Raw genomic sequence first — 144,179 nt, forward strand, 5'->3', positions numbered from 1 at the left:
CCCAGCTTAAATATCATGTTATTTAAATAAATAAATAAATTTTTTTTTTTGGTTTTTCCGAGGTAGGGTCTCACTCTAGCTCAGGTGGACCTGGAATTCACTCTATAGTCTCATGATGGCCTCAAACTCACTGAGATCCTCCTACCTCTGCCTCCCAAGTGCTAGGATTAAAGGTGTGCGCCACCAGGCCCGGCTATTTTATTTGAGAGAGAAAGAAAGAGAGATAGAGAGAATGGGTATGCCAGGGCCTCTAGGCACTGCAAATGAACTCCAGATGTGTGCACCAACTTGTGTATCTGGCTTATGTGGTTCCTGAGGAGTCAAAGATTCCTGGATCCTTTATCTTTGCAGGAAAGCACCTTAAGTGCTGAGCCATCTCTCCAGTCATATATATATATAAACATTTATATCTATAAACATTTTTTGAGAGAGAGACAGAAGAAGGAAGGAGGTGAGGAGGGAGGGAGAGAGAGAGAAAGATAGAGAGACAGACGGAGATAGAATGGGCACGCCAGGGCATTTAATCAGCTGTGAACAAACCTCAGATGCGTGTGCCCCCTTGTGTGTATATGTGACATTGCATACTTGTGTCACTTTTGCATCTGGCTATAGGTGGGACTTGGAGATTCCAAGTGTTCTGAGAATTTGCAGGCAAGAGCCTTAACCTCTAAGCCACCTCTCAGGCCCCAGTCTTCTATTTAAAAAAATATATATTTTATTTATTTGCAAGCAAACAGAGAATGGGCGTGTCAGGGCCTTCAACTGCTGTAAATGAACTCCAGATGCGTGTGCCACTTTGTTTATCTGGCTTTATGTGGGTTCTGGTGAATCTAACTCTGGTTGTTAGGTTTTGCAGGCAAGCATCTTAACCACTGAGCCATCTCTCCAGCCCTTGTAGATTCTATTTTGGAGACAGTATCTTGCTACATAGCCCAGGCTGGCATTGCCCTCTTCCCTTTCCTTCTGCCTTAGGGTTATTACTGATACAGAGGAAGGTCATCCACCTGTCCCTGGCTTGGGTGCACCTTTGCAGGGTTTCTGCGTTTATGCTGTGACATGCAATTCTCATGCTGGCTCCAGCAGCATCATGTTTCAAGGAGATATGGCTTTTCTCTAGATGCTACTACAGACATGAACCTGTGTATCTGGACCATGAGAGTACTGACCCTCTTCTTTATCCCATAAGGAAAATGATATTGAATGGCTAAACACTCCAACACTGGTTGGAGCCCAGCCAAGCAATACCAGGCTTGGTTTCCTTGCACATAAAGAAAAAATGCCTAGTCATTCCAACTTGTGGTTTCAGTGGCCAATTCCTATCTGACATTACTGAAGGCCTGGGTATCTACCTCCCTGGATGGACAGCAGGGAGCTGCCTCACTGCAATGCACAGCAGCCTCCGTGGGGTCTGCTCAATGGTAGTGCTCAGGGCACTTTAGTATGGTTTGGCCCTGCTGGGAAGTCTGCTGGATAGAGCAGAGATATCTTCATCTTTTCCACTTTTTCTGGCCTCCTGGGTTTCCCTGGGCAAGGCAGGGGTGATAGAGGTATTTGTGATGTTCTGATGGATATAAATATAAGTTCTGGAGCTGAAGAAATGGCTCAACTGTTGAGGTGTTTGTCTGCAAAGCTTAACAACCTGGGTTCAGTTCCCCAGTACTCACATAAGCCAGATGCACAAAGTGGCACATTCATATGAAGTTCGTTTGCAGTGCCTAGAGGCCCTAGTGGGCTCATACTCTGTTTGCAAAAGCAAGCAAGCAAGCTAGCAAACAAACAAAACAGTTGAGTTCTGTTCTGTTCCAAGCTGGCTGTTGAATAGCAGAAAGTTAAGTGGGTATCCCCAAAAGCTCTGGAGAGTTGAGCAAAGGGGCTTAACTGCTATGACCCAGGAACACAGGAGTCACTAATGGTGCCTTACTCCTAAGATTAGGGATGCTAGTGAGGAAGTCTCAAGCTCAGGGTCCTCACTCCCATCCAGAGTTGGCCCAACAGCACCCGGTCAGACTCCTGCTCCAGTGACTGGGTATAGGTGAAACAGTCCCTGGAATCCAGACAGCATGGCCACCATCACTCCAGAACACTCCTCCCTCTCCCAGACATCCAGAGGCCTGCACACTCTGCAAGCCTGCAGCAAGGTGCTGTGAGCAAAGCACCTACCCTGCCACTGGTGGTCACCCTGTGAGGACCAGGAAGTGGCTCTGCCATTGGTGCCACTGTTTAGTTCATAAGTTCACTTCCCACAGCCTGTGTGCAGTGTGTAGTGCCAAATGCTCTGAGCATCAGGACGAGCCTGCCTGGGCTCTGGGGAGGTCACAAGTGACTGCAGGGACTGTGTTCATGTAGAAATGTTCTGCAATCTGTATGTACACTTGGCTGCTGAGGTTGCAGAACAAAAGGCTCAAAGGAATAAGTGACCCTGATAGCTGGTAAGGTCCTCTCCAACCCCAGTGTAGCTCAGGATGGCTTCAAACTCATGATATTCCTTGCCCCAGCCTCCTAACTACTGAGGTTATAGGCATTGTGGTTTGAATGTGAACTGTCCCCCATAGCCTCATGCATTTTAAATACTTGGTCCCAGCTAATGGTGATTTGGGAAAGTTGTAGAATCTTTTGGAGGCAGAAAATTGCTAGAGGAGGTGTGTCACTTGGGTGTGTGTGTGTGTGTGGGGCAAGCCTTGAGGACTTAGTCCAGCCTACTGGGTGTTCAGAGCTAGCTCCTCAGACTCCTTCCTTCTTGCTGCTGTGAAGATATGATGCCCCTGGCTGCCTGCTCTTGACATGCTTTCCCTGCCATGATGAAACATCTCCTAGAGACTGTAAGCCAAAATAAACCCTTTCCTTCCATCAGCTGCTTATGGTGAGGTGTTTTGTCCCAGGAATGAGAAGATGACTGCAACACAAAATTGGTTCTGAGTGGCAGGGCCATTGCAGAAGTAAAATTGACCATGTGGTTGTTTAGTATTGTAGAACTGGTTTGCAGGAGTATGGAAGATTTTGCAACTTTGGACTGGAGAAGCCTTACAGTGATGTATGCAGAGTTTAATGGGCCATTCTGGCAAGAGTTTGAACTGTGGACTGTCAACGCTTGGCTTATGTTTCCGAGGGAAAATTGGACTTTGCCAGGAACCACTAACTGGTGTGTTCCGTGGAGAAAAATACAGAGCAGATTGTAAAAGATACAGTTTGGCACAGAAAGAAATGAAAGTAAATTCTAAGTCTTAGGTCCTAGGTCCAGCTGTTTCACCTGCAAATGTTTGAGATTACTACCACTGAGAATGGGCTAGGGGCTCTGCTCTACATTGGGGCAATAGGAGGAGTGCCAATTATTTTGAAAGGAGGGGCCCTGAAGGAAGAATGCTGAAGGTGTTTCTTGACTTTATCCCCATAGATTACCAAATTTGGCAGGCCACCTAGTACTGATTTTGAAAACGTGGCAAATACAGGGAAGAGAGTTGAAGTGCACAGGTCTGGAGATGGCCACTGAGGCACCATGAAAGCAGGATTTTAGGCCAGCATGGAGGCCTGTAAGGACATGGCATAGAGCTGTAAAGATGAACTCTGTATTTCAGTGGAGAGCCCAAGATTTGGGAGATGCCAGGAGTATGGGATGGCTGTCAAGGAAAGCTGCAGGCTTGGGGTACATCTGCTTGGGCTGCAAGCAATACAGTTGGGAGGGGCAGAGTTGTTGTGGAGCACAGAGGATTTCATCACAAGCCCTAGGTGCTGGGTATGGAGCTGTAGGATCTAATGTTTATCTTGCTGGTTTTCTATCTTGCATTGGTCCAATCTTTCCTTGCTATGCTTTCTTTTTGCAAAGGGAATGTTTACTTTGTGCTATAATGTGTTAAAAGGATATAACTTGTGGGTTTTTAAATTAATTTTTTTTGAGACAAAGAGAGCGAGAATGAGCATGTACATGCCAGGGCCTCTTGCAACTGCAAATGAACTCCAGAATGTGCCAGGTTTTGCATCTGGCTTTACGTGGGTACTGTCAGGCTTTGCAAGCAAGTGCCTCTAAGCACTGAGCCCATTCCCCAGGCTATTTATGATTTTAAAAAAATATTAACAGTGAATATATTATTTCATGTAACTCCAAGCATATGCCTAATCACCCTGTGTCAACTTCCTTCTCCTGAGAATATGTGAAAGGGGGCTAATGGGACAGCAATTCTCAAGTAATGAATAAGTATGCAGTATTAATGATGACTGGTGTATGTACAGATGGTCATAAAGCATTTGAGCACACACATTTTAGGGAGAATGGCATTTGGAAATATCTGTGGAATCCTTAGAGGAATACTGAAACTCTTGAGATGCCTACCTATGTTAGTTAGTATGTCAGACACACATACACACATACTCAAAAGTTTGTGATTTTCTTTGCTTTTAGGTGCTGAAAACTGAACTCAGGGCCTCAAATGAGCTGAATTCCCAGCCCTTTTTTCCCCCAAACCTTTAATTTTTTTTGGAGGTAAGGTCTGTAGCCCGAACTAGCCTCAAACTCCCAGCAATTTTTCTGCCTCAACCTTCCAAGCACTATGCATTCCAGGCATGCACTGTCACACCTAATCATGTTCTGGAACAGGCTGAGTGATGGTTGATTTGACTGAGTCAGGGTAGAGCAGGTTTGGCCTTATCTATAGATGTATCTGTGATGGGGCTTGTGGGAGGCCTTAGCATTTGGTAAATAGCATGAATCACCAATGTGGGTGGGTATTTTTTTTTAACTTTCTTGAGGACCTCAACTTAACAGGGAGGGGGAAATTTGAGTTTATCTGTGGTCCTAGGGATAGAACTTGGGGCCTTGTAAATGCCAGGGAAGTGCTGAGCTACACTGAAGTCCTACTTAGGTAAGGTCTTTGTAGCACAAGCCAGCTTCTAACTCTTTTTTCTTTTTTAATACTTTTGTTCATTTTTATTTATTTATTTGAGAGTAGCAGAGAAAGAGGCAGGGGGGGCGGGAGAGAATGGGTGTGCCAGGGCTTCCAGCCACTGCAAACGAACTCCAGACGTGTTTGCCCCCTTGTGCATCTGGCTCATGTGGGTCCTGGAGAATCAAGCCTCGAACCGGGGTCCTTAGGCATCACAGGCAAGCACTTAACCGCTAAGCCATCTCTCCAGCCCCAGCTTCTAACTCTTAATCTTGCTGACCTACCTGAGTTCTGGGGTTATAGCCTCTGAAGCTGTCTGTTCTTGGTCCTTCATGCAGGGCCTGTGATCTATACTACTGGACTTTCAGGGTTCCATCCTGGAGGAAGCAGAATATGAGACTTCTCAGCCTCCACAATCATAAAAGCCACAGGCCACTGGTTTGGACTGAGCTATACTAGGCCCAAAAGTCCAAACCAAAATGGGGTCAGTCATGCTGAATTTCTATGTCAGCAAGCCAGAATGATCACAGAAATCAGGAGGGATAGTAGCTAAGCCCTGAAACAGGCCAGTTTCAGCTGGCATGATAAAGAAGTTTCATCTATTTTAACCTCTGTAAGAAAAGTAACTATTTTCTTTCCTTTTTTTTTCTCTGCTACAAGCCCAGACTCCTATGGGTTCAGTGTATAGGTTCTAGAACTTGTGCTAATCACAACTAGGTCCTGGTGGCATCACTAGCACAACAATAAAACAAAAAACAAACAAACAAACAAACAAGGCTGAGGCAGGAGGATCAGGAATCAAAGGCCAGGTTTGGCTATTACGTGAGTTTGAGTCCACCTGGGCTACAAGAGATCCTGTTTCCATAGCCATCTAGCTAAAACAATAGCAAAAACAACAAAAGGTGTTGCAAGATTCCAGCCTTACAACAAAAGCCAACTAAGATCCTTAAACTGGGGCTGGAGAAATGGCTCAGCAATTAGGCATTTGCCTGTAAAGCCCAAGGACCAGGGTTCAATTCCCCAGTATCCACGTAAAGCCAGATACATAAAGTGGCACATGTGTCTGGAGGTCTTGGCACACCCATTCTCTCCCTATCTGCCTCTTTCTCTTTCATAAATAAATACCTTTAAACTGGGGCTGGGGAGATGGCTCAGTGATTAAAGGTACTTGCTAGTGAAGTTATGTTGACTTGGGTTCAATTCCATAGCACATAAACCAGATGCACAATGTGGCACATGCATATTGTATTTAGTTGTGGTGACAGGAGGCCCTGGTACACCTATACCCCCTTCAAAAATTGAAAAATGAAAAAAAAATCCTAAAATTAATTGAATGTGTTATAACTTGTCTTTTGACATTAAACACATCTCTTCCTGTACATCTAAACACTGACTGTTTCTGGAGCGCTCTGACTACAGAGGTTGGACACAGGCAGATGGGGTTGTTTTAGTTGCTGCTATTCCTGCCCTCCCCACTCCACCTTGAGGTACAGCAACTCATTCACAAGTTGCTATTTTTCCTAGTTAAATAAAACAACTAAAATTTAGTAGGTACTAAAACTTGGTTTTGAAATTTTATTAAAAAAATATATTTGCAAACATATAAAATTTAGGATGAAAAATGCTCATTTTAAAACACATAATAACTTAATATTTGCAAACATACACAGATGTATAGAACCCATACCATTAAAAATGTTTATGGTGGACCATGCTCGCAGAGCTTTGTGTTCATATTTCAGGGAGCCGAGACTCTGGTACAGTGGTCATGGCAGCCACATGGTCAAAGCAGTGCTATAGAACTTAGAACACACACTTCAACACGTTTTCTAGGGATTCACACAGACAAAAGGGAAACACAATTCCATATTTTTCCCACTTCAAAGTGATCGATATTTGCATGGAATTATTTTTAAAAAAGATGTTAAATCCAAACTTGAGTGAAAACATTGCACATCTCTCCTGCTAAAATTTGCTGAAAACAGAAAACAAAACAACAACAAAAACCCCAAAGGCTCCTTAAGGCCCCTACCTACTCATAAAAATGTTCTGAAGTGCAGCTTTAAAAACAAAACAACAACAACATCAAAAAAAAAAACACTGGAAAGCTGGGTGTGGTGGTGGACACCTTTGGTTCCAGCACTCAGGAGGCAGAGGCAGGAGGATCACTGCAAATTTGAGGCCAGCCTGGGACTATAGAGTGAGTTCTAGGTCAGCCTGGGCTACAGTGAGAACTACCTTGAAAAAAAACAAAACCAAACCAACCAAGCAAACAAAAACCTGTTTCTATTCCCGCCCTCTCCACCCCGTCTTGAGGTAAGCTGCTAGGTTCTGCGTATATCTTAACATTTCAGATACTTGAAAACAGGACACTAACTGGTTTCAGCAGGTACTCTGAACAGAACTGAAGAAAACCAAACAGGGCAAGGAAGAAACAGGCTCTACAGAAACTGTGCGAGGCTGCAGGACTGGGTCCACAGTTCCTGTCAGCAGAGCCCACTTGGGCCTTCCTGCCACTCATTCCTTTCTGAGTTACACTGTAATGGCTGATTTTGTTTTTTAAGCAGTTAGGCACCTTCAATTTCATGTTACATTATTAATAATACAATGGCAGTTATGGCCTCTACTACTGAAATGAGAATTTCAAACTATATTCTTTGGGGTAAGACAGTAATGAAGCTGTATGGTTTGAAATTTTTTACTGTACTGGATTCAATGAGGTTTATAATTTCCACAAGAAAATGCTTGCACATGCATAAACTGGCTGTTTATATTCTCAAGTAAGCCTGTGTATCCTGTAGAAAAAGGGATCCTGACCTGGGTTCAGAACAAAACACCACTCTGTCCAAGGTAAGCACATGCAGACTGCACGAAATGCTTCTCTTGACACATATGATATTTAGGATTCAAAGTCAAGCAGTTCAACTGTCACACCTCAGGAGCTCCGGAAGAGCTGCACAGCCAAGGGAACAAGGCGCTCTGGAAGGGTATTTGGGGTTGGGTGGGGTGTATCCATTCAAAGACACCAGAATAAACACAAGAAGAGCAATGTCACCTACTGGTGATGTGCCAGACATACTACACTCCAAACGGGGGTGAGGGAGTGGAGTGGCTACACAGATGGACAGAGTGGTCTAAATGCAGGTCTCCTAGGGTTTTGCAAAACCTAGCAAGAAGCATTTCTACCTTGTTGTCCATATTTCAATTCGGCTAAGGTTCTAGTCAAGACACTAGCAATGTAAACATGCAACCTAAGCTAGCAAGAGGTTCTGGACAGAAAGACTGAATGAGGAATAAGGCAATGGGATTGTGACTTCAAGCCAGCGTCATCCAGCTGCAACTATGCAGGCTTAGCCTCATGTTCTGAGGACTCATTCTGGCCCAGTCATCATGATCATGAACTCCTGGCTTCTGAATTTTAAGTGAATGCTTAGAATATAGAAATTTGGGAGCTGAAATAGGCTTATTATCCTTTTCAAGTCTCTATCACTTGGGCACTTAAAAGTTTATGTTCATACTCAGAAAGCCTTACCAGAGATTATCTTTTACTGATAATCATTCCTAGGATTAAAGGGTAAAACAAGTAACAGATTTGGTCCAGACCTTCTGTAGGATGCTCTTTACTCTCATAATATTACACAGACATAAAAGCATCACTGAACTTGCACTATTACAGGACTCCTTGGTTTACCTGTTTGCGGAAGTCCACTGAGACCACACTTGGGTACGCCCAAACTACTGAATTCATTCCGGAACGGCCATGCGGCTCCTTGAGTGCCATCACTTGCTGCACAAACTCTTTTTACTACAGCTTTCTGTTTCCTAGGTGATACATGAGCAATTCATTTTTGGTCGCTAAATTTATACACTATCTTTAAAAACAAACTTCTGAGTGAGTATGAAAAAAATGTAAGTTTCCCTGAATTCTGCACAATTCACATATAACTAGGTAGACAGCAATAGAAGACACTAACTGAGAAGCAGAAACATTGTCTAGGAAGCATGTTTAGATTAGCACAAGCCAATCAAAGTATTCCTTATGCTAAAAAAAAAGACAAAACTAAAACATGGAGTTCATAAGTAATATTCTAAAATTTCAGCTAGAAAGAAACCTATGGACTTATGGTTGAGTCCCCATTAAAGCTTAAATGATTGTTCCCAAGGAACCATCCCATCTGTCAGCATTACTCACAGCTAACCTTGCACTAGTTGGTTGAGCCAACTGGGTTTTTACCCCATAATCAAATAGTGCTCCAAAAAGTAAGCAGTGCATCTTAATTGGTTAAATACTACAAAATGACCTGTATCATAGAAACAAAGACACTTTTCATTCAAAGAATATCTTAAAATTACTATTGCAGAGATAAATCAAATTCTACATTAAAATATTACTAAACACCATTACATGCCATAAGAGAATAAATATAAATCATGGCAGATCAATAGCAGCATAACAAAGCAACTTTACATATTTTCACTTTGGGCTGGAAAGTACTCACAGCCTAGGAATACACTGGCCAAGTTCTGAATCTCACACTTTCTTTTTGACTCTGTATTCTACAACAAAGGGCAGTGTCAGTAACAGCTCCCTTTTCTGCATAGTTTAAAAACTGTTCTTAGTACACTTGAGGAATGGAACTAAAATGGCTTTGTCAGATTGGTCCGCTGGTCTTTTTGTCATGTTAAGAGAAAAAAATTAATAGTGACTTCTGTTTAGATTGAAAAGAAAAATAAGGCTGTGCATCACACACAAACTTAATGTTTCCAAACCACTAGTGTTGAAGTGGAGCTTTCTGGTAGGATCTGGACACTTGCAGCCTCAGGCTCTGCATCAAGGTGAAACACCTCCTCCCACCACAGAGCCCTGCTCACACAGCAGTCTTGCACTGGAGCCTATACATGGCTGGATGGGGGACATCTGAAACACTAAGAAATCTCAGAATTTTTAAGGCCCAAATGGGAGTGCTCATATAAAATATATTTCACTTGAACAAATATCTTCTAACTTAATTATCTTAAACTCCGATCCTTAAACTTGAAGCTACTTTGTGGAGCTGACTACTCAGTTCAGAACTTGACTACCAGCCTAATGCCCAAGCTTTAGAGGCAGATGTGGGGGAAGGGGTGTGGACTCCATTAGCTTTGCTGTAAGGCTGGTAGCTACTCCTCCCCCAGTCCTTGTAAGCAAGCTGAAAATCAAACTCCATATTCCATACACCTGCTTACAGCTGGTGAAAATACCCACGTGACTTAACACAATGGTGCTTGTTGTTGTTGAAACAAAGGTCTGCTGGTGATGCTTCACAGTGAAACTCCATTATCACTGAGAATGCCACTTGGAAAACATCCTGAAGAGATGAGTCTTTCTTACAGGCTTAAATTCAAGGTTTTGTTTAGAAAGACAATTCCACGAAGCACATTAGTCTTTACAGCTGTCCCTCTGCCTTCAGATCTACCTCCCTTGGGTCATGGGTTGTGGCGGTCTTTGCTCTTGGACAGAACCTGCAAGTAAACTTCATGGAGTGTACTGAGGAAGCTGGAGTCATTCTGGAAGAGATGGTAACAGCAAAAACATATCATGACATATTATCTCCTCAGAATTTATTTCCTTGATAATTTAGGAGAAAATGATTGGCATAACTACCCAAATAACCTACCCCCTGCCAATATACCACATCCATATCTTTAGAGTTTATTCAGCCATTATTTCAACAGGAGTATATTCTCAGGAAAAAAGAAACACTACTAGTCATTTGAACTTACAAACCTTGTTTTATTAAGGAATAAAAAAAATAAACTAAATTGATATCCTACATACCTTAATTAAATGTATTAATGTATCCTGGAGCTGAGACTTGCTGAGAATAATGGAAGGCTTTCTTTGATTTTCTGGTGTTCCAACAGTGAGGGGAGAAGGAGAGCTTGTTTTCCTCTCAAGGTCTGTGGATCTGGGGACTGTCTGCTGAAATACACTGGGGGACAGCAGGACTGAAGACACTGCTGTGGTTGCTGGAGTGACCAGTGAAGGGCCGGCAACCTGTAGGAACAATGATCACTTTACACGGACATGCAGAAACCAGCACTATGAGAACCAGTATAGGACATTTGGTAATGGGCACCAGTAGTATGAGACTGCAGCACAGAGGAGAGTCAAACACTAAATCTTTTGTTTTTTTCTGAGGCATGGTCTCACACTCATCCAGAGACCTTGAACTCACTTGTTGCTAGGGTGGCCTTGAGCTCAAGGCAATCCTACCTCAGCCTCCTGAGTGCTGGGATTAAAAGGTGTGTACCACCACACCTGGCTAAATATATATATAGTTTAAAAAAGGGCTATTATCTAACTTCTTCCTCCATGAAATGTGCTTGTAGGCTAGACATGGTGGCTCATGCCACCTAAACTCCTAACACTCGGGAGGCTGCAGCACAAGGACTGCTAAAAATTTAATGTCAGCTTGAGTTCTGGGCCAGCCATGGTTACACAGTAATACCCCATCTCAAAAAACAACAAGATGTGCTTTTAGGGTAGTTAGAACTAACAATCAGAATAAGTAAATCAATATTGTGAGTATTTAAAATAATTCTCATATTTGCAGAGATCTACATTTCTCACTTTTTTTTTAGGTGGGGGAACAAACCAGGGACTTGAGACATGAACATGCTCATTAGTGTCATACTAATCATGAGCTCTACCCACGGCCCCTCTCTTGCTTTTTTTCTTTTCTTTCTTTTTTTTTCAGGTAGGGTCTCATTCTAGCTCAGGCTAACCTGGAATTCACTAGGTAGTCTCTAGGTAGTCTCAGTGTGGCCTTGAACTCATGGTGATCCTCCTACCTCTGCCTCCCAAGTGCTGGGATTAAGCTCCCTTACCTGCTTTTTATGGCTCTTCATTTACAAGTAGTTAAGTTTGCAGTTTTAAGGCTGGAGTTTCTATTATTTGAACCACTTAGCTTGCTTGTTGAGAGCGTGTGTTAACAAACAAAGAACAGGACAAGCTAAACTAGACCAGACCAAAGCCGGCTTTAACTTATGAGACTCATGGACAGGCAGACTCAGGCAAATATAGGGAATGTGACATGAATGGAAAAAAATGTGTATTTCAAGGTTGTAGGCGATGGAGAATAGTGACAATACATGTAACAAATGAGTGGGTAGAGAATAAACAAGGGATGAAGTATGCAGGCCTGGGAGACTCTGCCATCAAAAATGAAGGGACTGAGCTGGTTGTGGTGGTGCACACCTTTAATCCCAGCACTTGGGAGGCAGAGGTAGGAGGATCACCACGAGTTCAAGGCCACCCTGAGACTAAAGAGTGAATTCCAGATGGTCAGCCTGAGCTAGAGTGAGGCCCTACCACAAAAAAAAAAAAAAAAGAAGAAGAAGAAGGGATTGTGGTAAGATAGTGGCTATCCCTAGTGGCTATCCCTTGGGACATCACTGTTTTTCAAGGGTAATGAGTATTTCCTCCTTACAGAAACTAGGTTGGCTAGCTCAGACTGCCTAAACTGATGGTGATCCTCTCAAGTGCTGGGGTCACATGTGTCAGCCACCACAATCTCAGCAATCACAGTCAAAATGCCCAGTTACAGGTCTACCCAGCGACTGATCTGCCCTCTATATGCAGTCAAGGAAGACATCAGAGTTTACAGGAGGCCCATGTGTACCAGCAACGAGGCTGGCCTGGGAGCAGGGAAACAGCCCAAAAGGGATTGTATTTGAGAGGTCACGGCTTAAAAGCAAGAAATCTTCCTAATGTGGAATAGTTTACCTCACACCAGCAGAATTTAAGATACTTAACACATTCTTCAGAAAAAGGGAGTCCTCACCGGGATGGCACTGGATAACAGCTTAGGCTGGGCAAGGACTTCAGGCTCCTGGTTTTGCTGCATAGACTGAAATATTTAATAAGAAAAGATGAACATATTTAGCAAGTTTCAGTTAGTTATTGGTGAAAAATCTAGGGTATTGAAAAGGAATGGTTGAGACATAAACTAAACCCTAGAAGCTGAGGGAAGAGGCTGATAGGAAGTGCACCCAGTAACTCAGCTCCACCAGGACCTTCTGTCAGTGCTCCTCTTGAGCGCTCTCTAGAAGAGATGCACAGGCAGAACCTCTAAGGTGACTCTAAAGAAAGACTAAAGACTCTGGGGACTGAAGCCAGGGCTTATGCATACTAGGTAGGCACTCTATTACTGAGCCGCATTTCTAGTCCTGGAAACCGTGTCTTTCTGTAGCCTAGGCTGTCTCTGAACTTTCAATCCTCCTGCCTCAGCCTTCTGAGTAGCTGAAATTAGAGGTTTGTATCCCTATGCCTGGCTTTGGAACCTTTGTCTCTTACAAGAGCTGCGGCTAGCCCAGGCCTACTTTGCTCGTTAAGTGTGCAGTGATGCGAGATCATGGTCGTGTTTCACTGCCCGCCCCCCCCCCCCCATTCAGCAGTGCTGGAGATCAAACTCAGGGCCTCACATATGATAAGCAAGTGCTCTACCACTAAGCTATGTCCCCAGCCCCAGCCTGATGCTTCTTAGTAGAGCATGTGAAGTTGCACAAGTAACACCCAGCAGTCTTTATCCCAAGTCACACTTCTAATGCAGTTTAGTTCTCATTCATGACACAGAATTTTTTTCTGAGACAAGATTTTACTGTATAGCCTAGGCTGGCCTCTAATTCAACATCCTTTTGCCTCAGCCTCCTAAATACTGGGATTATAGGTGCAAACTGTAATCTTTCTCAGCCCAGGCTGCTGAGAAAGAGCTACAAGTTGTAGAGCAAATACGTGACAACTCAATGAAGACTCAGGGCCTAAAATTACCTGCTGCCAGCTGGGCGAGATGGCACACACCTTTAATTCCAGCACTCAGGAGGCAGGGGTAGGAAGATTGCCGTGAGTTTAAGGCCACCCTGAGACTATATAGTGAATTCCAGGTTAGTCTAAGCTACAGTGAAACCCAACCTTAAAAAAAAAAATTACCTGCTGCCATGTAAATAAAACTCACGTAAGTGATCATGGCCAAGAAGCAAGCAGGAGTAGTCTAGAGGACTTCCAGATCAACTAGGAGAGTGGTAGCAGAAGCTTTTTAGGAGTGACACCCTTCACTCAACAGAATGCTCTCCCCCTGGTGTGTGATGTGTGTGTGGTGGCATATGTGCAGATATGCTCACAGGCATGTAGAGGGCAGAGGAGAATGGTGGATGTCCTTTCTCTACCCCTCATCCGGCATTTTCTTGACACACAGTCTTTTTCTGAACACGGAGCTGCAGTCTTCACATGCTCCAGAGAGTCTGCAGTTGGCTGCCCACAACAATGGGGTTATAGGCATTTGTGACCATGCTCAGCTGTTTACACTTAAGAAAGTTTCAGGTTCTCTTGGGTCCTTATGCTTGTGGCAAGTGCTCTTACCTGACGAGCCATCTCCTCAGTTTTTTCCTTTTATTCTTATTATTTATTTGTAGGGGGAGAGAGAGAGAATTAGAGGGCATGCCAGGGCCTCCTGCCACTGCAAAGGAACTCATTGCATGTGCCACTTTGTTCATCTGGCTTTATGTGGCAAGCAACTTTAACCTCTGAGCCATCCCTCTAGTCCATCTCCTTCCCCCACTTTTTTTTTTTTTTTTTTTTTTTTCCCGAGGTAGAGTCTCACTCTAGTCCAGGCTGACCTGGAATTCACTATGTGTCTCAGGGTGGCCTTGAACTCAAGGTGATCCTCCTACCTCTGCCTTCTGAGTGCTAGGATTAAAGGTGTGTGCCACCACACCAGTTATGAGTTACCAGTAACACCAGTTAAGATTTTTTTTTTTAAAGAGAGAAAGTGAGATTGGAGTGAGAAAGAGAAGTAGAGAGAGAAAGAATTGGTGCACAAGGGTCTCAGCCACTGCAATCAAACTTCAGATGCTTGTGCCACCCAGTGCACATGTGCGACCTTGCACCTGCTTCACCTTTGTGCATCTGGCTTATGTGGGATCTGGAGACTGATCCTGGGTCTTTAGGCTTTGCAGACAAGTGCCTTTACTGCTAAGCCATCTCTTCAGCCCTCCTACCTTTTTTATACAGCCAGAAACTTCAGCAGATATGGCCAAAAATGACATGTCACAGTAAAACCAGGATATTAAGTTTCTTGTCTTTCTACAAAGATTTCATAGGAATGGAACAAAATATCCAATTAATATACCATCTGGGCTCTTCTGTACAATATTACTTGGTAAAATGTTAAGACTGGGGATTATTATCATTAAAGGCATGAGACTAAAACCTTGCAAGGAACCAATACAGTTAAGAGTAGCTGATTCAACTCTCTTTCAATTGTCATCTTGAACTGAGTTGATTTTTCTCACTTGTAAACTTACCATCTTTGAGAGAGAAATTTCTCCTTTATTCTCCACACCAATCTACCAGGAAGTCTTACTGATAAGACGTCTTAACAAATCTACCTGTCCACATTCCTTAATCTAGCTCCTCCAGTTCAGGACTGGGTGATTGTCACAGACTGCTCTCTGATAAATGGTCTTGCTCTCATTTGCCTATTTCAATAGGATACTCTTTGCTCAGAACCTTTCAAAGACTTTCCAGGTTCTGAGAACAGAATTTACTTATTTTCCAATACTGGCTCCCCCAGCTTTCTTTCCACAGCAAATCAGCTACAGTATATAACCATACATAAAGATATATGCAAGGTTGGAAACCAAATACCTTCCCATCTCTAGCCTTAAATACTGTTCCCAGCTCTAGGAAACTGGTTAACTTCTGAGTCTTGAGACCAAAGTTTTACTTTACCTCAGATTTCTGCATCTGGGATGCTCTTATGGTTCCTTTTGGATGCCTAGCACAAGGCAGGAACTTGATGACAGAACTGAGGGAGGTGGGAGTGGACTTAAACTTGACCATTTGAATCTAAGTCTATGCTCCTGAGACAAATGAGTACTCCTAGAACTGTCAGGCAAACCAAAGAACACTAAAATGCTTATCAGAATAAGAAGACATACATGTCTTCTTAGCTTTTATCAGTTATAATTCTGGAAGGTAGAATTTTAAGCTTCATCATCACTTGCCAATTATTTTTATTATTATTATTGATTTTTCAAGGTAGGGTCTTGCTCTAGCATGCACTGATCTGGAATTCACTATGTAGTCTCAGGGTGGCTTTGAACTCACAGCAATCCTTCTACCTCCACCTCTCCAGTGCTGGGATTAAAGGCGTGTGCCACCATGCTGGCGTGACCACTTGCCAATTATTGACTATCTCATATAAGGTCCCTTTTTCTTAGTATACTTATTTATTTTGAGGTAGGGTCTCACTCTAGCCCAGGCTGGCCTTGAACTCACAGCAATCCCCTTATCTTAGCCTCTTAAATGCTGGGATTTAAAGGTGTGTGCCTCCATGCCCAGCATTGTTATTCTTAGTAAGACAGGGTCTCACTAGGCTGGTTGTGATTTTCCACCTTGTTGAGTGCTAGGATCAGTGCTGTACCAAACCTGGCCCTGATATACAGGCAACTCTTTATATCTGCTTTGCCTAGCTGGGCTGTATGTAGTGGCACACAAAACCAAACGTAAGAAAATCTACTGTCTCATATCAGTTAAGACCAAGATCTTTGTAGTTCCATTTCTCCATACCCTCTCTCTGTGGTCATTACCTGAAGGGGAGCAAGCACCATGTTGCCCAGGGAGGCTGAGGCTGCTGTTCTTGCTGCTGCTGTTTTAGAGGGAGGCTCTATGAAGCTCTCAGGTGTGGCCAGTTGACCAGCTGCTGAAGAAAAGTTGGGTGCCATTGCACCTTTCCCAAGTGGCTGTGTCTGTATTTGGTCATGCTGTGGGGTCAACCTGAGTTTCTGAAGTAGATCAACACTTGGGAGGGATGTGCCAGCAGTGTTTGTCAGGATCACTGGGGCTCTGAAGGGGCTCTGGCTGGTTATCAGACTAGTGTGGCCTACCTCAGAGACTGGCTGATTCAGGAGTGGAGACCTCTGTCTAGGCGTGGTCTTCACTGCCTGCATCATGGTGCTGCTACGAGGTAAGCTGGGGGGAAGCTGTGCAGTAGGAGCTTCAGCTGGCAGAGTGGGACTGAGAACGGGGCTCAATGGGATAGTATAGTTCGGGGCATGCTTTTCTCCAGACTGGGTAATAGAGGCTGGAGTGATTAGCACTGGGTTGGTGACTTCAGGCTGGACTGTGTGGTGGGCGGCTGAATGGACACCCAAGTTTTCAGACAGAGGAGCTCCTCTGGACTGCTCAAAGGGAAAGGGCAGGAATGAGTCAGGCTCTTTCTGGGAAGCATCTCTTGGAAGCTTCTCTACCTCTTCTGAATCCAGACTCCTAACTGTTGGCTGTTCCTTTGGCAAAGATGTTCCAAATAACTCTTCTACAGTCAGGTGTTTGTGTCCAGATGTGGCAGACTGAAAAACAAATCAAACCAGTCACTCAAATAAGTCTCTGAAAATGTGTAACCAAGCTGCCTTCTATCAACCAAAACAGCATGCAGAGGGGAGGACAGATGAAGTGTGAAAATAAGGGGTGGGACAATCTATTACCTCCCACATGTCCAGACCAGCATAGACAGTCTTTCTAGGTTGGCAGATAGAAATCTGCCTCAGTAACACAATTCAAACTTGTGTAATTTCAGGTAATAGTGTTAGCATTAACTTTTCTTTTCTTGGCAAATGGATGTAAAGCAAAGAAGCAATCATATCATTAAAAACTAACTGTGCCTAACTGGCTCCTATTACAACACATACAGGAAGTGATACTTGAAATGGAAAGCCATCAAAGTCTGACCACGTAATTCATTTTTACTGTTCCTGATTAAAAAAAAAAAAAAAGCTAGCTTTGTACCACAGGGATCTAAATATTAGGAAACAACTAATTAATTTATTTATCTTTTTATTTGAGAGAAAGAGGCAAAGGGGAGGGGAAGGGAGGGAGAATAGGTATGCCAGGGCCCCCTGCTACTGCTAATGAACTCCAGACCCATCTGGCATTATGTGGGTATTGGAGAATTGAACCTGGGCCTTCAGGCTTTGCAAGTCCCTTTAACTGCCATGCCACCTCTCCAGCCCCTCAGAAAAATAATTTAGCTACTTAATACCAGACTTTCTCCTCTAACCTCCCAAATGACAGTGTCCTAAAGAAAGACTAAAGCATCTGAACCTAAAGACTGGGGCTGGATTTAGCTCAGTGTTACAGCATTTGCCTAGCATGTGCAGGCCCTGGGTTCAATATCAAGCACTGCAAAAACAGACAAAATCTAAAACCAATCAAACACCCCCCCCCCCCGCAAGATTTAACTTTTCATTTGCACCTGTTTGTGTGTGTGCCAGTCTCTTGCAGCTGCAAATCAATGCCTGTCTGGCTTTATGTGAATGTTTCGAGAATTGAACCTGGATCATTTAAAACCTACTCAATGAAGTCAAATAACAATATATTATCCTCAGGACAGGCTTTTATTTTATTTTATTTTATTTTGTTTTTGTTTTTTGAGGTAGGGTCTCACTCTGGTCCAAGCTGACCTGGAATTAACTCTGTAGTCTCAGGGTGGCCTTGAACTCATGGCAATCCTCCTACCTCTGCCTCTCGAGTGCTGGGATTAAAGGCGTGCACCACCACGCCCGGCCAGACTTTTATTTTAAATGTATTTATTTATTTATTATTTGAGAGAGACAGAGAGAGGGAGAGAATGGGCATGTCAGGGCCTCCAGCTGCTGCAAATGAACTCCAGACGCATGTGCCACCCTGTGCATCTGGCTTATGTGGGTCCTGGGGAATCAAACCATGGTCCTTTGGCTTTGCAGGAAAGTGCTTAACTGCTAAGCCATTTATCCAGCTCCAGAATTTTATTTTTGTCTAGGACATGTAACTGGCCAAGTACAGATTCTATTTCCTATACGGGACACTGTGGCTTACTCAGTTTTGGATCCCTGGGTTATAAATGTCTATTAACAGCACAGACATAATGACTTGTCTCTTTCCCATTTAAAAAAAAAAAAAAAAAAAAGGTGGCCAGGCATGGTGGCACACGCCTTTAATCCCAGCACTTGGGAGGCAGAGGTAGGAGGATCGCCATGAGTTCAAGGCCACCCTGAGACCTGAGACTCCATAGTGAATTCCAGGCCACCCTGGGCTAGAGTGAAAACCTACCTTGAACAATCCTCTTCCCCCACCCCCCAAAAAAGGTCATGGTGGTGCACGCCTATAATCCCAGCACTCAGGAGACAGCAGGTCTGAGGGGCATGATGCTGGGAACAAAAACTCCTATGTGACAGGTATTAAACAAGACTAGCCCAACTTCTTCCAACCAAAGTGGATGGAAGGGCATTGTTTTGTTATTGATTCTTCTTTGATTTTCTGTTTTTCTTAATGTTTTTGTTTATTTTTATTTATTTGAGTGCGACAGAGAAAGAGGCAGAGAAAGAGAGAGACAGAGGGCGCACCAGGGCCTCCAGCCACTGCAAACGAACTCCAGACACATGCGCCCTCTTGTGCATCTGGCTAATGTGGGTCCTAGGGAATTGAGCCTCGAATTGGGGTCCTTAGGCTTCACAGGCAAGTACTTAACTGCTAAGCCATCTCTCCAGCCCTAAGTACAAAATCTTTATAAGTCAAATTATGTTCATTTGTGCAGGAATTAAATATAACCCATGCCTCCATGTTGTCACATTCAACATTGGTTTTTTGAGGTAGGATCCAGGCTAACCTGGAATTCACTATGTAGTCTTTGGTTTCACCACTGGGTTTTACAAGGAACCTCTTGATGTATTTATATATTTCCTTAATTGCCACTCTAATATTATCAGTATCATTTGTTTCTAACACATCTTACAAAAACATGTACAATGCCTAATTTTTTCAATTTCCATTAATGAAGTTATATTATAACTCACACTGTAGTTCTTAGATATACATTTGACTATTTTAGAACAAGAATTCTTTTTTTTTTTTTTAAATTATTTATTTATTTATTTGAGAGTGACAGACAGAGAGAGAAAGACAGATAGAGGGAGAGAGAGAGAATGGGCGCGCCAGGGCTTCCAGCCTCTGCAAACGAACTCCAGATGCCTGCGCCCCCTTGTGCATCTGGCTAACGTGGGACCTGGGGAACCGAGCCTTGAACCAGGGTCCTTAGGCTTCACAGGCAAGCGCTTAACCGCTAAGCCATCTCTCCAGCCTTTTTTTTTTTTTTTTTAAAGGTAGGGTCTCACTCCAGTCCAGGCTGATCTGGAATTCACTATGTAGTCTCAGGGTTGCCTTGAACTCATGGTAATCTTCCTCCCTCTGCCTTCTGAGTGCTGGGATTAAAGGTGTGCACCACCACACCCCGCAGATGATCTACTTTTAAAAATTATTTATTTATTTGAGAGAGGGAGATGGAGAATGGGTACACCAAGGCCCTTTGCTTTTATAAGCAAATTCTGTGCTACTTTAGAACAAGAATTCTTTAGCTGGGCTGTCTGTCCAAGTTTGAACTTGTCCACTCACCTTCAGATTCTATATATCATAAAGTTCAGGGATAGTATGAACTCAGGGTAGTTATTGGCAAATACTTGTTATATTATTACTATTTTTTTTCAGCTGACATTGTTTTATAATAGTGTAGGTAGATCCCTACACTGTCCTATACAGCTTGGCTGTGGCTTCTCATTGCTGCATCATGTAACACCAGTATATGTATGTCCACCATGAAATATTTTCCTTTTGAGATAGGGTCTCCCTATGTACCTCAAGCTGGTCTTGAACTTTCAATATTCCTGCCTCAGTCTCCTAAGTGCTCAGATGACACGTCAGTACCATGCTCAGCAATTAAAAAAAAAAAAAAACAAAGTGTAACAACCCTCCCCCCACTCATTATGTTTAGAATAAAATGGACCAAAACTGTGTGAAATGGATTGGTAGCTGGGTGGTTCCCACCAGTAATCCAAGCACTAGGGAGGATGAGGTAGGATTGTCATAAATCTTAGGCCCAATCTGGCTACAGTGAGGAATTCTAGGACAGATCTGAATTGCAGAGTAGACTTTGCTTCAAAAAAACAACACAAGGGCTAGAGAGATAGCTTAGTGGTTAAGATGCTAGCCTGCAAAGCCAAAGGACCCATGTTTGATTCCCCAGTAACCACACAAAGTCAGACGCACAGAGGGGCACATGCATCTGGAGTTCATCTGCAGAGGCTAGAGGCCCCAGCACACCTATTCTCTCTCTTTCTCATTCCCTGAAAATCATAATAAATAAAAAAATTAAAATAAAAATAAAAAAAAAAAAATCCCACAAGAGCTGGAGAAATTGCTCAGTGGTTAAGGTGCTTGCCTGAAAAACCTAAGGACACAGGTTTGATTCTCTAGTACCCATGTAAAGCCAGATGCAAAAGGTGGCACATGTGTATAGTTTGTTTGCAGTGGTTAGAGGCCCTGGTGTACCCATTCTCTCCAATTGCCTCTTCTTTTCCCTCCCTCCCTCCCTCCCTCCCTTCCTTCCTTCCTTCCTTTTCTTTCTTTCCCTCTCTCTCTCTCTTAAATAAATAAATATTAAAAACAAAAACAAACAACCCAGTAAATGAGCAGGAGCAACACCCAGCAAAGCTGGGCAGTGTGAGCATGTCTACCACCAGAGCTTGGGAAGAGGCAGTATGAGAGCTAGAAGTCATGGTCAGCCTAAATAAACTACATGAGACTGTCTCAAAACACAGAACAAAACAAAACCAAGAAAACAAACCAATTTTAAAACAAACAAAAATAATGGAAAACAATGCCAAATTGATACAGTTCTCTCTCTCTTTTTAAATTAGCTATGTACACAGTGTATGTACAGCCATGCTGATGCCATTGTTAGCCTCCTTTCTGTCCTCCCCTGGCTCTCTTTTTCTGTTTTTGTTTTTTCTAGGTAGGGTCTCACTCTAGCCCAGGCTAACCTGGATTTCACTATGTAGTCTCAAACTGGCCTTAAACTCACAGTAATCCTCTTACCTCTGCCTCCCAAGTGCTGGGATTAAAGATGTGTGCTACCATGCTGGGGCTAATATAGTTCATAACTGTGATACTGTATATAGCTCATTTGAAACATAGCATATTAGGGGATAGTCTATAGATATTTCAGGTAAAAAGTCATATTTCTATGTTAAACTAGGTAAGTAGTCCCAAGGGAATTTCAGCAAGTGAGTGTGAAACTGAAACTGAATTTAATGCTGAGGTCTGGCAGTGTAGTTTGCTCCTTGGCACTAGAGGTCAGTGTTAAAATAGAAATACTGTAACTGTAAGGGCAGATTATAGATTTGTTCTCATTCTAGGCAATCATAGGCTTCTCAAAATACCCCATCTCAATACTTTATATAATTCTGTTTTGCCTTATAAAGATATAATTTTATGTTTCTATGGCAGGATCAATCCACATGAATTCTGTATGTCCACAGATCTTCACTGGTGATCATCTGAAAGACTGCATCTATGGCTTGTCTTACTCAATGCTTTACTTTTTTTTTTGTTTGTTTCACAAAGTAGGTCTTGCTTAAGCCCAGGCTGGCCTGGAATTCGCTATGTAGTCTTAGACAGGCCTTGAACTCACAGTGATCCTTCTACCTCTGCCTCCTGAGTACTGGGATTAAAGGCATGTGCCACCACGTTTGGCACTTTATAGTTCTTAAATCAACTTTTTCTGCTCCATTAGTCTCTTTGAGTTTCATTATAACTTTAAGCAGTTAGAGAAAAAGAAGGCTACTTTATAGTGATTAAGGGAACATCCAACAAAAAGACATTACAAATCTAAACATATAAACACTGAATATAGTCACACCCAAATTCAATCAACACTACTGGATGTAAAAATCACAGATTAACCTAAGCACAAGAAGTAGGCAGCTTTGACAGAAAGCTGGAAGAAGCCATTCTACATGTAGTTCAATGGGAGAAAGAGATCCCGCCAGTGAAGGTACTCAAGAGTGGACCCTGCAAGCCTTATAATTGGCCAGCCATGCCAAATGAGCCAACAGGTGCAATAGTGGCACATCTGTCATGGTGGAAATCAACTGTCCTCCAACTGGACTGGAGGCCTGCTCTACGGGAGGGAATACATCCCTGATACTGAAAACTTAAGACAGGGGTAGTCATGAACCCTGGGGGTGTAACATCTGCTGATGTCTGGAAAAATGTATATACTATGCTTATCAAACTGCCCACTAAGCACTTCTCTTAATATTTATACCCTTATATTAACGCTACTCTCACTTTGGGTAGAGAATCTTCTCTTTTCAGATGGCAGTGACCTTGGGACGACTCAGAAGTTATCATAGTGCTGGAAAGAAGTGACTAGAGTACTGAGTAACATCTTGGATCACACCTTCCAAGGCTCAGGGTCTAACGCGGAAGAGGTGGTGGAAAGAATGTAAGAGCCAAAGGAAGGGTAGGACTCCTTACAATGTGTTCCCTCCAGACATAAAATGGCCTGCATATCCATGACCTCACTGTGCCTGACACTACCTATACAAGACCATCATAAGAGGAGGAAAAGATTGTGACATCAAAATAAAAGAGAGACTGATTGAGATGAGGAGGGGATATGATGGAGAATGGAATTTCTAAGGGGAAAGTGGGGGTAGGGAGAGTATTTCCATGAGATATTTTTTATAATCATGGAAAATGTTAATGAAAATTGAGAACAAAAAAAGAAGTAGGCAGCTTCAACATTCTACTTTCACCAACAGGTCACGTCAGCCAAAAATAAACAGAGAAGCATCTGCATTAAATGACATCACAGAATAAATGGATCTGACAGATGTTTACAGAATATTCCATCAAAATATTGCAGAATACATGTTCTTGTCAACAGCACATGGAACTTTCTTTAAAACAGATCACATATTAGGCCACAAAGCATATCTTTATTATTTATTTAATTAATTAATTCATTCATTTTTTTGGCTTTTTGAGGTAGGATCTTGCTTTTTTTGATTGTGGAGGGAGAACATGAACATGCACAGGGACAAAGCCTCTTGTTATTGCACAGGAACTCCAGATACTAGTGCCACTTTGTGCACTGGCTTTACTTGTATACTTGGATATCAAACTTGGGCTGGCAGGCTTTGCAAGCAAGCACCTTCAACCACTGAGCAATCTTTCTAGGAAAAAACCAAATCCTAAATAATAGAGGAATATTGACATAATTCCTTGTATTCTATTAGACTGCAATGGAATACATACACATGGAAATTAAACAGTACATTATTAAATGATGAATGGATCACGGAAGATAAGAAGGAAATTAAAAATTTTCTATAGGGGCTGAGGAAATGGCTTAGTAGTTAAGGTATCTGCCTGTGAAGCCTAAGGACCCTGGTTCGATTTCCAGGACCCACATAAGCCAGATGCACAAGGGGGCACATACATCTGGAGTTCATTTGCAGTGGCTAGAGGCCTTGGTGTACCCATTCTCTCTTTCTCTCTATCTGCCTCTTTCACTTTCTCTCTCTCTCTCAAATAAATAAGTAAATATTAAAATTTTTATACAGTCAAATGATAATGAAAACCCAACATATCACGTATCAAAATTTATGAAATACAATAAAAGCAGTTTAGTCTTAAGGGAAATTTAAAGCTTTAAGTACTTACAGTAAGAAATTACTCTCTTTCTCTCTATCTGCTTCTCTCTCTGTCTCTCTCTCTGGACCCAGTTTCAATTTCCAGTACCCACGTAAGCCAGATGCGCCAAGGTGGCGCATGTGGTTGGAATTCATTTGCAGTGGCTAGAGGCCTGCTGTACCTATGTTTTTTTCTCTCTCTATCTGCCACTCTCTCTCAAATAAATAAATAAATAAATATATTTTTTAAATATATATTTTATTTATTTGAGAGAGAGAAAGAGGCAGAGAGAGAGAGAGAGAGAGAGAGAGAGAGAGAGGGAGGGAGGAAGATAGGACATGCATGCCAGGGCCTCCAGCCACTGCAAATGAACTCCAGATGCATGTGCCCTCTTGTGCATCTGGCTTATGTGGGTCCTGGAGAATAGAACCGGGATCCTTTGGCTTTGCAGGAAAATGCCTTAACTGCTAAGCCACCTCTCCAGCCAAATAAAATATTAAAAAAAAAAAAACCTGCCAGGCATGGTGATGCATGCCTTTAATCCCGCACTTGGGAGCAGAGGAGCAGAGATAGGAGGATTGCCATGAGTTTGAGGCCATCCTGAGACTGGGGTCAGCCTGGGCTAGAGCAAGACCCTACCTTGAAAAAAAACAAAAGCAAAAGAGTAGGGCTCAGTGGTTAAGGCATTTGCCTGCAGAGCCTAATGATCCAGGTTCAATTCCTTACTACCCATATAAAGTCAGATACACAAAGTGGCATATGTACCTGTAGTTTGTTTGCAGTGGCAGGAGGCCCCAGTATGCCCATTCATTCTCTCACTCTCAAACAAACAAATAAATAAACAAATAATATTTAAAATAAAATTAGAAATAAAAAGGGAACCACTACAACAGATACTAATGAAATTCAGAAAATCATAAGAGGTTTATGTAAATCTCTAATAAAGTTTTTTAAAGAAGCTAATCAAAACAAACAAAACCTCCCACAGAGTAAAAGATGAAGTCATTGAACAGAGGTAGAATTGACATGGCCTTTCCCTTTTTTAAAAAAAACATTTTATTGATTTATTTATTTGAGAGAGAGAGAGTGTGTGGAACTAAGATGCAGATATATAGAGAATGGGTGCACCAGGGCCTCCAGCTACTGCAAACAAGCTCTAGATGCATGCACCACCTTGTGCATCTGGTTTACATTGATATTGGGGATTCAAACCTGGGTCCTTAGGCTTTATAGGCAAGTGCCTTAACCGCTAAGCCATCTCTCCAGCTCCCCCACTTTTTTTTTTTTTAAAGAGGCAGGGTTTCACTCTCACCAGGCTGACGTAGGACTCAGTCTGTGGTCCAGTCTGGCCTTGAACTCATGGCAATCCTCCTACTTCATTTTCTGGAGTGCTAGGATCAAAGGTGTATGAAAACACACCTAACGATCTTGACTAGTGAACTAGTGTACCATTGAAGGGTTTTGTGTATTTATATTTTATTTATTTGAGGGTGGGGGGGGGAAGAAGGGAGGGGATATGAAAATACATGGGTGTGCCAGAAGGCTTTGCAAGCAAATGCCATTAGCCACTGAGCCATCTCCCCATTCATCACTGAACCATTTTTAACACTGAATGAACATTATGTTTTACCAGGATCATTCTGGTAGCTTGGCTGAGAACAGGACGACACTACCAAGAGCAAAAGCTGGGAGACCAAAGAGGAGCTGCTGCATGGTCTAGATTAAAGAGAATTACAGGGTCTGGGAAATGACCTGATAGATGCCATTATGATGTCACACATCTGCCCCAGCAGATAAACTTACCTTATCTTGTGACCCAGACAGTGCCTCTTCTAAAGTCTCGGTGCTTCCCAGATTGGAGAGCTGAGTGCTTGGCTGTAACCCAGGGCTGGAGATATTTGAGTCACCCATCTGATTCTTGGGAAAAAAATTAAAAGAAAAAGTCCATCATCTGAAAAATGTTTGTTATCTAAAATTCGTCTTACAAAAGCCAAAATCATCTGAGGCTATCAAAAATGATATAAGAGGCTAAGGAGATGGCAGCAGTTAAAGGTACTTGCTTGTAAAGCCTGCTGGCTTGGGGTTCAATTTACCAGATACTATGTAAAGCTGGACAGGCATTTGTTTGCAGAAACAAGAGATGCTGGTACATGTGTACACATATAGGCAAATAAATTTAAAGAAATGAGCCAGGTGTGATGGTGCACACCTTTACTCCCAGCACTTGGGCAGAGGTAAGAGGGTCAATATGAGTTCAAGGACAGCCTGGAACTACAAAATAAGTTCCAGGTCAGCCTGGGCTACAGTGATACCCTACCTTGAAAAAACAAAACAAAATCCTTTTAAAGAAAAGATGGTGAGCCTGGCATGTTGGTGCACACCTTTAATGCCAGCACTCGGGAGGCAGAGGTAGGAGGATCACCATGAGTTCAAGACTACCCTGGACTAGAATGAAATCCTACCTCGAAAAACAAACAAATAAAAAAGATGGTATTACTCTTGCACATTTCCTCTATGTTTTCAGTTACCATGTGATGGAATTGGTAATTGTTTGGGGATATACAGTCCTACTTGTGAACCCACCACTACAATCAGGACACTAAATAGTTCAAAAGCTCGTGTGGGGCTGGAGAGATGGCTTAGCAGTTAAGCGCTTGCCTGTGAAGCCTAAGGACCCCGGTTCGAGGCTCAATTCCCCAGGACCCACGTTAGCCAGATGCACAAGGGGGCGCATGTGTCTGGAGTTCGTATGCAGTGACTGGAGACCCTGGTGCACCCATTCTCTCTCTCTCTCTGTCTCTCTCAAAAAAATAAATAAATAAAAATGAACAAAAATACATTTAAAAAAAATCAAAAGCTCTTGTGATATTCCACTGTGGTCATGCCCTCTGACTACCAGCAACTGGTTGCCTATTCTCTATCCCTCATACTTTTCTTTTGTGGTTATTTTTATTTATTTATTTGAGAGTGACAGACAGAGAGAGAAAGAGGCAGAAAGAAATAGAGATAGAGAGAGAGAATGAGCGTGCCAGGGCCTCCAGCCACTGCAAATGAACTCCAGATGCATGCGCCCCCTTCTGCATCTGGCTAATGTGGGTCCTGGGGAATAGAGCCTCAAACCAGGATCCTTAGGCTTCACAGGCAAGTGCTTAACCGCTAAGCCATCTCTCCAGCCCCATCATACTTTTTTTTGCACCTTAACCATCTCTTTTAGCCATCTCTCTATCCTATATTTCTGGATTTTAAAAAATTATATTTTATCTATTTTATTTATTTATTTATTTAGGTTTTTTTGAGGTAGGGTCTCTACCTCTGGCTGACCTGGAATTCACTAGGTTGTCTCAGGGTGGCCTCAAACTCATGGCAATCCTCCTACTTCTGCCTCCTAAATGCTGGGATTAAAGGTGTGCACCACCACACCTGGCTCCATTTTATTTTACAAAATATTTTATTCTTACTTATTCATTGATAGAGAAAGAGGCAGATAAGAGAGAACGGGCATGCCAGGGCCTCCAGCCATTGCAAAGAAATTGCAGATGCAAGTACTACCATGTGCATCTGCTTCCATGTGGGTCCTGGGGAATCAAACCTGGGTCCTTAGGCTTTGTAGGCAAGTGCCTTAACTACTAAGCCATCTCTCCAGCCCTATTACTGTATTTTTCTTTGAGGCAGGGTCTCACTCTAGCCCAGGCTGGCCTGGAATTCACTACATAGTCTCAGGGTGGCCTTGCATTCATGACAATCCTTCTACCTCTGCCTCCCAAGTGCTGGGATAAAGGCGTGCACCACTATGCCCAGCCCTATTTCTCCATTTTTAAGAATAGTAACAACAATGATAAAAATCTTGTCCTTAAAAAAGTCCCCCATCCCCCAAACAGGTGTGGTGACTAACACCTGTAATCACAGCACTTGGGAGGTAGAGGCAGGTAAGATCAGAGATTCAGTCAGCTTCAGCTATATAGCAAGCTTGAGGACAGCCTGCACTATAGGAGATCCTGTCATAAACAACAAACAAACAAACCACAAGAAACAAATTTTCCTCCATAACTTAAACATGAGTTTGAGGCCAAGCCTGGGGTATAGAGTAAGACCCTGTCTCAAAAACTAAAATTTGTTATGTCATACACATTTGATAGGGCAGATTTAGAAGTGAGATGAGACTTCATCAACAAGGCCTTGCATATACCCCTTCTCTTGGCTGCCAATCCTCTAAGTCTACCAAAGGTAAATAGGAGGACCCAAGTGGCCACTGGGGAGAGTCTGTCCAAACGCTAGACATGGACCCATTGATCACTGCTAACACCAGCTCCATGTGGTTAGACATTAGGCAAAGGCAGAGCAGAAGAAAGAATTTTCATTTAAAAAAGCTAAACCTATTTACATTTTTTTTTTTTTTTTCAAGGTAGGGTCTCACTATAGCTTAGGCTGACCTGGATCACTATGTAGTCTCAGGGTGGCCTCGAACTCATGGTGATCCTCCTACTTCTGCCTCCCGAGTGCTGGAATTAAAGGTGTGCGCTACTACGCCCGGCTATTCACAGTTTTTAAAAACAGAAATACCTCAACTGACCAACTATAATGTAATCTGAAATAACATTTCATGGATTCCACACTGTGGAGTAGTTTTCTCTAAAACAAAAGATGTTCTCCATACATTGTACTTTCCACATATATGAAACCAGAAGTGCTGCCACTTATTCTAGAGTTCTTTTCTAGAAAAATAAGGGGTGCAGTACAGTGGTTGACATGCTCAGAATGTGCAAGGCCCCAGATTCCTTTCCTTTAGGGCTAACTCAGACAGAAAAGTAAGCCAAGGCCATTTCCTGCACATCAGCACCTACAGTCTCTGTTTCACCAGCACTCTGACCCAGTCATCACTCAGGCTGGTTGACACTGCCAGCTACAGGAAAGGAAGGGACTGAGAAACAGTACAAAGTATCTCAGACAAGTGATTTTGGGGAAAAATGACTCAGAATTTATTTTTTTAAATTTATTTTATTTATTTGAGAGAGAGAAAGAGGCAGATAAAGAGACACAGAGAGAGAATGGACACACCAGAGTCTCTAGCCACTGTGAATAAACTCCAGATGCATGTAACGTAACATCATGTGCATTTGGGTTACGTGGGACCTGGAGAATTGAACCTGGGTCCTTAGGCTTCGCAAACAAGCACCTTAGCTGCTAAGCCATCTCTCTGGCTCTCAGAATTTATTTTTATGTGGTCTCATAATAATCACTGAATTTATTATAGTGATGACTGTTTTTTTTTTTTTTTTTTACAATTTCTATTATTTATTTGCAAGCAGAGAGGAAGGAAAGGAGAGAAAAAATGGGCACATCAAGGCCTCCTGCCTCTGCAAATAAACTTCAGAGACATGCACCACTTTGTGCATCTAGTTTTATGTGGGCACTGGGGAATCAAACCTGGGCCTCCAGGCTTTGCAAGCAAGTGCCTTTAATCACTGAGCCATCCTCTCCATCCTCCCCCCCCCCCAATATTTAATTTTTTTCTTTTTCTTTTTGAGGTTTTGCTCTAGCCCAGGCTGACCTGAAATTTAGTATGTAGTTTCAGGCTGGCCTTGAACTCACAGAAATCCTCCTACCTCTGCCTCCTAAGTACTAGGATTAAAGGTATACACCACCACACTCAGCTCAATATAATTTTTTTTTTTTAAGTTTTTTTGAGGTAGGGTCTTGCTGTAGCCCAGGCTGATCTGGGATTCACTATGTAGTCTCAGGGTGGCCTCAAACTCATGGCAATCCTCCTATCTCTGCCTCCCTAGTGCTGAGATTAAAGGTGTACGCCACCATGGCAAGCCCAGCTCAATATTTAACTTTTATAGATCTATAAATTATTTCTTTCCTTTTTTGATTTTTCTTCTTTCTTTCTTTCCTTTTCTTCTTTTTTTTTGTTTTTTTGAGGTATGGTCTCACTCTAGCTCAAGCTGACCTGGAATTCACTATGAACTGAATCAGGGTGGCCTCGAACTCTTGGTGATCCTCCTACCTCTGCCTCCCGAGTGCTGGGATTAAAGACGTGCGCCACCATGCCCAGCCTTTTTTTTTTTTTTGATATTTCAAGGGAGGGTTTCATTCTAGCCCAGGCTGACTTAGAATTCCCTATGTAGTCTTCAGGGTGGCTGTGAACTCATGGCGATCCTTCTACCTCTGGCTCCCAAGTGCTGGAATTAAAGGTGTGCACCTGGCTCTATTTCTTTTATTTTACACTTTTTTTTTTGAGAGTGAGAAAGTGCACACATGCACATGTGAGAGAGAAAATTGGCACACCAGAGCCTCCAGTCACTGCAATCGAACTCCAGACACATATGCCACCTTGTGTGCATGTGTCACCTTATGTACTGTGTCACCTTATGTATCTGGCTTATGAGGGATTTGGAGAGTCAAGCATGGGTCCTTAGGCTTTGCAGGCAAGTGTCTTAACAGCTAAGCTATTTCTCCAGCCCCTGGTGTAAGCACACACACACACACACACACACTCCCTCCCTCTCTCCACATACATACATACATACATACATACATACATACATATACACACACACACACACACACACACACACATATAATTTTTTTTGGGGGGGTTCCCCTGGCTCTATTTTATGTAAAATATTGAGGAATTTTATAAGTCTGAAACTTTTTAGACTCAAAGTTATACTTCTTTACTCAGGAGGTGGGATGGATGCCTTTAGGGCTTGAACACAGAACTTTATTTTTTATTTATTTGAGAGCGACAGACAGAGAAAGAGGCAGAGGCAGATAGAGAAAGAGACAATAGGTGCATCAGAGCCTCCAGCTACTGCAAATGAACTCCAGATGCATGCACTCCCTTGTGCATCTGGCTTATGGTGGGTCCTGGAGAATCAAGCCACAAACTGGGGTCCTTAGGCTGCGTAGGCAAGCACTTAACCACTAAGCCATTTCTCCAGTCTGAACACGGAACTTTTACCATAGTTTATGGTGACTGACTTCCTTTTTAGAGACAATTACCTTTGAGAATACTGTTTCCAAACTTGGTTCCCTGAATTCTAGTTTTTTTTTTTTTCTTTTTTTTCATTCTTTTTGACAGTGGGAAGGAGGGAGGGAGAGAGAGAAAGCAAGAATGAGAATGGGTATACCAGGGTCTCTGAATGAATTCCAGATGCATGTACCATCATGTGCATCTGGTTTACATGGGACCTGGAGAATTGAACCTGGGTCCTTAGGCTTTGTAGGCAAGTGCCTTAACTGCTAAGCCATCTCTCCAGCCCTAGAACCATATTTTACACACTGCCCTTTTACTTATTCTTAAGAATCTACAGCACAGGCTGCCTAAACTCACAGCAATCTTCCTACTTCAGCCTAACAAGTAATTTGGATTAAAGGTAAAAGTCACCATACCCAGCACATGAATTTTTTTTTAAATGAGGGCATCACATGCTGGCCTGGAACCCACAGCAATCATGCTGCCTCAGCTCCCAAATGCTGAGATTACAGGGATTAGCACTCATGACTTGCCTGGTTTGGAGATAGGGTTTTGGATAACCTTTTTTCACATTTTGTTACTTGAAATTTTGGCAAGGTAAAAATGAAATAGAAACTCCAATGTTTGATGTGAAAATGAGGTGACAACTGTAACTGGGCTAAAACAAAGTGCAGTGGTAGAAAGCTTCTGTCTCTCTCCAGTGAAGTGTATGGTTTTGAGGGGCTGATGTCAAAAGGAAAGCCAGTACACTTCTACACCATAAGGCTGAGACACTGTTGAGACCTGCCCACTGCTTGCTGGGGTGATGAGGCATGCTTATAATCCCAGCACAGGGTGGCAAAGGCAGAGGATTCAGGTGTAGAAAGGCTGTCCTCAACTACAAAGTGGGTTTGAGACCAGCCTGGGTTTCCAGACTGTCACAAAATGATGTCTTCTGTTTGGCATGTATTGAATAATTCATCAACATGAGCTGAATAAATTAACTGATGTACCACAATTGTCATTTTAACTAAATTTTGGGAGAAATTTTTATCAGTTAACTAATATGGTACAATGCAAAACAGAAGAGCAAAAACCACTGAATTTCAGAAAAGTCTCACATTTGGGTTGTGTGTGTTCACTATTAATTATAGAACATGAATGTACCATTTAGTATTATAGGGTACAAATTACCAGATTACTTTTCAAAACCTACATACATTCCAAGACTATGCAGCACTTATAGGGCTGCAGTGAAGAGGCACGAACCTTTTCCAGAAATACCCATTGAGGGCCAACTTCTGCCCTTTAAGACTATTTTCTTTCGTACTAATTTCTCTCTAATTACAGCAATTAGAAAAAAGAATATCTTCCAATTCCCTCCCTAAGTAGGTACTCTCACAGGTAAGATTTCTCTAAATCTTTTAGGTTAGAAATTATAGCCATGTATTTCTGCTGGCCTAGGTTGACTTTCTCAGTCCACAAGACTATTTCAGGTTACTTCCCACTTTTTCTAGTGCTCCTAAGCCAGAAAGTCTCACCCTCTCATATTCATCCTTGGCTCTACTCAGCATCTCCAGGATGTCGATGGGTCTCTGTTCGCTGCAGCCATTGGCCTGGCTGGGGCTCTGTTTATCTCGAGCAGCCTGCTGGGATCTCCGTGTCTCCTCTTCAACTACACTAGAGGAGGAGAATCAGGTTTTAGAAAGGCCACTTTACATATTCTGACCCTAAAAACTCTTTCAGTGTCTGTCTTCCAAAGACAAAGTACAAGTGTCACATGATATTGTCCTTGCAATAGATAACCATGAGTCCTGGTTATCTTACTCCAGAAATACACAGCTACCATTTCACCATCTCCTCTGTGACAGTGAATAGAAGGGCAAAAATATAGACTTCCTTCTTAAGGTGGCAGAAATACATTAAAACACTTTAGGAGGACTGGATAGATGGCTTAGTGTTTAAGATGCTTATCTGTGAAGCCTAAGGATCCATGTTTGACTCTCCATATCCACATAAGCCAAATGCACAAGGTGATGCATGCACAAGGTCATACATGTGCACAAGGTGGTGCATGCATCTGGAGTTTGATTACAGTGGCTGGAAGCCCTGGTGTGCCAATTCTCTCTCTCATAAAGACAAGGCCAGTCTGTTGGGCTTGTGTAAAAAAAAAAAAACCACACACAAAAAAAACAATCTTCAGCAAAATATCTCACATGTAACTCAGAATCAGTAGAACCAAGAGGAAAATTTGAAAATGGGTGTTACTAAGACACAGGTGACACTGTGGAAAGCTTCATCATTATTGGGCTAACCTTGAAAATGGGTCTTTGCATATCTTCTATAGCAAAGGGTGCCCAGTAAGGGTGTGGCCAGGTTCAGGGAAGTTATGATAATACTCTTATTTTCATTGGTACTATGTAATTCTTTACTTGAAAATCAGTCAAGAAATATTTTAAGAACACCACTGTCAGGGCTGGGGGGTCTTAAAATCTATTAGTTGGTTTGCATTAAAAATTTTTTTTGTTTATTATTTATTTATTTGAGAGTGACAGACAGAGAAAGAGGCAAAGAGAGAGAGAGACAGAGAGAGAGAGAGGGAGAGAATGGGTGTGCCAGGGCTTCCAGCCACTGCAAACGAACTCCAGACACGTGCGCCCCCTTGTGCATCTGGCTAACATGGGTCCTGGGGAATCGAACTGGGGTCCTTAGGCTTCACAGGTAAGCGCTTAACCACTAAGCCATCTCTCCAGCCCTTGGTTTGCATTTTTAAAGCATATCCTTTCTCAGGGGGTTGAGGAGATGGCTGAGTGATTAAAAGTACTCGTATGCTTGCAAACCTTGCTGGCCCAGGTTCAATTTCCTAGTAGCCACGTAAAGCTGGATGCAAAGTGACACATGTACCTGTGATTCCAATGGGCCTATGCCAATGAGAGGTGGAGGCAGGAGAATCCAAATCTCATGGACCAGCTAAGTCTGACATTTGTTTGCACTCTAGTAGTCTGTTTGCTGCAGTAAGAGACCCTGTTGTACACAGACACCTAAAAACTGTCCTCTGCGTACGCCTTTAATCTCAGCACTTGGGAGGCAGAGGTAGGAGGATTGCTGTGAGTTCAAGGCCACCCTGAGACTCCATAGTGCATTCCAGGTCAGCCTGGGCTAGAGTGAAACCCTACCTCGAAAAACAAAAAAAAAAAAAAACCAACCAAAACCCAAAAAACTGTCCTCTGACTCCACGTGCATGCTAAGCTTGTGTGTGTGCATGCACATATACACAACAAAAACAACAAAAAGAACACCGTTCCTCATCTGCACAGAAAGGTTTGAAATAAGCAGCTTTAGTAAAATATTAGGAATTAAAAGGTGGATGGGAACATACAGGTATTTTATTTCCCATTACTTTTCTTCAAGCTTAAAACAAATTAGAGATTTCAATACTCCAACTAATTCTTAAACACTATTTATTTATTTATTTCAAAGAGATAGAGAAATAGGCATACAGAAAGAGAGAGAGAGACAGAGAGGGAGAGGGAGAGGGAGAGGGAGAGGGAGAGAGACACAGACAGAGACAGACAGCATGTACACTGTGGCCTCCAGCCACTGCAAATGAACTCCAGATGCATGTATCTCCTTGTGCATCTGGCTTATGTGGGTCCTGGGGAATTGAACCTGGATCCTTTGGCTTTGCAGTCAAGCACCTTAATCACTAAGCTATCTCTCCAGCCCCCAACTAATTTTTTAAAAAATATTTTTACTTATTTGAGCCTGGCGTGGTGGCACATGCCTTTAATCCCAGCACTTGGGAGGCAGAGGTAGGTGGATCGTCACAAGTTCAAGGCCACCCTGAGATTACATAGTGAATTCCAGGTCAGCCTGGGCTAGTGAGACCCTACCTCCGAAAACAAAACAAAATTTTTTTTTAACTTATTTGTAAGGGGGGGGCCGGAGAAAGGGAGGGAGAGAATCGGCACACCAGGGCCTCCAGCCACTGGAAAGTAACTCCAGATGCACGTGCTACAGTACATTATGCATCTGGCTTTAAGTGGGTACCAGGTAATCGAACCTGAGGGGTTAGGCTTTACAGACAGGCAAGTGCCTTAACCACTGATCCATCTCTCTCGCCCAATTCAACTAATACTTAAAATTAATTCAGGGGTTGGAGAGATGGCTTAGCCATTAAGGCACATGCTTACAAAGCCAAATGACTCAGGTTCAACTCCCCAGGACCCATGTAAGCCAGATGCACAACGTGGTACATGTGTCTGGAATTCATTTGCAGTGGCTGCCTCTCTTTCTCTCTCTCCCTTTTTGTCTCAAATAAATAAATAAAAATATTTTTTAAAATTAACTTAGATTTCAGTCACACCTGTAACAAATAAGCCTTCTTCCATGAGATTTTAGCGGTCCATGCCACACATAGTTGTGTTATATAAGAAATGATGACAATTTCTTAAAAAAAAAACACAAAAAACAAAAAAAGCTTATTTTGATTAACAAGAACAGGACAAGGTTAGGTCACTCAAGTGTTAGATAACAGCTTTAAAACAGCCTGCCTAGAGCAGAGGTGTGGTGGTGCATGCCTTCAATCCCAGCACTTGGGAGGCAGAGGTAGGGGGAAATCTCTATGAGTCTGAGGTCACCCTGAGACTACATAGTGAATTCCAGGTCAGCCTGAGCTAGAGTGAAACCCTACCTCAAAAAACCAAAACAAAAAATAAAACCCCCAAAACAAAAGCTTGCCTAGCTGGGGCATGGTGCTACATGGCTTTAATCTCAGCATTTGGAAGGCTAAGGTAGGAGGGTTGCTGTGAGTTTGAAGGCAGCCTGGGCTACAAAGTGAGTTCCAGGTCATTTTGTACTAGATTGAGACCCTGCCTCAAAACACACACACACACCACCCACCTACCTTTAAACTCCCATTAAGGGCAATGATATTTCTTTTTTATTAAAAACACTAAGCTAAACAATATCAGATAAAAATATTTTTTCATCAATTATGAACTTCCTTTTGCCACCATACCTAGCTAGCTTTTTTTTTTTTTTTTTTTTTTGGTGAGTGTCTTACTATGTAGCCCTGGTAGTCTGGAACTCGTTGTTTTGAACATGTGGTGATGCCTCCAGAGTGCTGGGATTACTGCATGCACAACCACATGTGGTCTGGACCCCTCCCCCGCTCCCCCCCCCCCCCCCCCGCAGCATCTCACTCTATCCATGTTGGCCTCAAACTCATAGTGATCCTCCTACCTCAGCCTCTCAAGTGCTGGGATTAAAGGTGTACACCACCAAGCCTAGCCTTCCTGAGATTTATTTTTGTTTTTTTGAGGTAGGGTCTCACTCTAGCCCAGACTGATCTGGAATTCATTATGTAGTCTCAGGGTGGCCTCAAACTCACGGCGATCCTCCTACCTCTGCCTCCTGAGTGCTGGGATTAAAGGCATGTGCCACCATGTATGGACTGAGACTTATTTTTTTTTATAGTGAAACACTATGGCGTACTAGGGCCTCCAGCCACTGCAATCGAACTCCAGGTGCCCTCGCCACCTTGTGCACATGTGTGACCTTGTGTGCCTGCGTCACCTTATGTGGGATCTGGAGAGTCAAACGTGGGTCCTTAGGCTTTTCAGGGAAGTGCCTTAACAGCTATGCCATCTCTCTAGTGCCCATTCCTGGGATTTTTAACATGCTAACATGTATTGTGAGTCTGTAAGAAGGTTGGACTTATAGGGTCTCACTCTAGCCCAGGCTGACCTGAAATTCACTATGTAGTCTCAGAGTGGCCTTGAACTCAAGGCGATCCTCCTACCTCTGCCTCCTGAGTAGTGGGACTAAAGGCGTGTGCCACCACACCCAGTTTTCTTTTTCAGTTTTTTAAACCCATTTTACTTATATATTTATTAAATTATTATATTTACTAAGGGTAGTGCAGAGCCAAGGAAAGGCATCCACGTAGCTAAAGATCCCATGTGGAGGGTCTGGGAGGAAAAAACATGAAAAGAAAAGAGAAAAGAAAGTTCAAGGAGCTCCTGCCATGTGGGGTGCTAGAGAGGATAAAGAAATCCATGTGGAGAAGAAAGGTTAGGGGCCCTCCTGGCTGGGCCTGGGCCGAGACAGCCCAGGCTCAGCCAAGGAAAAAACTCGCCCACAGCTGAAGTTCCTGAGTGGTCAGAGAATTTGTGCATGTGTGTGTAGAGGTGTACAAGTTTCTTGTCATTACAAAGGATCACCAGATGCTGTGCCACTTTCATCTGGCTTTACTTAGGTGCTGGGAAATCAACTATGAGCCAGAAGGCTTTATAAACAAACACCATTAGCCACTGATCCATCTCTCCCCCTTTTCAATTTTTTTTGGCAATAATAAGAGGAAGGAAGGGTACATATAAATTAATAAACTTCAATAACAAAGAGTGGTGCAGGCATTTTTTCTTTCTCTTATCATTAATTGAATCTATGGAATAATATAAATACTTACTCAGCCATGAGTTTTGCTATGCGGTGACAGTCATTCTTGTCATAAAACCAGATACTGTATATTGACACTTGAAAAAAAGAAAAGAAAAAAAGATGAAGGTAAAGTTTTAACATCTGCATACATGACTAGAGAGATAGCTTAGTGATTCTGGTTCCATCAATAGATCACACACACACACACACACACACTGGCTTCATACATTATTATAAGACCTCATTGAACCTATGTTGCCACTAAATTTAAGAATCATTATGTCTATATTATCAAGAAAGAAAAAAAGACTACAAATTAAGACAAGCAGGAATGATACACAAATATGAAGTTTTGAGCAGGAGAGATGACTTATCAGTTAAAGCATTTGCCTGCAAAGCCAAAGGACCCAGGTTCAATTCCCTAGGACCCACATATAAGCCAGATGCACAAGACTGCACATGCATCTGGAGCTTGTGTGCAGTGGCTGGAGGAGGCCCTGGCATGCCCATTCTCTCTCTGTCTCTTTCAAATGAATAAATAAAAGTAAAAAGTTTAGCCGGGCATGGTGGCGCACGCCTTTAATCCCAGCACTCGGGAGGCAGAGGTAGGAGGATCGCCAAGTTTTCGAGGCCACCCTGAGACTACATAGTGAATTCCGGGTCAGCCTGAGCCAGAGTGAGACCCTACCTCGAAAAACCAAAAAAAAAAAAAAAAAAAAAAAAGTTTAGAAACTATGAAGTCTTAATTACTGAAAATCAAGCCCATTATAACCAAATACCAGAATCTTTGAATAAAAGTCTTAGATCTTGCTGGGTGTGGTGGCACATGCCTTTAATCCCAACACTCTGGAGGTAGAGGTAGGAGGATCACGGAGAGTTTGAGGCCACCATGAGACTACATAGTGAATTCCAGGTCAGCCTGGGCTAGAGTGAGACTCTACTTTGGAAAAATTAAAAATTAAAAAGAAGTCTTAGAATCTTAAATCTTAGACTATAAATTATGCTACAATAAAAAATTATTTATTAGGCTGGAAAGATGGCTTACCAGTTAAAAAGCTTGCCTGCAAAGCCTAAGGACTCATGTTTGATCTCTTTCTAGATCCCACATAAGCCAGATGCACAAAGGTGATGCAAGTGCAAGGTTGTACATGTGCACTAGTTAGCACAAGTTTCTGGAGTTCGACTGCAGTGGCTGAAACCCTGGCATACCAATTCTCTCTCTCCCTCTCTCAAACAAGGTAGGATCTCACTCTAGTTGAATTCATTCTCTAGTTCAGGCTGGCTTCAAACTCACAGGACTCCTACCTTTGCCTCCTGAGTGCTGGGATCAAAGGAGTGCTCTTCTACATTTGAATTGCCAATAAAAAGTTTCAATAGAAAGTTTTAAAAAATTCTTTTAAAAGTGTTTGTATTTATTTTTGAGTTTCTATGTATGGGGTGTGTGGGCTACAGAATGCTTATAAACAGGACAACTTTGAGGTATCTGTGCTCTACCTTCTTGGAAAAGGGGTCTTGCCCCTGTGAACAAACTGCCAGATGCAAACAAACCTCAGACTACCTGGTTTGTGAGCTAGGATTCTTCTGACTCTTCCTCCCATTGGCATATGCACACTGGGATCACACATGCATATGCCATTTTACATCCAGCTTTATGTGGGTGCTGGGGAATTGAACCTGGGCCAGCAGGCTTTGCAAGCAGCACCTTTAACCACTGAGCCATCATCCCAACCATAATAGAAAGCTTACAAACAGCTTCATATCCAACCTTATGACATGTGAGAAGGCTCACTGACTGCTATCTATCATACAAGGGGATACATGGGATATGGCAGGTCAAACATGGTTCCTTAGGCTTTGTAGGCAAGTGACTTAACTGCTAAGTAATCTCTCTAGCCCAACTCCCTTTTTCTTTTCTTTCTCTTAAAAAATAACGTAAGTCTTTAAAAAAAATTATGTGATTGTGAATGAAAAAGTATGGGCCCACTAGGGTCTTTTGCTGCTGTAATGGAACTCCAGATGAATGAGTCACTTCGTGCATCTGACTTTATGTTGGTCCTGGAGAATCGAATCCAGAAGAACAGGTTTGCAAGTAAGCACATTTAACTTCTAAGTTATCATCCCAATTCCTCAACTTTCTTATTTTAAACTTCATTGACATGTGATCTCAGGCCACCCCTTAACTGCTAAGCCAACTTTCTAGCCCCAACATGTGATCTCATTGTTATTATTTCCTTCTGTTTAATTTTGCTCTTTTTCTGATTTTTTTCTTTTCTTTTCTTTTTCCTTTTCTGAATTTCTTGAAGTGGGAATCTAGTACATCCTCAGCCAATGCTGCACAGAAGAGTGGGAGGAATTTCCTATTGTCAGGCCACCCAGGCCTTCTGAGATGAAGCTTCTCCCATGCTAGACTGGTTGTTGTCATTCTCACCCTGACCGCTTCCTGAAAGGGGGGAGGGAGGGAGAGCACCTCCCCGGTGGTCACTTAAGATTACCAGAGCTTCCTCTCTAGTTTTGCTTGGCTTGCTCATGTAGTATTATTCACATGACTCGTACTCAGTCTAAGGGAGGCATAACCCTACTTGGGCCATTTGCTGCTGCTAAGCTTGAGGTCAAGAAACAGTAGGCTTTTCTTAGGCAGGTGATTGTAAGACATCCTATACTGGGTTGATCCATACTTTTGGAATCCCTATCCAATAGATCACCCTCCTCTTTCTAGATTTCAGAGCTCTCCTAATTTTTTTTGTCATTCCTAAGTTTTATGTTGTATAGGAAGAGACAAATCTATGCTATCTTATGGCTGGAAAATGGGAATATAATAGGAAGACTAAGTGACTTTTAATAAGTCACAGAAAAATTTAACCTTAGGACTATAACTAGGATACCTTTTAATTCCTAGATCTTGCCACTACACACCCAGTGTCTAAATCTCTTTACATCCAAAGTAACATAGCCAGGAATGGTGGCACATGCCTTTTATCCAGCACTTGGGAGGCTGAGGTAGTAGCATCACTGTGAGTTTGAGGCCAGTCTGAAGCTAACAAATGAGCTACAGGTCAGCCTAGGCTACAGTAAAATTAACTTGATAAAACAAACAAAAAGAAAAGTAAAAAATAAAATTTGTTTTTTGCTTGTGTGTGGTGCATGCATGTGTATATGCCCTGTACTGGCCTGCAGTGGGGTGTCAGGGGCAACATTGGGCATGCTACTCTATCATTTATTTGCTTATTCTATTTATTTATTTGGGGAAAGAATGGGCATGTCAGGGCCTCTAGCCACTGCAAAGGAACTTCAGATGCATGTGCCATCTTGCTTGTGCATCTGGCTTACTTGAGTACTGGTGAATTGAACTTGGGTCCTTAGGCTTCACAGGACAATGCCTTAACTGCTAAACCATCTCTCTAGCCCTGTCTTTTTTTTTGGGGGGGGGGGGGTTTAAAGGTAGGGTCTCACTCTAGCTCAGGCTGACCTGGAATTCACTATGTAGTCTCAGGATGGCCTTGTACTCATGGTAATCCTTCTACCTCTGCCTCCAGAGTGCTGGGATTAAAGGTGTGTGCCACCATGCCTGGTCTGTCTGTCTATTCTTATGAGAGATCGAGGCCACCCTGAGATTACATAGTGAATTCTAGGTCAGAATGGGATAGAGTGAGACCCCACCTCACAACCAACCAAACAAAAAACAACCAAACAAACAACACAAACACACATAGGGAATAGGAAATATAAATGCTAGCTTAAGAAAATGTATATTATTAATTTTTTTGAGGCAGATTAAAGCACTACCATACCCTTTTCTTTGTTTGTAAAAGTTTTTTTTTTTTAGAGGCATAGTCTCACTGTATGTAGCCCAGGTTGACCTGGGATTCACTATGGAGTCTCAGGGTTGCCTCAACCTCACAGCAATCCTCCCACCTCTGCCTCCCGAGTGCTGGGATTAAAGGTGTGTGACACCACGCCCAGCTATTTATAAATATTTTTTATTTAAAAATATTTTGTTTATTTATTTGGCAGAGAAACAAGAGAGGGAGGGAGAGAGAAAGGATGCACCAGGGCCTCCAAACATTATAAATGAAGTCCAGATATGTGCACCCCCTTGTGCATCTGTCCTGGGGAATCGAACCTAGGTCCTCTGGCTTTGCAGGCAAGTGCCTTAAACACTAAGCCATCTCTCCAGCCCTATTTCTTATTTTGGGGGGAGAGAGTGAGAGAGATAGAAAGAGAATGATTTGGCATGCTGAGGCCTCAGCCACTGCAATTGAACTTCAGGTGCTTGTGCCACCTAATGGGCATGTGTGACCTTGCACTTGCCTCACTCTTGTGCGTCTGGCTTATGTGGGATCTGGATAGTCAAACGTGGGTCCTTAGGCTTCGTAGGCAAGTGCCTTAACCACTAAGCCATCTCTCCAGCCTGAGATTCTGTCTTAAAAAAAGTTAACAAAGGGGAAAGTGGGGGGGGGGGGAGAGGGAGGGAATTACCATGGGATATTTTTTATAACCATGGAAAATGCTAATAAAAATTTTAAAAAAAGACAACCTAAAAAAAAAAGTTAAAAGATGGGCTGGAGAGATGGCTTAGTGGTTAAGTGCTTGCCTATGAAGCCTAAGGACCCCGGTTAGAGGCTCAATTCCCCAGGACCCACATTAGCCAGATGCATAAGGGGGGGGGGGCGCATGTGTATGGAGTTTGTTTGCAGTGGCTAGAAGCCCTGGCACGCCCACTCTCCTCTCTTTCTCCCCCCTCTTTCTCTCTCTGTCTGTTGCTCTCAAATAAATAAATTTAAAAAAATAAATAAAAAAGTTAAAAGATATACAGATCTGTTTTTAACAACTATTAATTAAAATATGTAAAGATATTATCAGTGTATATAAGTTCAGAAAGCCACTGTTAATAAGTTGTTTCATGCTGAATTAAGGCCATTATTTCATACACACACAAAAAAAACAACAACAAAATAAACTTGGGGCTGGAGAGATGGTTTAGTGGTGGAAGATACTTGCAAAGCCAAAGGACCCTGGCTCAATCTCCAGGAACCACATAAGCCAGATGCACAAGGTCTGTAGCAGCTGGAAGCCCTGGTATGCCCATTCTCTCTCTCAGTCTCTCTCTCTGTCAAATAAGTAAATAAACAAAACTTAAAAAAAATCTCAACAGTAGTAAAAATTAAACTGATTTTCTGTTATTAAAGAGTGCATTAATACAATAATATATGGAGCTGAGCAGATGAAGTCATGAACAAGAAATATTTTTTGCCTACCTTATTTACAAGTGGGCTTCTCTGAGGGAATACCTCCAATCACAATAAAAGTATGCTATGCTTGCTTGCAAGGCCTGCTGGCTTGGGTTTGATTCCCCAGTACCTAGCCAGACTTAATGGTGCTTGCCCATTGTGGTGGTGCACGCAGATAGGAAACTGCTGAGGAGGCAGAGGCAGGAACACAAGGAGTTCAAGGCCAGCCTGGGCAAAAAAAAAAAAAAAAAAAGTGGTACATGCATCTGGAGCTTGTTTGTAGTGGCAAGAGGCCGTGCTGTGCCCCCCCTATATATATATATATATATATATAAACTTTATTAAAAAAATAGTAAAAATATTAAAAAAAAAAAGGGCTGGAGAGATGGCTTAGCGGTTAAGTGCTTGCCTGTGAAGCCTATGGACCCCAGTTTGAGGCTCGGTTCCCCAGATCCCACGTTAGCCAGATGTACAAGGGGGCACACATGTCTGGAGTTCGTTTGCAGTGGCTGGAAGCCCTGGCGTGCCCATTCTCTCTCTCTCCCTCTATCTGTCTTTCTCTCTGTGTCTGTTGCTCTCAAATAAATAAATAAAAAATGAACAAAAAAATATTAAAAAAAAAGTGCCCTGCATACCTTTAGGGCCTCTGTCTAGCCACAGGTCCTTAAGATAATATGAAGAGGCAGCCTTTTATGTCTGGAGCTCAATTTTATAGCAGTTCTTCATTCACAGAATTTCAAAACACTACACATGCTTCCAATGAGTAAGTTATTTCAGAATATTTTACTCAATGTAAAATAACATATAACTCTGCTTTGCCATCTCCAACAGTAGGGACATAGAAACAGCCTTGCTAATTAAGAGAAAATAACCAAGTAGCATCTACTACAGAGTCTGAGTTATGCTTCCAGTAGCTAAATCACACTGAGGCTTTGAAAAGATTCCATATGCAGCAATTACCAGCAAACACCTTTTTAAAAATAGGCCCCTTTGCAACCTTGGCTATGGCACCAAAACACTGAACCAAATACAAAAGATTTCAGTTTTTACCTAACACATTTTACATATCTGGTGATAAGAAATGTCTGTGATATGTAATGTATTCAGGTCTGGAGAGGAACACAAAGCTCCCTCTGGGCTAAAGAGGGAGATAAATACATTTCACAGGGGACTGTAAATTGAACATCCCCTCACCACCAAATTAAAACTCTTAGGAAAGAATTTCATATTGAAAATCTTAGTAAATTCATTATAACTGACAACTTAAGGCAAATCTCAAGGCACCCTCTTTTCATTCAAAGAAATAAAATGCAATTTAGAAATAAAGATATTTGCTTCTTTACTTGCATGTTATCAAATAAGATAATGCCAAAAAAGAGCCAAACACTTTCAAAGCCGTGTTTGTAGAAGAAATAAAGATAAGGAGGCCATAATGATAACTTAATGGGTAAAGGATAAGAGTCACACTCAATTCTGCCAGAAGCAGACCTGTAGAGGTTCAGAGACGCATCTGAGAATCAGTACTGTCTGCCAGCATATCAAATGTTCGGTGTTGTGCAACTGGCAGGAAGGCCCAGGGAGCTGCCATGATGCCTGTCACTGCCACTAGTGAGGAAAAACAGACAAGCGTACCAGATAGCTAAGACTGCAGAGGCCCTTGTCTCTAAACCAAAATTAAGTATTCTTCCCTTAAGAGAATCTACACTTAAAGGCCCTACATGCCCTGCCAACAGTTCACTTGCTGAGACATCCTGAAATAATTTTCCCTAGTTAACTATATCACAGATTTAGGCTTTTGGCAATATAGCATCATTCTGCCATTATAAATGACAGCACCACACATTTTATAAAAGGTGTCTTTTAAGGTGAATGTGAACTAGTCAGTAGATACCTATCATACAGTGCTACCTCTTGTCCTAGGTCAGTCTAGGCAAGTCACTGAAAAGTAGGGGGTGTGCTGTAACATTTAACTGCCTTTGGGTTGTACTTCCATGAAAAATAGATGAAAATAAGAATATCTGAAATCATGTTTCTCTTTGCTTTTCAAACAAAGTCTCTTTCATTTAGAAAATGTGAAAAATAATGCTAATGAGAAAGGTTAAAGGAATTTAGAATATCAATTTCAATTATCTAAGGTTGAGAAAAATTGAAGAGCTGATAGGAAAAAGTTTCTATTTCCCAAGACAGTTCTGCCTGAAGATCCAGCTACTCATCTTGAGTGGCATATGGCATACCCCAAATCAAGAAACTCTGAAGTAATTTAGAGACTTTGTCAAAACTTTGTGGAGACTTCTACAGCTACTCTAAAATGTTATAAAAACAGAGCTGGGAGTTATTCTCATGTAACTGTCTTTTTGATTCATTTACTTTAGGTCTGACCAACTTTCTAAAAGGGTCTGAGGAGGTTGGTATATTTTTTAGTGTGGTGCTAAGCACAAAAGGAGTCTGATAAAGGCTTTTTTGTTAGTGATGGGCATGGCAGTGCATACCTTTAATCCTAGTACTTGGGAGGCAGGGGCAGGAGGATTGCTGTGAATTTGAGGCTACCCTGAGACTACATAGGGAATTCCAGGCCAGCCTGGGCTACAGCAAGACCCTACCTCGAAAAACAAAGCCAAAAACGAAGAAAAACAACAAGAACAACAACAAAAAAACCTTCTGAGCTAGAAATACAGCTCAGTGGTATAGCATTCACCTAGCATGTGGGAAGCCCAGAGTTTTTTGCTTACATATACATATACGTGTATGTATGTATATATATGTGTGTGTGTGTATACATATACATATACATACATATACATATACATATATATATATATATATATATATAGAGAGAGAGAGAGAGAGAGAGAGAGAGAGAGAGAGAGAGCGCGCGCGCGTGCGAGAGTGAGCGAGCGAGGGAGGGAGGGAGGGAGGGGGCAAGGGAGGGAGGGAGGGGGCGAGCGAGCAAGCAAGCGAGCGTGTGCGCACAACCAAACACTTTCAAAGGCATGTTTGCAGAAACAATAAAGATAAGGATGTATATATAGTATTTAAAAATATTTTTTTACTTATTTATGTATTTATGAGAGAGAGAGAGACAGACAGACAGATAAGGACAGAGAATGGGTATGCCAGGGACACTAGCCATTGCAAAAAAAAACCTCTAGACACATGTGCCACTAGCTTACATGGGTTCTGGGGTGTCAAACCTGGATCCTTAGGTTTTGTAGGCAAGTGCCTTAACCACTTAGTCATCTCTCTAGCCCCCATTTTTGTATTTTTTTTTTATATGTGTATGTGGGTGGGGGGAGAACTGGTGTACCAGGGCTTCCAGCCACTGCAATTGAACTCCAGACGAGTGCACCATCTTGTGCACATGTGTGACTTTGCACTTTTTGTCACCTTATGCATCTGGGTTACGTGGGACCTGGAGAGTCAAACATGGATCCTTAGGCTTTGCAGGCAAGTGTCTTAACTGCTAAGCTATCTCTCTGGTCTGGAAGCCCAGAGTTTAATCCCTAGTACTGCAAAAAGTTATAAAATTCTGAAGATACTGACAAGTATTTCCTCCAACAGGAAAGGACAAGAAGAAAATAGGCTTTGGGTATTCAAATACACTTTAATGTTACTTTAAAAAATATTTTATTTATTTGTAAGGAATGAAAAAGAGAGAGAGAGAATGAATGAGCACTGGCACACCACGGGCTCTAGTCCCTGCAAATGAACTCCAGATGCACGTGCCACTTTGCGCATTTGGCTTCATTTGGGCACTGGGGAGCTGAACTTGGGCTGTTAGGCTTTGCAGACAAGCACCTTAAACACCGAGCCATCACTTCAGCACCTATATTACTTTCATAATCAGAATAGTTTTTACTTCTGACATAAACATTGACTAGTACAGCTTCATGAATGGAAGTCTACTCTGGATGTTTCTGCTTAGATTATTTCTTTTAATTTTTTTGTTTATTTTTATTTATTTATTTGAGAGTGACAGAAAGGGGGGGGAGAGACAGAAAGTGTGCATCAGGGCCTCCACCACCTCAAACAAACTCCAGATGCATGTGCCACCTTGTGCATCTGGCTTACATGGGTCCTGGGGACTTGAGCCTCAAACCAGGGTCCTTAGGCTTTATAGGTAAGTGCTTAACTGCTAAGTCATTTCTCCAGCCCAGATCATTTCTTTTTGCACAGAAATAATCCTGATAGCTTCAGTACAGAGCCAAAGACTGACTGGCTTTTGATCACAACAGATTTTGGCAGACTGCGAACCCTCAGAGACAGGCAGGAAGTAAATTGGCAAATGTGGTAAGTTACCTTAGGAACTTAATCGTTAATCCTTTTGGTTCAAAGAATAATCATCTCAGAACACATAAGTATAATATGGCATAAGAAGAGACAGATTTCTATAAGTGTAAGTATCTCTTTACTGAACCCTGGGTAAAAGATTTGGGCTAGGTAATTTAAAAATGCTATTCTGCAAGCTGTTCAGTTTATAATTTTGAAATTTGGGCTTTGACCACTTGGGAACTTCCAGTTGTGGGTGAATTTTTCCCTGGGCTGGCTTGGCCCAGGCCTAGCTGGGTTGAGCCAAGGGAAGGGCCCCTTAGCCCTTACTCTCCACATGGGTTCTTTTATTTATTTATTTATTTATTATTTATTTGACAGAGAAAGGGGGGAGGGGAGAGAATGGGCACACCAGGGCCTCCAGCCACTGCAAATCAACTCCAGATGCGTGTGCCCCCTTGTGCATCTGGCTAATGTGGGTCCTAGGGAATTAAACCAGGGTCCTTTGGCTTTGCAGGCAAACACCTTGACCACTAAGCCAACCCTCTAACCTCCCCCTTTTTCTTCAAGGTAGAGCCTTACCCTAGCTCAGGCTGACGTGGAACTCACTGTATCATCTCAAGTGGCCTCAAACTCACGGCAATTCTCCTACCTCTGCCTCCCAAGTGCTGGGATTAAAGGAGTGCGCCACCACGCCAGGCTTCCACATGGGTTCTTTACCCCCTTCTTCTCCCCAGATGTCAGAAGCTCCTTCAACTTTCTTTTTTTCTCTTTTCTTTCCAGTTTTTTCAGGTCCTCCACATGGGTGCCTTTCCTTGGCTCTGTACTTCCCTCAATAAATATAGTCATCTAATAATAATAATAGAAATTTGGTACCCTTCAGTCCACTTTTACAGTTGTATTTTTTTAAACATTACAATCTCAGTATAGGATTCATATACATGAACTAGCCACTGAATTTCTTTGGGGACGAGGACAATACTATGCTCAATCATTTCTATTATACTTTGATTATTAAATAATGGAAACACCAAATAAAAAGGAAATCACACTAGAGTTTTCCTTGTGCTGTACGATTTATAGGCTATCTTGTCACATAGTGCTTGCCACTTCTTACAGACAGCTTCCAAAGCATGTACTGTAAATGACTGTGGGTATGACAAAATTCTAGATATGGCCACCATCCACAGGCCATTTATTCACCTTAGAAGTCACACCAAGTTACCATTTTTGGGTATCACAAGGGAAAGATAAGGTGGGAAGTATGGCCTTTGGCTGCTATGGGCATGTTAGAGGAATGAGAGGAACTTCTTTTCTTTCCCTGTCTTCTGCTTGCTTTCCTATATATGTTACCAATTTGCTTTGTGATCAAAGCTGTAAGCACAAATGCCTACAGAGGATAAGAGATCTCAGGATGTGATGAGATTAGTGATGGACACGTCCTACTAAGAACTCTGGCTGACTGTACATGCATGGATGTTAGTGGTGGTCACAGAAATCCAAGTGTCTGTGAAGAAAATGCCAGGTTTTTTTTCTTTTTTCCTTTTTCTTTTTAATGTTGAGAGGAAACATTTATCAGGTTTCCCCTTAACTAGAAAGCCAGAGGCTTGGAAATAAGACTTTCTAAGTGAAGATCTGGAGCTCCAGGACACTGAATTTGCAGGGCTCAGTCCTGAGTCTCTGACTGCAGTCTTCTTAGACTTTCACTTTGTAAAACCACTGAACTTCTTTATGTACATTCAACATGAAAGCCTATATATTACTTGCTGACATATTTCTGGCACTAAGTGTCAGAAACTGTACCTTGCATTGTGAATTCTTCAAAGAAAAATTCAAAGTATTAGATAATAAAATTATCTCACTTATAGTTAAGCACCCAAAAAAAAAAAAAAAAAAAAAAAAAAGATCAAGCCAGGTATGGTGGTGCATGTCTTTAATCCTAGCACTTGGAGGCAGAGGCAGAGGCAGGAGGATCGCTGTGAGTTTGAGGCCAGTCTGAGACTACATAGTAAATTCCGTGTAAGCCTGGGCTAGAGCAAGATCCTAACTCAAAAACCAAAACAAACAAACAAACAAAAAGATCAAAACTGCTTTTACCTGATAACATTATCTTGGACAAGCAGTGATTAGTAAATCATAATGAAAAGAATCCACTTTGTTCCTCAGTGGAGTGGGGGCGGGGACGACAAGGAGGAAGGAAATGATGGTATCAGTATATGATGTGTCCATGCAAAATTTCTATTGAATTAAAAAAAAAAAGACTCCACTTTGGGAATTCTGAAACATCTATGGACTCAAGAAGTTACCAAGAGGACACCAAGCAGTAGCCTATTGTAAGATAAAACTGCACGGTTTTATATAAAACAAATTATTATTTGTGCATGCCTGTGTATGTGTGTGTGTGTGTGTGTGTGTGTGTGTACCAGTCTCTTGCCACTGCAAATGAATGCCCTTTTAGCTTTATGTAGATGACAGGGAATTGAACCCAGGCCAACAGGCTTTGTAAGAAAGCACCTTTAACCACCGAGTGTCCAGTACATGGTTTTACAATGTCTGACCTCACAGCATGAGTTAGCTTTTCAGTCTAAGTCCTGTATGTTCTCATGATGTTTCACCCTTCAATCCATAAATGTGGCAGCACTGAGGCCCTTTCCTTATCTTGGCCCTGAAGGGAAGGCTAATGCAGTTGCCACAAATCCTTCACTGATCACAGCAGTGCTGCAGCTGATGGGGGACAGCCTGCCTTTCTTCAGTCTATGAGAAGCACTGACGGAAAGATCACGACAAACTACGGAACTTTTCTTACCGTTTATAAATTCCTCTTTCAGTCTAGAGGCAGAACTCACATTTTTTGACTTGATAAATTATAAACTCATCTTGTGAGGAGACTTTGCACTGTGATTTAAGTCTGAAGATCTATTCCAAATGCCAACAGTGACCTATCATCTCTATTGTTCTGAGCCTTGCCCTTGAACTAAGAAACGACAAGGAGAGACAAAAACAGCACACAGACAGCAATCTACTAAAACTTTCCACTTCTCAGCTGTATTTTCAACACTATGGAAATGAGCCTTCCTACATTTTCTAGTGACTTAATTTTAATTAAAAATACTCTCCTTCAAGAGACTGATGTCCGATATAAAGGACAAGTTGTAAGTGAAATAGAAACAAAGGAGTACTTCTCCCAGGCTTTTGCAGGTAAGTTCTTAAAATTATTAAACATCAATGCTAGTTTTATTTTCTACTGTATTTGTTATGTCGTTAAGTAGGTTAAATAGTAATATACTACCCCAGTGACTCTATGTCATTAACACTTCAAGAAATTTTAGATTGTGTTTTACCTACACATGATTGCTTTCAAGTATCAGATAAAATGAAATTCAAGACATACTGGGTAATCCTGGAAAACCAGAAAAGGACTTGGTTCAATTTCTTGACTACTATAAATATTTTAAAATGAGCAAAGTGGTATTTAGTGGGAGATACTTGCCTTAAAATGTTAGATACAGGAAACAGAAAAGTGTCTCCATTAAAGTGATTACATTTAGTGAAATGGTAACCTAATATGTTCATAAAGCAAAAATATTACTTCTCTTTTCGCTTAAATTACCGCTGCATACTTTCCCTGGGACAGAATAAAATTGGGACTGAGAAGAGAAAATCTGGACCACACACTTTTTGGGGGGCTTTTCTGAGGTAGGGTCTTGCTCTAGCCCAGGCTGACCTGGAATCTCTCTCTTTAAAATTTTTTTTTTTTTAAAAACTTTTATTTATTTATTTAAGATAGATAGGGGTGGGGGAGAGAGAGAGGATGAACACATTGGGGCTTCCGGCCACTTCAAATGAACTCTAGAAGCATGTGCCACCTTGTGCACCTGGTGTATGTGGGTACTGGGGAATGGAACCTGGGTCCTTAGGCTTCACAGGCAAGTGCCTTAACCACTAAGCCATCTCTCCAGTCCATGGAATCTCTTTTTAATTAATAGGATAAACAGTGTTATTGAGAATGACTAAATATAAACATTTCTCTGACCAATCAGGTTTTCAGTATGGGCGAGCTAATCACTCAAATTATAATGATAACTCTTAAATCATAGAACCTAAATCCATAGGTAGTAGTTATAGGAATTAAACATGTATATGTCCAGCCCTAGGCTTAATGAGGTAGTGTATTTCATTATTTTTTTTTGGGGGGGTTTCTTTTGTTTTGCATAGCCCTTGCTGGTCAGCTCTGATACTTGCTGCGTAGCCCAGGCTGACTCTAGTCTTGTAATAAACCTACTGCCTCTGCCTCCAGAGTGCTGAGATTATAAGCATGAGCCACCATGACCAGCTTCAAAAAGACCCCTAACTCTTGTGAGGAGGACAGACTTCTAACACTGAAAGCTGTAATACATTTTAATAACTCTTTCTTATAGTTCTTTGAGAAAATAAACAGAAAATTTAACCTATAAAGTATAGCATTTAGTAACACTGATTGTTCCACAAAGTTCACATTTGCAATTAATCATGTTATACTGCAAATTGTCTAGCTGTGAAAAAGACAAAGTAGTTTGTTTTATTGTTGTTGATTCATGCACCAAGTTTAAGATTTTTAAAAATTACTTAGAACTCACTTTATTTTGAAGGTATTTCATAATTAAGTGACAAAGAAGCCTCTAAATGAAAAAACAGATTCAGCTAGTGAGATGGCTCAGAGTTTAAGGCACTTGCCTACAAAGCCAATTCCCCAGTACCCATTTAAAGCCAAATACACAAAGTGGCACATGCATTTGGAGTTTGCAGTAGTTGGAGGCCTGGCATGCTCATTCTGTCTCTCTTTTCTCTTGGCTTGCAAATAAATAAAAAATAAAAACAACAACAAAACAGATTCTAGGTTCCCACTTTCATTCTAAAATGTCCATACAGGAGCAATCAAAGGATTCCCAACTTTAGTCTTGGGGGGAAAACACCTTCTAGGAGAAACCTGAGTGAGGTATGCTGCTTCTATTGTAAACTAGGTGGTGAGCACCACAGACAAATGGTCTCATCAGATAAGTTAGGTGTGACAATAAGACCAGAAATGAATAGCTCCTGAATCTGTCTTTTCAGAGGCTGGTCTCTATAAGAAAAACTCCCACTATCATTTATTGAATAGAGCATTCCTTTTAGTGATTTCTGCAGATATGATGGGGGAGATTTTTAAACCATTAGACAAATTGTTTTGCTTGAGTCTACCGAGATCTGTTTATGTTTGAGTACATATATATTAAATTGTGCTTTTTCTTTTCTTTTTCCCTAAGGAAGGGTCTTGCTCTAGTCCAGGCTGACCTGGAATTCACTATGTAGTCTCAGGGTGGCCCTGAACTCATGGTGATCCTTCCACTTCTGCCTCCCAGGTGCTGGGCTTAAAGGCACTGTGCCTCTTTTGCTTTCATAAGCATGCAAGTGACCTCAACCATGCAGCCATCTCCCTAGTTCCTCTTCGATTTTTATTGTTGTTGGATCTATCACATTATATACAAGGTTTTTGTTTTGTGGGTCTATTCTATTATTGTATTGAGGTTTCTGCTACAATTAATTTCCATTCTTCTTTACTCAGATTTTCTCTTTTTCCCTGTTAATTTCTTCGACAATATATGTAAATGTACTATCTAATAACCTTATTAAGCTTTCTACTTTAGTTGTCAACTATTCAGATGACTTGTTCAATCTGTTTTAATTATGGACTTTTTTTCCATTTTTATTATTTGTGTGTATGGGCATGTGCATGCCACAGCATGTGTGTGAGATTAGAGGGCCTCAGGTGTTTGTCCTCTCCTTCTACCTTCTTTTAGACAAGTTCTCTCTTGCTGTGTTGCTTGCATGCTTCTGGATCCTCCTGGGTCTGCCTCCTACTGCAGGGGCCATATTGGGATCACAGACATATGGCACTTGTGTCCAGTTTTATATGGGTACCGAGGAAGACTGAACTCGGGTCTGCAGGCTCACAAGCAAGTACCTTTAAAGTTGAAGCATTTTCTTAGTCCTAATTATGACCTTTTCAAATTCAGCTTGTAATTCAAACATATACTAGGTGCATACTAGTTCAAAATTGCTCAGATTGTATCCTAGATTACTCTATCTCAATGTGGTTCTTTTTGTTTTGTATGTCTGTTTGTATTTGTGGCATGTGTATGTGTATGTGTATGTGTCTGTGTGAGGCCAGAGGTTGATGTTGGGTGCCTTCTTCAATCACTACCTTATTTTTTGGAGACAGGGTCTCTCACTGAATCAGGAGATTACTGATTCAGCTAGCCTAGCTAGCCCTAGAGGTCCTTTTTCCAAGTGCTGGGATCAGAACCCAGGACTTCCTGCTTGCCAGCTGAGCCAGCTCTCCCTCACACCATGTACTTAACTTATTCTGACTGATGCTTTTTGTCAGTTATACATGCTTAACAAACTTACATGGGTCTTTTCCTAGCCCAGACTGACCTGGAATTCACTATGTAGTCTCAGACTGGCCTTGAACTCATGGTGATCCTCCTACCTCTACCTCCCAAGTGTGGGATTAAAGGCATGTGCTACCACACCTGGCCTATCCCCTACTTTTTTTTTTTTTCACAATTTTTATTAACATTTTCCATGATTATAAAAAATATCCCATGGTAATACCCTCCTTCCCCCACCATCCCCTACTTTTAATAAACAAGACACAGGCAAATTTTATACCTTCATCTTAGCCTTAACTGGAAAGTTTAGTTCTTTTTAACATTTGCTCTAATAATTGATTTACTGGTTTACAAATTAAAATTTTATTTTATTTCTATTTACTTTAACTTTTCTTCTTTGCCAGAGTAAGTGCAGTTGCTACCCTTAGTATTTTTTTGTGGGGCTAGGCTTTTTGAATGCTAGGTAACTGTTTTACCATTGAGCAACTCCCCAGTGTCAATCATTCATAATTTTTCTTCAAAGTTAACAGCTACATATAATTCAGCTATCTGGCTCTCTTGTTTAATTTTTTTTTGCATGTGTGGTGTATGCATGTATGTGAGTTTGTATGTGGATTGCATTTATGTGTACATCGATGAGTATGATGGCCAGAAATCAATGGCAGTTGTCTTCCTCATTTGCACAGATTTTTTTTTTGAGATGGAATCTTACTACATTCACCGAGACAACTTAGCCAGCAAGTCCCAGGGATCTTGTTTCTCTGGTGCTGAGATTACAGACACACACCAGCATGTTCAGCACTTTATGTGGGTACTGGGGTTCCAAATGCACAACCTTGTGACTGTGTGGCAAGCATTACCCACTCAACTATCTCTCAGTTATTTTTTTTTTCAGATTTACTTTTTGAGACAAGGTTTTACCTTAGAACCCAGGCTGGTCCTAAGACTAACAGCAGTCATTCTCCCTGAGCATTGAGATTCTAGGTGTGAGCTACCATGTCTGGGTTTAAATATCTTCACTTCAATCTTGGGATACTTTAGGTATGGACAGCTACTATTTCATGCTACTGCTGTTCAATATTTTTGCTTCACTTTGTTTTTTTTGTTGCTACTACGCATTTAATATTTTGTACACTATGTATAAATGTCTGTAAGGGGAAGAATCTTTGTTCACATATTAATGGATAGATGTTGGGTATTTTTTTCTGATATATTTGTATCATTCCTAGAAGTTGCAAGTGAAAACAGATCAGTAGGTTGGTGATAGCTACTGACAGTCTGAGAATGTTGGGATACTCTGGCCCACTGGTCGTGTTTCTATTAATGATTAAAAAACAAATGTTTGGGTTGGGGGGCTAGGGAGATGGCTCAGCAAGTAAAGTGCTTGCTTTGCAAGCACAAGAACCCAAGGTCAGATTCTCAGAATCCACATGCAAAATGTCCGGTGTGGTGGCACTTGCCTGTAACCCCAGTACTGGGGATGTGGGGAGAAAGGGCTTTGGCTAGGTAGTCAGCTGAGTAAGTGAGCTCTAGATTCAGTGAGACATCCTGTCTCAACATGTAAGACAGGGAGCAATTGAAGATACCCAATACTTGTCCAAAAACAAATACTTCAAGGCAGAAGGCTAGGGAGATGGCTCAGTTGTTAAAGGTGCTTGGTTGTAAAGCCTGCCAGCTGGGGTTCAATTCCTCAGTAACTACATAATGCCAGATGCACAAAGTGGCATGTGTCAAGCTCATTTGCAGTGGGAAGAGGCTCTGGTGTGCCCATCCCCCTCTCAAGCAAAAAACATTTAAAAGTTCTAGGCCATCCATGGCTACACAGTGAATTTGAGGCTAACCTGGACTATGAGATCCCACACACCCCGAAAAAACACCTCCAAAAAAAGTTTGGGACTTGGGATGGAGAGATGGCTTAGTGGTTAAGCACTTACCTGTGAAGCCTAAGGACCCCAGTTCGTGGCTCGACTCCCCAGGACCCACGTTAGCCATATGCACAGAGGAGCACACACGTCTGGAGTTCATTTGCAGTGGCTGGAAGCCCTGGCACCCCCATTCTCTATCTATATCTGCCTCTTTCTCTCTCTCTCCCTCTCAAATAAATAAGTAATTTTTTAAAAATGTTTGGGACTTGGAGATGTAGCTTACTGGAAGAGCACTTGACTAGCGTACAGAAAAGCCTAGGTTCAATCTCTAGCCTCACCCCCAAATAAATGTAGCCTTAAAGACATTTCATTTTTAGCATACATTATCTTTTCAACTCATACTACAGGCTACCTAATAGCTCATAACATTTTTGAAAATATTTGCAAGAGAAACAAAGAGGAATAAGGGTGTAGTAAGTAGTAGAATGCTTGTATAGTATATATGAGGTGCTGGGAATAAGCACTAGAAAAAGAGCATAATTTCTGACAAGAAGTTCATTTATAGTACTGTTAGCAAGAAGTGATAGAAATAAACACACTACATGCCTGGCTTATAAGATGACCGTGATAATACTAAAGTACCTGTGACTTGTTTCACTTAATAAGATGGTTTGGCTTGAGTCTAGGATGGAAAGACAGTCTAAAATGTTTGACATTTATGAGTGATTGACAAAACACCTTATGATAACCAGATCAGATCACTAATTTAAGTGATTTACCTAAAGTTAGAACAGAATTATCTGCAGACAAAATCCCTTTTCAAGAAAGTATTACCATGGTAAAACCATCCTTAGGGACATAGCCTGCAGCCTTTGAACCTAGAAGTTATGTATAAATTTCAGAAAGGAAAGACTAAATGGATGGTATAAAAGCCTAACCACAGTTAGGTGCTTAGAGTCAGTCACACATATGGCTGGTGGTCATTATCTATGTTAGTGCTATTATCTAAGTTTCCCATCATTGTCAAGTCCTACTGGACAAGTATTGTTCTAGAACGTGGAAAAAATTCATGTAATCATTACTGTGGACGAAAGAGCACTAGCTTTGAAAACAAACAGTCCTAGAGTCTACATCTCTCACCTACTGCCTTTGTGATTCTTCGCTAAGTTCCAAACATCTCTGAGGGTCTTGTTTGCTCAATTTCTTTTAAAATTATTTATTTGGCTGGGGTGGGGGTGAGAGAATTGGTATACCAGGAACTCCAGCAACTGTAAGCGAACTTCAGACAAGTGCACAACCTTGTGCATCTGGCTTATGTAGGTGCTGGGGAATGGAACATGGGTCTTAAGTTTTGCAGGCAAGCACCTTAACTGCTAAGCCATCTCTCCAGCCCACCCTCAATTTCTTAAGTTGGGATTTTGAAATATGGTGATAAATAACTAGAATCTATAACCTGCTTATTTCTCATTGGGGGTCCCATAAAAGCCTCATGTGGAACTTGTCCCTTGTGCAAAATGAAAATACAGTATTGATGAAAGATTTGAAAGATTCATCAAACCTAAAACCTTAGTTAATGAATGCATTTTATCTTTTTCTTGGGAGCTGAGTTGGTAAGTGTGCATTTTGCATAAAGAAAAACTAAAAACAAATAAATGAATTAAATAAAACAATTTGGACCTGTAAAAAGTTATAGTTTGATGTTCTATTACATTAACTCCAAAACTTCAGTGAGAAAAGTTGGACATGAAGGTGTAATTTGAGTTAGCAGGTCAGGTGTCTAGATGGTATCTCTTACAGAGAATGACAAAGGAATAGCTACAGAACCAGATATAATTACCCACATACATAAACAGATTCTAATTGTTTATTTAATGAACAAATCCCTACATAACATCTTATGCCTAGACAATACTATTACTTTTAAGGCTAGGTAGACAAAACAAATGAGAAGTCTTAAAACTCCCTAAATCTCCCATTTCTCCCAGATATAGCTCTCTTTTTAAAATACTTTCTTCAATGGGAAGCCTAGTTATTGAGTTATCAGTTTAAATAAGGAAGCATTTTGTTTCTACTTCTTGTTAAAAAGCTTTCTTAAAGCCAAGAGTTGGAGCTCACAACTTTAATCCCAGCATTTGGGAGGCTGAGGTAGAAGGATCAAGGCCAGCCAGAGGCTAGAGTGAAATCCATGTCAGTCTAGGCTAGAATGAGACCCTGCAGGACGAACAAAAGAAAAGAAAAAAAAAAAACAAAACAAAAGCTTTCTCAAATAAAATGTACTAGTTCACTGTCACCACAAGGATATTCTAATTAATATGATAACAAATACTCTGGATAATTAAAGATCTATGAATCTACAACACTCTAATGGGTTAGGTTTACAAAATACTGGCAATTTTATGCTGATCCCAGACTATAGTCTGGACAGCTGCTTGATCTTCACAAGATAGAACCTATTATCATCCTCCAAATTTGGTTTCATTTGTTCTGCACAAGGGCTATAGAATTATCTTCAAATAGCTGAGTAGTTAGGTTCTGGCTAAGATATTTCAATTATATATCATGCTTCCAATTTCACCGGACCCTTTAACTGCAACAGAAATAACGATTTATTCAGGCTTATTGATAAATGGTAACTATGCCCACAAGTCACTTGACAAGTTTCCTCACTGACTAGTAGGAGCAATACACATTGAATATCTAGGTAGCAAAAACCATAATAAAACTTAAGCCAATTTCACTTGAAACAAACTGTATCTCTGATCAGGACATGGTGGCACACTTGTATCTTTGAATGACTTTTCCCCTGTGGATTGTTTTACATAAAGAGCCACTTGGGCCGGGTGTGGTGTTGCACACCTTTAATCCCAGCACTTGGGAGGCAGAGGTAGGAGGATCTCTGTGAGTTTGAGGCCACCCCGAGACTACATAGTGAATTCCAGGTCAGCCTGGGCTAAAGTGAGACCCTACCTCTAAATAAATAAATAAATAAATAAAATAAAATAAAAATAAAAGGGCCACTTAGATAGAGCCTCCCAACTCTTACTCTCACTTTTTTATATGACAGAGAGAGTAAGAGAGAGAAAGAGAGGAGATAGGTAATTGGTGAGCCAGGGCCTCCAGACAGTGTAATGGAACTCCAGATGCATGTGCCACCTAGTATGCATGTGCGATGCTGTATATGTGTCACCTTGTGCATCTAGCTTATGTGGGATCTGGGGAGTTGAATGGGTCCTTAGGCTTTGCAAGCAAGCCATCTCTCCAGCCTCTATCACTCCCCCACCCCCTTTTTTTTGTTTTAGCCCAGGTTTCATTTTTTGTTTTGTTCTTTGAGTCAGAATCTTATAGCTCAAGATGGGGCCTCAGACTTGTGACAATTCTCCCGCCTTAGTCTCTAAAGTGCTAGGATAACAAATGTGCTCCACCTCGATTTTAAGTATTCTGACTATATCTATAGAATTGATACTGTAATACTAATTACTACCCAGTCAAGTGAAATTCAATTGAGGAACTTGCTGGACGTGGTGGCACATACCTTTAATCCCAGCACTTGGGAGGCAGAGGTAGGAGGTAGAGGTAGGCTTGCCATAAGTTCTAGGCTACCCTGAGACTACATAGTGAATTCTAGGTCAGCCTAAGCTAGAGTGAAACCCTATCTTGAAAAACCAACCAAACAAACAAAAAAATAAATCTTAAATGAGGAACTTTACTTTTTTTAATAGTATAGTCTCCTATTTATGACCACTGACAATAATAAGTATAATAATAATAATTTCATAGAAGACAATAACAAATAATAAGAATTTTTATTTTATAATGTTATAAAAATTATGTGCATTTGGCAGAAACCATGCTTGGGATTTTGAATTTTTTTCCAGGCTAGCAATCTGCAGTGTGGTATTTATCTTGTAGTGCTGGGTATCAACACCAGCCATAGCTCCTAGGCAGCATCTGCTTACACTGAGGAATACCAATACTTTCCAATATACTGTGTAATTAAACTATAATGCTTGGTAGTTTAGGTGTGTTAAATATATACTCAACTTATGATAGGGTTTATCAAGAAATAATCCCTGGGGCTAGAAAGATGGCTCAACCGTTAAGGCACCTGCCTGCAAAGCCTAACAACCTGGGTTCAATTCCCCAGTACCAACCTAAAACTGGATGCACAATGTGGCACATGCATCTGGAGTTCATCTGCAGTGGCTAAAGGCCCCAGTGTGCCCATTCTCTCTTTGCTTGTAAATAAACAAGCAAAAATACTGGAAAAAAAAAGTAATCCCATTGTAAGGCAAAAATCATCTATACTGAGCTCTGATGACTGAATTCAATAATTATTAGACATTGAAAATGCTTGAAAATATTTTAGAATAGGAAGCAGAAAAGGAGTTATAATCTCAACTCTCCAACCATGTGTCTGTCATGCACTTCTGAGATGCAGCTGACCAAAGTAACTGCTTATCCTAAGTAGGTTACCATTACAGCAAAATAGTTTTTGGCACAGCACTTGTACCTCGTTGACATTGAATTACATGGACAGATTGAAAAGCACCATGATTCAGGGCAAAGTACTTTGTGGAAAGTACCAGTGTCTATGGCTCCCGAGTGTGGGCAGTTCAAAGCTATAATAAAAGCAAAGGACTAAAACTTAATTTCATAAAAGACGTAACTATAACTTTAATAGAACAGTATAATTAACTAAAAAGAATTACATTTAAAAATCTTCAATTTTAGGGGCTGGAGAGATGGCTTGGCGGTTAAGCGCTTGCCTGTGAAGCCTAAGGACCCCGGTTCAAGGCTTGACTCCCCAGGACCCACGTTAGCCAGATGCACAAGGGGACGCACACATCTGGAGTTCGCTTGCAGTGGCTGGAGGCCCTGGCATGCCCATTCTCTCTGTCTCTCTCTCTCTGCCTCTTTCTCCCTCAGTCTGTCGCTCTCAAATAAATAAAAATAAAAATAAAAAAACAAAGAAAAAAATTCTTCAATTTTAGAACAGTTTAAAAAGCCAATCTTGGACTGGAGAGATGGCTTAGAGGTTAAGGCACATGCCTGCAAAGCCAAGGACTCAGGTTTGATTCCCCAGTACCCACACAAGCCAGATGCACAAGGTAGTGTATGTGTCTGGAGTTTGTTTGCAGTGGCTGGAGGCCCTGGCATGCCTATTCTCTCTCTCTCTTTATCTCTATCTCTTGCAAATAAATAAAAAATTAAAAGAAAAATAAAATCTTACCAAACACTCGTTTATAAACAAAAACAGAGTATGGACCATATTTTGTATTACAAATGTTCTGAAACTAATATTAAGCGTATACAAACATACTCACAGCTTGCATTTCTGTATAGAAGGAATGGTTCATGGAGCTGAAATTCCAAATCCTTATTCACTGGTTCCACTAGATTGTGCATGTTCAGTCGATTTACAATGGTAAAACCATGGTGAGGTGAAGCTGACCTTAATAAAAGAGAATCTGGTTACCTTCTATTTGGAAGCAATGTTTTTTACTGCTTTATTTTCATTTCAAAAAAAGAGTACATTACTATAGCATATAACATTATTGGCACTTAAAACCATAAACAAAAAATTAGGTTTAGGAATATGATGCAGTGGTAAAATGCTTGCCTAGTATATGCAAGGCCCTGGGTTCAAACCTCTACACTGGAAAGAAAGAAAACCTGAGATCCATGCCTCCTCCCTCCTCTGCTCCTAAATCATGTCTTTTTTTTCAAGGTAGGATCTTACAGCAGTATTCCTACCTCTGCCAACAAAGTGCTGGGATTAAAGGTATGTACAACACCCACCTTATATATATGTGTGTGTGTACACACACACCCACACATATATATTTATATATACATACATATTTTGTCCTAAAGTTTTAAAAGATTCGATTCCCAGTGGAAAAGCCATTGTCATTTACCATAGTCAACAAGGCCCTATTATCTGGTGCCCCCATCCCACTTCATCTCCTGTTTCTCCCCCTGCTTCAGCCACACCACGCTCCTTACCACCCCTTGCAGAGGTGCTTCTTTACCTGAAGATCTCTGCCTGGACCATGCTCAAAGATCAGCAAAATTCTTTTCCAGCAAGCATTTGCTCAAATGTCACTTTTTCAACATGAAATATGTGAACATCTCTTGTGTGTGTGAATATACATGTGCATGTGGAGGGCAAAGGTTGACCACCAAGTATCTTCCTCAACTGCTCTTGACCTTATTGACAGGGGATTTCTCACTGACCCTGAAGCTCACTGATTTGGCTAGACTAGCCAGCCAGCCAGCCCATGGATTCTCCTGTTAATGCCACCCCAATGCTGAGATTACAGACACCAGCTGCCATACTGACCTGTAAGTGAGGTTCTAGTAATCTGAAGGCCTTATTAAATTGTACAGCAAAGAACTTTATCAGCTGAGTCTCTGCCCATGCATACTCTTTTAAAACTTGCAATATGCTGGGCGTGGTGTCATATGCCTTTAATCCCAGCATTTGGGAGGCAGAGGTAGGAGGATTGCCACAATTTTTAGGCCACTCTGAGACTACATAGTGAGTTCCTGGTTAGACTGGGCTAGAGTAAACCCTACCTCGAAACAAACCAACAAAACCCAAACTGAAACAAAAAAACCTTGCAATATCTTCTTTCTTTATCCATACCATTTTTTATATTTATTGTGTTTGTCCCACCACTAGATGTGAATTCTATGCAAATGAGGATTAGTGTAGTCCAAGACAGATGTATAAGTATAATTTACTAGAAGTAAAATTTTATTTAAACATTTTTTATTTAAATATTTTATTTATTTATTTGAGAGAGAGAGAAGGAGGGAGGGAGGAAGGGAGGAAAAGAGAACGGGCATGCCAGGGCCTCCAGCCACTGCAAATGAACTCCAGATGCATGTGCCACCTTGTGCATCTGCCTTTATATGTGTACTGGGGAACTGAATCTGGGTCCTTAGGCTTTTGCCTAAATCGTCTTAACCATTGAGCCAGCTCTCCAGTTTATATTCTTTTATCTTTGTTTTGAGGTAGGTTCTCACTGTAGCCTAGGCAAACCTGGAATTCACTATGTAGTCTCTGGGTGGCCTCGAACTCACAGAAATTTTCCTACCTCTGCCGCACAAGTGCTGGAATCAAATGTGTGCGCCACCACGCCCAGCTCCATATCCTCGTATTTTAAAATATAGTGAATAGCTATCTATAATGAATGTTTCAATTTTTCTTACATCATATAGATCTTTAATTTTCCTGAGTTAAATGGAGAATGATTTGATTCCTACAATAAGACCACCGTTGGTTCCTTACCAGGGGAGTTAGCACACAATCCTTTGTGTGTTCCTCACCTATATCTAACACATAGTTTCTCACTTGTTTCTCTGTGACGTACGTGGGGCAATAAGAGAATCTATTCTACAGATGAGGAAACAAGCTTAGTATGATTAAGGCCTGTGCCCAGTCACATAATAATGTAGCTAGGATTTAGCACTAGAATATAAAGATGTTTCCACTAAAAGAAATAGACGGCTGGGTATGGCGGAGCATGCTTCTAATCCTAGCACTCAAAGCAGTAGTAGGAGGATCGCAGAGAATTCAAGGCTAGCCTGAGACTACATAGTGAAAAACCAAAAATGAAAAATTTTTTAAAAATTGAGAGTTACAAAATCTCAGGCTGAGGGTGTTGCTCAGTGGTAGAGTTGTTTATTAGAGAATATCTAAAACTTTATACCAAGGTTAACGAGAATATTGAGCAAAATCATTTTAGAAATAGGGACAGGAACCTGCCTCTGTTAGAACAAGATCACAGAGGAATCCAGAAAAACAAGTGTCCCACGATTATCACATCCTGTCAGCTACCTTTAGACCCCTAAGTCACCTAGCAACACAAAGTGAAATAATAACATTTTAAGAGAATTAGTTCTCAGAGAAGTTGAAAGTAAAGGATGTGCAATTATGAATAAGCCAGGCTTCCTAAAGAATGCTGAAACTAAAAATAAGCATCAATACAGACACTGTATATTATCCAGAACTTTGGGAAAGGAGTTGGAAAGGGGCAGAACTAGTCATGAAAGATAATCTGTTACTTAGCAGAGGGCTGACCTCTCTTTACTCATATATACTCATATATATGTATTCTCTTTGGTGGGAGGAGGTGGGTAAACATCTTCTTTGGACCCATTATTAGAAAAGACTTCCAACTTGAAATCCATTGTGCTAGGCTCCCAAACAGACTCTGGTTGCTTATTCTTAATCACAGAAAGGATCAGAGAAGAAGAGCTAGGGTAGGATTTCTTTATTTTTTTCCTTTTTTTAAAAAACATTTTTATTTATTTATTTAAGAGAGAGAGAGAGAATGAAAGAGGCATAGAGAAAAAAATGGGTGTGCAAGGGCCTCCAGCTGCATGCACCATGTCGTGCATCTGGCTTATGTGGGTCCTGGGAAACTGAACCTGGGTCCTTTGGCTTTGTAGGCAAGGGCCTTAACCACTAAGCCATCTCTCCAGCCCCTAGGGTAGGATTTCATAGGAAAGGATGGATACACACTTGATGAGGATGCAGGAGCTTTCTAGGACAAACACATGAGAAATGAACCATTTCATATGACAATGTTCACCATCTGGTTACCCCTTTTAAAAAACAAACAAAAAAACCTCACTGTATTTTAGCTCACGCCTGTGATCCCAGTACTTAGGCAGAGCCAGGTGGATCTCTTTGAGTTTGAGGCTAGCCTGGTCTACATGGTTAAGTTCCAGGTCAGCCAGGCAGCCACAACTACATTAGTGACACCTTGTCTAAATTATTAAGCATAAAAAGTGAAATAACTTACCTTCGATATACAAATAAGGTTCCTTCTATATCAGTCTTCTCCTAAAAAAGAGACAATAAATTCATTAATTTTCAACCATAAACTACTGCCACATAGTCCCAATGGAGAAGAAATACTTCATGTTAAGATTTGTTTGTTTTATTTACTGCAAAATTCATCACTTTTGAACAGGTAAAACAAGTCTCTTGAGATTTGTGGTTGCTAGTTTAAGTGTCTGTAACACCACTGATACAATGTAATTGTCTAATCCAACATGTCTATAACAGAAGAATCTTTCTACTTTAATAAGAAAACTCATAGAATTAACTTTAACTTTATTTAAAATGCTAAACTGTTTCATCCAGATGTCTCATAAAAGCCAAAGCCTTGTGTATGGCTTTTTTTTTGTTGTTGTTGTTGTTTTCTTTTTGAGGTAGGGTTTCACTATAGCCTACGCTGACCTGGAACTCACTCTGTAGTCGCAGGCTGGCCTCGAACTCACAGTGATCCTCCTACCTCTGCTTCTTAAGTGCTAGGATTAAAGGTGTGAACCACCATGCCCAGCTGTGTATGTCAAGTTTTTGTACTTTAAACGTTTATTAAAGCCAAACATGGTGGCGCACGCCTTTAATCCCAGCACTTAGGAGGCAGAGGTAGGAGGGCTGCTGTGAGCTCAAGGCCAGCCTGGGACTACAGAGTGAGTTCCAGGTCAGCCTGGACCAGAGTGAGACCCTACCTCAAAAACCCCAAAAAAAGTTTATCAAAGTTAATAAAAAAAAAAAAAAAAAGGAAATTCTCTTTTCTTTTTGAGATTGGGTCTCGCTACAGTCTAGATTGACCTTGAACTCACTGCATGTCCAGGCTGGCCTTTAAATTCAGCAATCTTCCTACTTTAGTCTTCTGAGAGCTGGGATTAGAGATGAGTCATCATACCCATCTGGAAATTTTCTTATAAGATTTTTTTTTCATTACTGGAGTAGTTTTGAATATTTTCATGAGTAACAAGTTTTTTTTTTAAAGTATTTTTATTTATTTATTTATTTGAGAGTGACAGACACAGAGAGAAAGACAGATAGAGGGAGAGAGAGAGAGTGGGCACGTCAGGGCTTCCAGCCACTGTAAACAAACTCCAGACGCGTGCGCCCCCTTGTGCATCTGGCTAACATGGGACCTGGGGAGCCGAGCCTCGAACCGGGGTCCTTAGGCTTCACAGGCAAGCGCTTAACTGCTAAGCCATCTCTCCAGCCCGAGTAACAAGTTTTGTAGTTAGTTAAGCATTACTATCAGGCCGGAGGGACGGCTTAGCAGTTAAGAGGCTTGCCTGCAAAACCTAACAACTCAGGTTTGAGTCCCTAGAACCCACATAAGGCCAGACGCACAAATTTGGTACATACATCTGGAGTTCGTTTATAGTGGCTAGAGGCCCTGGCATGCCCATCTCTTTCTCCCTCCTCTCTCTGTGTACAAATAAATAAAAAATTAAAAAATTACTATTACACAGGTTGTTATTTCTAGAACTTTGTTGGGAAATCACACTTACTGAAATTATATTCTGCACTAAGCAATTTTGGTAGGTTTTATAAAGAATTAAAAGAAAATTAGTGAAAGTACTTAAGGAAATATAGCCTGAGTTGGGCTCAGTGGTAGAATGTTTGCCTAACAGGCATGAGGCCCTGGGTTTAGTTCTCCGTACTACAAAAAGAAACAACAAAGACCCAAGAATAGGTAACTCACCAATATCTCTGATTTGCTGTGACAAGGACGTATTTAGTATTTAAAAAAAATGCATTTATTTACTTATATATGTATGAGTGGGAGGAGAGAGCATGGGTACACCAGGGCGTCTTGCTGCTGCAAACAAACTAAAGAAAATAAAGCTCTAGTCGCATGCACCAGGTTGCACATCTGGTTTTACATGAGTACTGGGTAACTGAACCCAGGCTGGAAGGCTTTGCAAACAAGCACTGTTAACCACTGAGCCATCTTCCCCACCCTGTTTTTTCTTTTTGAGGTAGGGTCTCACTCTAGCCCCAGGCTGACCTGGCACTCATTCTGTAGTTCTAGGCTGGCCTCAAACTCACAGTGATCTTCCTACCTCTGCCTTTCAGGTGCAGGAAGTAAAGGCGTGTGACATCACATCTGGCATAATCTTTTTTTGTTTTGGTTTTTCAAGGTAGGGTCTCAGGCCCAGGCTGACCTGGAATTCACTATGGAGTCTCAGGGTGCCCTCAAACTCACGGCAATCCTCCTACCTAAAGCAGAACATGGTGACTGAAGCCCTTAATCCCAGCACTTGGGAGGCTAAGGTAGGAGGAGCACTATAAGTCTGAGGCCAGTCTGGGATACAGAGTTTCAGGTCAGCCTGGGCTAGAGTGAAACACTGCCTCAAAATAAAATAAGACAAAATAAAACTAAATAAAAACCTACTTCCTGTAGGAGTAATGCTTTAGCTTTTCAATCCCCAGCACCCAGGTAAAAAGCAGAGGCATGGCCAACCATGCCTGTAACACCACAGCTCCAGGTTCAGGAAGAAACTAGGAAATAAGGCACAAAAGTGACAGAGGAGTACACCCAATTATCTTCTCTGGCCTGTGTAAGTGTATACACACACACATAGATTCTAAAATGTTGAAAGTATGTGAAAAACTACAAATACGTAATAAGTGATGAATACTACTTCTACATTTTCACCACGTATCTGCAAAACATAGCTCACAATTTATATTGACCAAAAAAAAAAAAAAAAAAAAAAAGATTCAAAATACTTCAAAGACCAGGTCAAAAACATGTACAATGTTTTGAGGTAGGGTCTCATTCTAGCTCAGGCTGACTCACTCTATAGTTCCAGGTTGGCCTTGAGCTCCCAGTGATCCTCCTACCTCTGCTTCTCCAAGTGCTGGAATTAAGGCATGTGCCACCACACCTGCTAAAACCATCTATAATTTTATTCCTAGTTAATCCCCATATTCCCTTCTCTTCTAGAAGGTGAGGGGAAAAAACTCTTCTTCTGAACTGACAGTTCATAAGTGAAAAATGATTTCTACAAAAGTACTAAATCTATGTATCAGTATTATATTGTTAAAATTAGCAACAATTTTTCAGAGTTTTGTTAGTTTTTGAATTTTATTACTTGCCAAAAAGTCACTGCCAATCACTGTGAATTCTATCCAAGCAACATTTTCAGTGTGTGAAACTTATAGTGGCATAGAGCTTATGGGAAGAGTGAATTACATAAAAATAGAAATCCAGAAAAAAACAAACCAACCTAGGGGCTGGAGAGATGGCTCAGCGGTTAAGGTTCTTGCCTGCAAACCCTAACAACCTGAGTTCTATTCCCCAGTGTCCATGTAAAGCCAGCTGCCACAAAGTGGCTCATGTGTCTGGAGTTCATTTGCATTGGCTACAGGCCCTGGTGCGTTCATATACATTCTTGCTCTGCTTGCAAATAAAATGAAATGAAAAAAAGTCCTATTCTTAAAACAAAACACAAGAGAACAATAACTAGCCGGTTGTGGTGGCTCATGCCTTTAATCCCAGTACTGGGGAGGCAGAGGTAGGAGGATCACTGAGTTTGAGGCCACTATAGAGTGCCAGGTCAGCCCGGGTTAGAGACCTTAACAAGCAAAACTAAAGCAACTTTAAGCAGAGGCTAACAAAAGCCAATGTAACTTTCTGGACTCCCACGTGAGACACAAAAAACTTCTCTGGTGTAAGCAATCAGAGGTGACATCACCCTTCTCTTTTCCCTACAAAAGGTCTCCAGGGAATCCAATTAACAACACAGAAGCCCTTTCTCTTGGTACTTTGTGATGTTTTCCAAACTATGGACACAGCAGTTTGACTAGAGCCGGAATACCCCTATTTCGAAAGAATTCAAACTAGTTAGATTTCAAGATTCAAATCCAAATGAACTGAGGGGTGAGGAGGGCTCTTATTTACCTCTGTAGGGAGAGGGTGAGTGGAGGTGTTTATTTTGTACATCTACTAACCGTCAAAGTCTCAAACACAAGTTTTTGATTTCACCAGTCTCCTCTCTTCCCAAGTCATTCACCTGTAAAGAAGGCACGTCGCCCATATCCTCAGACCCGACCCCAAGGGACCCGTCCGGCCCCATTCCTCCATTCCATCGGCTTTTTAAAGGGATGTCTCCGGCCTACCGCGCTTTTCCTCCAAACCCGCAGGGCCCCGTCACCCCTCAGGCTCAGGACCCGCCCCAGGAGAGGTTCTGGCTTCGCCGTGGCCGCCCCGGCCTCCCGCTTACCCCAACCCCAAATTGCCTGCGCGGCCCCTTTAAGAGGTGGCAGCGGCCGAGCAGGCGTCCTCCGCGGCTAGGCCTCACTCACCCACTGGTTGGCTTTAGGGCAGAAGGTGTATAGAGCGACCTGGCCTGTGAGGTCTGCGATGCTGGTGATGTAAGGGTCATGTTGTTTCAGAGCCGCCAAACTCATCTCCTGCCCAGCTCTACTCAACGACTCCATCTTGAATCCCCGAGCCGAGCCCCGCCGGCGGAGGCGGAGTCGCGGACCGGAAAGTACCGTCCAGACAAAGTTTCCCCCAGCTCGCTTAGCCCCTCAACTTCCGCCTGTCCTCCTGGGCGCGCGGAGGGATGGTGCAGCACCCTTTAAGCTCCTCGGCTTGCACCCCGAGCGTTCTGGGCTCTGATTTCCTTAGGGCTCGGACTAGCCCAGTAGGAGCGGGTCCATTGTCTCGGTGCTTCATCACGGGAGCTGAGCCTTCTTCCTAGGTTCGGACGGTTCTTCTCGAGTTTTCCCAGCTCCTGCCCGGACAGGTTGGACACCCGACACGGTGCTGGCCTGTGGCGTGCTCAGAAAGGGTTAGCTGGGGCCACAGAACCAAAGTACTGCCGTGGAGAGCAGAGCCGTTTAAAAAGGGCTGGAGAGATGGCTCAGGGCACCCAAGTTCGACTACCAGTACCCACGTGGAGCCAGGTGCACAAAGTGGTGCCATGCATCTGGAATCTGCGGTGACTGGAGCACCCATTCTCTTCCCACCCCTCAGCTTGCAAATAAAGCAGAAAACACAAAAATGTGAGTTAAGAGGGAACCCAAATCATTACTCTTCGACCTTACTACACCGTTAACAATTTGGTGACTTTTGAAAGAAAAGTTTCAAAACAGGCAATCACTTTCCCAAAACCACACAGGAAATCTTTTTTTTTTTTTTTTCACTTTTGCTCCTTGTTTTCCTCATCTAGGACCCACATAAATATTTCTACAGTCTTGGAAACCCAAGAAGGCATAATTTAAAGTACTGAACAGGTAACTTTAAAAATTAAAAACTATATAAGCTGGGCGTGGTGGTGCACACCTTCAATACCATCACTTGGGAGTCAGAGGTAGGAGGATTGCCATGAGTTCAAGGCCACCCTGAGACTACCAAGTGAATTCTAGGTCAGCCTGGGCTAGAGCGAGATCCTACCTCAAAAAAGAAAAAAAATAAAAGGATATGTTATTTTTCTTTTACTTTCTTTAAACATGTTTTATTTATTTGCAAGGAGAAAGAGAGAGAGAAAAAAGGTACACCAGAGTCTCTTGCCACTGCAAACAAGCTCCAGGCACTGCATCGGGCTTTATGTGGGCACTGGGGAATCACACTCAGGCTGGCAGGTTACAAATACGCACCTTTAGCCACTGAGCCATCTCTTAAGCCTGTAAGGAAACTGTAAGAGAAAAGCAAAAGAGAACACTGGACTTGATCTCTACAGATAGATTGTTTATTGAAAGAAACAGCGAGGGGCAGCAGACTTCCTGTGGGATGAAGCCTGAAGCACTGAACCAGGCTGGGGTTCAAACTTATACGGAGGATCCTAAGAAACAGACTGTACCAGGTACAATTGATAAGAGCATTGTAGCTGTTTGTGTCCTTGTTCATGGGCTTCTTCAGCCAGGAATGTCTAAGGGAGGCTACTCAGATGGTCCCTGGTCCTTTCAAGGCCATCTAGGCTAAAAGGGAGAACATCAGTCAGGGAAGGTGTCAGACTTAATGAGGCCAAATACCCCTGTTGCTTCTTTATTGCCTTATTGCCAGCAGGCTTTAGGGATAGATATTAACTCTTTAGTTTTCAGGAAAGGCTATTAACCCTTCAGTCCAGATTCTGGAAGGATACAAGAAATTGGAGAGAGCTGGGGGTGAGTGGAACATTTTGGGGAGGACTGCATGTGACAGAGAGGGGTGGCGAACTCTTACACTGCTTCCTGCTTGGGGGGTTGGCAGTAGATCTCTCAGGGTATCCCATGCAGTCCTGTGGAAGTTGAATGTTCAGGGCTGATATTCAGTGGCCATGAAGAATTCAGTGACTCACTGTGAAGTGAAGGCATATATTCTGCCTATGAGGAATTCAGTGAGACATCTGAGTATGCAAGGACCAAAAGAGAGGGTGAACATTATCATAATCAGGGGAATAAAGTACATGCCAGAGACAGGATAAGTTTAACTTGAGCTGTGAGATTTCTTAACTTATAGCAATAGATATCTTAGTTGGTCACAGAGATATTAGGTCACATGTAGAGAAATGATATATTAATTGGAATTTGTGGAAATATAAATATTTGGTTTAGGTAAGATAGGAAGTATAAGAGATTAGTATTGAAGCAATATTTGAAATGTCTTAAATTATTTTAAATTTAAATATGATAGAGATTAAGAAGTTAACTGATTTTGAAATTTAGGTTTAAAGGTTTCTTTTTGTGCAAGTCTTTAATATAGAAGGTTCATGGTCTTTACTTACTTGGTCCAAAGATCAAAAAGTCTTGTCTTTAGGAGAACTAGTGAAAGTATGTTAGGCTGAAAGGCTAAAATTTGATCAGTCTTAATAATTTGTTATTTATTTTATAAACATGATCAAATTATGTTTTATATAATTATATTAGTTGTATAATACAATTAAATATATTTTATATGATTAGGCTCAGTTTTATTTATTAGAGTAAGTTTATAGCAAATAAATAAAACTCATACCCTGTAGGAAAACATATAAGAGTAGAATACTTAAGAAACCTATTGTTGTAAACAGGTGTCCTATGCAATAAAATACTTAGTTTTGATTTTTATGTCACATATTATAGAGTTTAAATAAACAGACAAAACTAGTTAAAATATTTTGATTTTATCAACCTTAATATTGATATGGGAAACCAAGGTTTACAGAGCCAGCACCAGAGATGCAGTGGAGAATCAGTCTAGTTTTACATCAGCATGAGTCCAACGGAATCTTTTCCAAAGCCTGAAAAAAATGGTAAATTCGTAGAGAGATATCTGTAGCTGTATTATGGACTTTAGAAGAAACACAAGATAATTTTAGTACTGGCCGGAAGCTAATTAGTACAGAGATATTTGTGGCTGTGTTATGGAGTTAAGAAGAAACACAAGATAATTTTAGTACTGTACAGAAGCTGTAATAAAACTATGGCCTTGAAACAGTACAAAGACTACAGTGTCAGTACAAAAGACTATGTAATATGGGACATAATTAATGTGAAAGTTCATTACAGTTACAAGACATAACTTTGGGCCAGAGGCCTTTAACTTTTCTTTTATCATAATATGAGGTATGACATAAATAAATTTCTCATCTTATTATAGAGCATAGTTTAAACTATGTAGACAAGGCAAGAAATACAAAGAAACAGCTTTTTAGAAGGTAGGCACATCTTATTCTTTAAATGTGTAATAGTTATAAGTACAGGCAGAACATGTTGAGTAAGACAGCATACAGCTTTGGCATTTGTATTTGGTAACTTCTCTGATTAGTTTGGATACTTGTGTGGGTACCAATTACCCCACAAACTGGAAGCAGAACAGCAGCGTTTAAGATCATTTTTCTATAACAGGGAACATGTCTTAAGCATCAATATGTCTATAAGCAATGAACTTAAGATACAAAAAAATGAGACAATTACTTAAGTAAAACTTTGATTGAGACTGAATATACATAGCTTAAGAATAAAGCCAAGCCTGGCCATTGTTGAGCTAAATTAGTCTGATTTTAACATACATTAGAGATGTTATGATAGACATAGACTGATTTCTTCATCAACTACCTTTAATCATTGAACCATTTTTAAGTTTAACATAAGGCAATATTTATGAATGGTAGACTATATGAAGCCTAGATAAAATATGTTAACATTGTTTGTATATTGCATGCTTTCATAGGACAGGAAGACTTTCCTCAGTTTCCCTAAGAACAAAGTCACAATAATTAAATCACCTTTTATAAGACTTAGACAATAATCTCAGTGATAATCATCCAATAAAACAGTATGAATATAAGATTGCAGTGTTTTAAAAAATATTTTAGTTTTTATTTATTTATTTGAGAGAGAGATTAGGAGAAAGAGGAAGATAGAGAATGGGGCTCAGGGCCTCCAGCCACTGAAAATGAATTCCAGATGCATGTACCCCTGTGCATCTGGCTTACGTGGGTCCTGGGGAGTTGAACCTAGGTCCTTTGGCTTTGCAGGTAAATGCCTTAAAGGCTAAGCCATCTGTCCAGCCCTAGCTTTTTTTTTTTTAAAGATATAATAATCTTATTAAATAGTAAAAGGTTGACATATAGAGGACCATAGTAAACATGGTTGAGAACTTTAAAGTCAGTCTTTCACAACCATTATTGTGACCAGATTAACATCAATGAGTTAAAGTTTTTAAGTTTACAATCTGAATACCTTAGCATCCTGCTACCAGCCAGGGCCATCCTTTCTTAGTCTGATATAAACTCTAGGCTAATAGTCATATATCTCAAGGAGTCTATAATCTGATCAAGTACTTTAAGACTTAATCAACTTTGACTTTAACCTTCTGTTTAAGGTTACTCATATCTTTATCTACATACTTTTACCGTACAATTTTGTGTCTGGGGGGAGCACATTGTAAGGAGTCCTACCCTTTCTTTGGTTCTTACATTCTTTCTGCCACCTCTTCCACATTAGACCCTGAGCCTTGGAAGGTGTGATAGAGATCTTACAGTACCGAGCACTCCAGTCACTTCTTTCCAGCATCACGATGCCTTCTGAGTCATCCTAAGGTCACTGCCTTCTGAAAAGAGAAGATTCTCTACCAAAAGTGAGAGTAGCATTAATAAAAGGGTATGAACATTAAGAGAAGTGCGTACTAGGCAGTTTGATAAGCATGGTATATACATTTAGCCAGACAGCAGCAGATGTTACAACCCTAGGGCTCATAACTGTTTTAAGTTTTCAGTATCAGGGATGTATTCCCTCCCATGGAGTGGGCCTCCAGTCCAATTTGAGGGCAGTTGGTTTCTACCATGACAGATGTGTCACTGTTGCACCCATTGGCTCATTTGGCCTGGCTGCCCAATTATAAGGCTTGCAGTGTCCACTGTTGAGTATCTTCACTGGTAATTTCTCTCTCTCCAATGAACTGCATGCAGAATTGTTTCTTTCAGCTTTCTGTCAGCTGGTCTACATGGAAGATGTTTTCAGCTCAGTTCCAGCAAGATTTCTCAGTGGCCTTGCAGCCCAAGTATGTGGAGTCTTCAGCAATAGGATCTTGCCATCTATTCCTGGTAGAATACCAAGGGCCTCAGCAAGGCCTATAATGTTTTGGGGGCATCAGGGACCTCCCTGGCCAACAACTCACTGGAAGATATCTTATCCCTGGCACTGAAAATTTTCTAACAATGATCTATGGCTCCTGAGTGTTCCATTGTCCAAAACCAGAGGATTCCATATGATTTATTTGTATCTTCTTAGATTTTGATTAGCCCTCCCTCCACCTTTCCTTTACTCAATCTCTTCTCCTCACCTCACTTTGGCCCTTTTCACCCCCATTAATCTGTTCTTCTACTTACATATGTACAATACCAACCTATTAAGTACCCTCCTCTCTTCCTTTCTCTTCCCTTTGTATCTCCCTTTTAACTTACTGGTCTCTGCTACTGAGTTTTTTCCTTCTCACACAGAAGCCCAATCATCTGTAGATAGGATCCACTATGAGAGAGAACATGCAGTGCTTGGCTTTCTGGGCCTGTGTTACCTCACTTAGTATAATCCTTTCCACATCTATCCATTTTCCTGCCAAGTTCATAACTTCAATTTTCTTTACTGCTGAGTCGAACTCCATTGTATAAATGTGCCATATCTTCATTATCCACTCATCAGTTGAGGGACATCTAGACTGGTTCCATTTCCCAACTATTATGAATTGAGTGACAATAAACATGGTTGAGCATGTACATCTAAGGAAATGGGATGAGTCCTTAGGACACATGCCTAGGAGTGCTATAGCTGGGTCATTTGGTAGATCTATTTTTAGCTGTCTTAGGAATCTCCACACAGATTTCCACAATGGCTGGACCAGATTGTATTCCCACCAACAGTGTAGAAGGGTTCTTCTTTTTCCACATCCTCACCAACATTTATGGTCATTTGTTTTCATGATGGTAGCCTATCTAACAGGAATGAGATAGAATCTCAATGTAGTTTTAATCTGCATTACCCTGATGATTAGGGATGTAGAACATTTTTTCAGATGCTTATATGCCATCTGTATTTCTTCTTTTGAGAAATCTCTATTTAGTTCCATAGCCCATTTATATTTTCTTTGTTCATTTTTATTTATTTATTTATTTGAGAGTAACAAGAGAAAGAGGCAGAGGGGGAGAGAGGGAGACAGACAGACAGACAGACAGACAGATAATGGGCGCGCCACGGCTTCCAGCCACTGCAAATGAACTCCAGACGCATGTGCCCTCTTGTGCATCTGGCTAACGTGGGTCCTGGAGAATCGAGCCTCCAACCGGGGTCCTTACAGACAAGCACTTAACTGCTAAGCCATCTCTCAAGCCCTATAGCCCATTTTTAAGTTGGCTTGTTTGATTTCTTATTATTTAATTTTTTGAGTTCTTTGTATATACTAGTTATTAATCCTCTATCAGATATCTAGCTGGCAAAGATTTTTCTCATTCTGTAGGTTGCCTCTTTGCTTTATTCATAGTATCCTTTGCCATGCAAAATCTTTGTAATTTCATGAGGTTCCAGAGGTTAATCTGTGATGTTATTGCCTGAAAAAATGGGGTTATATTCAGAAAGTCTTTGCCAAGACTAATATGTTGAAGGGTTTCCCCTACTTTTTCCTCTAGCAGTTTCAGAGTTTCAGGTCTGATGTTAAGGTCTTTAATCCATTTGGACTTAATTCTTGTGCATGGAGAGAGAGAAGAATCTATTTTCATCCTCTACAGATATATATCCATTTTTCCCAGAACCATTTGCTGAAGAGGCTGTCTTTTCCCCAATGACTATTTTTGGCATTTTTATCAAATATCAGGTGGCCATAGCTACCCAGACTTACATTGGGTCCTCTATTCTGTTCCATTGGTCTACCTGTCTGCTTTTGTGCCAGTACCATGCTGTTTTTGTTACTGTGGCTCTGTAGTATAGGTTAAAATCAGATATGGTGATACCACCAGCCTTATTTTTGTTGCTCAGTATTGTTTTAGATATTCAGGATTTCTTTTGTGATTCCAAATGAATTTTTGGATTGCTTTTTCTATTTCCATGAAGAATGCCATTGGAATTTTGATGGGGATTGCATTAAATGTATAGATTGCCTTTGGTAAGATTGCCATTTTCACAATATTGATTCTTCCAATCCAGGAACAAGGGCTGCTTTTCCATTTCCTAGCCTGAGTGGAACAAAATACAGGCAGATTCTAAAATTTAACTAAACAACGTATACTTTCAATGAAGAACAGCACAGAGTATTTATGCAAGAGTAGGTATTATGACAATCAGATCCTCTAATAAAGTCACTGTCTCTTAGGGTGTATGGTGCCCCACACCCTTAATACCAACTAGGAGGTTAAGATATCTGGTCTGTAGAGGGCTTCAAGTCAGCTTGTGACCAAGTGAGACCCTTTCCTAATGTACAACAAAAGAGGAAACAAAGCCAGTATAAATCAAGAAGCAACAAATAACAAGCCCAAAAGCTTATTTAAGAATGGAAAATCTGACCGTCCATCAGATTTAATTTATAATTTATCTTGATATGGAAGGTGCAATTAGCACTTCTGGTTCTGGCCTATATACCAGGCTTATTTGGCTAGTGTAATCCCAGTTACCTTTTGGGATGATTTTGGTTTCAGTTATGCTGCGCTATTGCTTGGGTCCCTCTTTGGTGTACTGTGGGCTCAGGTAGGCTGGCTGGGTTGTTGGATCACTGCTCTGGTTGCTGTTGCTTGCTCATGCTTGCCCTGGTGGTGGGGAGGGGAGGCTGTCGTGGTGGCTCTAGGTCTCTCACTAGTCTATGTGATCCTCTACCTCATGATCTGCTACTCCATTGTTCAGTGCCATTCTCCCTTCATGTTTATTGCGTTTGCAACAAGCTTCAGTGTAAGTGGAAAATCCCCTCACCTGGCTTTTCCTGCAGCTCAAGCTTAGCCTGGCAGTTGTGGCCCCGCAGACCTGGAGCTGCCGCTGCTGGAGCTGCTTCTGTCTGCCTAGGTGGCCTCTGGATCTCTCCTACTTCTCTGCTGCCATTGGTAATTTCTTACACACCTCACTTTTTAGTAGAAGTGTGTATTTTGCTGGTTTTATTTTTATTTTTTGTTTTTTTCTCCCCTAGGCTGTTTGGGGTGGTTCCTACACCACCATCTTAACTGGAAGTCAAAAATGAAAACTTTTAAATTAACCCACTTTACCATAGGCAACCCAAACCTTTTTGAGTTTCAGTCCCACAACTTTTCCATATCATTTTCATATCCTTTCTTTAAATATTTTATTTTAATTTATTTATTCGAAAGAGGGAAAGAGGGAGAGAGAGAATGAACACATCAGGGCTTCCAGCCACTGCAAATGAACTCCAGAATAATGTGCCACCTCATGCAACTGGCTTTCGTAGGTCTTGAGGAATTGAACCGAGGACTTTTGGCTTTGCAGGCAAGCACCTTAACTGCTAACCCATCTCTTTGGCCTCATTTTCATATCCTTTTAATAACATATCTTACAACAATCTTTTACCTTAAAAGACTGTAGTCTTTTCTTATCCAAAAAAAATCTCTGTAGATGCAGGATTCAAATGTGGTATACAAATATGTCTATTATTATAGTAAGCATGAACAAGCATGTTGTCAAAAGCATAAAGGTTAATTATTTTAAATATTTTATAAACCTGGTTTTAATAATTTTCATTTTTAATTTATTTTAATTTATTTATTGGTTTTTTAAAATTTTTTGTTTTTATTTTTATTTAATTTAATTAATTTATTTATTTAATTTTTATTAACATTGTCCATGATTATAAAAAAAATCCCATGGTAATTCCCTCCCTCACCCCCCGACACTTTCCCCTTTGAAATTCCATTCTCCATCATATTACCTCCCCATCTCAATCATTGTGGTTTTAATAATTTAGCACCATTTAAAAACATATGAGCATCAGAACATTTAATGGCCATAAGCATTGGAACAACTAATAACCATAAATCTAGTCATACATAAGGACAGACTACATGAAACATAGAGCACATGACATGATATGGTTGGCCAACATTAGACATGACAACATGAAATGTGGAGAGACATATTTTTAAGATTTTTGTTATGTTAAATTGGTGAGGCCTTAATCTTAACAGAGCAACAGCCAATGGTTTGAATTTAAAGTTGACATTTATTTTTGGTGGTTTGTAATAAAAAGAAGGGGGAGGGCTGGAGAGATGGCTTGGTGGTTAAGCGCTTGCCTGTGAAGCCTAAGGACCCCGGTTCGAGGCTCGGTTCCTCAGGTCCCACGTTAGCCAGATGCACAAGGGGGCGCACGTGTCTGGAGTTCGTTTGCAGAGGCTGGAAGCCCTGGTGCACCCATTCTCTCTCTCTCCCTCTATCTGTCTTTCTCTCTGTGGCTGTCGCTCTCAAATAAATAAATAAATAATATTAAAAAAAAAGAAGGGGGAAAGACAAAAGAAAGGAAAAAACCCTAGAAGCTGTATAGTGATTTTAATTTTCTTTATATTTTAGTTTTATTTATTTATTTGAGAGAGAGAGAATGAGGCAGAGGAGAAGAGAGAGAGTATGAATGGGCATGCCACTGCAAACTAACTCCAGATGCATGTGCCACCTGTGCATCTGGCTTACTTGTGTCCTGTGGAATCAAACTAAGGTCCTTTGGCTTTGTAGACAAGTGCCTTCAACTACTAAGCCATCTCTCCAGCCCCAATTTTCTTCTTTTTTTAAAAATTCGTTTATATTGACAACTTTTATAATTGTAGACAATATCCCATGGCAATTCCCTCCCTCCCCCCACCTTTGACTCTATTTCTTTTTTTTTTTTTTTTGAGGTAGAGTCTCACTCTAGCCCAGGCTGCCCTGGAATTCACTATGAAGTCTCAGGGTGACCTCGAACTCACAGCAATCCTCCTACTCTGCCTCCAGAGTGCTGGGATTAAAGGTGTGTGCCACCATGCTTGGCGTTCCCCCCACCTTTGAAACTCTACTCTCCATTATATCCCTTCCCTTCCCCCTCTCCAACAGTTTCTATTTTATTTTGATGTCATCATCTTTTCCTCCTATTATGATGGTCTTTTGTAGGTAGGGTCAGGCTCTGTGAGGTCATGGATATCCATGCCATTTTATGCCTGGAGAAGCACATTTTAAGGATTCCTTCCTATCCTTTGGCTCTTACATTCTTTCAGCCATCTCTTCTGCAATGGACCCTGAGCCTTGGAAGGTGTCATAGAGATATTTCAGAGCTGAGCACTCATCTGTCACTTCTCAGCACCATAGTGCCTTCTGAGTCATCTTAAGGTCACTGCCATCTGAAAAGAGAAGCTTCTCTAACCAAAAGTGAGAGTAGGGCTGGAGAGATGGCTTGGCGGTTAAGGCATTTGTCTGCAAAGACAAAGGACCCAGGTTTGATGCCCCAGTATCCATGTTAGCCAGATGCACAAGGGGGAGCATGCATCTGGAGTTTGCAGTGCTGGAGGCCCTAGCAGGCCCATTCTCTCTCTCTCTCTCTCTCTCTCTCTCTCTCTCTCTCTTTCTTCCCCTCTTTCTCTGTGAAATAAATAAAAATAAAATGTTTTAAAAAGTGATAGTAGCATTAATATATGGGTATGAACATTAAGAGAATGCTGACCAGGCAGTCTGGTGAGCATAGTATATACATATAGTCAGACACCAGCAGACATTACACCTCTAGGGCTCACAACTATCCATGTTTTCAGTATCAGGGATGTATTACCTCCCATGGAGCTAGCCTCAAGTCCAATTAGAGAGTGGTTGGTTTTCCCCATAACAGACATACCACTATTGTACCCAGTGGCTCATTTGGCCTGGTTGGCCAAATTTAAGGCTTGCGGTGTCTGCTGTTGAGTATCTCCATGGGTGATTTCTCTCTCTCCAACTGAACCACATGCAGTGTAGCTTTTTCTAGCTTTATTTCAGCTGGTCTACATGAAGAAGGTTTTCAGCTCAGCTTCAGCAGGATTTCTCAGTTACCTTGCATCCCAAGTACATGAAATCTTCAGCAATAGTGTCTTACCATCTATTCTTGGGAAACCAAGAGTGTTGGCAATGATCTGTAATGTTTTGGGGTTATCAGGGACCTTCCTGGCCTACACTCACTGGAAGGTATCTCACCCCTGGTACTGAAAATTTTCCAGTAAGAATATATGGCTTCTGAGTGTTCCATTGTCCAAAAAAGTAAGTTTCCATATGACTTATTTATATTCTCTTAGATTTTGATTAGCCCTCCCTCCATCTTTCTTTTACTCAGTCTCTTCCCTGAACCTCACTTAGGCCTTTTCACCCCCATTAGTCTGTTCTGGTACTTACATATATATAATACCATCCTATTAAGTCCCCCCTTTCTCTATTTGTATTCCTTTTATATACCTTTTCTAGCTTACTGGCCTCTGCTCTGAGTTTGTTTGTTTGTTTGTTTCTCCTGAGGTAGGGTTTTGCTGTAGCCCAGGCTGACTTGGAATTCACTATGTAGTCTCAGGGTGGCCTCGAATTCACAGCAATCCTCCTACCTCTGCCTCCCAAGTGCTGGGATTAAAGGCATATACCACCATGCCCAGCTGCTCTGAGTTTTATTCTGGAAGTCCAGTCATTTGTAGCCAGGATCTACATATGAAAGAGCACATGTAACATTTGATTTTCTGAGCTTGGGATACCTCACTAAGTATAATACTTTCCAGAGCCATCTATTTCCCTGCAAATTTCATAATTTCATTTTTTTTTTTTTTTTTACCTCTGAGTAGAACTCCATTGTATAAACATGCCACATCTTCATTATCCACTCATCAGTTGAGGGAAATCTAGGCTGGTTCCATTTCTTAGTTATTGTGATTACAGCAGCAATAAACTTGGTTGAGCAAGTATCTCTAAGATAGTGAGAAGAGTCCTTAGGATATATGCCTGGAAGTGGTGTACCTGGGTCATATGGCAAATCTATTTTTAGCTGTCTCAGGAATCTCCATATTGATTACCACAATGGCTGTACCAGATTGCATTCCCACCAAAAGTGTAGAAGGGTTCATTGTTTTCCACACCCTCGCCAGCATTTATGTTCATTTGTTTTCAAGATGGTACCCATTCTGACAATGGTGAGACAGAATGCCAATGTAGTTTTTTTAAAAGACATATTTATTTTATTTTTTTAATTTTTTAAATTTTTATTAGCATTTTCCATGATTATAAAAAAATATCCCATGGTAATTCCCTCCCTCCCCACCCCCACACTTTCCCCTTTGAAATTCCATTCTCCATCATATTATCTCCCCCATCTCAATCATTGTACTTACATAAATACAATATCAACCTATTAAGTACCCTCCTCCCTTCCTTTCTCTTCCCTTTATATCTCCTTTTTAACTTACTGGCCTCTGCTATTAAGTATTTTCATTCTCATGCAGAAGCCCAATCATCTGTAGTTAGGATCCACATATGAGAGACAACATGTGGCGCTTGGCTTTCTGGGCCTGGATTACCTCACTTAGAATAATCCTTTCCAGGTCCATCCATTTTTCTGCAAATTTCATAACTTCATTTTTCTTTACCGCTGAGTAGAACTCCATTGTATAAATATACCACATCTTCATTATCCACTCATCAGTTGAGGGACATCTAGGCTGGTTCCATTTCCCAGCTATTATAAATTGAGCAGCAATAAACATGATTGAGCACGTACTTCTAAGGAAATGAGATGATTCCTTCGGATATATGCCTAGGAGTGCTATAGCCAGGTCATATGGTAGATCAATATTTAGTTGTTTTAGGAACCTCCACACTGATTTCCACAATGGCTGGACCAGATTGCATTCCCACCAGCAGTGTAGAAGGGTTCCTCTTTTTCCACATCCCCGCCAACATTTATGATCATTTGATCTCATAATGGTGGCCAATCTGACAGGAGTGAGATGGAATCTCGATGTAGTTTTAATCTGCATTTCCCTGATGACTAGTGATGCAGAACACTTTTTTAGATGCTTATATGCCATTCGTATTTCTTCCTTTGAGAATGCTCTATTTAGCTCCATAGCCCATTATTTGATTGGCTTGTTTGATTCCTTATTATTTAACTTTTTGAGTTCTTTGTATGTCCTAGATATTAATCCTCTATCAGATATATAGCTGGCGAAGATTTTTTCCCATTCTGTAGGTTGCCTCTTTGCTCTTTTCACTGTGTCCTTTCGGTGCAAAATCTTTGTAATTTCATGAGGTTCCAGTGATTAATCTGTGGTTTTATTGCCTGAGCAATTGGGGTTGTATTCAGAAAGTCTTTGCCAAGACCAACATGCTAAAGGGTTTCCCCTACTTTTTCCTCTAGCAGTTTCAGAGTTTCAGGTCTGATGTTAAGGTCTTTAGTCCATTTGGACTTAATTCTTGTGCATGGTGAGAGAGAAGAATCTATTTTCATCCTTCTGCAGATATATATCCAATTTTTCCAACACCATTTGCTGAAGAGGCTGTCTTTTCTCCAATGAGTATTTTGGGCATTTTTATCAAATATCAGGTGGCTATAGCTACTTGGGCTTACATCTGGGTCCTCTATTCTGTTCCACTGATCTATATGTCTGTTTTTGTGCCAGTACCACACTATTTTTGTTACTATGGCTCTGTAGTATAGGTTAAAATCAGGTATGGTGATACCACCAGCCTTATTTTTGTTGCTCAGTATTATTTTAGATATTCGAGGTTTTTTGTGATTCCAAATGAACTTTTGGATTGTTTTTTCTATTTCCATGAAGAATGCCATTGGAATTTTCATGGGGATTGCATTAAATGTGTAGATTGCTTTTGGTAAGATTGCCATTTTCACAATATTGATTCTTCCAATCCAGGAACAGGGGATATTTCTCTGCTTTCTAATGTCTTCTGCAATTTCTCGCTTGAGTGTTTTAAAATTCTCATTGTAGAGGTTCTTTACTTCCTTGGTTAGGTTTATTCCAAGGTACTTTATTTTTTTATTTTTGATGCAATTGTGAATGGGAGTGATTCTCTGACTTCATCCTCTGTGTGTTTGTTGTTAGCATATATGAAGACTACTGATTTCTGTGTATTTATTTTGTATCCTGCTACATAGCTGTAGGTTTTGATCAGCTCTAACAGTTTGCTAGTAGAGTCTTTAGGGTCCTTTATGTATAGAATCATGTCATCTGCAAATAATGATAACTTCATCTCTTCCTTTCCAATTTGTATCCCTTTTATGTGTGTCTCTTGCCTTATTGCTATGGCTAAGACTTCCAAAACTATATTAAATAAAAGTGGGGACAGTGGACACCCTTGTCTTGTTCCTGATTTTAGTGGAAAAGCTTCCAGTTTTTCCCCATTTAGTAGTATGTTGGCTGTAGGCTTGTCATAAATAGCTTTTATTATATTGAGATATGTTCCTTCTATTCCTAGTCTCTGTAGGACTTTTTTTTTTTTTTTTTTTTGGTTTTTCGAGGTAGGGTCTCACTCTGGTCCAGGCTGATCTGGAATTAACTCTGTCTCAGGGTGGCCTTGAACTCATGGCGATCCTCCTACCTCTGCCTCCCGAGTGCTGGAATTAAAGGCGTGCGCCACCATGCCCGGCCCTGTAGGACTTTTATCATGAAGGGATGTTGGATTTTGTCAAATGCTTTCTCTGCATCCAGTGAGAGGATATTGTGATTTTTGTCCTTCAACCCATTTATATAATGTATTACATTTATGGATTTGCATATATTGAACCATCCCTGCATCTCTGGGATAAAGCCTACTTGGTCAGGGTGAATGATCTTTTTGATGTACTCTTGTATTCTGTTTGCCAATATTTTATTGGGAATTTTTGCATCTATGTTCATGAGGGAGATTGGTCTGTAATTTTCTTTTTTTGTTCTGTCTTTGCCTGGTTTTGGTATCAGGGTGATGCTGGCCTCATAGAAGGAGTTTGGTAGAATTCCTTCTTTTTCTATTTCCTGGAAAAGCTTAAGAAGTAATGGTGTTAGCTCTTCCTTAAAGGTCTGGTAAAATTCAGCAGTGAATCCATCTGGGCCTGGGCTTTTTTAATTTGGGAGATTATTGATAACTGTTCGGATCTCCATGTTTGTGCCAGTATAGTTTTGATCTGCATTTACTTGATGGCTAGAGATGTAGAACATTTTTTAGATGTTTATATGCCATCTGTATTTCTTCTTTTGAGAACTCTCTATTTAGTTCCATAGCCCATTTTTTTTTAAATTGGGTTGTTTGATTTCTTATATTTAGTGTTTTGTGGTGTTTGTATATCCTAGATATTAGCCCTATATCAGATGTATGGCTGGCAAAGGTTTTCTCCCACTCTGTAGGTTGTCTTTTTGCTCTATTCACAGTGTCCTTTGCTGTACAAAAGCATTGTATTTTCATGAGGTCCCAGCAGTTGATCTGTGGTTTTATTTCCTGAGAAATTGGGGTTATATTCAGAAAGTCTTTGCCAAGACCAATATGTTGAAGGGTTTCCTCTACTTTTTCCTCTAGCACTTTCAGAGTTTCAAGTCTGATGTTAAGGTCTTTAATCCATTTGGACTTAAATCTTTTGGATGGAGAGAGATAAGGATCTATTTTCATCCTTCTACAGATACATATCCAGTTTTCCCAGCACCATTTGTTGAAGAGGGTCTCTTTTCTCCAATGAGTTTTTGACATTTTTTTCCACGATCAGGCTGGTGTGAGTGGAGAATCCCATCACCTGGCTATCCCTGTAGCTTAGGCCAGGCCTGGTGGCTCTGGCTGCCCAAACCTGCTGCTGCTGCTGCTGTCTCACTTCTGTCTGCTTCTCTGTTCTCTTAATGCCCTGGATCTCTCCTACTTCTCTGCTGTGGTTGATAATTCTTATACACCTTCACTTTTTAGTAAAAGAGTGTATTTTGCTTTTTTTTTTTTTTTCTTTTTCTCCCTTATGCTGCTTTGGCATGGTTCCTATGCTGCCATCTTAACTGGAAGTCCTGATTTTCACTTTCAATAAGGAGAGAAAAGTTAGATGTAAAGACAGGAGTTTCTTTACAAAGGCAGGGTTTGGGCTAGAGAGATGGCTTAGTGGTTAAGGTGTTTGCCTGCAAATCCAAAGAACCTGGGTTCAATTCCACAGGACCCATGTAAGCCAGATGCACAAGGTGGTGCATGTGTCTGGAGTTCATTTGCAGTGGCCGGAGGCCCTGGTGCACTCATTCATTCTCTTTTTCTGTCCCTCTGTCTTTTTCTCTCAAATGAGTAAATAAATATTTAAAAAAAAAAAAAAAGAATACAGGGTTTGTATTTGATTTAGTGAGATGGCTTGAATTTGTTGTGAGAGGAAGAGACCCTGGCAAGTCATAGCCAGATGGCAGAACTGTGTTGCGAGAGATAGAGTTTTTTTTTTTTTTTTTTTTTTTTTTTGAAGTAGGGTCTCACTCTCGCTCAGGCTGACCTGGAATTCACTATGGAGTCTCAGGATGGCCTTGAACTCATGGCGATGCTCCTACCTCTGCCTCCCAAGTGTTGGGATTAAAGGTGTGCACCAGCACGCCCGGCCTGAGAGACAAAGTTTTATAAGAGGCAAGATTTTAGAGGGCTTTTGGTGACAGAGGAGAATTTGGTAGGAAGAACATGCAGTACAAAGGGAAGAGCAGTAATGGAGGGCAGAGAAGCCCTGAAGGTAAGGAACCTCAGACCATTTGCCATGTTTTCTGAGGAAGTTATCAAGATCAATAAAAATTTTAAATCAAAAGTACCAAATTCAGGCCAGTGGTGGCCATTATCTAAGGAATATTGTGGCCAAATTTGAACCGAGTAATTTGGCAAGCAGAAGCTCAGGAAGTTTGAATTCCTTTAAATTAGCCTTGAGAAATGCCAATCGAGTGTCTTTTGGAACAGATAATTTAGAACCCGTTTTGGAGGCCAAGGACTAGTGGCCAATCCTGCCACCAGGGATGTCTCCTAGGCTTAGGGAGGGCAAATGAAACCCATGAATCAGGAGGGAACATCCCTGCACTCATAATTCTTGGGGTGTGGAACAATATGTGGGAGGTTCCCAGAGTCTGATCATGCATGGACCAAAAAGTGAGAAACTCCCAGGGTGTCTAAGGTTTGGGATGGGGTACCTAAGCCACAGACTGAGAACAAATATCTTGTCCTGATGTTGTAATTTGTTGAGGGTATGGATGCAGTGGATCACATGGAGAGAGGTTTCTAGTCTAGAGTTCAGAAGTTCAGTGAGAAAGGGTAAAAAAGAAGAAAAGGAAGAAGCTTCCAGGTATCAAGTTGGAAAGAATGGAGGTTTCAGGTCACAGGTGGCTGTTTAGTTCAGAATAGTAAGCACAGTGAGTTTTTGTGCCCCTGAGTGAGTGAAACATTGGCAGGGAGGTAGAGAGGAGAGAGAAAGAGAAAGGGAGGGCAAGGCCCGAAAGTCCCAGAGGGCTCCAATACAAGTCATGGCACCAAAATGTAAGGACTGTAAAATAAAAGCAAAAGAGAACATTGGACTTTATCTGTACAGACAGACTGTTTATTGACAGAAACAGCAAGGGGCAGCAGCCTTCCTGCGGGATGAAGCCTGAAGCACTGAACCAGGCTGGGGTTCAAACTTATATGGAGGATCCTAAGAAACAGACTGTACCAGGTACAATTGATAAGAGAATTGTAGCTGCTTGTGTCCTTGTTCAAAATAGGCTTCTTCAGCTAGGAATGTCTAAGGGAGGCTACTCAGATGGTCCCTGGTCCTTTCAAGGCCATCTAGGCTAAAGGGAGCACATCAGTCAGGGAAGGTATCAAACTTATGAGGCCAAATACGCCTGTTGCTTCTTTATTGCCTTATTGCCAGCAAGCTTTAGGGATAGTTATTAACTCTTTCATTCCCCTTAGTTTTCAGGGAAGGTTATTAACCCTTCACAACCCTAATTTTTTTTTGTGTGTGTGAGACTTAGCCCTCGTGTAATAAATCTTGAGTTTTCTAACCTCTCCTGAGTAAAGATTCATTTTTCTAGCTGATTTGAACCCAAGTTTTCTGCAACAATATTACTGATATTTGATTTGGGGTTCTGGTGGGCTCTCCCAAAACTTGTCAACCCTAATTTTGGATGCTTATCTTTTTTTTGGTTTTATTTTATTAATTCATCTTATTATTTTTTTGTTTTTCTTTTTGTTTTATTTATTTTCACTTGGTTTATTTTATTTTTATTTGGTTTATTTTGAGGTATCCCAGGCTGCCTTGGAATTTCACGATGTAGTCTCAGGCCGACCTTGAACTCACAGCAAACCTCCTACCTCTGCCCCCTCTCCCCAGTACTGGAATTAAAGACGTGTGCCACCACACCTGGCCCTTACCCTATTTAAAAAAATTATTTTATTTTTATTTATTTACATGCGTGTGTGTGTGTGTGTGTGTGTGTGTGTGTGTGTGTGTGTGTGAGAGAGAGAGAGAGAGAGAGAGAGAGAGAGAGAGAGAGAGAGAGAGAGAGAGAAAGAATGGGCACATCAGGGCCAGGCCTCCAGATGTTGCAAACAAACTCCAGATGTACGTGCCACCTTGTGCATCTTGCTTACATGGGTCAAACCTGGGTCTTTTGGCTTTGCAGCCAATTGTCTTAACTGCTAAGCCATCTGTCCACCCTTCTTATCCTGTTTTTAACAAAGAATTGGTAAAATGTACTCGAGCTGGGTGAGGTAGTTCATGCCTTTAATCCCAGCACTCAGAAGGCAAAGGTAAGAGGATGGCCGTGAGTTCAAGGCCACCCTGAGATTACATAGTGAATTCCAGATTATCCTGGGCTAGAATGAGACCCTACCTCAACAAAACAAAACAAAATATACTTGAGAAGAATAAATTATGAATTATTGAGTTTTTTTGGAAGAAATCATAATTAATGGGGAAATTGATATCTAGGTGTTGCAGTCCGGTTCGCATTGCTGGTAGAAATCACCTAACCAAGAACAGCTTCTGGGAAAAAGAGTTTTACTTTGGCTTACAGGCTCGAGGGGAAGCTTCACGATGGCAGGGGAAATCGATGGCATGAGCAGAAGGTGGACATCACCCCCTGGCCAACATAAGATGGACCACAGCAACAGGAGGGTGTGCCAAACACTGGCATGGGGAAACTGGCTATAAAGCCCATAAGCCCGCCCCCAACAATACACTCCCTTCAGGAGGCATTAATTCCCAAATATCCATCAGCTGGGGAGCTAGCATTCAGAACACCTAGGTTTATGGAGGACACCTGAATCAAACCACCACATTCCGCCCCTGGCCCCCATAAACTGATATCCATGCATGATGTATTCAGTCTAACTTTAAAAGTCCTCATAGTTTTTTTTTTAATCACTCTCAATGATGTTCATACATCCCCATAGTTCAAGATCTTTTAACTGAGCCATAATACCAAAATATAACCTCAAAAAACCCATAATGGCACAGAATAAATATTCACACTGCAAAAGATGGCATTGGGCATAGCAAAGAAACATTCAACCAATACAAGATTTAAAACAACCAGGGCAAACATCAAACTCTGTAGCTTCAAGTCCAGCAACTCTAGCCAGTGACAAATCTTCAAGTCTGATAATTCTAACCAGCAACGAGTCTCTGGCATTCCAATTCCGCCCCTCCAGCTAGGCTACTCACAGTCCTGGAAAACTTCATCGGGGCCGGCAGCTCCTCGGCAGCCATCTCATGGTCCCAGCATCTCCACTGGGTCTCCACTGCAAGCCACGGTTCATCCTCATGGCTCCATGGGGTCTCTATGCAGGCAACCAACAAACCTGCTTCACACTGCCCATGGCCATTTCCAAAACACAAGACCGTGTTGCAAACTCAATGACCCTCTTTCCAGCATTTCTTATACTCCACAATACTAGGTAGGGTGCCAATTTGTTAATCCAGGGGAGAATAAAGCAGACTTTGAAGAACAAGACACTCCTTGAGCACTCAGGCCCCTTCAAAAGAGTTGACATTCTTCTTGTTGCCCCAGCGCAGGTCAGCTAGCCCAGTCTCAAAGGTTGTAATCTCTCAGTTGCAGCTGAACGGGCAAGAGTTCACCCAAAGATTTTTCTTTCTGTGCCATATCCCTCTGCTCATACCAATTCATTTCTATGCAAAGCAACCCTGCACAACTTCTCAGGACACAGGCACAAGAGCAAGCTTCTCACACAAACTGCTAGCCCAGTCCAGGCACAGCTCTTTCTCACCCTCATAAGCCAAACCTCACAGTCCATAGTTCTTACTGCATTCAGGTCTTGGAGCTCAGACCAGAATAGTCCATTAAGCTGTACTTACAGCACTGCAAGGCATCTCTTAGGCCAAGGTTTCAAATCCTCCCACATTCCTCTTGAAAATCAGCTCCAAAAGGCCGAAGCCACATAGTCAGGTGTCTAGCAGCAATCCCACTCCTCGGTACCACTTTACTGTTGCAGTCCGGTTCGCATTGCTGGTAGAAATCACCTAACCAAGAACAGTTTCTGGGAAAAAGAGTTTTACTTTGGCTTACAGGCTCGAGGGGAAGCTTCACGATGGCAGGGGAAATCGATGGCATGAGCAGAAGGTGGACATCACCCCCTGGCCAACATAAGATGGACCACAGCAACAGGAGGGTGTGCCAAACACTGGCATGGGGAAACTGGCTATAAAGCCCATAAGCCCGCCCCCAACAATACACTCCCTTCAGGAGGCATTAATTCCCAAATATCCATCAGCTGGGGAGCTAGCATTCAGAACACCTAGGTTTATGGGGGACACCTGAATCAAACCACCACACTAGGAAAAGACTGGGGCAGTTCCACATGCACATGGAAGATTGGACATAGAAGTCCTTTCAAATAACAGACCAGAGAGGATTAATAAATAGTGAAAGACATAGAGATCAAAGATCAAAGATAAATCTTACATATAATGAGAGGGAGGTAGCTCAAAGCATGACACAGATAGAGAGCAAGAAGAAAAATACCCACGTCAAGATAAGTATTCTCCCCTTCCCAGCCAGGCTGTTCTGGGAAGGAGATACAGACCCACATGGGTTCACAGGCCAGATCATAGGGCAAGAAGAAGAGAAGAGCAAGCTTTTCATTTTTTTTTTATGTTTATTTATTTATTTGAAAGTGACAGACAAAGAGGCAGAGAGAGAGAGTGAGAGAGAATGGGCATGCCAGGGCCTCCAGCCACTGCAAACGAACTCCAGACGCATGTGCCTCCTTGTGCATCTGGCTAATGTGGGTCCTGGGGAATTGAGCCTCGAGCCAGGGTCCTTATGCTTCACAGGCAAGCACTTAACCATTAAGCCATCTCTCCAGCCTGTTTTTCTTTTTTTTTTTTTTAAAGAAAACACTTATTGAGCATTTTAAGGAGCTATGTGCAAAGAAGAGCAAAACAAGGCATCCAGACTGTGAAGATCCTGTTTTCCCTAACCTTGACTTTTTTTTTAAACCACATTTTCTTTTTTTTGAAAGAAATATTTTTTTTACTTTATTTTATTATTTATTTATTTGCAAAGAGAGAGAGAGAGAGGGAGAGAAAGAAGATAGAGAGAAAATGGGTACACCAGGGCCTCTAGCCACTGCAAAGGAAAGCCAGATGCATGCACCTCCTTGTGCATCTATCTGGCTTATGTGGGTACTGGGGAATTGAACCTGGGCCTTTTGGCTTCACAAGCAAGTGCCTTAACCACTAAGCCATCTCTCCAGCCTGACATTTTCTTTTATTGGAAAGATAACCCCATGGAATAGAACGGCCCAATTTTGAAAGAACAAATCCCACACATATTTGTATTGATTATGATTTTATATCCCAGAACCATTTGCTAATGAAGATAAAAGCTTTATGTTCTTTACAGACACCTGTGTGAAACATGGGTAAATGCAGGCAAAGAAACATTATTCATTTATCCTTTGTCACATAAGTGTTTAATGAACTCCTAATTGTGAACTGATAGCTGCTTAGGAGCTTCCAACTCTGTTTAAGATGCCTTTTTGGCTTTGGGAGAAACTGAAAAACAAAATAAGAACAATGCAAGCAAGTAGATCATACTAGAAACATTTCTCTTTGAAACCCAGAGTGGAGCCACTGATCCTTGGAAAGGCTAGGAAGGTTTCAAGGAGGCGATGTTTTAACTGGTGCTTTGGATGAGTAGGTGTTCCTCAGGAAAGAAAGGTAAGACGTCTGTTTTGTTTTACAGCCTAGTCGTAAGGTAGGGAAGATGTCATTTCCATATGACAGATGATTTAATTCAGACCCTGAAGGAAAGGAGTCAGTGGTGCCAAGACCCACACTAATCAGGGGGATTCTGGTAATAGAATCTAGGGACCCCTGTCTTTTAGGATATTCTCCTCCACATCTGGGTTTCATTCTTTCCCCTCTGTCTATCTTCATTTCTTTTAAAAATTCTTTACCCACAGGGCTGGAGAGATAGTGGTTAAGGCACTTGCCTACTATGCTTAAGGACCTAGGTTTGATTCCCTGGTAGCCACATAAAGCCAGATGCACAAGGTGGCACATGCATCTGGAGTTCATTTGCAGTGGCTAGAGGCCCTGGCGTACCCCTTCTCTCTTGTCTGTTTCTCTTCTCTCTTTCTGCTTGTAAATAAATAAAAATATTTTTTAAAAACTTTACCCTAATATTAATACTAGTTTTTAAAAGTAATGTATTTGCTTGGTATAAAATTTAAACCACACCTACATTCCCATGTTTATTATGACAGTATTTACAAAAAGCATAACCAACCTAAGAGTCCATCAAAGGATAAATGGATCAATAAAGATTCAAAAGGACACCTTATACTACATTTAACTTTTTTCTTGCATAGATTTCCTAAAAATAATCTAAGATATTTCTGTTTATTATAGAATGCTATCCTCCTGGGATGATATGACCCTTGCTGTTTTGAAATCAGAGTAACTATGACTACCTGCACGAGAATGTCAAAAGATTGAGCCTACCAACATTCTCTGATGGGGGGAGGGATGGCCCACTAGGGGCTCATGAGATCATGTAGGAGATGAACAGAAGGCCCCATCCTTCCTCAAGTGTATGTAATGGTTAACATTTGCTGGCAAAGGTGCTCTTTGGAGTTGTAGTCACCCATAAATTGGCAATGCTCTTGCCAGTAATTTCTCTTCCATGTACCTGCAAGTAACTCCAATTTAACTTACTGGTTTACCAAGCTAGATTTGATAGGAATTTTTTGTGAGGAGAGAGAGGGAGGAAGGGAGGAAGCAAGAGAGGGAAAGGGACAGAGAGAAAGAGAGAGAAAATGAACTCTAATATAGGTGCACCAGGGCCTTCTTGCTACTGCAGATGAATTCCAGACACATGAGTCATTGGCTTTATGTGGATACTGGGGATTGAATAGTGATCTGCGGGCTTTGGAAATAAGCACCTTTAGCTGCTGAGCCATCTCCCCAGCCCAGGAATTGTTTCTTTGGTCTGTTCTTTTTGCCTTATCTGGTGTAAACATGTTTTTTTATATCTCCTCAGGAAACATTAATGCAATGTCTTTTAACTTTTAGCTTTTGAGTAAGCAGAGTTAGACTAGTGAAGCAGGCCAAACTTTCATATTTTAGAATAGAAAAATCACCTCAAAATGCTGTTTTGTTTTGAGGCAGGGTATTGGTATGTAGACCAGGCTGTCCTAAAACTCACATGTTTTCCAAGTTGACCGTGAACTTGCCTTCCTCCTGCTGCAGTCTTCTGAGTACTGGCATCACAGGCATCTTCCAACATGCCCAGCCATCAAGATGGATGCCCCCAAGTGTGTAAATGTTGACTCTGTTTCCCATACAGACAATAAAAATATTCTGAAATTGAAAATCATCCTCATTTATCTTGAGACCTATTTTTTCTTACATTTATGAGTCATACCTTAAGATCTTTATGTCTTGTTTCATATTTTTAAACTTTTTTATTAGCATCTAATAATTATACATAACAAAGGGCTACATTTTAACATTTCAAACACATGTATAATGTATTTCAATCATATTCATTTTCCCCTCCTCTGCTAACCTTCTCTGTTTCTGTTTTCAGGCAATAGACTAAGAGGGGGAGAGATAGTATTATTCTATTAGGTTGGCCACAGTCCTTGGCATAGAGTACACTCAGTAGATTTTGACTCTGGAATGCCAACTTGCAGTCCAACTTTTTAAAGGCCACAAAGAGATTAGAAGAAGGGAAGAGGGAAGGATACCTACTCTATACTCAAACCCTTCAATCATTTTGAATTGTATTTTATTATTAATGTTGTATCTTCAAAAAGTTCAATCACTTTTGAATTTTGTTTATTATTTATTTGTTTTGGTTTTTCAAGGTAGGGTCTCACTCTAGCCCAGGCTGACCTGGAATTCACTGTAGTCTCAGGGTGGCCTTGAATTCACTGAGATCCTCCTACCTCTGCCTCCCGAGTGTTGGTAGAGTTGTATTTCTTCTTCTTTTTGTTTGTGTTTTTTCGAGGTAGGGTCTCACTTTCGCCCAGCATGACCTGGAATTCACTATGGAGTCTTAGGGTGGCCTCGAACTCACAGTAATCCTCCTACCTCTGCTTCCCGAGTGCTGGGATTAAAGGCGTGCGCCACCACGCCTGGCCTTTATTATTCATTTTTATTTATTTATTTGAGTGACAGAAAGAGGAAGATAGAGAGAGTGTGTGTCAGGGTTTCCAGCTGCTGCAAATGAACTCCCAGATACCTTTTGCATCTGGCTTACATGGGTCTTAGGGGATTGAACCTGGGTTCTTTGGCTTTGCAGGCAAGTGCCTTCATCCTAAACCATCTCTCCAACCCTGTATTATTATTAAGGCAGGATCTGTCAGGCTTGTTTCCAATTTGTAATCTTCCTGCCTCAGCTTCCTGAATGATGGGGATAGCAGGTATGTGCCAGTTCAGTTCATTTACTTAAAAAATAACTAAAAAAGGGAAATCCAAAATTCAATCAATTCCACCTTTCCTTTCCTCTACTCTGAGAAGCTTTGTGATAAAACATAAAACTTGACATTTAAAATCATGGTCACATTGGATATATTGGTATGTGGCTATAATCCCAATTATTCAGAAAGCTGAGGCAGGATCACTGGAGCCTACAGGTTTGGGCCAACCAGGGCTTCATAGCAAGGCTCCCCATCTGAAAATTAATAAAATAAAATAAAATTTAAAAAATGGGCCTGGTGTGGTGGCGCACACCTTTAATCCCAGCACTCGGGAGGCAGAGGTAGGAGGATCGCTGTGAGTTCAAGGCCACCCTGAGTGAATTCCAGGCTAGCCTGAGCTAGAGTGAGACCCTACCTTGAAAAAAAAAAAAAGGGCTGGGGCACCCCCTTGTGCATCTGGCTTATGTGGGTCCTGAAGAATTGAACCAGAACCTTTGTATTTGCAGCAAGTGCCTGAACCACTAAGCCATCTCTCTAGTCCTGTCCATGCCTTTAATCCCAGCACATGGGAAGCAGAAGCAGAAGGATCTCCATGAGTTTGAGACCAACATGAGACAAAGTGAATTCCAGGTCAGGGGATGAAAAAAAAAAAAAAAAGGTTATAAGATAAAGGACACTGGAATATAAGTAATACAAATTGACCAATCAGTCTTTTACTTCCAAATTTATCAGCTATGTAATTTTTCCAATTAGTTGCAGCCTTCCTGTTTTTCCAGTGTAGAATCCAAAGGCCTTGCCACCACCTGAGAGACAGGGCTCCATTTGACCTCCTGCTGGCTCATAGGAGTGTGTGCTTGCCCTCCCTCTCCCCACTCTGTTTCCTTTCCCTTCTCCTTCCCTGCCCCTTCTCTTCCCTTTCTTTCTCCTTCCTTTTCTTCCCTACCTTTTTACTCTCCTCCCCCTCTCCCCTGTCTTGCATTTCTCCCCCTCCCCCACCTCTCTCTCTGAGACAGGGTCTCTCCATGTAGTCCAAGTTATTTTGAAATTTGCCATGCAGCCCAGGTCACAGGACACAGGTCAGCACCACTGTTATGCCCAGTTCTCGGCACCCCCGGTGACCACCAAGGAGAACCAAACACGTATGCAAGGACAAGGAGCTTTAATTCGGGCTTAAGCTCGGTCTCCTGACTTCACCAATGCAGTGGATCCATGCAAGAGCCCTGAGTAGCAGGAGGGCAGGGTTTTTATAGGGATCTGAACATAGAAGAGGGGGATGGGTACATGATTGGTTGATTTAAACAGTATACTCTTCTGGTTGGCTTAGGATTTGGGTGGGCCAAGTTGGCGGGCTGGAGCTAGGGGAATTGAGCGGATCTATGACTACAGGAATGTCTCATGACTTCAGGACTGTAAGGCATAATGGATGGCATAACTGGTTTAACTGTTAAGCCTACCCTTACGGCAAGGTCAGCAGGCTGGAGCTAGGGGAATTGAACTTTATGACTTCAGAAATGAATGGCATGATCAGTTTTCAGTAACTGTTAAGCCCATCCTTACCAGAAGATTAAAAACTTAGATCTTGCTGGGAAACAGAAATTTAGGCCTACTGAGGACTCTGAAGCCTGTCATGGCGTCCATCTGGTTCCTGAGTCCTTCAACCATCACAACCAGTTAGATTCTCTCTTCATCTACTGCATGGATCTGACAGAAGGAATAGTGATTCCAACCCCACCTTTAACAAGACATCTGTTCATTGTGATGCCTGGTTTACTTGTATTAATAATTTATAGAAGTATTTATTTGTAAAAGAGAGAAAGAAAGAAAAACTCCAGACACATGCCACTTTCTGGATCTGGCCTTACATGGGTACTAGGGAATCAAACCCAGGCCATCAAGGTTTGCATGTAAGCTCCTTTAACTGCAGAGCCATCTCTCCAGTATTAATAATTTTATCAAGTTGTATGCTTTCTAAAACCAACACATTATTTTTACTGTTGCTTAGCATAATAATTCAGCAGCTTCATTTTTTTAAAGCTTTTTCCATGTGTTTGCTCCCCCTTCCTTCCTTCCTTCCTTCCTTCCTTCCTTCCTTCCTTCCTTCCTTCCTTCCTTCCTTCCTTCCTTCCTCCTTCCCTCCCTCCCTCCCTCCCTGCCTCCCTCCATCCCTCTTTTCTTTCTCCTTTCTTTCTTCTTTCTTTCTTTCTTTCTTTCTTTCTTTCTTTCTTTCTTTCTTTCTTTCTTTCTTTCTTTCTTTCCCCCTTGATCCTCCTCTTCTCCCCATTCCCTCCTACTCAGATTTTAAACATTTATTCTAGAATTATCTATTAGTTTTTATTTTTAGGCAGTGAAACTAAAATTAAGCTTCCCAAGGTCATATCATGATTTATTTGCTGAGTTGGGATCAGCGTCTTCTAGCATTGGTTTCCAAATGTGTCATCTGTTCTTGTTACCACATTCTTGAATTACACTGACAACACGTGAGTGTAACTCGAGATCCCTGTGCTGCTGTTTTATGATAATCCATTTTAATTTACTTTACACAACTGATATCCAGAAGATTATGCAAGTAATTATTTCATTTCTATGTAAAAGCTTCAGTAATTTAAAATAATACTTTATAAAAATTTTCTTTTTATACTGGGTTTCTCTATGTTGGCTTGTGTGTAATGTGGTATATGCATGTGTGCATGCATGTGTGTGTGATGTATGCATGTCTGTGTGCCCATGCAGGGGCCTGTATGCTCACTTGCAGTGGCCAGGTGATTGTTGGGTGTCTGGATCTATCATTCTTCTACCCATTATTTTTTCATTCAATACTGCAATTGAACTCAGGACCTTGAACATGCTAGACAAGTAATCTACCACTGAGCTATAGCCTCAGCCCTCTATCTGCCCTTATTGGAGCTAGAATCTTTTACTAACCTACCCTCCTTTCCTTCCTTCCTTCCTTCCTTCCTTCCTTCCTTCCTTCCTTCCTTCCTTCCTTCCTTCCTTCCTTCCTTCCTTCCTTTCCTGTGATCTCTGGTGATTCTTGGGTCTCTGCTCCCTGTAGGACTGGGATTACAGGTATGAGTGCTCATGTCCAGCTGTTTATAAATGTTCTGAAGGTTCAAACTCTGGTGGTCTCAGGGCCCCTCAAACTCTCTTGCTTGTGCAGAACCACCATTCCAGCTAGTGCAGACTTACCTTGATATCCCTACTCAGTCTCCCCAAATAGCTGGGGCTATAAGCATGTACCAATATATCTGATTTATGAAAAATTTTCAAAGGTTCTAGATGTTTCTAGAATTACCTTTCTGATATGTAAAAGTGGTCTAAAGTGTTGGTTCTAGAGCAGAAATATACATGCTTCCATCAGGAAGCTATTCCATTTGGAGTAATGCAACTAAAATAAAAGAACAGAAAAACAATAGAACATCATGTAGTTGATTCATCGATTGCTTGATAGTTACATTTTACTAGTATTAATCATATTCTTAGGTAGCCTAAAATATATAAGTATATGAGAAAAGGAGGGAGGGAGGAAGGGAGAGAGGGAGAGAGAGAGAGAATTGGCATGCCAGAGCTTCTTGCCACTGCAAATGAACTCCAGACGCACATGCCACTTTGTGCATCTGGCTTTGCTGTGGGTACTGGGGAATCAAACCCAAGCTGGCAGGCTTTGAAAGTAAGTGCCTTTACCCAATGAGCAACCTCCCCTGCCCCAGTTTTATGCTTTTTACTTAACCCAACAGATTATCTCAGAAAGCAGTACACAACAATGGCTTAAATGATAGCAACAGTCAGCTGATAGACCAAAGATTCACCAAAGTGCTTCATTGATACATATGTTAGCAAGCTTTCAGCACTGGTACTAGATCTACATGATAATTATCTTTTTTATAAACAAAGGAGCCCACAGGCATGGGGAAACTGTTTGACTTGCCTGTGACATAGACTGTTTTAAGTTTACCAACCATCTTTTTCATTGTATTGGGTTAGGTATGCCTCTGTGACCCAATTCTGGATGGTAGAAATATTAGAGAAAGTGCTGTGTGCTATCTTCAGGCCCAAACCTAAGGGTCATTTCCCTTTGCACTTTCTTATCCACCTTCTGTTAACTGAGTGCAGGCAATGATGAAGCTGTAAGAAATAGTAGATCATGGGAAGGAAAGAACTTGGACCTTGAATCTATGGAGAAGAGCTACCTGCTTAGATGGGGTGACAGGGGGTGGGTATTGTGTGAATGAAAACCAGACCCTGTTGGGTTTGGAGGACTATGCATCTTCGGTGTCTTTATTACGTGGTATAGCTAGCCTCTCTGAACAAATTACACTATTCCACATCAGTTAAAAAGTCAGCAATAAAACTCCAATCTTGTGAAGTGGAATAAAAATTAAGCATTTGACTTACCAGAACATACTGCTTCATGTTTTGACATTAAGTCAAGGTTTTAAAAGAATGCCAGTCACAGCTCTGCATTTATAATCAGTTGTAGGCACAAATTTGCAGAGTCATGAGTGGCTAATGGCCAAAAGTGTTTTTGTCCATATAATTTTCCAGTTGCATTATGAAGGAATCTGTTAAGCCAAAATAGAAGATTGTCACTTATAATTTGCATTTCCTTTTTAAATTTTATTTATTTATTTGGAGAGAGAGAGAGAGAGAGAGAGAGAGAGAGAGAGAGAGAGAGAGAGGGGCCAGAATGAATGCCAGATGAATGAACCATTTTGTACATCTGGATTTATGTGGGTACTGGGAAATCAAAGTTGAACTCTGGCCATCAGACTGTACAAGCAAGGGCCTTTAACCCCTGAGCCATTTCTCCAGCCCTAAATTCACCTTTCCATGGAAATTCCACAAACACTCTTAGAGTTCCTTTTATTCTACCTTTCTTTTTTTTTCCTTCAAGCATATCAAAGTATTACTCAAATGAGGAGAATATAAAGGATTTGATTAAAGGTATCCATTTACTGTGTCAATACTAAAAATTGTAAACTCCTTTGTTGATGGCAGAAGTTTTAGCAACAGAACCTGTACTCTCTCTATGCAAATACTCTTTTCTGTATCACTCTAGTTTTAGTTCTAGGATGCTTCTACTTTTACAATACCACTATTCATTGAGTAGTATTTGCTTTTCTGACAAAATTAACACCATAATCTTTGTTATATATATCCTTAACTCACTTAATGAATTTTAGTTCCCTTGGATAAAAAAATCTGATTGTTCAGATCCAAGGCATGCTGACAAGTTGTTAAATGCCTATGGATTGAACTTGCACAGGAACACTGACAATAATGAATCATTTATCCTCAATGTATTTTCTTATTTTGAGGTAAAAATCACAGTGTTACATGCTTAAAGAGCTAAACTGCTTTCTAGTTTTCTTACTGTCCTTATCTGGGGCTCCAACATGGATCTTCTTGGGGATAAAGGATTCATTGGCAGTGGATTTTTTTTTTGTTTTGCATGAAAAACAAATTATATGACCTATGGAATCATGTTATTTATTTCATTTTATTTAAACATTTTATTTTTACTTATTTACTTGAGAGAAAGAGAGAGAATAAGCATACCAGGGCCTCCAGACACATGTGCAACTTTGTGTGTTTGGCCTCTTGTGGGTACTGGGACTGGCAGGCTTTGTAAATAAGTGACTTCAACCAATGAGCCATCTCCATAGCCTGGAATCATGTTATTTTGTTGAGCTTAAACTCATTTAGCTTAAGGGCTCAAGAAGTAGAAAATTCTATTTATCTTTTCACACTCAGTTGCATGTATAGAAGTTAATGTTAAACTGGATACAGTGTATTACTGAACTGCTATAATTTATTGGAAATAGACTGTCACAATCTGGAAAAAAATCATTTACTCATCTATAAGTTGCCTGAAGCCTTGAATTTAAGGAACAGTTCCTTGAAGGTGATCTCAGTATTTGTTCTATAAAATGACATATATTATACATATATTATACTTTACCATTCAATAAGTGTTAAACAAAAAGGTGACAAAAGAGGTTGAACTAGGTCAGGGGTGGTCCTTTTTACATTGCTCAAGAACAGAAGGATTAAAAATGTATGAATTGCCTCCTAGAAACAATGATCTGGTACTGAAATGTAATAAAATACCTGTTCTCCTGTGTCTTCCCAAGTTGCTTTGTGCCATTTCCCTTTGTGATTGTGTCAGCATAACAACTTTCTGAAGCTCTAGAAACTGTTGGTCAGCACAGATGAAGATTTCCAAACCCCACGAATTTTTGTTGGTAATCCAGAGGCAGATGGTATAGAAAGGTAATGATAGAATGTAAAGCAAATAGAAGTTCATTTTATATGTTCTATATGTTCATAATTTATTTTATTTAGGTCACTGGTATGTACAAGTTAAAATGGTAGAGCATAAAGACAGACCGTTATGAGCTGGGGATGTAGCTTAGTGGTCAAGCACTTGCCTGTCATGCAGGAAGCCAGCACTTAAAAATTATGTCATATCATCAAAATAAGAGAGAGACTAATGGAGAGAGGGAGAAGATATGATGGAGAGCGGAGTTGTGAAGGGGAAAATTGGGGAGGGAAAGGAAATATCATGGTTGATTGTAAGTATAGAAGTTGTCAGTAAAAAATAAAAAATTAAAATTTACATCAAATGACACAAATATCTTTCTGGGTAAAATTGTTTGAAAATATGATAATAATTATTATGTGAACTCTTACAGTGGTAAAAAAAGTACTAAAATTTGTTTGGAAGAAGTACTTGTTAAGGTTTCTTTAACTTTTTAGATGTTTTTCAGACTTTTTAAAAAGTATACTTTAAAGCACACACATTTTTGTAATGTATTTACTTTTATTTTTCCAAGATAGGGTCTCTCTGTAGCCCAGGGTGGTCTGGAATACACTCTGTAGTCTCAGGCTATCCTTGAACTCACAACTATCTTCCTACCTCACCTCCCAAGTGCTAGGATTAAAGGTGTGCACCACCATGCTTGGCTCATTCCTGTAATGTTTAATGCCACAAAACATTCTAGTGGGACAGTTAGGCGATATATGCAACTTAGTTTTAAGGGTTGGCAGGGAAGTAGGAATTTCTTATTTGTAAATGTCCAGAAGTTGTGTATTTCTTAAGTATTAGTGATTTGAATGATGCTTTCATACAGAAAGCATTTTGTTTTGTACGTGCTTAGCATGTGTATGTGCAGTGTATTCTTGTGTTGTGTAGATGCATGCACTCTGTGAGCATTTGTGAAGGGGTTAGGGGAGGATGTCAGGTGTTGTGTGTCTCTGTCCAACTTAATTCCCTGAGACAGAGTTTTTCAATGAACCAGGGATTCACCATTTTTTGGTTAGACTGGCTGACCAGGCAGCCTCAGTGAGCCTCCTCTGTCTGCCTCCCTTAGCATTGGGGCCATGAAGTGCACTCCACCTCAGCTTGTGTGTGTTGTAGAGCAAACTCAGGTCCTCATGCTTGCATAGCAAGTGTCCTTACCTGCTGAGCTATATCCCCAGCCCTGGATAGATTTTTGTTGTTTTCTTTTCTTTCTTTTTAAAATTTTTTGAGGAGAGAAAGAATGAGAATGAGTGCAACAGGTTCTCTTGCTGCTGCAAACAAATTTTAGATGCATGAGCCACCTTGTGCATCTGGCTTTATGTGGGTACTGGGGAATAGAACCCAGATTGGTAGGATTTGCAAGAAAGTGCCTTTAACTGCATTTCTCCATTTCTCTAGCTCTGTTCTTTTTTTTCTTTTCTTCTTTTCTCTTCTCTTCTTTACCTTTCATTTCCTTTCCCTTTCCCTTTCTCTTCCCCTTCCTTCCTTCCTTCATTTATCTTTCCCTCCCTCCCTCCCTCCCTCTCTCTCTCTCTCTCTTTCTTTCATTTTGAAGTAGAGTCTCACTGTAGTCCAGACTTACCTGGAACTCATTCTCTACTCCAGGTTGACCTTGAACTCTAGGTGGTCTTCCTCCCTCAGCTCCCTGCACTGGGATTAAAGGTGTGCACTGCCCTGCTTGGCTTTGTTGTTTTCTTCTTCAGTGATTCCTTTTCTCTCTTCTTCCCATTGGTGACCTTTTATTATTTAGTAGTGAATCACATGAGAACACACAGTTTCAAACCTTCTATTTATCTTTTTCACTTGAATTTTTAAAAACATATTTATTTATTTATGAGAGACAGGGAAGGTGGAAGAGAGAGAATGAGAAAGAGAAAGGGAGGGAGACAGAGAGAAAGAGGAGAGAGAGAGGGAAAAAAAAAGAGAATGGGTACAATAGGGCCTCTTGCCACTGCAAATAACTCCAGATGCATGCACCGCTTTGTGCATCTGGCTTATGTGGGTATTGGGGAATCAAACCTGGGTCCTTAGGCTTTGCAGGCAATCACCCTTAACCACTGAGTCATCTCTATAGCCCTAACTTGAATTTTTGTACAAGTATATATTGTACATTGAGTGTATTTCCCCATTGATCTATATATATATATTTTTTTTAGCTCAATTGCCTTCTTGTTTAGTAAAGGCAGTGGGAATATGATTGCTCAGCTGAAGCCGTACTAGTGAGAAATTGCTTTTGGTTTGATTGTTTGTTTGTTTGTTTGTTTTTTCGAGGTAGGTCTCACTCTAGCTGAGGATGACCTGGAATTTATTATGTAGTCTCAAAGTGGCCTCAAACTCATAGTGATCCCCCTTTGTCTGCCTCCCAAATGCTGGGATTAAAGGTGTATACTGCCATACCCAGCTTAATTTCTGCTTTTTATAGACTCCTATGGCTCGAGTGGAAAAATACCCATCATAGCATATAATCATAGACTCTCTAACTCATGATGGAAGAGGAAGATGTATACACGGGTATGTGAAAGGACAGAGCCTGTCTCCATAGGGTAGAGCCAGTCCTACTACCATAGTGCCCATCCCTCAAGAATGTGTTGCCTCATTGCCCATGGGCTCACATGGGATCTCGTCCTTTTGGCTTCCTAAGAATTGCTTAGCCCCATAACAAATGCTCATGCATTCGTGCTGGTAGAAAGGGCCATTTCCAGGTAATGGCTTCACTATGTGAACTACCCAAGTAGCAGTATTCATGATGTACTTTTTTTTTTCTGAGGTAGGGTCTAACTCTGGCCCAGGCTGACCTGGAATTAACTACATAGTGTCAGGGTGGCTTTGAGCTCATGACAATCCTACCTCTGCCTCCTGAGTGCTGGGATTAAAGGCATGCGCCACCACACCCAGCATGGTGGACTTTTTCCCACTAAATTATGAAAGATAGTTTTGTGCTATCAAAGTAATGAAACTGGGTTGTGGAGCAAGAATGGAGAAATACAAAAAAAAAAAAAATTATGGTATCCTTAAGGTGGCATAAGGACTTTGAGAACTATTTCTGAAAGACACTCATGATTGATCTACCTCAGTTTTGTGGCTGTAGCCTGCTTCACCTTGCCTTGGAGTTGGTCCTTGTCTCCTGCACCCTTACTGGTGAGCAGTTCAGTACATTTACACTCACAGTATAGGATGTTGGCTGATCTGTTTTCCTTGCAGGTAAGATGCAATGAGGTCACTGTGAACCTGCTGAAATAGTCAACTCTGGTTATCTCAGGGGCTGATCAAATCTGTGACTATCTGGTATCTTTAGTTTTTAACTCCTTCTTGGTATTTCTGTGCTCATGAAAATTTCCATCATAGAAGAGGAGTTGGGAAAGAAGTTAGAAAGAGGAAACTATCAGTATAAAGCAGTGCAGGGTAAGTCTAAAGAAATGGCCCGACAGACTGAGTGTCCTAAATGAAGACTGCTTAAGGACGCCATTGTGGAGGAGACACAGTGGACCAGTAGGGTTAGGGTGAGGTCTGAGAGGTGAGGAGAAAATGCCAAGTTCCATTCTGTATTTTTATTTTAGAGAAAATGGTATGGGTTCTCTTTATTTTGTTCTTGAGGTATCTCTCTCTCTAGCTCAGGCTAGCCTCAGGCTTGAACTCCTGATCTTCCTGCCTCTGCTTTCTGTGTGCTGAGATGTAGCCACCTGCTTGGATCTCTCAGGAACATTCTTGGGATGAATCTTTTCCTTCTCTTCTATTTGATGTCATAAAGCAGCATCTCATTGGCAGCTTTAACATCTAGCATCTAAGTACTGTGCATCAGAAAAGAAAATCAGAAATCTTACTTCCACTGCCTGATGGCTGGTAATATGCTAGAGATCCTGTAACTTCTTTAGACCCATTTTCTTGGGTGAAAAAGTAGGGTTCATAACACCTGCTTCCTAGGCCTCCTGACATTGAGAGATCTGCTCAATTAAGAAAATGCAAGCAGAGTAATACTTTGAGGTTTAGTCAGTAATGAGGTCTTCTCCCTCATGGTTGGGCCACAAGGGACAGATTTGTATTATGAGTAGAACACACCCACACAGCTCCTGGTACCATGTGAAAAATGTGGCAACTGCTGAAATGCTTGTCTTTGGAATTTGGGTTTAGTATTACTGGAAACACAGGCCTGATCTCTCACTTGTAGTCCCTCAAAGACCCTCATCCAATTGAGAAATGAATGGTGGTACCATGATTCACACTTCCTAATACCTTGCCAGCCACAACCCTCCAGAGCTTCTGCATGCATGGTAGCTATCAAGAGAATGAAAGGAAAGGAAAACAGAGCTCCAGACTGAAAAGTGCTGACTCTGAGCATGTTAAAAAGTGGGCACATTTGTTAGCCAAGGACAAGTGCATATCGCTAGCTAATCAGAAGTTTCCCCGTGAGCGAGTCCAATGCAGTGACAGCAGTTTTTCTTAGGAATATTTTCTTGGGTGATCTTCTAAAAGCTTGTAGCTATGCTGTCAGATGGGCTGGTGAAACCTACTCACTACTAGCAGACATACTGGGAGAAATGGCTTTCTGATTTCTGTTTAATTGATTCAAACCCTATACTGAAAAAACAGTCACTCTAAGGGGGAGTAATCTGAATATGATTTTGGAGCTTTTTTAAACCTAGAAATCGAAGAAAGTTGGGGGTTGTGTTATCACCCTTATAGCATCTCTAAAAGCTAATTGTAATTTCAGAGGGAATCAGGTACAAATCTAGAGGTCCTGTGACCTTGTGTTTATGATAAAAGTAATAAACAACAAATTGACCAAATATTTCTAGTCAGAGAAGCAGTTGATCATTTCAACATTGGCTAACACTGGCTCTGTGGGTTTGCTTCGTGGATAGCCATGCTGCAGATGGCAATCTTCCAAGCTTATGGGACTTCAGTTCTGTCCCTTGCTCTAACAGTCAGACTTAGAGGAGAGAGGGTTCATATCAGAAAAGGTATTTACACTTTGAGAGATGCAGTTAGTATTGGTGTTGGGGACAGAGAAGAGAAGGTTTTAAAGGTGAGAAAATGACTTTCTTCTTTCTTTAAAAGATAAATTTATTTATTTGAGAGAGAAAGAGAGATAGAATGGGTGCATCAGGGCCTCCAGCCATTAGAAATGAACTCCAGATGCATGTGCCACTTTGTACATGGCTTTTGTCATGGAATGTCCTTATTTCTCCATCTATTTGAATGGATAACTTTGCAGGATAAAGTAACCTTGGTTGACAGTTGTTATCTTTCAGAACTTGGAATATATCACTCCAAGCCCTTCTGGCTTTAAAAGTTTGTGTTGAATAATCTGCTGTAATCCTGATGGGCTTGCTTTTGTAGGTAACTTGATTTTTCTCTCTAACTGCTTTCAATATTTTTTCTTTGGTGTGTGTGTTTGGAAGTTTGATTATAATATGGCGAGGAGAGGTTCTTTCCAGGTTTTGTCTGGCTGGGGTTCTAAAGGCTTCCTGTATCTGCATTGGCACCTCTTTCCCAATTTGGGGGAAATTTTCTTCTATGATTTTGTTGAAGACGCCTACTATACATTTACACTCACAGCATAGGATGTTGGCTGATCTGTTTTCCTTGCAGGTAAGATGCAATGAGGTCACTGTGAACCTGCTGAAATAGTCAACTCTGGTTATCTCAGGGGCTGATCAAATCTGTGACTATCTGGTATCTTTAGTTTTTAATTCCTTCTTGCTATTTCTGTGCTCATGAAAATTTCCATCATAGAAGAGGAGTTGGGAAAGAAGTTAGAAAGAGGAAACTATCAGTATAAAGCAGTGCAGGGTAAGTCTAAAGAAATGGCCTGACAGACTGAGTGTCTTAAATGAAGACTGCTTAAGGACGCCATTGTGGAGGAGGCACAGTGGACCAGTAGGGTTAGGGTGAGGTCTGAGAGGTGAAGATGCCAACTATGCCTACTATGCCTTTGGAGTGGATTTCTTCTCCTTCTACTATGCCCTGAATTCTTATATTGGATCTTTTCATAGTGTCCTGAATATCTTGAAATTCCCACTCATACTTTTCTATAAGTTTGTCTTTCTCTTTGTTGGACTGTATTAGGTCTGCCACCTGGTCTTCTAGCTTAGATATTCTGTCCTCTCCCTCATCCATCCTACTGGTGAGATTTTCTACAGAGTTTTTTATTTCGTTATCTGTGTTCTTCATTGCTAGTAATTCTGACTGGTTTTTCTTTATTATTTCTATTTCCTTATTTATGTCTTGTATTGCCTTCTTTATTTCATTAAATTGGTGTCCTGCGTCTTCTTTGATTCCTTTGATTTCCTCTTTGATTTCTTCTTTGATTGTTTTGATGTGTTCTTTGACCTCTTTGAACATATTTATAATCATTCTTTTGAACTCTCAGGCATTTCCTCTAACTCATTCTCGCTGGAGGACATTTCTGATGCATTAATACTTTTAGGTGGATTTATATTGTCTTGTTTTTTAGTGTTTCTTGTGTTATAATATATATATTTTTGCATCTTGGATTAAGTTAATGCTTGGATTTTCTAGCTAGCTGTGTATTCTTAGCTGTATCAATTGATTTGATGTAATATATTTTCAGGGTAGGACCTTAAGGTATTAGGTGTGGCTCTTAAGACTCTCAGAGTATCTACAAAGAAGTTCTTAGGGGTTGAGTTTCCCTGCTATAGGAGTATTCAAGCAGGCTGAGTGGAATAAAGTACCGGTAGATTCTAAAGTTTAACTAAACACTGTACACATTCAATCAAAAACAGCCCCGAGTATGTATGCAAGAGTAGTTATTATAATGACCAGATCCTCTATCAACAAAGAGGTTAAGATTTCTGGTCTGTTGAGGGATCCAAGTCAGCTTGCAACCAATTGAGACCCTTCCCTGGTGCAATCCCTGTTACCTTGGATGATTTTGTTCTCAGTCAAGTTGCTACCTGGGTCGTCGGGCTGCTGTTCTGATTTCTGGAGCTGGGCACTGGCTTTTCCTGCGGGGCAAACTGAGCCTGGAAAGTGTGGCCCTGCAGATCAGCACCCCTGCTGCTGGAACTGCTGCTGAAGCTGCTGCTGCTGGACCCACCGCTGCTGCTGCCTCTGCTGCTGCTGTAGCTGCCACTGCTGGAGCCACCACTGCTGCTGAAGCTGCTGCTGCTGTATCCACTGCCGCTGCTCCCACAGAAGCTGCTGCTGCTGGGTCTGCCGCTGCTGCTGCGATTGGAGCTGCTACTGCTGGGGCCACTGTTACTGGTGCCGGAGCCACTGATGTTGCTGCCGAACTTTGCTCCTGCTTGGGTCCCGCTGTCGGCTCAAGTTGGTGTGGCCGGGTCCAGGACTGCTGCTCTGTTCGCTGGAGCTGGGCTCAGGCAGTGGGGGAGGGAAGGGAGCCACAGCTGCTCTGGTTCTCTCGCTGCTCCACGTGTTCTTCTACCTCGCGGTCTGCTCCTCTGCTGCTCGCTGCCGCTCTCCCCTCACGTTTCCCGAGTTGCGTTGCGGAGAGCGCGGTATGAGGGGAAGCTCCTGCACCTGGCTTTTCTTGCGGCTGAAGCCAAGCCTGGCGGCTTTCTGGTGCACCGCCACCACCACCGTGGTTGGCCGAGCTGATGGAGCTGCTTTTGCTGGCCTGTGCGGGCTCTGGATGCTCTGAATCTCTCCTACTTCTCCGCTGCTGCTTCAATTTCCTATACACCTCACTTTTTAGTAAAAGTGTATATTTTGCTGAGCTTTTTTGGTCTTTTTCCCCCCCCTAGGCTGCTTTGGCGTGGTACTTACACCGCCATCTTAACCAGAAGTCTTGTACATGGCTTACATGGGTATTGGGGAATTGAACCTGAGTCCTTAGGTTTTGTAGGCAAGTGCCTTAACTACTAAGCCATCTTTCCAGTCTGAGAAAATAACATTCTTTTTAAAAAAATATTTTTATTTATTTATTTGACAGAGAAAGAGTGGGGGGAATGGGCACACCAGGGCCTCCAGCCACTGCAGACGAACTCCAGACATGTGTGCCCCCTTGTGCATCTGGCTAATGTGGGTCCCAGAGAATCGAACCTGGGTCCTTTGGCTTTACACGCAAATGCCTTAACTCCTAAGCCATCCCTCCAGCCCAAAAATGACATTCTTATTAGTACCCTTCTTGATCTCAACTTGTCATTAAATTGTGAAAAGAGGGTCCTCTTTCTTTCTTTCTTTCTTTCTTTCTTTCTTTCTTTCTTTCTTTCTTTATTTGTTTATATGAGAGAGAGAGGGCATGCCAAGACCTTTAGCCATTGTAAGCAAAGTCCAGTCACATGTGCCACTTTGTGCATCTGGTTTTATGTGGGTATTGGAGAATCAAACCTTGGTTTATAGGCTTTGCAGGCAAGTGCCTTGACTGCTGAGCCACCTCTCTAGCCTGGGGCCACCATTTAAAATAGTGGTTAGTACTTTGTGTTAAGAAATATTTGAAAATTTTCTGTCTAGGCAATGAGTTTATCTTGTTCAGAGTGGCCTTTGGCATGGCAAGTGGTATAGTCAGCTGGTGAGGAGAGAAATTAGAGGTATTTTTTATTTTATCTTTTATTTATTTTTGGTTCTGCGAGGTAAGATCTCGCTCTGGCCCAGGCTGATCTGGAATTAACTATGTAGTCTCAGGGTGGCCTTGAACTCATGGTGATCATCCTACCTTTGCCTCCTGAGTGCTGGGATTAAAGGCGTGTGCCACAGCGCCTGGCTTATCTTATTTTTTAATTTAGTTATTGGAGAGAGAGAGAGAAAGAGGGAGGGAGAGAGAGAGAGACAGAATGAGCACACCAGGGCCTCCAGCCATTGCGAACAAACTCTAGAAACTTAAGTCTCCTGTGCATCTGGCTTACATGGATGATGGGGACTTGAACCTGGGTTCTTAGGCTTTGTAGGCAGATACCTTAACCACTAAACCATGTCTCTAGTCCCTCAGGTAGTTTTAATTGTGATAAAAGTTGATGTAGTACTTTGCTGTCACTTAATGATGGTACTCTAGGCAAACTTCGTTTGGATAGAGATCCAAGCCTGTGTAAGAAGATAATGCCTTAGGACCATTCAGAAAAGGACACTCTAATTATAGAGTTGAGAAATTGATATGTCATAGAAGAGTAGATTAAATGTTGCCATTGAGAATCACTGTATGTCTGAAAGTAAATGATAGTTGGTGTGATGAATACTATCCACACCTTTGACCCCTCCCTAGCTTAAATGAGACTGGCTTGCTTATTTATTTATTTATTTTCAAATTTTTATTAACAACTTTCATGATGATAAAAAATATCCCATGGTAATGCCCTTCCTCCCCCCACTTTCCCCTTTGAAACTCCATTCTCCATCATATCCCCTCCCCATCTCAATTAGTCTCTCTTTTATTTTGATGTCATGATCTTTTCCTCCTCTTATGATGGTCTTGTGTAGGTAGTGTTAGGCACTGTGAGGTCATGGATATCCAGACAATTTTGTGTCTGGAGGGAGCATGTTGTAAGGAGTCCTATTCTTCCTTTGGCTCTTACATTCTTTCTGCCACCTCTTCTGCATTAGGCCCTGAGCCTTGGAAGGTATGATAGAGACATTACAGTATTGAGCACTCCGGTCACTTCTTTCCAGCACCATGATACCTTCTGAGTCATCCCAAGGTCACTGCCATCTGAAAAGAGAAGATTCTCTACCAAAAGTGAGAGTAGCATTAGTAAAAGGGTATGAATATTAAAAGAAGTGCTTACTGGGCAGTTTGATAAGCTTAGTATATACATTTAACCAGACAACAGTAGACATTACACCCCTAGGGCTCATGACTAACCCTGTTTTAAGTTTTCAGTATCAGGAATGTATTCCCTCCCCTCCATAGCAGGCCTCCAGTCCAATTAGAGGGCAGTTGGTTTCCACCATGATAGATGTGTCACTATTGCATCTGTTGGCTCATTTGGCCTGGCTGGTCAAATATAAGGCTTGCAGTGTCCACTGTTGAGTATCTACACTGGTGATTTCTCTTTCTCCCATTGAACTGCATGCAGAATGGCTTCTTCCAGCATTCTGTCAGCTTGTCTACATGGAGGAGGTTTTCAGCTCAGTTCCAGCAGGATTTCTCAGTGGCCTTGCAGGTCAAGTATGTTGAGTCTTCAGCAATAAGGTCTTACCATCTATTCCTGGTGAGAAACCAAGGGCCTCAGCAATGGCTTATAATGTTTTGGGGGCATCAGGGACCTTCCTGGCCAACAACTCACTAGAAGGTATCTCATCCCTGGCACTGAAAATTTTCTAGCAACAATCTATGTCTCCTGAGTGTTCCATTGTCCAAAAAAGTAGGTTTCCCTAGCTTAAATGAGACTGGCTTTTTGTTTGGGTCAGTTTTTGTGTAAATAAGATTGACATGAAGAGGGCTGGGGATGTAGCTCAGTTGGCAGAGTGCTTAACTGTCATATATGAGGCCCTAGGTTTAATCCCCAGGACCATATGAAACAAGTATGGTGGCACATACCTGTAACCCAGCACTTGGGAAGCAAAGGCAGGTGGATCAGAAATTCAAGGTCATCCTAAGTTACATAGCAAGTTCAAAGCCAGTCTGTCTCTAAATATAAAATACTTTGTTTCTCAATATGTAAATATAACAAGACAAAGAGAAAATAGGGAAAAAGGGGCTGGAGAAGTTGTTCAGTGACTAAGGGTGTTTGCTTGCAACCAGGATTCAATTCCAGCACCCATATAAAATTGGACCCAAAAGCTGATGTACTTGGTGTTTATTGATAGTAGCAAGAAGCCCTGGCATGCCCATAACATACACACACACACACACACACACACACACACACACACACACACACAAATAAATAAGTAATTTTTAAAAATATATTTTATTTACTTGAGAGAGAGAGGGAGAGAAAGAGAGAGACAGAGAGAATGGGCATGCCAGGGCCTCCAGCCTCTGCAAACATACTCCAGGTGCATATGCCCCCTTGTGTATGTGGCTTACATGGGTCCTGGAGAATCGAACCGGGGTCCTTTGGCTTTGTAGGCTAATGTCTTAACTGCTAAGCCATCTCTCCAGCCCCCTTAACTATTTTTCTAATATTTAATTTTTCTTTCTTTCTTTCTTTCTTTTTCTTTTCACAATTTTTATTAACATTTTCCATGATTATAAAAAATATCCCATGGTAATTCCCTCCCTCCCCACCCCCACACTTTCCCCTTTGAAATTCCATTCTCCATCATATTACCTCCCCATTTCAATCATTGTACTTACATATATACAATACCAACCTATTTAGTACCCTACTCCCTTCCTTTCTCTTCCCTTTATATCTCCTTTTTAACTTACTGGCCTCTGCTACTAAGTATTTTCATTCTCATGCAGAAGCCCAATCATCTGTAGCTAGGATCCACATATGAGGGAGAACATGTGGCTCTTGGCTTTCTGGGCCTGGGTTACCTCACTTAGTATAATCCTTTCCACATCCATCCATTTTTCTGCAAATTTCATAACTTCATTTTTCTTTACTGCTGAGTAGAACTCCATTGTATAAATGTGCCACATCTTCATTATCCACTCATCAGTTGAGGGACATTTAGGCTGGTTCCATTTCCCAGCTATTATAAATTGAGCAGCAATAAACATGGTTGAGCACATACTTCTAAGGAAATGAGATGAGGCCTTTGGATATATGCCTAGGAGTGCTATAGCTGGGTCATATGGTAGATCAATCTTTAGCTGTTTTAGGAACCTCCACACTGATTTCCACAATGGCTGGACCAGATTGCATTCCCACCAGCAGTGTAGAAGGGTTCCTCTTTTTCCACATCCCCGCCAACATTTATGATCATTTGATCTCATAATGGTGGCCAATCTGACAGGAGTGAGATGGAATCTCGATGTAGTTTTAATCTGCATTTCCCTGATGACTAGTGATGCAGAACACTTTTTTAGATGCTTATATGCCATTCGTATTTCTTCCTTTGAGAATGCTCTATTTAGCTCCATAGCCCATTTTTTGATTGGCTTGTTTGATTCCTTATTATTTAACTTTTTGAGTTCTTTGTATGTCCTAGATATTAATCCTCTATCAGATATATAGCTGGCGAAGATTTTTTCCCATTCTGTAGGTTGCCTCTTTGCTCTTTTCACTGTGTCCTTTGCAGTACAAAATCTTTATAATTTCATGAGGTCCCAGTGATTAATCTGTGGTTTTATTGCCTGAGCAATTGGGGTTGTATTCAGAAAGTCTTTGCCAAGACCAATATGTTGAAGGGTTTCCCCTACTTTTTCCTCTAGCAGTTTCAGAGTTTCCGGTCTGATGTTAAGGTCTTTAATCCATTTGGACTTAATTCTTGTGCATGGAGAGAGAGAAAAATCTATTTTCATCCTTCTACAGATATATATCCTTAACTATTTTTTTATTGACACCTTCCATACTTCCATATGTACAGACAATAAAACATGATAATTCCCTCCCTGCCCCTGTGTTCCAGTTCATATATCCACACTCCATCATATCCTCTCCCTCTCTCAATTAGTCTCTCTTTTATTTTGATGTCATCATCTTTTCATGCTATTATCAGAGCCTTGTGAAGGTATTGCTAGGCACTATAAGATCATGGATAATGAGGACAATTTCTGTCTGGACAATTGCATTGTAGGCAGTCTTACCCTTCCTTTGTCTCTTACATTCTTTCTGCCACTTCTTCTGCAACAACCCTGAGCCTTGGAAGGTGTGATAGAGATGTTTCATTGCTGAACACTTCTCTATCATGTCTTCTTAGCACTATGGTGCCTTTTGGGTCATCCCAGTGGTCACCACCATCTGAAAAGAGAAGCTTTTCTTTCTTTTTAAAATTTTTTTTTGTTTTTTGTTTATTTTTATTTATTTGAGAGCAACAGACAGAGAGAGAAAGAGGCAGACAGATAGAGAATGGGAGCGCCAGGGCCTGCAGCCACTGCCAATGAACTCCAGATGCATGTGCCACCTTGTGCATTTGGCTTACATGGGTCCTGAGGAATTGAGCCTTGAACCAATGTCCTTAGGCTTCACAGGCAAGTGCTTAACTACTAAACCATCTCTCCAGCCCTCTTTTATTTTTTTAAGATAAGCTTTTCTCACCAAAAGTGGGAGTAGCATTAATACATGGGTATGAATATTAAGTGAAGTGCTTACAGGGCAGTTTGGTGAGCATAATATATGCATTTAAGGCTCATGACCTCTGCCACCTTAGACTTTTGATGAGATTTGGTACCGGCAATGTATTCTTCTCATAGAATAAGTCTCCAGTCCAATTAGAGAGCAGTTGTTTTCCCCATAATAGACATGCCAGTATTGCACCTGTTCAGTCATTTGGTCTGGCTGGCCAAACTTGAGGCTTGCAGTGTATATTGTTCTCAGCATTGATGACTCCTGTCTCCCATAGGGCTGCATGCTATAAAGCTTTTCCTAGCTTTCCACCTGCTGATCTACCGGGAGGAGGTTTTCAGCTCAGAGCCAGCTTGATTTTTCAGTGATTGTGTAGCCCAAGCATGTGGAGTCTTCAGCAATAGGGTTTTACCATCTATTTCTGGTGGGAAACAAAGAGCCTTGGCAATAGCCTATAATGTTTTGAGGGCATCAGGGACCTCCCTAGCCAACAACTTACTGGGAAGTGTCCCATCTCTGGCACTGAAATTTTTCTAGTAAGTCTATGGCTTCGGGGTATGCCATTATCCAAAATGTAGGTTATCATATGGCTTATTCACACTATCCTGAATTTTTGTTTTTTTGTTTTTTTGAGGTAGGGTCTCACTCTGGCCTAGACTGACCTGGAATTCACTATGGAGTCTCAGGGTGGCCTTGAACTCACGGCAATCCTCCTACCACCTCTGCCTCCCGAGTGCTGGGATTAAAGGCGTGCGCTACCACGCCCAGCTACACTATCCTGAATTTTGATTAACCCTCTCCCCACCCTTTTACTCAATCTCATCTCATGACCTCATTTAGGCCATGCCACCCACAGTAATCTGTTTGTCTACTTACAATACCATCCGTGGTGGTTTGATTCAGGTGTCTCCCATAAACTTAGGTGTTCTGAATGCAGGTTCCTAGCTGATGGAGATTGGGAATTAACACCTCCTAGAGGCAGTGTATTGTTGGCAACAGGCTTATGGGTATTATGGCTAGTTTCCCCTAGCCTGTGTTTGGCACACTCCCCTGTTACTATTGTCCATCTGATGTTGGTCAGGAGGTGATAACCACTGTCTGCTCAAGCCATTGTTTTCCCCTGCCATCATGGAGCTTCCCCTCAAGTCTGTAAACAAAAATAAACTTTTTTTTTCCCCACGAGCTGCTCTTGGTTGGATGTTTTCTGCCAGCAATATGATCCTGACTGCAACAGTAACGTTGGTACCAGAGGAGTGGGATTATTGGTGTTAGGAACCTGAGTTTGTGGCTTTGGCCTTTTGGAACTGCTTTGCAGGAAGATGTGGAAGATGATACCTTGGCCTAAGAGATGCCTTGCAGTCTGTAAGTACAGCTTGTTGAACTATTCTTGTCAGAGTTGAAAGACCTGAATGTAGTAAGAACTAACGACTGTAAAGTTTGGCTTGCAAGGGTGAGAAAGAGCTTCACCTGGACTGGGTCAGAAGCAGTTTGTGTGAGAGGCTTGCTGTATGCCCATGTCCTGAGTCTTTTGAATGGGACTGAATGTTGAAGGAGTGTCCTGTTCTTCAAAGTCTTCTTTATTCCCACCCCCACCCCCCCGGATTAACAAATTGGCACCCCACCTGGGGTATAAGCAATCCAGGAAAGAGTGGGTCATTGAATATGCAACACCATCTTGTGTTTTGGAAATGTCCATGGGCAGTGTAAAGCAGGTTTGCTGCTTTGCCTGCATGGAGACCTGATGGAGCCATGAAGATGGACCATGGGTTGCAGTGGAGACCCAGTAGAGATGCCCAGACCATGAGATGGCTGCTAAGAAGAGCTGCCAGTCCCGGATGAAGTTTTCCAAGACTATGAGTAGCCTAGCTGGAGGGGCAAAATTGGAACTCCAGAGACTTGTTGCTGGTTAGAATTATCAAACTTGGAAGTTTGTCACTGAGTAGAGTTGTTGGACTTGGAGCTACAGAGTTTGATACTTGCCCTGGTTGTTTTAAATCTTGTATTGGTTGAATATTTCTTTGCTATGCCCAATGCAGTGTGAGTGTTTATTCTATGCCTTTATATGTTTTGGGGGATTTTTTGGTATTATGGCTCAGTTAAAAGATCTTAGAGTATGGGAATGTTTGAACATCATTAGGATTGATAAAAACTGTGGGGACTTTTAAAGTTGGATAAATGCATTGCATTTTACATCATGGTTAATGATAATGATGATAATGATGGTCATCAGTTTATGGGTACCAGGGGCAGAATGTAATGGTTTGATTCAGGTGTCCCCCATAAACTTAGGTGTTCTGAATGCTAGGTTCCCAGGTGATGGAGATTTGGGAATTAATGCCTCCTGGAGGCAGTGTATTGTTGGGGGTAGGCTTACAAGTATTTTAGCCAGTTTCCCCTTGTCAGTGTTTTGCACATTCCCCTGTTGCTGTTGTCCATCTGATGTTGGCCAGGAAGTGATATCTACCCTCTGCTTTTGCCATTGTTTTCCCCTGCCATCATGGAACTTCCCTTTGAGTCTGTAAGCCAAATAAACCTCCCCGCTCCCAACAAGCTGCTTTTGGTTGGGTGTTTTCTGCCAGCAATGGTAAACTGACTGCAATACCATTCCCTTAAGTCCTCCCCTCTCCTCTTTTCCTTATTTGTGCAGTGAGAGTGAGATAAGGATCTATTTTCATCCTTCTACATATAGATATCCATTTTTCCCAGCACCATTTCTCTTTTTTTTTGAATAATAAGCATCCCTTTATTTGATGACTTCCATTACAAAAACTAATTATATTAGCAACAAAAAAGTGTTTTCTTGAGTTGATGTGACAGGCAGTGACTTCCAAAAATGTTAAGTAAAACAGTGTACAACATCAGTATTAAAATGGAAATTGTTGACTTTACCTGTTTTATCTCCTGACCAATTTAATTGAGCAAAATAAGGCAAAAGATTACATTTATTTTATCTTCAGGAATGTAAAGGTCTAATTATTCAAACAGTTTTATTATAAAACCAAATTCTGAAGATGTCTACAGAGTTGGCTTTAAAAAATTTTTTTTCTTTCTTCCTTCCTTTCTTCCTTCCTTCCTTCCTTCCTTCCTTCCTTCCTTCCTTCCTTCCTTCCTTCCTTCCTTCCTTCCTTCCTTCCTTTCTTTCTTTCTTTGCTGGGGGTTTTTGAGGTAGGATCTCAGTCTAGCTCAGGCTGACCTAGAATTCACTATGCAGTCTCAGGGTAGCCTCGAACCCATGGTGATCCTCCTACCTCTGCCTCCCAAGTGCTGGGATTAAGGTATGCACTACCATGCCTGGCTATTTTTCTCTTTAAATCAGTAGTCTAACAAGGATTAAAAAAGATTCAAGGATTAAAAACTGGGGCTGGAGAGATGGCTTGGCAGTTAAGCACTTGCCTGTCAAGCCTAAGGACCCTGGTTCGAGGCTCGATTCCCCAGGACCCATGTTAGCCAGATGCACAAGGGGCGCACGCGTCTGGAGTTCGTTTGCAGTGGCTGGAGGCCCTGGCGGGCCCATTCTCTCTCTCTCTTTCTCTCTTCCTCTGTCTCTCTCTCTCTCTGCCTCTTCCTTTCTCTGTCACTCTCAAATAAATAAATAACAAAATAATAATAATAATAAATGTTGGGCTGGAGGGATGGCTTAGAGGTTAAGGCTTTTGTGTGCAAAGCCAAAGGACCTTGGTTCAATTCCCCAGGACTCACGTTAGCCAGATGCATAAGGGGGTGCATGCATCTGGAGTTCCTTTGCAGTGGCTAGAGGCCCTGGTGTGCCCATTCTCTATCTATCTATCTGCCTCTTTCTCTCTCTGTCACTCTCAAATAAATTTAAAAAAGAAAAGACAAAACTGTTCAGTGTTTCTGACAAAATAGAGAGTGTTAAAACATAAGTAAGGCTTTAATTTGGCAAAATATAATACAATGCCTTCTGTTATCCTCAAATGAATGGTTTCCCATGTCTTCATTCCAAAACCTGGTAATGTTACTTCTCCTTTGTGAGTTGTTGGTTTATTTCCTGAAGCAACTGTTGTAAGTGCCAGCGCCATTTCTTGTGTTGAGTAATCTGCTGTGATCCTGATGGGCTTGCCTTTATAAGTGACATGTTTTCCTCTCTAACTTCTTTCAGTATATTTTATTTGCTTTATGTGTTTAGTAGTTTAATTATAACATGGTGAGGAGAGATTATTTCCAGATTTTGTCTGTTTGGTCTTCTAAAAGCTTCCTTTTGTATCTGCATTGGCATTTTTTTTCCCCTATTTGTGGGAATTTTCTCCTATGATTTTGTTGAAAATGTTCGCTATGCCTTTGGAGTGAAATCCTTCTCTTTCTATTATACCCTGACTTTCTATAGAGTTTTCTATTTGACTTACTGTGTTTTTCATTCTAGTATTTCTGTTTGGTTGGTTTTTCTTTAGTATTTCTATTTCCTTACTCATGTGTTGCATTGACCTCCTTATTTCACTAAATTGGTTTTGTGTAATTTCTTTAAACATAGTTACAATCATTCTTTTGAAATCTTTCTCAAGCCACTTAATGTAAATGAGTCACACTGGAGATCATTTCTGATGGATTTATAACTTTTGGTGGAATTATATTGTCTTGATTTTTTTGTGTTTTTTTGTATTATGATATAGAGATTTTTGCATCTTGTATTAATTTGATGCTGAGTTTTCTAATTATCTGCAGTATTCTTAGATGTGTAAATCTGACATTAATTAATCTGGTCTAAGATGCCAGGTGTGGCTCTTAAGTGACTCACATATTAGAAGCCGAAGTGACCCTAAGTGTTGGGTTTGCCTGCTATGTGAGTATTCTAGTAGGCTGGGTGGAGAAAAATACAGGCAAATTCTAAAATTCAACTTAACAATGTACATTCAATCAAAACTAGCACAGACTATTTATGTAATAGTGGTTATTAAAACAAACAGACCATCTAACAAATTCAAAGTCCCTAAGGGTGTGTGTTGCTGCACACCCTTAATCCTGTAAACTGGGAGGCTAAGATTTCTGGTCTATAAAGGGCTCCAAGTCAACCTGTGGCAGAATGACATCCTGTCCCCACAAATGGGAGAAGAAGAGAAAAAGACACTATAAATCAGGAACAAATGACAACCAAAAAATATAGCTTATTTAAGAATGGTAAATCTTGGGCTGGAGAGATGGCTTAGCGGTTAAGCGCTTGCTTGTGAAGCCTAAGGACCCCGGTTCAAGGCTCGGTTCCCCAGGACCCACGTTAGCCAGATGCACAAGAGGGCACGTATGTCTGTAGTTCATTTGCAGTGGCTGGAAGCCCTGGAGCGCCCATTCTCTCTCTCTCCCTCTGTCTCTCTTTCTCTCTGTATCTGTCACTCTCAAATAAATAAATAAAAAATGAACAAAAAATTTTTTTTTAAAAAGAATGGTAAATCCAACCATCCATCAGATTTAACACATAATTTGCCCTGACATGGAAGGTGTTATTAGCACTTCCAATGCAGCCCTATATACCAGACTTTTTTTTGGCAGGTACTGACCTGGTATAAGTAGGCCCTGTTTCATTTTGGGATGGCTTTGGCCCCAGCTATGTTGCGTGCCCACTTGGGTCCCTCTTTCTTACACTGTGGAGTCAGGTAGTCTGGCTGGGTCCGTGAGTCACTGCTCTGATCACTGGTGCTGGATGCCCAGGCCTCCGGTGGCTGCTGGTGCTGGCAGTTGTGGGAGGAGAGACTGTGGAGGGTGCCTGAAGTTGTACCATAGCTAGGTTGCTGATCGCTGTGATCCTCTGCCTCACAAGCTGTTTAGCCGGTCCCTTCAGGTTTCTTGTGTTTGTGAGGAGGCTGGTGTGAGTGAAAAATCCCTTCACATGGCTTCTCCTGTGGCTTGGGTAGAGTCTGGTGGCTGCTGCTGGAGCTGCTTCTGCCTGCTTCTGTGGTCTCTAGACACTCTGGATCTCTCCTACTTCTCTGCTGTGGTTGGTAATTTCTTATACACCTTCACTTTGCAGTAGAAGAATGAATTTTTGTTTGTCTGCTTATTCCCCTCCTAAGTTACTTTTGTGTGCATCCTATGCCACCATCTTACTGGGAAGTCTTGTTTTTTTTTTTTTTTTTTTTTTTTTGAGGTGGGGGCTCACTCTAGCCTAGGCTTACAACAATCCTCCTAACTCTGCTCTACCCCTTCCGCACAGCTCCCAGTGCTGGGACTAAAATTTTAAAACATTAGTAAAAAGCAATTTATTTAGGCATTTATATCTTCTCTTTTGATACTGAAAGGCTTAGAATATCAGCTATTACACAATGTACAACTTAACCTATTTAGGATTATTATTATTTTTTTGGAGACAGAGTTTCAAATATCTCACATTGGCCTTGAACCTGCTCTTTAGCTGGATGATTTTTTGTTTGTTTGTTTTTGGAGGTAGGGTCTTGTTCTAGTCCTGGCTGACTTGGAATTCACTATGTAATCTCAGTGTGGTCTCAAATTTATGACGATCCTCCTATCTTTGCATCCCAAGAGCTAGGATTAAAGGCATGTGCCACCACGTCTGGCATAGTTGGATGATATTAAACTTCTAATCATCCTGTCTCCATCTCCCAAATGTGTTTGCCACCATGCTTGTTTCTGTGCAGGGCTGGAGATCAAACCCAGGGCTTTGTGCATGATAGGGAAGCATTCTACCAACTGAGCTACATTTTCAGCTCTGGTTCTATTTACATAGGTGTCCTTATGTAGCCCAGCCTGGTCTTGAGCTCACTATCCTTCTGCCTCAGCCTCCCCAGTGCTGGGATTACAGACCTGCACCACCGTGCCTGTTTGTAAGACCCTGCAGAGGGGCTTCTTGCAGCAAGCCTCCTGCTATTTGTGCTGGCGCGCTGCCCTGGCGAGCCTCACCCTTCTAGGTGTATCTTCTCTGTGAGCATCAGTTTTTCATCACATACAAACCATTTCACTTTACAATATAGTCTACTGATGCTATGGGAATATTATTTTTAATAAAGAAGTTTGATAAAAAGTGACACCTTATCTTTAGAGTATGGGATGATCATTTTTTTTCAAAAAATATTTATTTGCAAGGGGAGAGAGAGAGAAGAGAGAAGAGAGACAGAGAGAGAATGGGCATGCCAGGGCCTCTAAGCCACTGCAAATGAACTCCAGATGCATGTGCTTACGTGGGTCCTGGGGAATCGAATCTGGGTCCTTTGGCTTGGCAGGCAAGCACCTTAACTGCTAAGCCATCTCTCTAGCTCGAGATGATCTTAATAAATCACATTTCCAGAGAACAAATAGACTACATAGAGGAAGCGGACAGGAACCCTGGATCTGTAGACACAAAGTGTCGCCTGGGCGCCACTGGGGGGCGCAGTGGTACAGCGAGTGAGAGGAAACCTGCTACAGTAGCCTTAGCTCCTATGAGACCTTGGACAGGTCACTTAATTGCTTTCTGGGTCAGTTTTCTTATCTGAAAACTAGAGATATTATTTTCTCAATGTGCTTTGATGAGACTGAGACACTATAAACAGCACAGTTCTCCTTTTTAAAAAAATGCACCATGGCCATTAAAATAAATACATTGGTAAGGGTTGCAAAGATTCTCAGTATGAAGGGCAAGGCACAGAGTGGGAGTCTCCTGGGTCTTGTATATTAATTTTATTCAAATATGTATAAGTAGTGCACATAGTTTTGCTAGAAAGTTATCTCTGGCTATCTTCAGAGCATAGAACAGAGAGGGTGGTTTCAATTTTTCATTTTATTACTTCCATTAAAAATTTTAACAGGAGCTGGGTGTGGCGGGTGCACACCTTTAATTCTAGCACTCAGGAGGCAGAGGTAGGAGGAGTGCGGTGAGTTCAAGGCCAGCCTGAGACTATATAGTGCATTCCAGTTCAGCTTGGCCTAGAGTGAGACCCTACCTTGAAACAACAGGAAAAAAATTAACAGGGATATCTGGGCAATGGGAATGTAGGCTTTTATTTCTCTGTTATTTCCTTTTAAAAATTTATGTATTTATTTGCAAGTGGAGATAGAGAGATAGAGAAACAGACAGACAGTATGGGCATGCCAGGGCGTGCAGCCACTGTAGACAAACTCTAGATGTACCATTTTGTACATTTGGCCTTTTCTTGAGTACTGGGGAATCAAACCCCAGTCATTAGATTCTGCAGGCAAGTGCCTCAACCACTGACCCACCTCTGCAGCCCTCTGGTATTTTCTTTTAAGGAGCTGAAAATAACCTTACAAATTGCATTGAAAGACCCTTGTGGCAAAGGTAGTGTATAGTTCATTACTAGTGGAGATATCATTAGAGGAGAATAATCATAGCTCCTCACAGAAAGCAGGGCATTTTCAGAAGTGTTCTCTAAGGATGCGAAGAAGCCCAAGATTCATATCAGGGGGTCCATTGGATGGAACAAACTTGGTGACAGTTTTCTTCTGTTAAGAAATGTATCTCAAGCCGGGCGTGGTGGTGCACGCCTTTAATCCCAGCACTCAGGAGGCAGAGGTAGGAGGATCACCGTGAGTTCAAGGCCACCCTGAGACTACAGAGTTAATTCCAGGTCAGCCTGGACCAGAGTGAGACCCTACCTCGAAAAACCAAAAAAAAAAAAAGAAATGTATCTCACCAGGCGTGATGGCCCATGCCTTTAATTCCAGCACTCTGGAGGCAGAGGTAGGAGGATTGCCATGAATTTGAGGGCACCCTGAGACTACGTAGTGAATTCCAGGTCAGCCTGGGCTAGAGTGAGACCCTGCCTCAAAAAACAAAAAAACAAACAAAAAAAGAAATGTGTCTCTGCACATGTCACTGAGAGCAGGCAGCATGTAGGGAACTGGCTGATGCCTGACTAGGGCATTGTTCTAGCAATTGTCCCTCTCCTAGGGGTCCTGGCCCAATTCTTGACTTTGCTATACTGGATCCTCCACAGAGTGCTGGCCTATTCTCTGCAGGGGCTCTCTCCTTCCATCCTCTCTTTCACCATGCTTTTTTTTTTTGGTGGAGGTGTGTGTGCTAGGGATGGAGCTCAGGGCCTTGTACATGCTAGGAAAGAGACTTTATCACTTAGCCACACCCCAACCCTCACATTTTAAATTTTCTTTTGTCCCTAGATCCAACTCCTACTGGACACCTTCTCCCTCCTCAACATGTTCTTTTTTTAATGGTGGACTTAAAAATGCTTATTTGCTAATTTTCATACTTGAACATAAAGTAATTTGAACATAATACCCTTCCAATAGCTTCTTTTGTTCCTCTCTCCTCCTCCTTCCACTGAACTCTTTTCAACTAGTCCTATTTTGTTGACTTTAAAAAAAACAAACAAACTATTGCTACCATCCGTATTGAAATGCTAATGAGCTCAATACTGTAATTGTCTTACAGCAGCTGTGAGGATATGAAGTAATGGTCATTATTCCTTCCTATCCTCTGGCACTTACATTCTTTCTGATCCTTCTTCTGAACCTTGGAGAGTGCGATAAAGATGTTTCATTTAGTGCTGAGCACTGAATAGCCACTTGTTCTTAGCACTTTGGTGAATTTTTGAGTCTCCTCAATATTCACCTCTTTCTGCAAAAAGAAGTTTCTCTGACCAGTGGTAAAGCAGTAGTAAATTATAAGCATAAACACAATAGAAAATGTTAGGGGGCATTTTGAAGAACGCAACACATCCATTTAGTCAAACAGTGGCCCCCTTCAGGGCCTATGACCTCATCCATAGGCTTTCGAGTAGGTTTTCAGTACCAGTACACTCTGATGACCCAGTTTGAAATGAGTAAAATAATGAATCTTAGATCCAATCAGAGAGCATTTGGTTACCCACATAATAGTCATGGTATTATTGCAGTGGTGGGCACCTCTTACATGGCTAGTTGTGATGGGAGAGGCTTTGTTTCTGGTTGTTTATTTTATTTTACTTTTATTTGTTTATTTGAGAGAGGGAAAGAGGCAGAGTGAGAGAGAGAGAGAAAGGGAGAGAGAGAGAGGGAGAGAGAATGGGCATACCAGGGCCTCCAGCCACTGCAAACGAACTCCAGACACATGTACCACCTTGTGCATCTGGCTTACGTGGCTCCTGGGTAATAGAACCTGGGTACTTTGACTTTGCAGGCAGCGTCTGAACTGCTAAACCATCTCTCTCCAGACCTTGCTTTTTTTTAAATAGGCAGGGTCTTATTCTAGCCCAGGCTGACCTGGAACTCACTCTGTAGCTCTGTAGCCCCACACTGCCTCAACTCATGGTGATCCTCCTAATTCAGCCTCCTGAATGCAGGGCCTCCAGCCACTGCAAATGAACTCCAGACATGAGTGCCACTTTGTGCATTTGGCTTACGTGGGTGCTGGAGAATCAAATCTGGGTTGTTAGGCTTTGTAGGCAAGCACATTAACCGCTGAGCCATCTCCCTAGATTCTATGATGGTAGATTTTTTTTTTCTGGTTTTCCAAGTTAGGGTCTCACTGTAGCTCAGGCTGACCTGGAATTCACTGTGTACTCTCAGGGTGGCCTCTAACTCACAGTGATTCTCCTACCTCTGCCTCCCAAGTGTTGGGATTAAAGGCATGCACCAACACACCGGCTAGATTTTTATTTAATGTGTCTAAGGCCAAATAAGACTAAGAGTTCAGTTGATATATATTAAATATGAAGATATATGTTGAAGAGTTTTCCTACTTTTTCCTCTAGCAGTTTCAGAATTTCAGGTCTGACATTAAGACCTTTGATCCATTTGGAGTTGATTCTTGTGCATGGAAAGAAATAAGGATCTAGTTTCATTCTTGTGAATAGAGATATACATTATCCAAGCACCATTTATTAAAGAGAGGCTGTCTTTTCTCCAGTGAATATTTTTGGCATTTTTGTCAAAAATCTGATGGCTGGTCTGGAGAGATGGCTCATTGGTTAAGGTACTTGCCTTCAAAGCCTAATGACTTGGGTTCAATTCCCCAGCACCCACATAAAGCTGGATGCACAAAGTGGCACATGTATTTGGAGTTCATTTGCAATGGCTAGAGGTCCTAACCTGCCCATTCTCTCCCCCCACTGCTTGCAAATAAATACATAATAAATAAATGGACAAATACTTAAAAATCATTTTTGTTGGTTATGGACATACTTGGTATGTAAACAACACATATTGGTACCATCCTTTCCCTCTTCCCTGCCCCTTTTTTGAAGGGGCCCTCTTCATTGGGTATGCAGGGCATCCCCATGGGGATTGTGGGTCGTACACTGTGAGGACAGCAGTCAGTTATGGGGGAGAGGCAATGCCTCTGTGTGTAATGTCCCAACTTGTGGCACTAACAATCTTTCCATACCCTCTTCTGCAAAATTCCCTGAGCCATGTTAAGTGCATTTTAAGTCTACTTCAGTGATGGACTCTTAGGAGCCTCTGGATCTCTGGTTTGATAGTTGTTGAGTGTCCTCAGTGTCTATCTCCTTCACCCTTGTGCAGATATCAGGTTCACAGAGAAAGCAGCACTCTAGCTCATTTCCTCAATTCCTCTGTGGTTTTAGCTGGAGCTGGGCTGAAGTGTGATGGGTATTTAATTCTCTCTAAATTAATAATGCTTATCCCATTTAACCTGTGCTGACTTTACTTTCCACTGGAGAATCTGCTTCTCTTTTTCAGATGGGAGCAGGACCTGAGGAGGTAAATAACTTTTTAAAAATTTGATGATTGTAGCTGAATAGGTTTACATCTGGATCCTCTTTTTCCTTTTTTTTTTTTTTTTTCCCTCCGAGATACAGTCTCACTTTAGCCCAGCTGACCTGGAATTCACTATGTAGTCTCAGGATGGCCTTGAACTCATGGCAGTCCTCCTACCTCTGTCTCCCAAGTGTTGGGATTAAAGGTGTGCGCCACAATGTCCGGTTTCTGGATCCTCTTATTCTGTTCCATTGATCTATGTATTTATTTTTGTACCAGCACCACAGTGTTTTTGTTACTTTGGCTCTGAGACATACCTTGAAATCAGGTATGGAATACCTTCAGCCTCAGTTTTGTTGCTCAGAATGGCTTTGGCTACTGGAGGTCTTTTGTGCTTCCAAATATAAGGAGGCATCTGTGTTTTATGGAGAGGTGAGTTTCTTGGAGGCAACAAACAGAAGGATCTTGCTTTTCAGTCTGTTCTGCTCATCTGTGTCTTTTGATAGGGAAATCAAGACCATTCATATTGAGTCATTGTTGAAAAATGTGTACTAATTCTTGACATTCTTGGTGATTTTTGTAGTGCTAGATGTTTTTCATTGTCTCTCTCACATTAAATGTTGTCTTGCTTTTCCTGTGGCCTCAGGTATGTTCTTTCCTTCTGTTCTGTCTGAAGGATCCCTTCAAGTATTTTCTTAGTGGTCATGTGTTGTTTAGCCTCTTTTTATTTATTTATTTATTTATTTTAATCGTGGAAAGTTCTTCTTTCTCTTTCAAATGGGCTGGTAGTTGTTGTCCTACAGAACTTGAAATATATCAGTGTAGGCTGTTGTTTTTGCTGTGTCTGTTGAGAAATCTGTTGTTATTCTGATGGGCTTGCCATTACTGGCTTATCGGTGCTTCCTTCCTGTGGCTTTCTGTGTTTTTCTTGATCTGTGTATTTAGTAACTTAGTTATAATATGACAAGGAGAGGTTCTTTTTTGGTTATGTTTCTTGTAGGGTATTTTGTAGGTATTTGTTTGAATTGCTCTCCATCTTATTTTCTAAGACAAGGTCTTTCACTGAATCCAGAACTTACTGATTGGCTGGACAAGCTATCCAGGAGGTCCTGGAGATTTTACTCTCTCTGCCTCCCAGCACTGGAATTATAGGTATGTACCACCATACCCAGACTTTTTATGTGGGTTCTGAGGACCTGAACTTAGGTCCTTTTGCACGTGCAGCAAGCACTTTACCCACTGAGCGATCTAGTTAGTGTGTGGTTTCTTTCCAAGTATTGTGAACTCCTGTGTTTAGCAGATGTGTTTCAAAGCATTATAGTTGTTAATATTGATGTTCAGATGTTACCATTCTCATTGTTCTCATTCTCTCTGTTAGCTACAATAACCCCCACCAGGCTTCCCTCTGTCAAAACTATCATTGATTTCCACATGGCTAAATCCAAAGGTCATTCAGTCAGAGCTTCACTTTTCTGTGTATTAAAAAATTATGGTGGGGCTGGAGAGATGGCTTAGCGGTTAAGCACTTGCCTGTGAAGCCTAAGGACCCTGGTTCAAGGCTCGGTTCCCCAGGTCCCACGTTAGCCAGATGCACAAGGGGGCGCACATGTCTGGAGTTCGTTTGCAGAGGCTGGAAGCCTTGGCGCGCCCATTCTCTCTCCCTCCCTCTATCTGTCTTTCTCTCTATGTCTGTCTCTCTCAAATAAATAAATAAATAAAAATTAAAAAAAAATTATGGTGGGCATGATGACCCACATCTTTAATCTCAGCACTTGGAAGGCAGGGGCAGAGTCAGGAGGATTGCTGTGAGTTTGAGGTCACCCTGAGACTACACAGTGAATTCCAGGTCAGTCTGGGCTAGAGTGAGACCCTCCTTCAAAAAACTAAAAAATTGATATTTAATTCATATACCATAATATTCACTTTTCCAAACTGTCCTCTTTTTTTGAAATAGGTCTCATTATATATCCTAGGCTAGCCTTAATCTTATGGTTCTCCTGGCTCAATTTCTTTTTATAAAAAATACTTTATTTCTGTGTATGAGAGACAGAAAGAGAGAGAAGTAGATCTATTTATTTGTGTGTGTGTGTGTGTGTGTGTGTGTGTGTGTGTGTGTGCATGTGTATGTATGTGTATGATCATGCCAGGGCTTCTTGCCACTGCAAACACCATTTATGCCACTTTTTGCATCTGGCTTATGTGGATATCTTGGGAATTGAACTCAGGCCACCAGGCTTTCCAAGCAAGCACTTTTAGCCACTGAGCCATCTTCCCAGCCCTCAGTCTCATGTATTTAAATCCTGTACATATGCTATTAATTGCCACACTTGATCTTGGCCAAAAGGCAGAGAGAAGATGCCATCAATTTCTAATTTATATCCCCAGTGAGTACTTTCCCTCTGAATCCCAGAGCTGTCTATTGACCTCCTTTTGGATGCACTGTAAAATCAGCATGCCTAGAACTGAACTTCTTGTCGTGGGACCGTTCTGCCCTCTGATTTGCTCATCCCACAGCCTTCCTTCTAGTTACTCACCTCAGAAACTTGGTTTCTTCACTCCCCCATCCCACTGCATCCCTCTGCATATCCTACTGGCTCTTCCTTCAAGATCTTTCCAGAACTCAGTTCCTCCTCATTACCTTCCTAGCTGCCACTCCATCACCTCTTCCTAGGAGAATTTATAAACTGCTAGTTGGTGTCCCTGCTACTACAAAATATTTTTAGCAGTTTGAGAGATTCTTTTAAGACATAAGTCAGGCCATGGCTCTCTTCTGCTCAGGATCATTTAAGTCTTCCCCTCACCCCACCACACCTACCTTCTCCTACTTTCTTTCTACCTTGATTTTCCAAGGCAGTTACATAGGCCTCCTTGCTGTGACCATGTACCCAACCTTTGCCTACATTCTCTTTTTTTGTAACTTTTTATTGAAAACGTCCCTAAGTATAGACAATATACCATGATTGTAGTCCCCTCCCACAGTCCCTGCTTCCCCCTCCTGAATCCTCCCTCCATTGACCTTGTTCTTTCCAATTAGACACTCTATTTTTTTTTTCCAGAACACATTGCTACTTTTATTTAGGCTATTATTTTTTCTGTTAGGAATTTTACTCAAAGAATCAAAGGTAAATGGAGAATTATATTACTAATTACAAGGTAATTATAGTAACAAAAAAACCACTAGATTTGATGTCTGAGATATTAATTGAACAGCCATTATTTACAAGGCATTGTGGGAGTTGAAGGGTAAGTCACTCTTCTATTTTGATGTCATTATTTTCCCTCCTATTACGCAGGTCTTGTGTAGGTTGTGTCAGTCACTGTGAGGTCATGAGCATCAAGGCCACTTTGTGTCTGGATGGCAATACTGTAAGCAGTCCTCCCCTAACTTTGGCTCTTACATTCTGCCATGTCTTCCACAATGATCCCTGAGCCTTGGAGGGTATGATAGAGATGCCTCACCGAGTGCTGAACATGCCACTGTCACTTCTCAGCACTATGGTGAGTTTTGAGCTACCACAGTCCTTTACGTACATTCTGTATGCCACTTTCTCTGCTTTGTTTCCGAAGTACTCACCAGTAGATCCATGCCCCTAAGTGGAGGCACACATGCTGTGGTGGTTTAATTGTGAACTGTCCCCAGTGTCCTTGTGTGTTTGTGATGAGGCTTCATACTCAATCCTCAGCTCATGAGCCTTTGGGAGATGGAGCTTTGCTGAAGGGGTCGTGTCACTGGGATGGACCTTGAGGTCATTGTCTAGTCCTCCTGGGTGTTCACTAGCTAGCTTACTTTTAAAAAAAATATTTTATTTTTATTTATTTATTTGAGAGATACAGAAATAGGCAGGTAGACAGAAGGGACGAGAAGAGAAAGAGAGAGAGAGAGAGAGTGGGTGGGGGGGAGAGAATGGGTGCGCCAGGGTCCAGCCACTGCAAACAAACTCCAGATGCGTGCGTCCCTTGTGCATCTGGCTTACGTGGGTCCTGGGGAATCAAACCTGAGCCCTTTGGCTTTGCAGGCAAGTGCCTTGACCTCTAAGCCATCTCTCCATCTCTAGCTAGCTTATTTTTGCTGCTATGTCCTAGATGATGTGACAAGATATGATGCCCAATAGATACTCTATTCTGGCATGCTTTCCTGCCACAATACAACTTCCCCTTGAGACTATAAGCTGAAATACACCCTTTCATTCCATGACCTGCTTTTGGCTGGGTGTTTTGTCCCTGGCACATGAAGGTAACTGCTGCACATAGGTAGCCCACACCATATATACTCCATGCACATATACATGTATGAACATAAGCATACCTACTTGTTGGCCTATTGATTGCCTTTCCCACTAGCATGTAAGCACAAATATGGGAACTTTATTTGTTTCCTGCTGTGTTGGCAGTACCTAGAATAGTTTCTAATTAATTTACTTAATTGAAAGCAGAGATAGATATATATATAAGGAGATAAAGAGTGACAGAGACAGAGAAATAATAAGTGCACCAGGACTCTAGCTGCTGTGAACAAACTAGGTGCATGTACCACTTTGTGCATCTGGCTTTACCTGGGTACTGGGGAATTGAACTCAGGTTGTTTGGCTTTGCAGGCAAGCACCTTAGCCACTGAGCCATCTCTCCAGCCCTAGAATAGTTAAAAAAATTTTTTTGTTTATTTTATTTATTTGTTTGAGAGTGACAGAGAGAGACAGAAAGAGGGAGGGAGGGAGGGAAGAAGGGAGGGAGAGAGAGAGAGAGAGAAAGAGAGAGAGAGAGAGAGAGGGAATGGGCACATCAGGGCCTCCAGCCACTGCAAATAAACTCCAGATGTATATGCCACCTTGTGTATCTGGCTTACGTGGGTCCTGAGGAATTGAGCATTGAACCAGGGTCCTTAAGCTTCACAGGCAAGAACTTAACCACTAAGCTATCTATACAGCCATAGAGTAGTTTTTTTTCTATATCATTGGCTTTCTGTTCATATAGGTACTTCTCTCTCTCTTGCAGACAATTAGCAAAACCAGCAAATTAGAAGAATTGGTTTGGTGGTTTTCTGCTCTATGTGAACTGGACAGCTCTATGCTCTGTAAATTTTAGTATCCTTCTGTTTTCTTCTTCCAACACTTGCTTAGGATTGACATAGTTTCTCCAAGCTATGGACTCACAGTGATTTCCAAGGGACATTTAGTCTGGGTTTATTTATTTATTTATTTATTTATTTGAGAGTGACAGAGACAGAGAGAAAGACAGATAGAGGGAGAGAGAGAAAGAGAGAGAGAAAATGGGCGCACCAGGGCTTCCAGCCTCTGCAAACAAACTCCAGACACGTGCGCCCCCTTGTGCATCTGGCTAACGAGGGACCTGGGGAACCGAGCCTCGAACCGGGGTCCTTAGGCTTCACAGGTTAGCACTTAACCGCTAAGCCATCTCTCCAGCCCTAGTCTGGGTTTTTGAGGAATCAACATTTATGCCTGTCTGTGAGCCGGGTATAGAGACCTCCTTTCCTTTGAAGGTATGGACGTTTGATATTTGGGTGGTGATGCAAACAGGAAAGGAAAAACATCATTCCTGGATTAGAAGCCAGATGTGCTAGAGGCACTGTCACCAAGGTTAGCAATCACAGGCAGCATGGAAAGTGGCTGGTACCATGTTGGTTGATGCAATCAGACCCTAAAGGTCTCTAAGAGAACCTAGTTTGTGGAATTGGAAAGGCATTTCTTATCCTCAGCACTCATTTTTTTCTCTTCCATCTTTCTTCCCTCCTTTCCTTCCCTCTTGCTCCTGCTTCCTCTCTTTCCCTCCTTTCCTCTCTTCTATTCTTTCCTCAGTTAGGAACCAAGGGCTAGATAAATAAGACAAATATCTAGGGCTACATAGTGTATAGTCAGAGCCAAAACTCATTCACATTTGTTGGAACAGAGTATACTGACTTCCCCGAGAACAAGAATAATCAGGAAAATGTTCAATTAAGCATTCTTGGACATTATTTACCTCATAAAATTCCCTGTTCCAGTGACCAGGTAGCCAGAATTTAACCAATGAATTAAAAGAAAAGCCAACATTTCTTTACCTTTAACTTCTGCAGTTTGTGTTTTATTTCTCTAACTCAATAGACCTGTCCCATGACTATCTTTATCTCAAATCACACTTGCTCATTTGCTTGAATAGAGCTTGTATCTTCTATGAGAGAATGGAGGACTAGAGAAATGGCTTAGTGGATAAGTGCTTGCCTGTGAAGCCTAAGGACTCCGGTTCTGGGCTTGATTCCCTAGGACCCATGTTAGCCAGATGCACAAAGGGGCGCATGCATCTGGAGCTTGTTTGGAGTGGCTGGAGGCCCTGGCATGCCCATTCTCTCCCCCCCTCTCTCTTTCTGCCTTTTTCTTTCTCTGTCACTCTCAAATAAACAAATAAATGAATAAAAAGAGAGAATGGAGTCCAAGGAAAATGTCTTTTACAAATTGCTAAAAAATTTAATGTCTTAAAAATAATAGCAGCTACCATTTGTTGAGCATGCTATGTGTGACAGATGCTATTTTTCATACTGTTATATTAAGTCTTCATATTCTCTGAGGCAGACACTATTTTCATCCTATTATTACAGAGGTGAAAACAGAGGCTCAGGACATTATATATTTGGGACTTCTTTTAGGGGTAAATATATGTATATATAAATATATAATTATAATTATTTTTTTTTATTGACAACTTCCCTAATTGTAAAAATTATCCCATGGTGGGCTGGAGAGATGGCTTAGTGGTTAAGCGCTTGCCTGTGAAGCCCAAGGACCCTGGTTCGAGGCTCAGTTCCCCAGGTTCCACGTTAGCCAGATGCACAAGGGGGTGCACGCATCTGGAGTTCGTTTGCAGAGGCTGGAAGCCCTGGCATGCCCATTCTCTCTCTCCCCCTCTATTTGTCTTTCTCTCTGTGTCTGTCGCTCTCAAATAAATAAACTAATTAAACAAAATATCCCATGGTAATTCCCTCTTTCCTCCCCCTGTCTCCTTTGAAACTCCATTCTCCATCATATCCCCTCCCCCTCTCAATCAGTCTCTTTTTTATTTTGATGTCGTCATCTTTTCCTCCTATTATGATGGTCTTATGTAGGTAGTGTCAGGCACTGTGAAGCCATGGATAGCCATACCATTTTCTGTCTGGAGGAGCATGTTGTAAGGAATCCTACCTTTCCCTTAACTCTTACATTTTTTCTACCACCTCTTCTGCAATGGACCCTTAGCCTTGAAAGATGTGATTGAGATATTTCAGTGATGAGCGCTCCTCTGTCATTTCCTTTCAGCACCATGGTACCTTCTGAGTCATCCCAAGGTCTCTGCCATCTGAAAAGAGAAGCTTCTTTAACCAAAAGTGAGAGTAGCATTAATATATGGGTATGAACATCAAGAGAAGCGCTTACTGGGCAGTTTGGTGAGCATAGTATATATATTTAGCCAGACAGCAGCAGACATTACACCCCTAGGACTCATGACTATCCCCGTTAACGGTAGGATTTCAGTATTATGCATGTATTCCTTCCCATGGAGTGGGCCTCCAGTCAAATTAGAGGGTGGTTGGTTTCCCCCATAACAGACATGCCACTATTGCACTCATTAGCGCATTTGGCCTGGCTGGCCAAATATAAGGCTTGCTGTGCCCACTGTTTAGTCTCTTCACTGGTGATTTCTCTCTCTCCCATTGAACTGTATGCAGTGCGGCTTTCTCGCAGCTGGTCTATGTGGAGGAGGTTTATTCCGGGTCCTCTGGCAGGTAGGGCTGTAGGAGAGCAGGTCCTGCCGGTCTCCCCTTGGGGCTGAGCAGGATGGAGAGTGTCGACGAACCAGACCCCCTCCTAGTCACCAGAGAGAAACACACTGAGTTGGGAGACTTGTCGAAGCAGGATCTCACTTTATTGTGACAGGCAGGTGTTTATGTAGTGCTGAGAACGAAGGCGGGGATCTCAGGAAAGGATGAGGTGTAAGGGCCAATAGCATATTGTGACTTTTGAAATGATTGGTTCTAAGTGCGCACGGGAACTCTAACTTTTTTTGCAGAAGCAATTGGCCAGAGGCAATTTGGTGCCCTGCTGAGTCATAGCTGGCCAGAGACAGGTCACCAAACTTTAGCTAGGTTCAGGAAGTTCCACTAGGCCTCATGTCCAGGCCTCTCAAGGCCCAGCAGGTTTATATATTTAATTTTAATTTGATTTATTTATTTGATAGAGAAAGAGGGGGGGGAGAAAGAGAGAGAGAATGAGCATGCCAGGGCCTTCAGCCACTGCAAAAGAACTCCAGACACATGTGCCTCCTTGTGCATTTGGCTTATGTGGGTCCTGGAGTATTGAAACTGAGTCCTTTGGCTTCACAGTCAAGCACCTTAGCTGCTAAGCCATCTTCCAGCCCATAAATATATTTTTAAAAATATTATATCAATGTACAACTTTTCTCCTACTGACAAACCCTTTATCTCCTATGGTTTAGTGGGACTGTACCAGTCTACACAAAGTTTTTACATGGGTGATATTTATATTTATTTATATTTTGAAACAGCTCTACACATCCATATATTTTGATCATTTTCAATCTCATCACTTTCTCTTATTTCCTTTGCACTCTCACTGAACCCTTACTTCTTCCCAAATAGTTCCCTTTCCTCTTTCATATCTTTTTCTTTTTTCTTCCAGTCCATGTGCATAGGAGATCTTTCCGTCTTCTGGTGTCTTCCTCAGTTTCTTTCTTCAGTGTTTTATGGTTTTCATTGTAGGTCTTTCATATACTTGGCTAGGGATATTCCAAGATATTTAATTTCTTTTTGTAGCTATTGGGAATGAGACTGCCAGGTATGATGGCATTGGGCACTGGGGAGGCAGAGGTAGGAAGATCATTGTGAGTTCGTGGCCACCCTGGGACTAGAGTGAGTTCCAGGTCAGCCTAGGCTAGTACCCTACCTCAACTCCCCCCAACCCCCCCAAAAGAAAAAGAATGAGACTATTTTCTTCATTTCTTTATCAGTATGTTTGTCATTTATATATATAAGAAGGCTACTGATATTTTGTGTGCTAATTTTGTGTTCTTACACTTTGTTGAAAGTGTTTTCAGCTCTATGAGTTTTTTGGTGGAGTCTTTAGGCTCTCATATATAGGATCATATAATATGCAAATAAGGATTGTTTGGACTTCTTCCTTTCCAATTTGTGTAACTTTTATTTCTTTTGTCTTACTGCTTTAAGACTTCAAGCACAATATTAAATAGCAGTGGAGATAGTGTATGCCCTGTTCTTGTTCCAGATCTTGGTGAGAATGCTTTGAGTTTTTCTCCATTTAGTGTGAGGTTGGCTATAGGTTTGTCATACATAGATTTATTATTTTAAGATATGTTCTCTCCATCCCTAGTCTCTTCAGTGTTTTTATCATGAAAGGATGCTAGATTTTTCCAAAGGTTTTTTTCTGAGGCTGGAAAGATAGCTAAGTGGTTAAAGGCACTCACTTATAAAGCCTGATGGCCCAGATTCAGTTCCTCAATGCCCACATAAAGCCAGATGCACAAAGTGGTGCATGTGTCTAAAGTTTGTCTGCAGTGGCAGGAGGCCCAGATATGTCCATATTCTATCTCCCTCTGTCTGCCTCTTTCTTTCTAAAATAAATTAAAAATATTTTTGTTGTTTATTGTATTTTGAGAGAGAGAGAGAGAGAGAGAGAGAGAGAGAGAGAGAGAGAGAGAGAGAAAGACAGGGAATTGGCACTAGGACCTCCAGCCACTGCAATTGAATTCCAGATGCATGCACCATCTTGTGTTGATATTCTTGAATTCAATATGCAAGAATTTCATTGAGAATTTTTGTGTCTATGTCCATCAGGATATTGGTCTCTAGTTATCTTTTTTTATTGTGTTTTGATCTGGTTTTGGTATTAGTGTAATGCTGGCTTTATTAAAGAGGTAGAGAGCATTTCTTCCTTTTCCGTTTTCTGGAACAATCTGAGCAGCAGTGGTTTCAGTTCTTTGAAGGTCTGAATAGAATTCTGTAGTGAACCTGTGTTGACCTAGACTTTTTTTGGCTGGGAAATTTTTTTTTGTTACTGCTTCAATCTCATTGCTTGTTATAGATCTGTCAAAATTATTTATCTTGTCTTGTTTCAACTTTGGTAGGTCATATGTGTCAAATTCATTCATTTCTTTTAAATTTTCCAATTTTTGGTGGACTCTAGATGTTCAAATATGTCCTTATGATCCAATTTCATTGCTATCTGTCATCTCGCCTTTGTAGTTGCTAATCTTATTGATTAGGGTTGTCTCTCTGTCTTTGTTAATTTGGGCTAAGGGTTTGTCTCATATTTATTTATTTACTTTGATTTTTCAAGGTAGGGTCTTGTTCTCTAGCCCAGGATGACCTGGAATTCACTTTGTACTCCCTGTGTGGCCTCAAACTCATGGCAATCCTACTACCTCTGCCGTGCTGGGATTACAGGCATGTGCCACCACACCTGGCTCTGTCTCATCTATTTTAATTTTTTTTTAAAGGTAGGGTCTTATCATAGGCCAGACTGACCTGGAAGTCACTCTGTAGTCATAGGGTAGCCTTGAACTCACAGCCCTCCTTCTACCTCTGCCTCCTGAGTGCTGGAACATATGCCACCATACCTGGCTTAATTGTTTATTTCTATTTCAGGAATTTCTGCCTCAATCTTTACTATCTTTCCATTTAGTGCTTTGGGGTTTGGGTTGTTCTTCTTTTTCCAAGGCCCTCAGGTACATCATTAAGTTATTTGATTAAGATTTTTCTGTTTTTGTATTATAGACATTGTGAGTTATAAACTTCCCTCTGGGATTGTTTTCAGTGTGTTCCATAGGTTTTTTTTTTTTTTTTATGTTGTGTTTTCATTTGTTCTAGGAACTTTTTGATTTCCTTGATTTCTTCAGTGATCAATCAACTGTGTTTAATATCCAAGTGTTTCTGTATTTTTTGTTTTATTAATTTCTAGCTTTGTTGCACTGTGGTTGGATAAAATACAAGGAGTTATTTCAGTTTTCCTAAATTTAATGATACTTGTTTGGAGTCCTAATATGTAATCTGTTTTAGAGAAAGTTCCATAAGTTGCTGAAAAGAAGTTTTTGGATGGAATGTTCTATAAACAACTATTAGGTTCATTTGACTTATGTCATTTGACTTCCTTGTTTCTCTGTTTATTTTCTGTCTAGATGACTTGTCTATTGGTGATAATGTAGTATTAAAGTTGCCCACTATTACTGTGTTGGAATTTATCTCTGACTTTATATCTGGTAGAATTTGTTTTACAAAATTAGGTATATTCTTCTTTTTGGGTAAGGCAAAGGAGATTTATTGAGAAAAATATGGAAAAGCCCCAAAGTGTCTGGGCAGGTATGCTTAGGAGTACAGCTGGCATCCAAAGAGTCCAAAAGGAAAAACTTATACTTTTGGAGTTAGAACTGAAAGGAGCAGGCAGGCTCAGCAGTGAGGGTTTGTGAGCAGCTGCCAACCTTCTTTATCTCTCCTGATTAATTAAGTAATTTGAAATCCATTTTGTCAGATATTAGAATAGCAACTTCTGCATGTTTCTTGGTTTCATGTGGCTGGAGTATCTTTTTCCATTCTTTCACCCTAAAGTAGTAACTTTCTATGATGGTGAGGTAAGTTTAATGAAGACAGTAAAAAGGATAGATCCTGCTTTCTGATGCAGTCTGTTAGTTTATATCTTAAAAAAAAAATTATTTAGGGCTGGAGGGATGGCTTAATGATTAGGGCATTTGCCAGCAAAGCCAAAGGACCCAGGTTCAATTCCTCAGGGAACATGTTAGCCAGTTGTACAAGGGGATGCACATGTCTGGAATTTGTTTGCAGTGATTGGAGGCCCTGGTGTGCCTATTCTCTCTCTCTCCCTCTTTCTTTGAGAAATAAATAAAAATAAAAAGATTTAAAATTATTTAATTTAATTAATTTGTTTGAGAGAAAGAGAGAGAGGGAGAGAGAGAGGGACAGAGACAGAGAGAGAGAGAGAGAGAGAATGGGAACTCCAAGGACTCTAGCCACTGCAAATGAACACCAGACATAGGTGCCACCTTGTGCATCTGGCTTATGTGGGTACTGGGGAATTGAACCTGGAACCTTAGGCTTTGCAGGCAAGTGATTGAATTGCTAAGCCATCTCTCTAGTCCTTGACTTGCTGCATTTTGTAATGAAGCTTTATTTCTGTTTGTTTTTTTCTTTAAGATTTTTATCTCTAGTTCTGTTTTCATCCCTGCTTTGACTTCTTCATTTTTTTTTAGCTGTTCGCATTCTCTTGGAATTCCTTTAGATGCTTACTTTTGTCCTCTTTGAATTTATCCAGGATTTCACTCATGTGTTTACAAATGTCATTCTTGAGTTCTTTTTATATATTTACAATCACTCTTTTGAACTTGGAGTTTTCTCTAACTAGCTCTCATGGGAGTTCTCTACTATGGGATTGGTACTTCTTTGGGGAGACATATTGGCTCATTTTTTGTTGTTGTACCTCTTTTAAAATGAAACTTAACCATCTAGAGACAGTGCCTTGTTCAGATATTTCTATCACATCAGAGTTAAGTGAGTTCTTGGAAAGGTGATTGATGTTTCTTTGTGTTCACTTTCTTTGCTATACTTTGTAGTGCTTAGAGTTCAGCCTTGGAGATACTTGGTGCTTGTGGTGGTTTGAGGTGCCCCCCATAAACTTAGGTATTCTGAATGCTAGGTTCTTAGCTGATAGAGATTTGGGAGTTAATGCCTACTGGAGGCAGTGTATTTTGGGGGGTGGGCATATAGTTGTTATAGCCAGTGTCCCCTACCCAGTGTTTTGCACACTCTCTGTTGCTGTTGTCCATCTGATGTTGGCCAGGAGGTGATGTCCACCCTCTGCTTATGCCATTGTTTTCCCTTGGCATCATGGAGCCTCCCCTCGAGTCTGTAAGCCAAAATAAACCTTTTTATTTTCCCCCACAAGCTGCTCTTGGTTGGATGATTTCTGCTAGCAATTTCTTTTTTTTTTTTTTGACTTTGTTATTGTTGCATTTTTATTTTAAATCATTTTCAAGAGCACAGTTGAATTAAGCAGGATTTAAAAACTTGAATTCCAAATTTAACCTACCAGAATTCTTTTTTTATTATTATTAGTTTTCTATTCTGCTCTGCTAGCAATTTCTGACTGCAATGGTGGTGTTTTATGCATGGGGGTAGGTCAAGTGGTCTCAATTTGGGTGCAGCTGTGCTCAAACTCACACTTGGGTTTCAGCCCCAGTGGCAATCTTCAGCACATGCCCAATGAAGGGAGGAGTATTGCCAAAGGGATCTGAGTGCTGGAACTCAGTGGGAGGTCCAAGCCCAGTGGCAGATCACCAGCACCATGAAGTGAAGGGAGGAAAGGATGCATAGTGTTGGAGCTCAGTGTGACCCTCAGCCAAATGGTGGATCATCAGGGCCCTCATGGTGAAGGAAGGAGTGCTAAAAAGAATCTGAGTGGGCTGGAGAGATGGCTTAAAGGTTAAGCGCTTGCCTGTGAAGACTAAGGACCCCAGTTTGAGGCTTGATTCCCCAGGACCCATGTAAGCCAGATGCAAAAAGTGGCACATGCATCTGGAGTTCGTTTGCAGTGGCTGGAGGACCTGGCATGCCCATTCTCTCTCTCTGTCTGTTACTTTCAAATGAAAAAAATAAACACAAAATGCTTAAAAAAAAAAAAAGAGAGAGAGAATCTGAGTGCTGGAACTTAGCAGAGATAAATTTTATTTTACTATTTTTTTGTTGTTGTTTTTTTGAGGTATGGTCTCACTCTAGCCCAGGTTGACCTGGAATTCACTACGTAGTCTCAGGGTGGCCTTGAACTCATGGCGATCCTCCTACCTCTGCCTCCCAAGTGCTGGGATTAAAGGCGTGCGCCACCACGCCTAGCAATTTTATTATTATTATTTTGTGTGTGCAATGTGGTGTGGTGTGTATGGTGTATGTGCTCATAATATAGCACCCCATGTGCTCACCCTGCAGGGGTGTCTGCTTGCTTATGGTGGCTGGAAGGGAATGTCAGGTACCCCTTTCATTGTTCTTCCACCCATTCTTTTTTTTTTGAATATGTAATTTTATTTATTTATTTTAACTTTTTTCTTGACAACTTCCATAATTGTAGACAATAACCCATGGTAATTTCCTCCCTTACCCCACTTTTCTCTTTGCAACTCCATTCTCAATCATACCCCTTCCCACCTCAATCAATCTCTCTTTTATTTTGATGTCATCATCTTTTCCTCCTATTATGGTGTAGGTAGTGTCAGGCACTGTGAGGTCATGGATGTCCAGGCCATTTTGTGTCTGGGAGGATTACATTGTAAGGAGTCCTACCCTTCCTTTGGCTCCTACATTCTTTCTACCACCTCTTCTGCAATGGACCCTGTGCCTTGGAAGGTGTGATAGAGATGTTTCAGTTTTGAGTACCCCTCTGTCACTTCTCAGCACTATGTTGCCTTTATTATTATTATTTATTTTTGTACTTATTTATTTTTATTTAATTTTTTCTCAATTTTTATTATAATTTTCCATGATTATAAAAAATATCCCATGGTAATGCCCCCCCAACTTTCTCCTTTGAAATTCCATTGTCCATCATATCCCCTTCCCATCTCAATCAGTCTATCTTTTATTTTGATGTCATGATCTTTTCCTCCTCTTATGATGGTCTCGTGCAGGTAGTGTCAGGCACTATGAGGTCATGGATATCCAGGCCATTTTATGTCTGGAGGGAGCACGTTGTAAGGAGTCCTACCCTTCCGTTGGCTCTTACATTCTTTCCGCCACCTCTTCTTCATTAGACCCTGAGCCTTGGAAGGTGTGATAGAGATGTTACTCAGTACTCCAGTCATTTCTTTCCAGCTCTATGATACCTTCTGAGTCATCTCAAGGTCACTGCCATCTGAAAAGAGAAGATTCTATACCCAAAGTGAGAGTAGCATTAATATAAGGGTATAAATATTAAGAGAAGTGCTTACTGGGCAGTTTGATAAGCATAGTATATACATTTATCCAGATATTGGCATTTGTTAGGGCTCATGACTACCCCTGTTTCAAGTTTTTAGTATCAGGGATATATTCCATCCCTTGCAGTGGGACTCCAGTCCAATTGGAGGGCATTTGGTTTCCACCATGACAGATGTGCCACTATTGCACCCGATGGCTCATTTGGCCTGGCTGCCCAATTATAAGGCTTGCAGTGTCCACTACTGAGTATCTTCACTGGTGGTATGTCTTTCTCCCATTGAACTATGTGTAGAATGGCTTCTTCCAGCTTTCTGTCAGCTGCTCTACATGGAGGAGGTTATCAGCTCAGTTCCAGAAGGATTTCTCAGTGGCCTTGCAGCCCAAGTATGTGGAGTCTTCAGCAATAGGGTCTTACCATCTATTCCTGGTAGAAAACCAAGGGCCTCAGCAAGGCCTATAATGTTTTGGGGGCATCAGGGACATCCTGGCCAACAACTCACAGGAAGATATCCTATCCCTGGCACTGAAAATTTTCTAACAATGATCTATGGCTCCTGAGTGTTCCATTGTCCAAAACCAGAGGATTCCATATGATTTATTTGTATCCTCTTAGATTTTGATTAGCCCTCCCTCCACCTTTCCTGTACTCAATCTCTTCCCCTCACCTCACTTTGGGCCTTTTCACCCCCATTAATCTGTTCTTCTACTTACATATGTACAATACCAACCTATTAAGTACCCTCCTCCCTTCCTTTCTCTTCCCTTTATATCTCCCTTTTAACTTACTGGTCTCTGCTACTGAGTTTTTTCCTTCTCACACAGAAGCCTAATCATCTGTAGATAGAATCCACTATGAGAGAGAACATCCAGTGCTTGGCTTTCTGGGCTTGGGTTACCTCACTTAGTATAATCCTTTCCACATCTATCCATTTTCCTGCCAAGTTCATAACTTCATTTTTCTTTACCGCTGAGAGTCGAACTCCATTGTATAAATGTGCCATATCTTCATTATCCACTCATCAGTTGAGGGACATCTAGACTGTTTCCATTTCCCAGCTATTATGAATTGAGTGACAATAAACATGGTTGAGCATGTACATCTAAGGAAATGGGATGAGTCCTTAGGACACATGCCTATGAGTGCTATAGCTGGGTCATTTGGTAGATCTATTTTTAGCTGTCTTCGGAACCTCCACACAGATTTCCACAATGGCTGGACCAGATTGCATTCCCACCAGCAGTGTAGAAGGGTTCCTCTTTTGCCACATCCCCACCAGCATTTATGATATTTGTTTTCATGATGGTAGCCAATCTGATAGGAGTGAGATGGAATCCCAACGTAGTTTTAATCTGCATTTCCCTGATGACTAGAGATGTAGAACATTTTTTTAGATGCTTACAGCCCATCCATATTTCTTCTTTTGAGAACTCTATTTAGTTCCATAGCCCATTTTTGAATTGGCTTGTTTGATTTCTTATTATTTAATTTTTTGAGTTCTTTGTATATGCTAGATATTAATCCTCTATCAGATGTAAAGCTGGAAAATACTTTTTCCCATTCTGTAGGTTGCCTCTTTGCTTTATTCACAGTGCTCTTTGCAGTACAAAATCTTTGTAATTTCATGAGGTCCCAGCAGTCAATCTGTGGTTTTATTGCCTGAGCAATTGGGGTTATATTCATAAAGTCTTTGTCAAGACCAATATGTTGAAAGGTTTCCCCTACTTTTTCCTCTAGCATTATCAATTTCAGGTCTGATGTTAAGGTCGTTAGTCCATTTGGACTTAATTCTTTTGCATGGAGAGAGAGAGAAGAATCTATTTTCATCCTTCTACAGATACATATCCAGTGTTCCCAGCACCATTTGTTGAAGAGGCTGTCTTTTCTCCAATGAGTATTTTTGGCATCGTTATCGAATATCAGATGGCTATTGCTACCTGGACTTACATCTGGGTCCTCTATTCTGTTCCAGTGATCTACATGTCTATTTTTGTGCCAGTACCACACTGTTTTTTGTTACTATGGCTCTGTAGTATAGGATATAATCAGGTATGGTGATAGCACCAGCCTTATTTTTGTTGTTCAGTATTATTTTAGATATTTGAGGGTTTTTTTGATTCCAAATGAATTTTTGGATCATTTTTTTCTATTTCCATGAAGAATGCCATTGGAATTTGGATGGGGATTGCATTAAATGTGTAGATTGCTTTAGGTAAGATTGCCATTTTCACAATATTGATTCTTCCAATCCAGGAACAAGGGATGTTTTTCCATTTCCTAGTGTCTTCTGCAATTTCTTGCTTGAGTGTTTTATAGCTTTCATTGTAGAGATCCTTTACTTCCTTGGTTAGGTTTATTCCAAGGTACTTAATTTATTTATTTATTTTTGATGCAATTGTGAATGGGAGTGATTCTCTGACTTTTATCCTCTGTGTGTTTGTTGTTAGAATATAGGAATGCTACTGATTTTCTGTGTATTTATTTTGTAACCTGCTACATGGCTGTAGGATTTGATCAGCTCTAACAGTTTGCTGGTAGAGTCTTTAGGGTCCTTTATGTATAGAATCATGCCATCTGCAAATAATGATAACTTCATCTCTTCCTTTCCAATTTGTACCCCTTTTATGTGCATCTTTTGCCTTATTGCTATGGCTAAGACTTCCAATACTGTATTAAATAAAAGTGGGGACAGTGGACACCCTTGTCTTGTTCCTGATTTAGTGGAAAAGCTTCCAGTTTTCCCCCATATAGTAATATGTTGGCTGTATGCCTATCATAAATAGCCTTTATTATATTGAGATATGTTGCTTCTATTCCCAGTCTCTGTAGGACTTTTTATTTTTTGGTTTTTCCAGGTAGGGTCTCACTCTGGTCCAGGCTTACTTGGAATTAACTCTGTAGTCTCAGAGTGGCCTTGAACTCATGGTGATCCTCCTACCTCTGCCTCCTGAGTGCTGGGATTAAAGGCGTGCACCACCATGCCCGGCTCTGTAGGACTTTTTATCACAAATAGATGTTGGATTTTGTTAATTGCTTATTCTGCATCTAATGAGATGATCATGTGGTTTTTGTCCTTGAGTCCATTTATATAATGTATTACATTTATTGATTTGCGTATGTTGAACCATCCCTGCATCTCTGGGATAAAGCCTACTTAGTTAGGGTGAATGATCTTTCTGATATATCCTTGTATTCTGTTTGCTCATATTTTGTTGAGAATTTTTGCATCTATGTTCATGAGGGAGATTGGTCTGCAATTTTCTTTTTTTGTTCTATCTTTGCCTAGTTTTGGTATCAGGGTGATGCCTGAAGGAGTTTGGTAGGATTCTTCCTTTTTCTATTTTATGGAAAAGCTTAAGAAGCAATGGTGTTAGTTCTTCCATGAAGGTCTGGTAAAATTCAGCAGTGAATCCATCTGGGCCTGGACTCTTTTTAGTTGGGAGATTTTTGATAACTGCTTATATCTCCATGCTTGTTATAGATCTATTTAAGTGAATAATCTCATTTTGATTTAATATAGGTAGATCATATAAATCAAGGAAATCATCCGTTTCTTTCAGATTTTCATACTTTGTGGAGTATATGCTTTTATAGTATGTTCCTATGATTTTTTTTGAAATTCTCTGGCATCCGTTGTGATGTTACCATTTTTCATCTCTTATTTTATCAAGTTGTGTCTCTTCTCTCTTTCTTTTGGTCAGATTTGCTAAGGGTTTATCAATCTTGTTTATCCTTTCAAAGAACCAACTCTTTGCTTCATTGATTCCTTTGATTGTTTTTTGGTTTCTTTTTCATTAATTTCTGCCCTAATATTTATTATTTCTTCCCATCTACTGATTTTTGGTTTGCCTTGTTCTTCTTTTTCCAAGGCTGTAAGGTGAAGCATTAGGTCATTTACTTGTGACCTTTCTAATTTCTTAATATAGGCACTTAAAGCTATAAATTTACCTCTTAGGACTGCTTTCATTGTGTCCCAGAGATTTTGGTATTTGTGTTCTCATTATTGTTTGACTCTATAAATTTTTTGATTTCCTTCTTGATTTCTTCATTGACCAATTCATCATTTAGTAGTGTGTTGTTTAATTTCCATGATTTTGTGTATGCTCTATAGCCTTTCTTGCTATTGATTTGTAGTTTGATTCCATTGTGGTTAGATAGAATGCAAGGAATTATTTCAATTTTCCTATATTTGTTAAGATTTAGTTTGTGTCCTAATATATGGTCTATTTTAGAGAATGTTCCATGTGCTGCTGAAAAGAATGTATGTTCTGCAGCATTTCAATGAAATGTCCTGTATATATCTGTTAGGTCTATTTCTTCTATGACCTCATTTAATCCAGATGCCTCTCTGTTTACTTTTTTCTGGGATGACCTGTCAATTGATGAGAGTGGGGTGTTGAAATCACTCACTACCACTGTGTTTGGTGTTATCTGTGACATTAGTTCTAACAGTGTTTGTTTGATGAATTTGGGGGCCCCCATGGTAGGTGCATATATATTTTGGATTGTAATG

The 144,179-nt window shown here is 41.2% G+C and overlaps 1 protein-coding gene across 1 annotated transcript; it reads right to left on the reverse strand.

The window, feature by feature from the left end:
* Positions 1-7,065: 7,065 nt before the first annotated feature.
* On the reverse strand, positions 7,066-68,897 carry Dcp1a (decapping mRNA 1A). Its single transcript, XM_004652734.2, has 10 exons — positions 68,730-68,897; positions 64,408-64,448; positions 60,916-61,043; positions 37,851-37,917; positions 32,923-33,061; positions 26,227-26,340; positions 16,506-17,264; positions 12,701-12,766; positions 10,693-10,911; positions 7,066-10,421 (listed from the first exon to the last, which is right to left on the reverse strand). Exons 1-10 carry the CDS (start codon positions 68,862-68,864, stop codon positions 10,341-10,343), a joined length of 1,749 nt encoding a protein of 582 aa, XP_004652791.1. The 5' UTR covers positions 68,865-68,897; the 3' UTR covers positions 7,066-10,340.
* Between the last annotated feature and the right edge of the window lie 75,282 nt (positions 68,898-144,179).

This window comes from Jaculus jaculus, chromosome 16 (genome assembly GCF_020740685.1).
Source record: "Jaculus jaculus isolate mJacJac1 chromosome 16, mJacJac1.mat.Y.cur, whole genome shotgun sequence".
NCBI lineage: Eukaryota > Metazoa > Chordata > Mammalia > Rodentia > Dipodidae > Jaculus > Jaculus jaculus.

Excerpts from the sequence above, each read along its gene's own strand:
- Dcp1a (XM_004652734.2), bottom strand. The coding sequence starts at position 68,864 with ATGGAGTCGTTGAGTAGAGCTGGGCAGGAGATGAGTTTGGCGGCTCTG. Across the intron at positions 64,449-68,729 it reads GCCCTAAAGCCAACCAGTGG|GAGAAGACTGATATAGAAGG; the intron begins GTGAGTGAGGCC and ends TCTCTTTTTTAG. Across the intron at positions 33,062-37,850 it reads ATAGCAAAACTCATGGCTGA|TGTAGTTGAAGAGGAGACAC; the intron begins GTAAGTATTTAT and ends CTCCTCCTCTAG.